Below are 144,179 nucleotides of genomic sequence, written 5' to 3'. Positions count from 1 at the left end.
TTGCACAAGGGTAGTTCCAGATTAATGCTTGACTTGCAAAGAAAGTTTGAAGAAATTACTAGAAAATGAATTAGAGCCAACATTGGGACTCCAGGAAAGGAAACAGTTATTGAAGCTATAAAATAAGTTTTGGACAAAATTTGAAAATGGTTCCTGGGTAAGAAAGTATAGAATGCATGAAATTATATACTAGTAAAATTAAGTCAAAATACTGAGGTTTTTTTTTTTTTTTTTTTTTTTTTTTTTTTTTTTTTAGGAGAGTTATTGGATGCAATGTACAGGAACAGAAAGCTAGCAGAACTACTGAGATAAGAGTTAACTTGATTCTTTCTGGCATTTCATGTCATTTATCATTAGAGCTTTATAGGAAAATGCATGTAGCTGATCTCGGAGCTCTGAGCTCTGAGCTCTGAAGTAGAATAAGTCAAAAGTTAAAGTTTAAATAATGATAAATTATTATTATTTTGGCCACAAGCCTGGGAATAAGGGAAGCTTGAAACTTTGGGGAACAATTGTAATTCTTAATCCTTTTGGGGATGTGTTTTTTTTTAATTTGATTTGGCAATGATTGTACAATGTTGCAATAAATATTAAAAATAGATTGTCTCATCTCTTTATTGGTCCCAGAGGTCTCACTCTGAGGACGTCTCTGTAGTATGGAGCTGAGCTCACAGACTCTGTCACTTGGTCCATGATCTACGTTCTCTATGGGTCCACTCTACCTGCCCTGGTGCTTCTGCCCTGGTGTGTTTCTTTACCCCACCGCCAAACACAAACATGATTCTAAGGCCCAATAGCTTTCCATGCAGGTTTATATATTATATTCTCTATCCACAGACCCTCTATACCATAAGATTACATCAAATGGACAAAGATTCAAACTGTCATTCTGTATGAGATAAAAGACCTATAGTATCCCTTAAAATATTCATCTACCGAGTGCCGATTAAGTCCACCTGGGTCCAGGCCTGCTTTCTCCAGCTCCATCTTGATTTCCTCCCCCTCTCTGCCTCCTCTGTCATTTTCCTACCTTTTCTCAGTCTACCTCTTCACTGTCCAATAATGTATAGACTTAACTTAAATCTACAATACAATGTCTATTTTTCCTACCTGCTTTTGGAGTATCAATAAAAGACTGGGTCAAGAGAAAAGCTAGTGAGCGAGTGAGTGTCAAAGCATGTGAGAGCATGTGTGTGTGTGTGTGTGTGTGTGTGTGTGTGTGTAAGATAGAGAGAGACAGAGAGACAGAGACAGAGACAGACAGAGAAAAGGCATGTGAAAAGTGAAGAGAGAATGTGAGGTGTGTGTGAATGAAAAAGGTTGCATGTGCTATGTGTGAGATGTGTGTGAGGTGTGTATGAAGACTGTGTGTGAGAGAGAAAGAAAGGGAACGAACAGAGATGTGTGGGAGATCCAGAAAAGAAAAGCACAAAGGAGAAAAGCAGGGAGCATCAGATGAAGGTATTTGGAGATCACGTCCAGGATGTGTGGAATGCTCCCTGTAACCTCAGGTCAGACTATATAGAGACCACTGGAGTGGAGCCGGAACAATCGACATTGCTGCTACACGCTTCCTTTTGATTACCCAGATGGCTTCTGTTACCGGTGGTGCCCAGTTTCTAGTCTTCTCCACCTTGGATGATGCCTCAACGCTAGAATTAGTGTGGAGCACAAAGGTCAGTTCCCAAGTCTTTATCTTTGTTTTTCTTGGCATAGGCTGTTAGCATCCGCCTAAGCTCCACCCCACAGTTACCTGGCAACAGCCAGGTATGACTGACACTATAAAAGGGGCTGCTTGCCTCCTCCCCACTCTCTTGCTCTTCTCTTACTCTTGCCTTCCTGTCCCCACTCTCTCCCCATTCCCTTCCCCCCCTTCTCTTCACATGCTCACGGCTGGCCTCCATTTCTCTATTCCTCTTCCTTCCTCTTCTTCCCCACCGCTGTCTCTGCCCCTACTACTCTCTTAACTCCCCTCCCCATGCTCTGAATAAACTCTATTCTATACTGTCATGTGTCTGGTCCCTCAGGGGGAAGGGATGCCTCAACATGGGGCCCGCCAGAGGCATCCCCTTTTCCCCACACCTCACTCACCACACCCCCGTAGAACATATCCCCCTCTCTTTATCTTTTTATAAACACATCATAGGCCACAGCAGGAAGAGAAAACAGAAGGATAGTCACGGTTCCCCTCTCGCTCAGGTCTTCTTACCCTGGCTGTGTCTCTTAGATGGAAATTCAACTTCTCAGGGCCACTAATTCTTCTTAGTCCCTCCTCTCTCTATTTTTGGTTTGTGTGTCCAACACCTGGTAAAAGTCCCAGCTGTCAGTGAGCCTCTTAAACTTGCATCCAATGAACAGTAGGTTTGTGGCTAAACAGTGCTCAAATGACTGAGAGAACGTGCCTGTCTGTTTCCTATTGGCAGCCTTGAGTGCCACCCTCCAGGTAAAGATAAGGATGTCCCCAAGCTACTCGCCCCTGCTTCCCAAGAGGCTCGGCGCCCTATGCTCCAGGAAAAGCGGGTATCTCGTGAAGTTGGGACTCAGCGTGAAAACTTCGTCCTTCAGGGCAAGGCTTGGCAGGGTTTTCCGTGGAACTGCCAGATTGGTCAGGAAGTGCTTCTGCTTTGAGAGCTACAAAGTCTCTGTGGCAGCAGCTGTTCTGTCATTACAGCGCAAAGGAATCAAAGACAAGGCCTAAAGAAGGGCTCACTGGGATTCTCATGGAAGAGGATACTCAATGGCTCCGCATTCTGAAACATCACCTCCAGATGAGCAAGGAGCACGCTGTGTGTATATCTCACCAGTTTTAAAACAAGCTATTAATGTCAGGTTTTTTGTTTTGCTTTGTTTTGTTTTAGAAAGGGTCTCACACTGTACAGGCGCTTCAACCTTGCTATGTAGCCAAGGACGACATCATTGTTTGAGACGAGTTCTCACTCTATGCTCACGCTGGCCTGAAACTTTCTACATTGCCCAAACTAGAGGTCCTCCTGCCTTGGTTCCAGTGCTACAGGTATGTGCCACCATGCCTTGCTTGCTTAGAGGCTAAGAGCGTGGAGGGTTGCTGACACTCCATCATTCCTAGGAAGGCTCGGCTCTGAACAGGACGCATCAGTGTAGAACCAGGAAGGATGAACGTTGATGTGCAGCCCTAGGAAAGGTTGCTGCTTGTGGCATCTCCTAACTACTTTCTTTGGGCATCACAGAGCCCGAAAATCATGTGGAAAGCTGCCCTGCCTTTCAACATTGCTGCTAGGCAAATCGGGTTGAGCTGGCCAACTTACAACTGTGATCATATTAATAGACAACCAGAGCTCCCTGGTATTTTTTGGTCAAGAAGTTAAAAAAAAAAAAAAAAAGAAAAAAAAGAAAACCAACTTAGCAGATTTCAGAAGTATATTATTTATTTATTTATTTATTTATTTATTTATTTATTGAGAAAGAGTCTCAATATGTAGTCCAGGGTGGCCTTGAATTCACAGATATCCATTCACCTGCTTCTGCCTCTGGACTGCTGGGAGTAGGGTTTGCACACTGGTGATACTCAGCTGCTGAGACTTCTTTAGACGCAGGTGAAAGTGATTCTTTTGTACTGTCAGGAAAATTAAGGTAAAATGTTTTATTATTGATAGTATTTAACTTGTAGCATATTTGAACACACGTGTGTTGTCCGAAAATGTTGGGGAGATGGCTCCGAGGGAGGGTGTTAGCTGTGTAAGTGAGAATAGAGTTTGGATCCCTCGTATCCAGATCAGCGTGAGTGGGTGTGACGTCGTGTTTGCCCGAAATTCCAGTGCTTGGTAGGCAGAGACAGGAAGTCTCTGGGCTCAACTGGGAGACCCCGCTCCAATGGCTGAAGTGGAGGATGGATCAGGACTTCCGAATGTCAACCTAAGGCCGCCACACGCACGTGTCACACGCACGCGTGAACACGTATAAACAGAAAGGAAGAACATTTTGTGATCCCACCACTTGATGGAAGGAGAGATCCCAAATCCTGATGACTGATCTTAGAACGCCACACTCTTGGCACGCATGCGCCTCCCCACCGCAGAGGTTCAGTATTGATTGATTGATTTCTGAGGCCTGGAAGCTTGAGAGACTGAGACGCTTGAAAGAAAGCCTCCGGGAATGGGAATGGAAATGTACCAGAGGAGAACACATCAGGGAAGCAGTTGCTAGTGCCCAAGGGGCGTGTCCTGTGGCGACAGTGCTGAGGCTGAAGCAAGGAAGAGCCCCGCATGGCTGCTCAGCAAGCAGGGGCAGGGCTGGCTGCGCATCCATCGCAGCAGCTGGTGACAATGTCGGTCTTCCTGCAGCTCGCAGGTTAAATAGGACAGAAGTGGCACAAAGGTTTACAACGGGGTTTGGAAAAGTTCAGGGTGGGGTCACACTGAGGATTCGGAGAAGGAAGAAGAGAGAGCAGAGTTAACCAGGAATATGCGTGTTTTTTTCAGGTGGAGGAGAGCGCCTCCATCTCTAGTGGAGGCTGGTGAGCCAAAGTCGAGAGACAGGGCGTTTCCCTGTCTCTAGAGAGGCCCAGAAGAGCGATCTCTGACTCCCTCACCAAGAAAGACAACGAGGAGGTCCGAGAAAGAATCTGAGACCTGTCAACAGGATTTTCAGAGTTAAGAGCAGACACTGGCTTCTAGCAGGCCAGCCACCAGAAAGGAAAGCTTGCCAACCATACAGGATGGAACGGAAAGTGTTTATCAGGTGCGGGAATCCAGGGAGTTCAGAGGAAAACGTGTCAATTAGACACTGTTGGATGAAGAAGGCCGGCACCCCAGGTCTGAATGGGTGAGAACTGTGCTAAGGGGAGTAGCCTATAGGCCGATATCTGAGTGATGGCTCCTTTGAAGTGATTGGCACCTGCTCAGGACCCTTAAGACCAACTTCTCAGCACATTTGTTCCAGAGGGACAGAGACAGGGAATAAGAGACAAAGACAGAAGACAAGGGAGAAGGGGAAGGGAACAAGGGAGAGGGGACAGGGGAAGTGGTCCCAGAGTGAGACAGAATGACTTCCTTAGGACAGACAGTTTATAAAGGAAAGGGGGAAACCCCATATTAGGATGAGATGTTTAATTTTCATTGGGCATGCTAATTAGGTGGGACAAAGGGGACTTTTGATAGCTAGACTTCAATACCTCGATATCTGGACCTTGGCAGCCAGCTTTAGGATGAGGGAGTGGCTAAATTCGAGGATAGACCCTGGTGACTAGCTTTGGGAATGTCGTCTAACCGTTTTTATGTTTTGTGCTTTTTGTGCTCGGGTGGGCTAGTGCCTCCTCAGTATGGGTGAGGGGCTTACGTACAGGAGCCAAAATGACTCAAAGACAGGCGTGTCACCAAAGCTCACACCCGCATGGTGACAGCTCACAGAAGCTGGGGATCTGAAGCTCACCGCAGAACCTGCAGCTCAACAGGTTGGTGACTGTCATTTCCAACCTCTTCCTCAGCTCAGCTGGCTTCTGCTGCTTCTGGGCGGCCGGTCTGGTCCCAGAGTCTTCTCTGCACCTTGACTGAGAGTCCGAGAGTCTGAGAGTCCTTCTTGCCATTCATATTCCCCTCCTCTACAGGGGGGCTCGGCTTTCATTACTTCTTTGGCAACACTGGACCCTGTGAGTCTTGTCACTTTCCATGTTGTCCTGAAGCTCTTGAGTCGTTTACATTCCTGTCTAAAGCGATTGTCTACAGGATGAACTGTGTAAATCTTGGAGGAAACTGTTTCCCAGAAAGAAGGTTCCGTCAAGCCCCAGGATCCTATTTCACTCTTTTGTCATGATGTGAATTGGCAACTGCCACACATTCCTACAGCCCTGAGCTGAGCTGTGACTTTCTTCCTTTTGATTGTTTCTGTCACCAGTTAGTAGAATTGTCTAATAGGATTAGGAGGTGTGGCCTTGTTGGAGTAGGTGTGGCCTGTTTGGAGTAGATATGTCACTATAAGTAGGTGGGTGTTGAGATTTCAAAAGGCCAGGCCAGACCTAGTTAGTCTGTATCTCTGTCCCCCCCCCCTCTCTCTGTCTCCCTCCCTCCCTCCCTCCCTCCCTCCCTCCCTCCCTTTGTCCTTCTGCCTGTGGAGATTGTAAAGGTCTGAGCTACTCCTCCATTACAGTGCCTGTCTGCTTACCGCTGTGACGATCACAGACTAACCCTCTAAGACTGTAAGCAACCCCCTAATTAAATGCTTTTCTAAAATAAGAGTTGCCTTGGTCATGATGTCTCTTCACAGGAATAAGACAGTAACTAAGTGTGCCAGCTGGTCTTATGTCATCTTGACACAAAGTAGAGTTATCTGAGAGATGGGAACTTCAACTGAGAAAATGCTCCCATCAAACAAACAAACAAAAAACCAGAGTTATAATCTGCAAGCTGCCTGTTGGTGGCAGCGCACGCCTTTAATCCTAGCACTCAGGAAGCAGATCTCTGAGTTCCAGGCCAACCTGGTCTACAGATCAAATTCCAGGACAGCCAGGACTACACAGAAAAATTCTGTCCTTAGAAAACAAAACAAGAGAGTCGTCACCGGCATCCTTCAGAGCAGAAGGAACATGGCGTGCTATCCAAAAGCTGCAGAATTGGGCGTCTGGGGACCCAGCTACCTCCTAAACTCCCTGTGGGTCCCAGTTACAAGCTGTCTAACAATTACTACGGCACTTGTGATGGCCGCCGGGAAGTGGTGCCTCCCTTGACCACCAGGTCCTCACAGAAGACCCTGGTGTCGGGCAAAACATCTGAGACGTCCTGAGTTCAATTCCCAGCAACCACACGGTGGCTCACAACCCTCTGTCATGGGATCCGATGCCCTCTTCTGGTGTGTCTGAAGACGGCAACAGTGTACTCACATAAAACATACTTCTTTAAAAAACAAAAACCAGAAAAAATACCATTAACACAAAGACTGTAAGCGCCGCAAATCTGAACTCAGGCGGAAGCCTCTCTCCTTTGCGAGACACACAGTGTACCCTTTCTGCAGAAGCAGACAGCACAATTTGCTCAGGCAAAAGTGTTTCTCTGGGATACGGTGAGTGCATCGCTTATGCTGACAACATTTGATAAATAAGGCTCAGCTATGGATTTAGCTCCTACACTGTTTCAAGCTCCAGGAACCATATTTTACTCATCTACTGTGTAGCTAATCATATTGGAGAAAAACATTTAGTACCAAGTTAGTATCATACCAGTGTACAGAAATGTAAACAAAGACCCAATTAATAATCCCCGGGGGAGTTTCTATAACAAACACTTTAAAAATATAAAAACCTAGGTACCAGGATGAAGCCCAGGGGGATTGCTGTGATTGACACCCGGCAGAGGGATTCCTTTGGCTGGGACATTTTTACGTGTGTTAAAGGCTTACTCCCGTTATTATGCACTGTGTATTACGTCAGGAACGATTAAAGCTGCGTCAAACTTTTCTGGGCTATTGAAGCACCTTACAAAGGATACTAATAAAGACATGACAAGTGGGTACATGCATGTCAAAAACTCGTACTTGCTCCTTACGACATATGTTCAGGTACCAGGAAGTTTTCTTTCCCTTTTCCCTTTTCTTTTTATTGAAAACAAATTATTTTTTTCATATGGTATGGTTGTCAGATTTTTTTCAAAGATTTATTTATTTATTTCATGTATGTGGATATACTGTCACTGTCTTCAGACATGCCAGAAGAGGGCATCAGATCTCATTATAGATGATTGGGGGCCACCATGTGGTTGCTGGGAATTGAACTCAGGACCTCTGGAAGAGCAGTCAGTGCTCTTAACCACTGAGCCATCTCTCCAGCCTGCTTGTCAGATTTCTTTATAGCTAAATGTGCTATTTACATCTTGGGAGGGGCGGGGTTGCAGGGAGATGAAAGCCTATGGTATGGAAATTCCTGTGGTATAGCAACTGTGGGGCCACAGGAAAAGAAAATGTAGGAGGGAAAGGTCAGAAGAAAAAGAGACCAATCTCCTGGCGCCAGTGGACACAGCTGTTGTGGCTGAAGTTCAGGTGTTGTGAGTCCTGACACAGGGTACTGGTAAACTAAGGTCGGCTGTCTCAAAAATGAGATGTTTTTAAGCCATTTAGGACTGATATTTCACACTGACTTCTCTCTGGCTGGTCTCTGGCTCCTAGAGTATCTGAGAATTATCTAAAATGAGGGAGTCCATGCTCCAGTTAAAAAACAGAAGGGTGTGTAGGGGGAGGGGTGCTGGAGAGATGGCTCCGTGGGTGAGGGCACTGGCAGCTCTTCCAGGGGATCTGGGTTTAATTCCCAGCACCCGTATGATAGCTCACAACTGCCTGTAAGTCTCATTGCAGGGGATCTGACACCTCACACAGACATGCGAGCAGGCAAAACACCAATGTCCATAAAATAAATAAATAAATAAAAACCCCAAACCAACAACCCCCCATCCATGCTCACATAAGCAAAGCTAACTAAACTCAGCCAACACACACACAAGAACTATCTAGGAGATGAAGAGGCTCAGATGGTTGCACATATCATCAAAATACATTGTATGTGTGTGTGCAATTGTCAACAAGCAAATCGTATGAAGAGGATTAACAGAGTAAAAGAAGACAGGAGGAGGAACAGAAGTAGACAAGAAACTTCTTAGCTCTGCCTGGGGCTGGACTTCCACAGTCTGGTGCTGAGCTAGCTGGTTGGCCTTTGACCTTTGAAGAACACCTCAAAGCCTGCCCCACCCTTTGTTCCAGAAGGATCAGATGACATGTCTGAAAGGTATATGCAGACGTGGACTGCAGACGTGGACTGTAAAGTGTCCTTTGGCCCAGTGCTCTGAAACTGTGCAGAAACCACAGAAATCAGAAGCTGAAACTCCTGCTAGGAAGAGAAACCACGCCCTAAAACCCAGTGTGTGCTGGCTCCCACAGTGTGCTGTCGCTGGCTGCCAGTGTTGTCTCTGTTAGTACTGCTATAGAAGGGCGTGGCTCTGTGGGGAGAGACAGTGAGAAGGCCTGTGTTAGAAGGAGGTCGTGCAGCTTATACAATGGAGCCATTATTGTCTCGTCCTCTTGGATTTGCAGCTTGCAGGGGCTCTGTGTGGCCCCCATTAAGACAGAGAAGGGATGCGGGGGGGGGGCGGGGGGAAGTTTCACCTTGGATAATCACCCATGCATCCTGCCAGGCCTGGCTTGCCCATCTTTCACTCCTCTTTATATAAGGCGAGAATAGTGTTCCAGAAATATCAGCTAATGGCTCGCTCTGCCTTTACCTGACCTCCCTCGAGAAGATTTATCTTCATCTGACTCTGCACCAGCAGCCAGAGAGCGCACTCATCAGCTTGTAAAGCACTTTGTAGACAGCAGCTAATGATGGGCGGAATGATGTTATTTCTGACTTGCTTCACCGCTGAAGTGAAATACCAGTGAACTGTTTCACGAGTTCTTGAAACAGACTTCAATATGATAAGCAATAGAACTTCAAACAGAAATTGAAACCCTACAGGAGAGAACAAAACCTTGTTCGCTGTTCTGTGGGTTGCCATACGGTCAAGAGAGAGAGTGCTCTTAAATCTAAAGATTGGCCGAGTCCTCCCAGCAGAGTAAAGACTGGGCTGGCGGTTCTGTCGTGAACTCTGCTCACCGTGCCTGCAGGCTTTTAGGGAGTTGTTGCCTTGAACAACACACATGTCTGGAGCATGAATCAGACCAGTACAACGAGAAACTCCTGGCATGTGTTATTAGATGGCCTCCACAGAATGGTTTTTGGAAATTCACTTTTGTGTGTGGTGTTTTGAATTGAAGCCAGGGTCTTGTGAATGCCAGGCAAGTTCTGTACAACTGAATCACACACTGCCTTCTTCAGATTTACTTTTAATTGAAATGTCTCCTGATTAGTCTGACCATGTGTGTGTGTGGAGGGGGGTAGGTAGGCCATGCTGGGAACCCTGATTCTCGATTGAGACGGTCGAAGCCCCGGGAATGATGAGTGAGATGACAGGAAGCTTCTCCCGAGAATCAGGAATCTTCTGTCATTAGCAGTGCACGGCCCCTCAGGGCGTTGGCCACGCCACAAGTACTTCCTGTGTAGGTAGATGTGATCGCAGATCATGTTAGCTCCAGGCAGAAGCAGGACCCCATCCCCAAATATGTAGACAAGGTTTTCCCAAGCTCTCAGGCCAAGCCAATAGAAAGCGCTGGTTGTCAGACGCCAAACCATTTCAAAACTGTATATCTATGGGGCCTTGGGTCGGGATTAAAAAGAGACTCCTGTAAGAAACATTCCATCCCCTTTGTTCTAAAGAGCTGATAACACCTCCAATTGGAAAGAGAGTTTCTCTCCCAAAGCTTCTTGCATCCCATGCCAAAGCTGCTCGCTGATTCAGTTTAGCCTGGCCTGGTGGCAGAAACATGGGCAAGCCAAGCCCAGCAACAGAAGCAGCGAAACCTTTGTTCGCCCAGGCTGGCACGTGCCAGCTGGACCCAGTGGTGGAGGTGGCAGAGGTCGCTCCTATCACTAACCAGAGTGCTGTGCAGGACTTCTGGCACCAGGTCCCACATGTGTGTGTATGGGGTGAAGTGTCTCACTCTGTATCCCAGGCTGCCTCAAACTCAAGATTCTCTTTCTTCAGCCTGCCAAGTGCTGAGACCAAAGATGGGTACCACCAAGTCCAGTAAGGTCATAATTGCTCAAGTTACAGAATTTCCCTGAGTAGGGACAAGAAGTAATCGTTATCAGGTGGGCATGTGGTGGATGCCATCCCACACCACACCCAATCTGTTCATGTTCCTTTTCTCATGTCCCTGGGTGTGTTACTCTGGGAATAGAAGTCAGAGCAGAGACAAGGACAAGAGGGGAGGATGGAGGAAGAAAGTCGCATGACTGGTCATCGCTCACCTGCATGGAGTGATGTGCACACTCCTGTATCCACACTGTGCTCACAACAGCTCAGAGAACTGAGGATTACTACTATTACCACTTCCTGGGGCTAAGAAAAGATGGGGCCTCTGAGAGGCGAAGGAATGGGTTCAGTTTGCAATAGGAGACATCAGCCACGAACTGGGGGTCATTGCCACCATGTCCTTAGACCACTAGATTACAGGGATGGAGTTATTGCCTGCCATATTCTCTTTAAAGCACGGGTCTCTCGTTCTGCCTTGGAATGGAAAGTGCCCACACAGATCCTACCCTCTGACAACTGTGCGAATGTCAATCATCATGTAAGCAAGCTAGAGAGAAAGTCCCCCTCTTCCCCCTTCTTCCTCCCCCCACTCCCACCCATACCCCTCTCCGGTGGTGACACTGAACCACCACAGAGCCACCTCTTCTTGTAGGTACACCAAGCCTGCCACTAGAGTTGCTTCCTGAGCTGGTCACCACCCCAAGGCCTGCCTGCAAGTACATCATTCTAAGGGTTCGGGTTTCAACACACAAACTTGAAAGGGCACAAACATCCAGTTCCTACTAATGAAAACATAGGGACTAGTCAACAAGAACGGTTTGGGCCTACGTATTATTACTGTATGTGGATGTATTGTTGAGTATCTTCTCGTACTTAGTTCTGTTGAAGGTTCATTAGGGATGAGCAGACGTGTCTATTGTGTTTGAAGGGCTCTAGCAGGCCTGGGGTTGGCAAACCTGACACTGGTAAGAAAGAGGTACCACCTGAGCTAATGGCTCTGGCAGGCCCTGACCTTCTCCCCAGTTCCCTCTGCCTGGCAAAAAACTATTAGATGACATTCCTGAAGCTGGCCACCAAGGTCTACTCCTTCATTTGGCCATTTCTCCTCCTGAGGCTGACTACCAAGGTTCAGCTATTAAAGTATTGAAGTCCAGCAATCAAAAGACCCCTTCGGGTCACCCAATTAACTTCTCCAATTAAAATTAAACACCTCATCCTAACACGGGATCTCCCATTTTATCTTTATAAACCGCCATTTTTCTATGGGCCACATCTGTCTCCTCTCTATCTGGACACACTCCTTTGTCCAGGGACAATATCTACCCCTTGTCCCTTTTCTCCCTCTCCTTTGTCCCCTTCCCCTTCCCCCTCGTCCCCCATCTCCTGTCTCTGTCTCTTATTCCCCACCCTCTGTTTCTCTGGAGCAAATGAACTTTTCTCCTGAGAATGTGGTCTTTCCTCAGGGTCCTGAGCCGATGCTGTTCCTTCCAGGTATGCTTGCCCCGCCCTCTTTTCTCCTCCTTGTGACCATAGATTGCATCCTGAGCTGTCAAGGCCTATTCCCTTTTTGGACATTTCCTCATGCCAGACCCATTCCTGAGACTGACTACCAAGGTCCAGCAATCAAAAGCCCCCTTTGGCTCACCTAATTAACATGTCCAGTCAGAACATCCCATCACACCCTAGATCATTCTAACACAGCCCTTTCTCCCCTTAAAGATACACCTGCAAGGTCATGTGCAGTCAAAGATCAGCTGCTTTTATTTAACCCCACCCCCCACCACTCAATAAAGGTTTTCTCTGAAAATAGGTGTTTGTGTGGTTTGTACCTCATCTGTTTCTTATAGAAGGAGCCCACACTATGAGGTGATCCCCTTCAGAGTCTCCCCCGGAAACATTTTGTTATAGAACTTCTTCAAAGGCCCTCTACTGTCTCCACAAACTATGTTCTACCAGCTAAAGCTTCCACAGCCTCCCAAAATCGCTCCACCAGCCTCAGATCAGTGTCTGAAGCATGAGAATATGGGCGACCATTCGGAGAGGAGGCGGAGCAAATGCCCCAGTCTGACTTAGTTCCCTCACAGTTATGCAGATAAATCTTACATGGCAAGATGGCTGACAGTTTAAATTAAGGACTTAGCCATTATGATTGAGAGCAAAGGAGAAGGGAGTAGTCTGTTCTGCCTCATCTGAGTTGATTCAACACGCTACAGGTATTCTTAAGCAGGATCCGGGCAGACTTGAATGGAGCAAAGGATTCACTGTAGAGGTAAGGCTATGCTACGGCCTGCAGCTGAAGTTGGTGAGCATTCTGTAGAAGATATAAAAGCCAAGGAAATGAATTCTTCTCTGGAGCCTGTAGAACAGTGGTTCTCAGTGGGTCAAGACCCCTTTAGGAGGTTAAATGGCTCTTTCTCAGGGATCACATATTAGACACCCTGCCTGTCAGGTATTTACTTACAATTTATAACAGTTCACAGAGAATTACTGTGAAAGTGTGACGGAGTAGCAGTGAAATGATTTTATGGCTGTTAGTCATGGCATGAGATACTGTATTAAAGGGTCAAAGCATTAGGGAGGTGGAGAACCACTGCTCTAGAAAAAATACAGGCTGTAGACTTACTGTGATCTCCAGAACTTCAAGAAACTTTATGTGTGTTACTTCCAGGCCCTGAATTGCGCTTCTCTGCTAGAACAGCAATAGGAAACTAAAACAGCATGCTGACCCACTGACAGGATTGTATGAACATTGTATGAAAGTCGTATGAACATTATAGGACAGTATAAACATTGAATGAAAACTGCGTGCCGATTTAAGGTGGTTTCTGACACATTGGAAGAGGGGAATACATGTCATTATCATTTGATGATGACACTTTTGTTTCTATACCTCCTCTGAGTTATGCCTCATGGTTTCAGATAAGGAAGAAGGAGCAGCGTTTCTCTCCAGAGCATCATGGTGAAGAGCAGGAGAGACGTGCGGGGCAGGGTGACGTAAGCCATTGCTATGACTCCATCTCTTCCAACTCTCCCTAAGAAAATGCAAGGAACAACTACCAAGTATTTGCAAACAAGGAAGTGAATTCTTCCCTAGAACCTCAAGAACAGTGGTTCTCAGGCTGTGGGTCTCGACCCCTTTAGGGGTTGAATGGCTTGTTTTCGGGGGTTTCCTATAATATTTACATTACAATTTGTAACTGCAGCATATCAAATGAATGAAGCAGTGATGAAAGAAACGTGTGCTTGGGGGTCACCGCTTCGTGAGAATCTGTATTAAAGGGCTGGTGTGGTGACTCCTCTTGTGCCCTTTCCAAGGCAGTGCAGAGCAACAATAGTCTAAGCGGTGACGATAATTTACTTATAATTCATGGCGAATGATGATTCCCATTCATTACTACTCTGTAAGACATACTGACAGTTTTAGGAGTTTGTGAACCCTGAACGGTGGATCTCACTGTTCCCTTCTGTTGGTAAGAACCCCAGGTTCACTGCCCTATCCCAGTGACATGCTGGAAACATAGCTCCTTTCCCTAAGACAAAAGTTCAAGCTACTTCAGTTACGCCATCTTTGGGAGTGTCCTTCCTCTAATGAAGTGGAAGGTGATGTGGGAGCTGTTTCCAGCAGTGTCTCAGCTGTGGTTAGTTGGCACACGTGCATTTAGGGAAATGAATCTAGCAACAGTGTGAAGCCCTGGAGGTAGTTGAGTTGTAAGTCCTGTGTGTGTGTGTGCGTGTGTGTGTGTTCATACTGTAGGCCTGTGAGATGGCTTCATACTCACAATAGTCCTGCCTTAGTTACCCAAGTACAGGATTATAGGGATGTTTCAGCATAATTGGTCTTTTAAAAGCCAGATCTTTTTTCAGTAAGTGGAAGTAAATTGGGCTTGTCACCCCCCCCCCTTTTTTTTTCTTAATTTATTTATGTTGGAACCTGTTTCTGAGGACTTAAGTTTCTCTGAAGGTCACTTCACAAAATTAAAGTATGTTCTTCTGTTTCGCTCTTTGCTCTTTGAAGGTGTTTTACAAACAATGGTGTCTCCAAGTCTAGGAGCCTGAGTTTGTTGGTTTCCAGGAATTCTCCTTGACACAATGTGAATTCATGTCTACTTCTTCAAGGCGGGTTGACTTTCGCCAGTCCCCTAGCTGTCATAAGCACATTTCCCTTGGCAGGGGGAGGGGTAGTGAAATAAACAGATTGCATACTCCCTCACTTTCTACGGAAGCTGTGGATCGTTTGGCAGAAAGCCCAATTATTCACTCAGTTGTTTATGACGTAAATGTTATTGCTACAATCCCACAAAGACTTCTTATACATTTATAAGTTTTTATTTAAGAAATTCACAACTAGCCAGGCATGAAAAGCCCTAGGGTTTGTTGGCTAGCCTTTCTAACTGAATTGGGATGTTTTGGGTTCCAGGAGAGAACCTGTCTCATTTAGAAGTAAGGTAGAGAAGGCTGAACAAGGCACCTGGCAAGATCGACCTCTGGCCTTTGCACACATGTGTATCTAAGCACACACACATACATTGAATACACATGCATACATATACACACATGCACAAGAGTTAACTTAAAATTTACCCCTATTTCAGTGGCAGTGACTAGCAACACACACCACCTTGGCTTTTGGATACCATTCAGGACATGTCAGCTGACTAGCTGAGGTTGTTATGGGCAACTGAAATGCCTGGGAGTCTTCCTTACAGTCTGTGTAATTCTTTTTTTTAAAAATTGAACAACTTTATTTTAAAAAACAAACATAAATGTACAGATTTTAAAAGCATTTTTGCATAAAAGTATATGAGTACATTTTTGTTAGTACTTGATTTTTTTAAAGGTTTGATAGTGTGCATTAAAATCTTACTAGTTACAATGAGCATAAAGTACATGTAAAACAAGATGTAACCTGGAAATAGTCAAAGTTGTCTTGGTGTGTAAAGATTAAGCATAATGATTTTTCATCTTTTTTTTTTTTTTTGGCCTTTGTTTTTCTTGAACTTCATATGGTCTGTGAGTTGTTTCTGGGGTGTTCAGAGCTTTCTAGGGTTAGTATCCGATTATCAGTGACTGCATATTATGTCTGTTCTTTTGTGACTGGGTTACCTCACTCAGGATGATATCCTCTAGATGCATCCATTTCCTTAAAAATTTCATAAAGTCATTGTTTCTGATAGCTGAGTAGTCCTCCATTGTGTAAATGTACCACAATTTTTGTATCCATTCATCTACTGAAGGACATCTGGGTTCTTTCCAGCTTATGACTATTATAAATAGGGTTGCTATGAACATTGTGGTGCATGATCTTTGTTGTATGTTGGAGCATCTCTGTATATGCCCAGAAGTGGAATAACTGGGTCTTCAGGTAGTAAGTCTGTGTACACGTGGGTTTCCTCAGACCAACTGGAAAAGCCAGTAGGGGCATCATCGCTATCCATACCCTGATCATTTAGATTTGCTCAGTCCAGTGGGTTCAAGACCTCTGGCCACATGACTGCCGAGTACTGAGGGTTAGCCTCATCTGGCTGCTCTTGGAGTCCCGGTAATAACACCTTAATTGATTCTGTGAGAGACAAATGGATTTCTCCCCCGGAACTGTAAGTCGGGTTAATCAGAATAGCTACGGTGGTGACACACTCACGGGGAATTCTCCTGGGGTCTCTGATGACCCTCGGCTCCAGGACATCTCTTCAAGGATGATTTATGAGTACTCTCGGAAGACAGGGCGACACCCTCCTATCATGGAGAGGACAGCTTTGCTTATAGGCTCTACAAGACAATGTTTTCCCACAGGGCAAAAGTCAGGCAGACTCAGGGTGGTGTGGGTTAAGGAACTGGGGCCCAGAGGATGTCAGCTTTCTTTCCCTGCGTTGCTGCCCACGACATCCAGTCTGGTTTACATCACGTAGTAGGCCCTGGACTCAACCTACCGTTTGACAAAAGGCAAAACAAACTATACCAGTTTGTTTTAGCCCCTACACTTTAGCGGGCTAAATCAAGGCCATGCTCTCTGATCTGAAACAGCTGTGACCGACCCACAGCAGGTCAGTGCGTGAGACAGAGTCGAGTGGCCTTCAGAGTTCGTTTTTAACCTGTTTTTCATCATCATCACCACCATCATTATTACAGTGAGAGTGCGTGCGTGCGTGCGTGCCTGCGTGTGTGGTATGGGTGAGCATGTACCACTGCATACAGGAAGGTCTGAGGATAACCTACAGGAGTCAGTTCTCTCCTTCTACGATGGGTTCCAGAGCTTGAATTCAGATCTGCATGGCTTTTACCTGCTGAGACATTTTCCTGGCTCATCAGAGCTTGAGCATTATATTACCGCTGTGCTCGCCTAATATATTACATATATTATATACCATACTGTTATATTACAGTTCTTAGGCAATAAGTTATTAAAATTCCAGGTTTCCTTTTCTTCACTCCATAAAGATTCTCAAACAGAATGTCAGGAGCACGTCAAGGGATCCTCCTTCTCATGCAGCTACAGAAACAAACACAGCACCCTGGCGGAGATGCAACCACAGATCCGAGAGATGGTCCGTGCACGGAGCACATTTAGGAGATGGGGCCCGAGTCAGCTCCACCTGCAGAAGAGGGTAACAGCTCTACCTTCGGTGAGTTCATGGTGGTGGTGCCAAGGTTTGCACCAAGGAAATTAGCAAAGGGTGTGAGTCAAAGCTTCGCCCCAGAGCTGCGTGCTACCAGCATGTCACGGATTAGCCACGGGGCAAATTTCTTAATCTCTTCTGTTCTCTGAATAGCAATCGTGGCTGGATAGCCTTACAGGATTAAAGGAGAGAATCTTTAAATACACGCAACAGTCTTGGTATACATTGTAGCTAATCCAATCTTACTATGCTTCCAAAGTTAATGAGCTGCTTCAGTCTGTAGTATACTGCCAGGGAGGATGTTAAAGTATGCTTTTTAGAATCACACTGGCTTTAGGACATGTCTCAATTTCAAGTACATATATATATATATATATATATATATATATATATATACTTGAAGCATGCGTCTCTAATAGTATATTAGTACAGTAATGCACTCAAATGCACATATACATTTTGAAGCAGAAGGATCAAGAATATGAGGGCAGCCGGAGCTACATAAAGAGTTGGAGGCAAATGAACAAAATAAAAACATGTACAATTTTTTAAAATCAGGTATCATTATGGCTTGGCTATTTCTGCTGTTGTTGTTAGAGCCAGGGTCGTGCTAGGAAGCCCGCACCCTTCTACAGCTCCTGCTCTGCCTCCCAAGAGCTATCAGGACAGGCATGCAGTCATGATGCCCAGCTGGTGTGGGTCTTACGTTCCGGGAAAGCTTGGTTTCCAGCCTGTGGCAGCACTGGGAAGTGAGGTCTGTTGGAAGGAAAGCTTCTGTCCCTCCTTCCTCTGTTTCTTTGATGCTGGCCACCATGAGGTGATTAGCTTCCCTGCGTTCTCCTGTTGTGATAGTCTGCCGGAACCTGGGACCCACACAGAAAAACCGACCCCGCCCTTGATGACTTCATAGCTGTGAGCTAAAATAAATAAAACCTTTCCTCCTTTAAGTTGACTTTCTTGGGGGGTTTTGTCACCATGGCAGAAGCTAATTAACTCAGATGTATTCATCAACACTCAGAATATAAGGCAAGATTGGATATGTGATTGCTTTGTAAAAGTAAAACCAGACAAAACGGTTGTGATTTTCTTTTAAATGTTTCTTTTTTTCCCCCAAAGATAGGATTTCTCTGAGTAGTCCTGGTAGTCCTGGAACTCATTCTGTGTGAACTCAGAGATCCTCCTGCCTCTGCCTCCCGAGTGCTGGACTCCCATGTTCATGCTGCTGGACCCAACTTTTTATGTGGGTGCTAGGGATTTGAACTTGTGAACATTTAAGCTCATGCTTGTGTAGAAAGTACTTTGTCAACTGAGCCATCCCCTAGCCATTTGAATGACATTTTAAACTAGATTAACTGCATCATAAGGAGAACTCTCTTTGGGGCACACTTGGATAATATATGTGTGAATCTGTTGGGAAACTCCCTAAAATCTTGTTTTGGAGAAAGTTTGATATTGCTGAAGGCTGCAAGACTCCTGCCTTAACTACTTGGAGGTCTCTTATGGCAGCCACCCCAATAGCACAAATCTAGGAGAGGGAGGGAAGTTAGGGTCACTCCAGGGCATCTTTGTTCTAGCCAGTCTTTTCTGGGATGATTGTATTAAGAACTTTCTTGGATGATACAACGTCCTCTGAAGGAACAGGCAGGCATGTCTACAACCTTATAGGATATACATCCACACAGGAAATACTGTGTCGTTTATGAAGTTTGATGTACCCAAGTGAAATCAATACCAACCAAGGAACACAGGTTGACAATCAATCCAATGTGATCTCTCAAGTAGTTGGTGGGCCTTAGGGTTGAGTAAGACTAGAGTTTATTTTCCAAGGGACTGCATAAGGTGTAAGACTTAGCATGTCTGTTTGTCCCTCCAACCAATCAGGCATTCATTTGTCTTTAGGAGGGTCTGTGTAGTACAGGCTGGTCTCAAATTCATGATTCTCCTGCCTCAGCCTTCTGCGTGCTGGGGTTGCAAGTGTGTACCACCATCACCACTTTATCGGATCCTATAGACTTAGAAACGGAAAAGTCATCCAGAAGTGTTGGCTGAGAGTCATAAACAAGGAGACCATTCCTTGGGTGGTTCCAAAAGACGGGCCCAAGGTGAACTCCAAGCGAACCATGAACAGAGATGTTTGATGAAGAATGTCAGACCCAATATTCAAACTGAAGGCACTTGCAAGAGAACTTTTGTAAGGAGAGCTCAGATGTGTTTCTACAAGGGAAGAACATTCTCCTGCCAGAAAGCCAGGGAGTCCCATTCTGTTAGCTATGAGTTTACCTTGTTTCCGGTCATCTACCTGCACCCAGAAGAGCCAAGCACAAAAGACACAAACTCAATTTTACAAAAGAGACCGATTATGTCCTATATTTTTGGATTATTCTTATAAAGGAATATGTAAGATGTATATTCAAACCAGGAGTTATTTCCCTTGCTGTTTGGGATGTTTCAGTACAATAAGAGAATCGAGGTGGCCAAAACACACTTTACTGTAACTAGTCTAGATTTCCTTTAGTCTTATCTGTCTTTTAGAGTTTAAAAACAACAACAAACCAGTACAGGTTTAGGACAAAATAGAAGCATCCTGCGCAGGAATGCATGGAGGAACCCCAAGTCTTCCTTATAGGTCTAAGTAATTCCCTGCCCCCCCCCAGTCGGAATAATTATTGAAAAATGCCGAGAGGAGATGATCCCATTATAGAAATAGCCACATTTATTGGCCAAACGTTACTGTAGTTTCTGATCCAGGAAAAAGAAAGAGGCTGTTTCCGTGTTTAGGAATTGTAGGTGGCTGTGAGTAGGAGAAAAGTGGGGTGATTCATGAACTCCTGCTGGCTTCCTGTTGAATGGCCTTTGTTGTAAATGGCAGCATCACACAACTACCAATAATCTAGGAAGCCACAGAGCTTGACTTCAAGTCCTGCAGTGGTGTTCATGGGGTCAGTGATGGGGTTGGTCAGCCACATTAGAATGAGAAATATGTCTCCAGGCCTGGTCTTCAAACATGTCAGGAGTGGGGTACCCCAAGAGAGAGAGTAGTGCAGAAACTTGGGGCCAGGCCCTTCTGGTCAACTGGAAGATTACAGAATTTCTGTAGTAGATCTGATACAAGTCCCACGTCTTGGTGTCTTACCCAGCTTTGTTCTTTTTCCCACTGGATAGAAAAACAAACGGGATTTGCACAAATTGCAAGCTGAACTGAAATACAGACTGTTGATATCCTGTTCGCCTGGTTGTTCCTAACCAGAAATTCATTGTCATCAGAAAACCAGGAAGTCCAGGTGGGTGAACCCTGGCCCTGGGGAACATTTATGATACAGATGACTCTGGAGGAGCAGAGTCCGTCCAGGGTAGAGAAACCCAGGGTCTATTTAGATCTGCCACAAAATTTCAAGATGTTGTGTATGATTAGTTAACCATATCTCACCACAGATTTTCCTGAATAAAAATTATTTTCGATTTAAAAAAAAGAAAAAGTCAATGTTCATCTTAGTCAAGGTTTCTATTCCTGCACAAATATCATGACCAGAAACCGGGGAGGAAAAGGTTTATTCAACTTATACTTCCATATCGCTGTTCATCATCAAAGGAAGTCAGGACTGGAACCCAAGCAGGTCAGGAAGCAGGAGCTGATGCAGAGGCCATGGAGGGATGTTACTTACTGGCTTGCTTCCCCTGACTTGCTCAGCTTCCTTTCTTATAGAACCCAGGTCTACCAGCCCAGGGATGGCTCCACCCACAATGGACTGGGCCCTCCCCCCTTGATCACTAGTTGAGAAAATGCCTTACAGCTGGATCTCATAGAGGAATGTCCTCACTGAGGCTCCTTTCTCTGTGATAACTCCAGCTTGTGTCAAGTTGACACAAAACCAGCCAGTACAGTGTGGTAAAATGTACCAGATAGGCCCCCGAAGGCAATTCTAATTCAGTTCGTCTATCGAAGGCTGGAAGTTGTGCTTCGTGCTCTGTGACTTCCAGAAGCAGCAGGCAGCCGAGCGAGCAATGTTTCCCAGTAGACTGACTACTCGTGAAGGCTTTAGAGCCCTTCGGCTACCAGCTTCAGCTTTGGGATAATTCATAACAACTATGCTCGGGTGAAAGGTCTCTGTGGGAGTTTCTAATGCTTTTCCTGAGGTGAGGGATGTTCCCTGAGATAGGGCAATCATGAAGTTCCTCTTCTTTTTTTCTGGACCGGGTTCAGGGTGTTGCAATGGTGGACCGTAACGGGAGTGGGAGACAGTCTCTCCTGAAGCTGACCGGAAGTGCGGAAGTGTTGTAAGTTCCTCATTGGTAATGATGCTAGCACCACACGTCTGTGAGATCAACAAGCTCTAGACCTACTTTAGCAGAAGCGCTGGCAAGCTTTGATGTGGTGCCTATTGCTGCTCTAAGGTGCATGGAAAGAGCTGTAACCAGGCCAAGAAGAGGCAAGGGCAGGGTTGGTTGAGGTCATTGATTTCTTCATGCCTTAGGAGAGTTGCTGGGAAAAGAACGCTCTCGGTGAGAGAGAAAGGAGTTTTTGTATGAGAGGAAGAAAGATGCCAGAAGGACAAGGAAAAGACAGCAGCTGGCAGCCACACACAGTCTGACTGAGACAGCAGGTGTAGTTCGTTATTGCTGAGGCTTATAAAATCAGAGATTAGCCTGGACTAAACAGTTTTTCAGTGAAGTGACCACTGAATTCAATTTTGTTTGCAAGTCTCTGCAGACGAATAAAAAATAGTCCCTGGACCTGAGAAGCTTCTCTATTGTTTTTCCGAGGAGCCAGGCAATGGCTAGTGTTCGAGGTTTTCTTTTCTAGGGACTCACTCAGTGACTCCTGCTTAAGGCAAGTGTTTCCCCAGGTTAGCTACTGGTGGGCCAAGTCATCTTTGTTGACAATGCATTCAGAGAGGGGCCATATGAACTCCTCCTCTAATAAAAGCAGAGGATTTACACTTAATTGAGCTAGTGAGGATTGGCAAGACAAGTCTATAACGACGCTTGGACACTGTCTTCCAGAACTCATTATACTAACGGACGTCCTGGATTACAGACCAGTCTGTATCTCCTCACGGGCACACAGGAAGAGAGGACCTTCTCTCTGGATCAAAGACCTGCTTCCATGTGTTTGACTTTACTGAAGGAAATTCAAACATATCTATTCATATCAGGCAGGATACCGGCATGGATCAAACCAACAGTTCTACTGAAATCTCACTCAGTAAGCTAGTGAGGTTATTAGAGTTACTCCTGGGTATTTCACAATCAACTAGAACACCAAGAAGCCCATTCCAGGATAGGCAATGACTCAGGGAAGCTGCATCCCTGGAGATTGCTGCGGCTCCACTCAAGAGCCTCTTTGAGTAACTCTTCCTGGGGCAGAGTGGGGACCAGATAGTTCCTGAGTGGTTTTTGTGGTTGTTTTGGGACACAGTCTGTTTTTGTAGCACTGGCTGTCCTGGGACTTACTAAGACCAGGCTATCCCTGAACTCACAGTGATCTGCCTGCCTCTGCCTTCTGAGCACTTAGATTAAAGGTGTGCACCCTGACACTTGCCAGGTTCCTGGGTCTTAGGAGCCTTTCCCTGATGCCTTGGAAGAAGTGTTTCAATTCCTCCAGAGAGTTGATGTCCAACATCCCAGTACAACACAAGAAGAAAAGAGAGAGAAGACCAAAGAACTTTGCCAGGTTTATGGGTGACCCAGGTTTGCTGAGAACCACTAACTCACAAGGCAGTGAAGCCGACCAGAGGGGTAGGGTGTATAAGAAATTGGTATGGCTCAGGGCACAAGACCATGTTCTCAGCACGAGGAAGATGTATTTGCCCCAGAAGGACAGAAGGCAGGGGATAAGAGAGACAGACGATGAGGGCAAAGGGGAGGGAACAAGGGAGAGGGAGAGGGGTGATATTTGTCTCGGAGGACAGACTGTCTCTGGATAGAGAGAGGGCATACATGGACCATAGGAAAAATGATGGTTTATAAAGGTAAAGAGGGGAACTCCCTGTTAGGATGAGGTATTTAATTTTAATTGGACATGTTAATTAGGCCATCCAAAGGGGGCTTTTGATTGCTGGACTTCAATACTTTGATAGCTGGACCTTGTTAGTGAGCCTCAGGACGAGGAAGTAGTTGAACAACTGAATAGATCTTGGTGGCCAGCTTTAGGAATCTAACAGTTTTTAGTAAGGCAGAGGGGAGGGAAAAGATCAAGGCCTACCAGAGCTTTTCTCTCTATGGTCCAATTGGCCGGGGGGGGGGGGGCCCTTCAGGGTTGGGTAGGGATAACAGATCACTAGAGGAGTTCACAGGCACATGATAGAGACAGCTTCTCTGAGTGCTTTCTGGTTGCAAGCACTGAAGATAAACCAGCTGACTCTCAGCATTCATTCATTCCCAGGAAGAACTGCTAGCTCAGCAGAAAGACGGGGCCAGGGGAAGTGTTCAGAGCTGTAAAGGCAGCTATGGTAGCCAGCAGAGACTCCAACAGGAGAAGCCACTCATAACTGAGACCCACCGAGAACAACGCTGTGTACACGCTCCTCCCTCATCACCGAAGGTGTTTGAAAACAGTCACACACGTAAACTATAAACCAGAACGGCATCAACCCACCCAATGGCTCACAACCATCACCCACTCCAGTTCCAGGGGGATCTCAGGCCGTCTTCTGACCTCCTCAGGCACCAGGCACACACGTGGTCCATACGTGGAGGCAAAGCCTCATACATGTAAAAGCGATTAATAGAAAAACCTTAGTCTTCAGCATCCTCCTTTGTGAGGTAGCAGGCCGGCCCCCAGAGCTGAGGGAGAGTCGGGTATTAGTGTGTGTTCCCATTGACTTTGACAGTGTCAACATTCTGATGTTGAGTGTGATGTATGGATCCACAGTTTACTTAGCACAGACTTTTAAGAGCATTGAAAACCATAGGAAATATTTTTAGAGCGCCCTTCTACAGGACAATAAATAGGATCCCTCTAGTGCCTTGGCTAAGATGAGGCCTTAGGTGATTTACTTAGAAGGCAGTTTTGTTTTTTTCCCCCCCTGGCTCGGGAGCAGCCCCTGCAAGCTCATTTCTTTGAAAGCTTTTGTGTGTGAGGTTGTTTCCCTGGGGAGGAAGCAATAGGAAACCTAAGCGAGAGGAAGAGATGCTCCTTAAAGAGCCTGGACTTTCATCTAGTTTGATGCACGACTGGAGTGTATCTGCTGCGTTAGGACAAAGTCCATGAGTGGCTTAGCTGTTTTCTTTTGTCAAGGAGAGCTGGGCTAAGAAGGTGGGAGTGCGGGGTCATCCTCCCAGCATGTAGGAGGAAACAGAGGCAGCTGGATCTCTGTGAGTTTGCAAATTCCAGGACAGCCAGAGCTAAATAAAGAGACCCTGTCTCAACACATGTACACACACACACACACACACACACACACACACAGAAAGCTTCTTTGAAAAGGTCTTAGGGATAGTATAGTATATTATTTCCAAGTCAGCAGGTTCTGGGACCTCTCTCTAATATCTGCTATGGGCACACCATACCTTTCTTCCCCCTCCCCTCCTTGTCCTTTCTAAGGAGGGCCTCATTCCATGCAGGCTAGGACGATGCTCTACCATTAGCCAGACCTTTAGTCCTTCTTCACGTTCTTGACTCTGGTTTCTTCTTAAGATACGTTTAAGTTTCATTCCTCGCCTCAACACATTTAGTCCTCTACAGGTTTGCATTAATCACTTACTGCCTAGGTAGAAATTGAATGCAATGTCCTCAGGGAGTTCAGAGTCATACCATAGGATCTGCCTTCTCCTCCAGGCCTGGGAAGCTTACCAGATGATGACTCTCAGCAAAGTTCCGCTTTGAGATCTATTCTCAACCACAGAGAGCCACCTTACCCAAGATCGTTTCCTGAGGGGACCCTGCTGCCTAGGATGAGTCAGCCTCCGGGTACAAGTCTGGACTCTTGCTTCAGTGTGGAATAACTCTCAAGACCATCCTAGCTCCCCAGTTCCCGGTAGGAAGGCATCAGGCCTGTCATGTGTCTATCATAGGTTTTCTTCCCTCTGATCTTTCTGGCTTCTCTTCCCAGGTTGGACCCCTATCACACACGCCAGTGATCTACACACAAACGTGCAGTTTACAAGGGATTCGTAGGCAACCTGTCCATCTCTGAGGCAAAAGTCCAAACACTTTTGCCTGTGAGAACTGGATTATGGTAGCTTTCTTATCATGTCTGCAAAGTCAACGTTCGAATATGTCTCACATGCTTTTTCTTGTGGAAAACAACAACAACAACAACACACAAACACAAACGCACACACTTTGCTGTTTTCTCACTCACGCCCAAGCTGCCTGCAGAAAATATGGATTACTGTGAGACCACGGTACTTAACAACTTTCCGTCTGTTTCCAACCTTTCTTCTCTCCCTTTGAAATAGTCACGTACTCGTTATAACGATGAGCTAAGGGGAATTAAGGCGAGTGTCAGAGAACACGCTATCATGGTGTCATACGCATGAGATAACTGCTTTATTTATTCTTAGTCATGATGTCTTCTCTAGCTCAGGGAACAAGTATGGATAACTCTTGACACACCGAGTTAACCCTGTGTACTTTGCCTCAGTTGGGGACAAGGAAAGAGGACAGAAACCCAGATGGCTCTAGGACTTCCCCAGTGTGCAGAATAATGACCCCTAAAGATGGAGAACATGGGGAGGTGCCAGTGTTGTAATGGGAATTAGGATTTCCGAGAGCAGTTCTAAGACCCCTGTGGAATCAAGCGAGCTAATCTGCGTATTTCACTCACCATTTCTTTAGTTTTTTTAAAAATTTAACTTAAAAAAAATCTTTTGGTCTGTTTATTTGACATGGTTGTCTCTAGTTAGTCTTGGCTGTCCTGAAATTTGCTAGGCAGATCAGGCTGGTTTTGAACTCTCAGAGGTGTGTGTGTACACATATAAACACACACACACATGCTCACAACACACTGAGCCACATACCAACCAAGGGATGTTTTTCATCTTGAATATAACAGTGACATATTTAGAAGTCCGTTTATTTCCTCAATTTGTATAGTTTTTTCCCCTGTGAACTATTTTAATTTGAAATTGGGACTTTTGTCTGTGTGTCTCCCACATCTCTCTTCCTCGAGTTCTTTTTGGGGAAGAAGACTGTGCCTATTTTCTAATTAGCCCTTTAGCCCATTCTTTTGATCCACCCCCCATCCACCCCTCCCCCATTCTTGAGACCGAGCCTCATGTAGCCTCGGCTGGCCTGGAACTTACTATATAGCCAAGGACAATCTCGAACTTGTGACCCTCCTGATCCTATCCCTTGAGTGCTGGGATTGCAGGTGTGCACCACAGACCTGGGTTTATCCCCTCTTTGGAACTCTTTTGTACCCACAAACTCCTGAGGTAAGTCGGAGTTTTTTGCAAAGCTCTGTGTAAATGTGCTTAGCATCCTTCACTGCCAGCTTAGTATCTGGCTTGCTCAGCCCAGGGAGGTCGATTAGCATCACTTGGCTTTGTGGACTGTCTTTGTCCTTGTGGGTTTGTGGGTTTGTCACCTGACTGTAATTTCAGTAGCCTTGGGGAGGAGTAAGCGTGGATATGTGTTCGGAAGATAACTTAAAACCATTGAACTCTCCAAAGAATGGATTTTATGGTCTATAAATTTTATGTCAGTAGAATACATTTTAAATACTTTTGATATGTGGTAGTTTTATCAGAAAGCATGACCACAGATTTTAGAGATGAGGAGACTAAACCAGAGACTTTTCAGTGAGAGGCTCAGGATAGTGATGGTTTAAGAGGTGACAGTTACTGTTGATTCAGCTACACAGTGTCAACATTGTAGCATTGCCTTTGAGCCTGCAGCACTATTCCTGTGATCCTAGCCTGTCCTATTTGCCGGCTACTGGTACTGATACTTAGGAACACTGATACTTAGGAAAACTAACCTTTATTTCCTTATCTTTGAAACAGCTAGAAAGAAGCGTTCTGTAAGATAGGGACTCAAATCTAGCTCTGGGCATGTAGCTCACTTGCCATACCCCTCTTTTAGCAAGAGCAGCATCCTGAGTTAGTCCCCAAGACTTGAACAAAAAGAAGAAAAATATTGTTGATTATATTATCAAGGACCCTAAAATAGGGATAATAGTTCTACCCTGGGCTGAAGAGGATAGGTGGGGAAAATGAGGACCCTTGACACCAGCAATGGAATGCTCAGGAGAAAGGGGGCTGCGCTACTTCTGTGTGGTTTTTTTTTCCGCTTCCCAGCCCTCATACTGGAGCTTGATAAATACCCAGAATTCAGAGCAGCCTAAGAACACACAAGGGGAGTTAAGTGGTCTACAGCTTTTATCAGCATAGCCCAGATCAATGCAGCGAAAGCATTTCCTGTTCCTCCTTAGGGAATTCGTGTCAAACCTCCATTACTGTTAAGTATTCTTTCCGGCCAGTATCTGTTTCTGTACATTTCTAACTTCTTCATTTCATCCGTGAGGTCTTTTACACACCTGTGAGGATGTAAGATATAGCCATAATATTTCCTTAAGCAATGCAGTGTTAATACGTGACATCAAATAAGTTTCTTTCCGAAGTCAATTTTGATTTCTTGGACCTCTTAGCTTTTTAGCCCCTTGAATTTTCACAATCCGTGCAGGGAAGGCTGATTTCCAAGCTGTGCTCCAAGGTGCCTCTTGACTAGTGGTAAAACAAACAAGCTTGTCATTTGTTTGAATTTAAATTGAAGTAGGTATCCTCTCTTTTACCTGGAAACTCTAGATCTAGGCTCCTGAAAGGCTACAGCCCTGGCTCCTGGCTTTAGAAAACAACTACTGGTTTAGTGGGGTGGAAGGAGGCCTCACTACCAAACATGTTCCCTTTCTGTAGCCCGCGGCCCCCTCTACAGTCATGCATCTCTGAAATCTCTCCTGCTGTGGCAGGCCTGCAAACATTGTCAGGGCTTTGGGCCTCTTTCCCAGGATAAACTTATGGATGGCTACTCTAGTTTGGAAGTGTGGTCAAGGAGCAGCTGATGGTCTAATGTAGGCCTAAGGAGAGAACCAGAGAAAGCCAGCGTTTGTGTTGGTACCCGTTTGTGCCCCAAACTTCAGAGCTGCCAATTCAGATAGCTTCCAGATGTGTCTCTATTTTGTATGATTTTTTTTTTTTTTTTTTTTTTTTTTTTTTTTGCTGGCTTTCAGCTTGGGGAGGTACAGGCAGAGTGTCACATTTCCCTTCCCTTCCCTCCCTCCCTCTCTCTCTCCCTCCCTCCCTCCTTCCTTCTTTCCTTCCTTTGTTTACTGACAGGGCCAGGGAACAAGCCTAGTGTCTTCTGCGGGCTAAAATTACCCTATACAAGCTAGCCACGCTGTCTGTCTGTCTGTCTGTACCTTCTCCCTCTTCTCTTTAATACCTGTGCTTGTCTCGGTCAATGTTTTGGGAAAACAATCTGCTGCTTCTTGTAAATTCACTAATGGTCCAGCTTATAAAAGTACCTAAGTGGATGCTGTGGTTCATGTCTGTAGTCCCGGCTGCTTGTGCGGCTGCTAGCAGATTATGAGGCCTAGAGTCTTGGGGTCTTCACTGCTGTGGGGAGAACTCTTACAAAGACAACATTTAATCGGGGCTGGCTTACGGATTCAGAGGTTCAGTCCATTATCATCAAGGCAGGAGCAGGGCAGTGTCTGATTTCTAACTATCCAAAGGTGACCAGGCGTCCTGACCTTCCTGCCTCTGTTTCCCGGGCACTGACACTGTAACTATGCCCCACATAGTTTATGGGATTGGTTGTAAAATACCAGTGTATCAGGGCTGCACCTGAACCGTGTAACTGGAGCTCAAATTTTAATAGCTTTACAAAGCTGGCATTAATTTTTCTCCAGTAAAGGGCAGGTCTGTGTGACCAGATTCTTTTTTGTCTGTGTCAGCCATTCTTGGCTTTCCTTCTCATATTGCACCGTGTTCATTGCTCTTGAAGATACAAAGGCAAAGGGGAAACTAATGTTCTCTCTCCCTCCACCTCTTTCCCACCCTCCCTCCCTTCCTTTCCCACTCCCTCCCTCTCTCCTTCCCCTCCTCCTTTCCTCCTTCCCTCCCTCTCTCCCTCCCTCCCCCCTCCCTCGTAGCACTATGTAGCCCAGGCTGGCTCCAAACTTGTCCCCGTCATCCTTCTTCTGCTTCCCTAAGTTCCTTTGAGGCCCAGCTAGCAAACGTTGCTCATGCCGGGGAGCTATGGGGATCTGCCGGAGCAGCGTTTCAGTTGTGCGACACTGGGCTCCTGAACAGGAAGAGGAAATGTACACCTGTGAATGTAAACTCTTCAAGACATAAGGAACAAGAACTGTTTGCTTTATTTGAGACAGGGTATTCCATCGTGTTACACAGGCCATGCTGCTCTCAAGCGTACCATCTTTGCACATGCTAGGCCTACACATTTACTACTTAGCTGCACTACCAGACATATGGAGTTTAAGTTCTTTTTCATATTACGGAATTTCCTTCTAAACTAAATTTACCTTCATATTGAACACACCACACACACACACACACAAACATATACACACGGGGTGGGGGCAGAGGGAGGGAGGGAGGGAGGGAGAGAGACCATGTCTACATATACAGTGTTTCTACATCTACAGATAAACATCACTCAAGAGGAGTAAGAGTTTATTCTGAACCAAATATGATTGGCTATGGCTCAAAATCACTGATTTAAGCCGCCCTAATGACTTGTTCCTCCTTGCAAACAGCCTTTTTCCGTTCAAGCAGGTGCACAGGGGGCGGAGAAAAGGGCAGTCGCTAAACCAGAATCCAGGGAGCAAACTTTCCCGGTCGCAAACTTGAGGTTGAAGAGCCAAACGCCGCCGGCTCGCGGCTGCTTGCGCAGCCTCCGGGTCCCCTTCCCTGCCAGCTCCTCCCCCGGTCTCGGCCGACCTTCCGCGCCCCTGCCCAGCGCCGCCGCCCGAGCCGACGTGGCGGAGCGCACAGGTCGCGGTCAGGTGGTCGGTGACGCCCGGGACCGGCTCCCGGGAGGGCGGCGCCGACGCCCGGGGTGGGGACTGCGCGGGCGGCCGCGGGCGGAGGAGCGCGGCGGGCGGAGCGCCGGGAGCGAGGTGGCTCAGACATGGACCGCGGCGAGCAAGGTAGGCGGCGGCTTGCTCCTGGCTTGCTGTGCCGAGCCGCGACCGGGCGACCCCGACCCAGTCCGCTTCGGTGGCCGAGCCCCCGGAGGCTGTGGCGAGCGCGGAGCCGGAGGGGGGCCGGCTCGCTTCGCGGGATCGGGAGTGTGAGCGAGAGTGCGCGATCGCGTGCGGGGAGGAGAAGGGCGGCGAGAGGCCGCGGAGGTGTTAGGATGCGCGCCGGGAGGGCCGCTCGGCCAGCGCGCTGGCTTCGGGGGTCACCGGCAGACCCTGGAAGTGATGGCGTTCAGATGGGACCGTGACTTGTGAAGACTTCCTGCTCGCCAGTTGGGATTGTTGGTGGCCTTTGAGCCCGTGGCCGCAGTGTTTGGGTGTAGATGTTAGCCGTAAGAAGAGTCCCCAAACTGTAGAGTGCAGCCTGTGGGTTTGGTTTGGGGGGGAAGGGAGAATAGTTACCAGCCGGGTGACTCGCACAGCAGGGGACCTCTGCTTTTCTGCCCCCAGATGCTCCGTTTTCTTACTAAGATAGCTCGCCAAGTGAAATTGCCCGGAATAGAACCAACGGAGATATGGCCAGAAGCAGATTTATGATTTTCAGTTGAAATATTGCCTGTGTTGGAGAGCTCTGTTCGGGAACTGGTATGGCTGGCAGGCTTGGAAAGGGTATAGAAATGCTAAAGAAAATACCAAGGGGTTTGGAAGTGGTTTTAGGAGTCATTCCTGACGCGAACCCCTTCGGAATACCTCATGTTCTGTTTGTTTTTGGTGTTTGCCCCTGGTATGAGTTATCAAGCAGGAGTTTTTTGAAAGTGTAAATAAAACTGTATTTCACAAGTACTGTGTGTATTTTACCTATGATTAATTTGTAAGGCAGCTTTTTTAACCTCCTTTCTCCCCCTCCCATGATAATTTTACATTCACTCTCTTTACTCTCTGTACTTAGAAACCTAACTGCTACTCATCTACCTACACATATGCACACATACTGTCTAGACTTTCCGCTTTTGGGGTTGCAACGCATTGTTGTATCTTTGAGGTTAGCTGAGTTAACAAGGTAACTTGTTCTTTGTAGGTCAGTGAGTAACAAAGTTTGTATTGAAAAACCTGGGACACTTGTACAAACCAGCACCAGATTGTGTATGAATTTGGTGTTTTTATTTTTTTATTTTTATTTTTTGTCATGTTTAATATACTGATGGTTTTAGTAACAGCCTGCTACTTTCAAGTGTGCCGAGGTGCTGTTCGATTTCGGTGTCTGTGTGATTGTTGTAATGAACTGTGTGTTGTAGCCTGACAGCTCTCTCAGCTCCTGGTGCCACCGCAGCATTCCAGCAGGCTCGTCCACTCTGTGCTTTTATGGGACTTGTTTTTTTTTTTTTAAGTTCCTAATTCTCAGACTTGCAAAGTGAGTCTTTGCAGGCTTCATGTGTTTTCTGTGTGAGATGTGAGATGCTCACTTGCCTTGCTATTGTAGCTATCAGCTGTGCACCCTGCTCCTCCTTGAAGAGTCTGGGGCCCCTGGGTCCTCAGGGGAAGGCCTACTGCCTTATTCTTGCTAGATTTCCTAATACCTTTGTGACAGGTGGCCTACCTGTATCTTGGGTAGAGACTCCGAAAAGCTTGTTGAAGCCTAAACGGAAAAGCACGTGTATAGCATCTGCCAGCTGCCAACCTCTGTCTGCTTCTTGTTTCCCCCCTGGGATCAGACTGTGGGCAGGACATGTGACTTTACCTGTCACAGGCCTTAATTGGTGGTGCAAGTGCTTCTGCATTAAATGGGCCTGGGGTGTGACTCCTGGCTTCTTGGGAAGGGGTGGCAGGGACACATGCAATTTTAAACCTGGTGTTCATCAGCAAACTGTGTTGGCCGGGATAGAGTGTGGCAAACTGTGATTATGTTCTTAATTGTGAGGACTTGATCTGTCTGTCTGTCTGTCTGCAGAAATATTTCAGTCTATATCAGAAACGTCTGGGTTTTTATATTTTTTTATGCGTGGAGTTTTCTTAACCCTTGTCCCTTATATCGTCTGTGACGATAGATAAAATGTCCTCTCCTTGTCTTACGTGAACTCACTTGGAAAGGTCTTAAAATTTCTCCCTTTTGCCACTGATTTTCTTAGAGACCGGTAAGTTTAAAAATGAATAGTGTGTTCTTTGATATTTGGTAGTATGCGGCCCAGGTTCTACTGTTTTTCTGGGTCGCATACAGCCCTTCTGTTGTAAGGGCTCTCACACATACCTTCCACTGCATAGCGCCTTTCAGACGTCTTCTTAGGCGCTCACGGGGCACAGGAAACTGTGTGAGGTGTTTCCTATGTTTCACTTGCTAACTGGAGCATGCCTGTGTGAAGACAAAGCCCTCCTGTCTCCTTTTAAGGGCTGAATACATATTTATAAGCAAGGACTCCCTGATGTCATTAAGAACCCATCACTGTAGTGAGCCGCGGTTACCCACCCACTCAGCATGTTGTTAGCTTCAAACAGAGTAATATTTTAAAGGGAAAGAGGAAAGGTTGCCAGGGCCAGAAACCTGAGATAGGAAAATAACAAGAGTGATGTGTTGTTATAATTTGACCGTTTAGCCTTAGAGTTAGGGCAGATCTGGGGTTGTTGAGAATTGAACTCTGGACCTCTGGAAGAGCAGTCAGTGCGCTTAACCACTGAGCCATCTCTCCAGCCCCTGATGCCCTTTATTTAAAAGTGAAGTAGAGCAGAGAAGGACAGACACCCCGGCATTGTTCTGCCCACGTTAGGAACCTCTCAGTTCATCTGCTCAGTACCGCCAATTTCCTCATGGATCTCTTAGATACCCTCCACTTCCTGCTCCTTTATTTTCGTGGCAATCTGCCTGGTCCCTAGGGGAAAAGCCAGTAGTGAAAGTGGCTGTGGTCTCTTAGCAGGTTCTTAAAAAAGAATAATCTATGTGTGTAATAAAGACACACTAGACACCCACAGTTCATAGTAGAACAGAGCAAGGCCCAGCCCCCCAGTATGCGCCACAGAACCCTTTCTAGCAGGCTAAGCTCTTTTTCTACCCTCTTGAGGTTAATTTACTGTTTTAATTGTTGATTCTTGTAAAATTTATTTTGTGACTCTCTCAAACATTATTTAAATTGGCTGGGTACCAGTTGTGCAGAGACTATGATTTTTTTTTTTTTAATTAAAAGAAGAAATCAAAGGATTTATTGGTTGTTTGATTTAGACAAGGTTTTGCTCTGTGGCCTGGGCTGGCCTTGAACTTGCAGTCTTTCTGACTGTGTTCTGGAGTCATCGGTGTACTTAAGATGTTAATGAGAATTGGGAAGAGAAAGAACATTAAGATCTAAAAATACACTTTTTTTTTCCTGGTACTATAATAGTTGTTTATTTTAGAACTGGAAGTGTGGACGAAGAGAAAGAGAATGAAACTACTTTTGACACTTTTCGGACAGTTCACAGTGTGAATGGGTGTCTGCTCCTTTAAACTGGCAAGTCATAAGCTGAAGCACTGAGCGACTGTAAAAATACATTTCATTCACCTGTGCACCCGTCTCACCGCCCCACTCTGCTAGCCTAGGCGTAGTCCTGGAAGCTCCCAGCCTCCGTACAATCTTATGTAGCCCTCGAGTGTTTTCAGCTGCTGAGACTTACTCTGGAATAGGTGCACGTCTTCCTAGCTCTCTCTGAACTCTGGCTGGCTGATTCAACTCAGCGGTTCTGGCTCAAACTCCTCCATGCTGACTGACTTAATCTGGCTTCCCTTTTGACTTCCGACTGAATTGCTCTGCTTGGCCTCTAGCTCTGGCAGTCTGTTCTAATCTTCTGGCTCCTTCTCATTCTCTCTTGTTCTATCTCCACCTGTGTCTCGCTTGTTCTCTCTCTGCAACCTGTCTCTGTACAACGTCCTGGTAAAGCTGCCCTCTCTCCTCTTTCCTCTTTGCAGTGCTCTCTTAAGTAGCCTCTCTTTTTCTCTCTGTTCTTGTGAGATTTGGGCATATCCTGTTCTGTCAAATTTTCCTCTGATTCGTCCCTTTGTCTGCCACTCCATTAGTCATCACTTTCAAACACGGGTGCTTTCTTTTACAAACTAACCTTACCTTCACTGTTTGTGATTAAAAATGTGTACTAAGGGTGTGTCTGTATTCCAGCTAGAGGAAGTAAGTGCTAAGGCTGAGTTCACACCACAACTAGAAAGTTTTTTTTTTTTTTTTTTTTTTTTTTTTTTTTTTTTTTTTTTTTTTTTTTTTAGTAACTAACATAATCTCAGGGTTCACAGTACACCAGCATTCTATTTGATAACTAGTCTTGTGAAAATAAACTCTGTATCTTAACAAGGATTGGTGGTCTCAGTCTGGCATACCAGCCCCTTAGTAGCTTGAGGCAGGAGGATCTCAAGTTCAAGGTCGGCCTGGGCTACAAAGTGAGTTCAAGGCCAGCCTATCTCAAAGTAAAAAGTAAAAATCAGGCAAGTATGGGGCTGGAGAGATGGCTCAGCGGTTAAGAGCACTGACTGCTCTTCTAGAGGTCCTGAGTTCAATTCCCAGCAACCACATGGTGGCTCACAACCACCTGTAATGGGATCTGATGCCCTCTTCTGGTGTGTCTGAAGACAGTGGTGTACTCACATAAATAAATCTTAAAAAAAAGAAAAAGAAAAAAAAAAATCAGGCAAGTAGGTTAGCCCAGTGTGGTGAATCTAATTTGTCAAGGCTGTGGATTTATTCTCTAGTACTGCCAACCAAAAGGAAACCTTCACAACATAGCAACAATTCATATATATATGAAATTTGTGATTTTATTATTTTTTTGTATATGGGTGTTTTGCCTGCTTGTATATCCAGAACAATGTTTCCTTTGCTTCTTTTGATGGGGCTGCTGGATGAACTGGGTCTGGGTAATGGAACTCAGCTAAGGCTCTAACAGCAAGCATGTCCCCAGCAACTTCATTGCTGGGTGTTTGTGCGTGTTCCAAGGCCAGAGCAAGGCAGGCACTTTTCTCTCTCTCCACCTTACTCTCTGAGATACAGTCTCTCTCTGAAGCTGAAGAGCGGCATTTTAGCCAGGCCACTGAAGGTTAGTCCTGAAAGTTGCCTGTCTCTGTGTGCGGTGTTGGGGCTGTAGGTACTGGTAGTACTGTCTTGCCTTTTACATGAGTGCGGTTTTGTTTTGTTTGTTCGTTTGTTTATACAAGGGTTCTCTGTAGCCATGGCTGTCTTGGAGCTTGCTTTGTAGACTAGGCTGGCCTTGAACTCACAGAGACCTACGTGTGTCCATCTCTGCCTCTGGAATGCTGGGATCAAAGGCGTGCGTCACTCTCTTGCTTTGAGAGCTGTTGCCCACTAATCTCCCTACTTTTCTTCTTCTTGTTCTTCTTCTTCTTGTTGTTGTTCTTCTTCTTGTTCTTGTTCTTCTTCTACATCTTCTTCTTTTCTTCTTGTTCTTCTTGTTCTTGTTCTTGTTCTTCTTCTTCTTCTTCCTCCTCCTCCTCCTCCTCCTCCTCCTCCTCCTCCTCCTTCTTCTTCTTCCTTCTTCTTCTTCTTCTTTTTCTTTCTTCTTCTTCTTCTTCTTCTTCTTCTTCTTCTTCTTCTTCTTCTTCTTCTTCTTCTTCTTCTTCCTCTTCCTCCTCCTCCTCCTCCTCCTCCCCCTCCTTCTTCTTTTTGGCATCTGTGTGCATTATGCCTGTAGATAGAATTCTTATAGGAGTGTGAATGTTTACTTTTGATTGTGCCAAATCCTGCCCATGGAAATGGTGCCAGTTGTCCCGCTGGCATGTGTGAATATCTGCTTCCTCACGCCATGTGGTCATGGCGCTTCCAAACATCCTCAGCTTTACCTGTCTTACAGAAGAAAGATGATTCCTCCTCTCCTCCCTGCTCCTCATCACCCTAACCCTATTTATTTGGAGGAAAGTTCTCACCAACTGGCCCATATTATTGTAAGCCTCTGGCCTCGGCCTCAGCTGTGACATTGCCCGTGCCCCTTTCTGATACAAAAGTGAATCCACTTTTTGGATGTTTCAAATTTACACTGCATTTTCAGTGAAATGTTCAGCCGTAATCATGGCTGGGTTTTCTGTTGTGTTGTCTGAATTCCCCGCCTTGGTCTGTAAGGCACACCCTTCTGTCCTCCACGTGAGGGGCTGACGTTTGCTCTCCTTGGGTTGTGCTTTCTTCTTTGACTTTCCGGTGGCTTTTCTCTTTCCCAAGCAGGGATACTAAGCGGCCATTCCTTTCGTTTATAGCTTATGAATCATTCCTAGAAATGTCTTCTTCCCTCTGACTTCACATTTTTATGGGCTTAGGTTTTACATTTAAGTCTTCCATCCATCTGGAGTTTATTTTAATCGGAGGTGTAAAGTAAGAATCTCAACACCTCACCCCGTTGGTGGGGGTGGGGGCGCATGGCCCTTTAATCCCAGCACTGGAGAGGAAGGGGCTGACAGATCTCTGAGTTTGAGGTCAGCCTGACCCTACAGAGAGTTCTAGGACAGCCAGGGCTATACAGAGAAAGCCTGTCTCCAAAAACCAAAAGAAGGAAAAGAGGAGACAGAGAGAGGAAGGGAGAGAGGGGGAAGGAGGGAGGGAGGGAGAGAGAGAGGGAAAGAGAGAGAGAGAGAGAGAGAGAGAGAGAGAGAGAGAGAGAGAGAGAGAGAGAGGGAGAGAGAGAGAGAGGGAGGGAGAGAGGGAGAGCACCCTCCCCCACCCCCTCTGTCTGCTTGCCTACTGGCTGTCTGGCTCCCAACACCATTCCTTGTCCAACAGGTTTTCCCTCTACTGATTTCAGGCACTACTGCTGTCAGACACAAACTCTTTCTTTCGGCTTTTTTTTTCTTCTTCTTGATTTGTGTGCTCACTGCCAGCAGCTAACTTCATGAGATGTAAGACATGTTGTGAAAGACACATCTCCCCTCTTGTTTCTTTATTTCTTCTTCTTCTTCTTCTTTTTTTTTGTTTTGGTTTGCTGTCAGATTTTTTCTTTACTATGTTTGCCAGATTTTATTTCAAAATGAGTCCTACAGTCCAGGCAGAAACTGAGTGGAAATGCTGTGAGTGTATTCATTTTTCTTTCTGTAGAATTAGAATTGTCTACTTTTTCCTCATTCCCTTTCCCTCCCCTGTCCCTCCCTCCCTGCCTCCCTCCATCCACATCTTCTCTTCCCCATGCCTTTCCCCCATCTCACCACATAGCTCTGGATGGGCTTGCCCTCTTTATTAGGAAAAAGATGATGTCCTGGTTTTGGCACCAATGTTAGGAAGAAGATGAAAAGAGTTGGGGGGAGTATATGCTCCATGGAGGTGTGGGACCCATGTTGGGAATCCTTTCCCCCTGAGGGACCAGCCACAGGACAGTATAGTACAGAATAGAGTTTATTCGGGGCATGGGGAGGGGAGTTAAGGGGGTAGTAGAGGCAGAGAGAGAAGAGAGGAGTAGAGAAGTAGAGGCCTGCCCTGAGCATGTGGAGAGGAGGGGGAAGGGAATGGGGAGAGGAGGGGCAATGTGGGAGAGCCAGAGCAGGAGAGGACAAGAGGCCAAGAGACCAAGAGAGAAAGAGAAGGGAACAAGCAGCTCCCTTTTATAGTGCCAGGTAACTGTGAGGCGGAGCATACCTGGCTGTTGCCAGGTAACTGTGGGGTGGAGCATTCCTGGCTGTTGCCAGGTAACTGTGGGGCGGAGCATACCTGGCGGTTGCCTGGTAACTGTGGGGTGGGGTTTACAGAATCTCAACATTCAAGGTTCTGTCTGTGCTGTGATCATAGGTGTGCCACAGCACACACAGCTTAGTCGCTTTTCTTCTTTAATTACTATGGAATACCTTGGAATAATGTTTGTCAGAATCACGCTGTGTTTATAGTTTGCTTTGGATGCTATTAGATAAGAAATTTATCACGGCTTTGAAAAAGAGGATGGTCTTGTGGCTTCACTGTTGCAGTGTTTCAGGAAGGAATGTAGTCCTCCCTTAGGTGGCCCTGGGCCATTGTCCCCTCTTTTACGAGTTAATCCAGTTGCACTAGTCTAGCATCTGGCCAATGGACTGACTGCTCCTCACAGACTTGCTTTCACCGTAAGCCATGCAGCAGCAGAGGTAGGAGGAGTGATTACCCCCTATGAGACGACTGCTTTTCCCTCCCCAACTCCTTCTTCTCTGCTGCTGCCCCTGGTGCCATCCTTGTTCCCGTGGGGGCTCTCTACCTGTCCCTGCACAGAATGAAATATATGTGTATGTGTTCATGTATACATATATACATATACACACATATGTATGTATATACACTATATACATATATACATACATCCACTCATTCCCTAATGGTCCCTTCCCCATCATGTGGCTCCTCTGCCCTGTGACTGACCTCCATGATGGCTTAACCAAAGCATCATGACTTTCTTCCTTTGCTTCTCCACTTGGTGTTGCTGAGATTTACAGCGTGCCTTTCTTGGGGTTTTCTTTGAAATTGCATTCAGTAAGAGATCTGTTTTCAGTTCTTGCATTAGTGAGTAAGAAGCCCAAGAGATGACCCTGTTTTCCCTCATGTGACCACGAAGGACTTCCTAAAGTCTCTGGCAACCCTGACATTGGTACGGGGACCTTGATGTCTCTGCTGTTTGGAGGTTGCATTCCGTCTTTGTCATTACAAATGATGCGGTAAGAGAAACAGTTTATCATGGATTTCCCGAAGTTTGGTGAGGATGTGGATGTTAGAACTTTTAATAATTGTTACTAGGGGAAAAAAATCATTGCCATTTTTCTTGTAAAAGGTATTTAGAACTTAGTTTGACATGGTAGTCACTCCTGTCATCTCAGCACGCCCGGAAGCTGAGGCAGGAGGATTGCCAGGTGTTAAATTTAAGCCTGTGGAGTGAGTGGCGGTTGCTCTGTTGTGCTTGGCTTATTTCATTTGATGCTGTGTCCATATCCTCAGGGTTCATCCACAGTGGATGTGTGATAAGACTGCCGAGTGGGGACTGGGGATATTGTGTGCATGTGTGTTCTACGTCTGTGTTGTTCACCTGCCTTTGGACATTCCTTCTGCGTCTTCCTCTTGCTCCTGTGACTAGTACCACAGCAAACATGGGCCGATACATACCTCCTTCAAATACTGCTTTTTCCTCAGATATATGTGGCATTCATTAGTGGGATTGCTAGCCAGTCTTTTAATTTTTTTTGAAAGACCTGTGTATTGTTTTCTGAAATGAATCCCCACCAGTGGTGCCAAGGGCTGTGATTTGTCCACATTGTCACCAACACTTGCTTCTTTCTTGTGGTTCTTGCGGTTAGTGGTCATCCTAAAGGATGACAGATATACTCGAATGTAGCTTCGATTTACATTTCTGATGTGGAGGAATGAGGTACATCTTTGCATAGGATTTATCAGAGAAATGTCTATTGAATCCCATTAGGTTTGTTGTTGTTGTTGTTGACTTGAAGAGTTCTTTATATATTGTAGATACTGATCTTCTATTGTGATGGTTTTTAAGTGTATTTTCCTGTTCTATAGCTTGGCTTTTCTTTTATTTTCCTTAGCTGTTTTTTTTTTCTCCTTTGTTGATTTCCTGCCTTAAAAGGAATAAAACTTATGGTTGAAAAATGTCATTTTTATGTTTCAAATTTCTGTTTCCTATCAAGTGTGGCTTTGGTAATCAGTACTAAAACCAGTGGCTCCAAGCTATTCATTCATTTATATATCTGAACCCACAAGCACTCATGTTCGAGAAAAATGGCAAATTCAGTTTTTAAAAATTGCACGGAAACTCACCGGATCACGTGACGCTTGTTGCTCCCTCAGGCTGTTGGAACCAGTGTGCGTGGGCCTGGTGAATGGGCACGGAGGGTGTGGCTCTGTTAGCAGGTCAGGAAAAGGGCGTGGGTCTGTCCTCAGCTGGGAAGAAAATGTCTCTGGGCCACCGCCCAGCGCTCAGTATGTGCCTAGGAGACAAACTAGAAGCAAGGGCCTCGTCACACACGTGCTGGTTGGAGAGACTTCAGCATGAATGGAGTCTGACGGGAGTAGACAGAAAAAGCTAAGGATTAGGGAGAGAGACTGGCTCGGCAGCGAGACAGGAATATATGTTCCAATATGCTTCTAGCTTTATACACACCACAGAAAAATGTGTTTTGTAAATAGAAGAGATACTGGTTCTTAGCTTCTGCAGTGTGTTTGTAAAAATGCCGTGCCTACATGGGATGAATAGTGATGCTTAAGCTTGTCTTGGCAAAGGTTAGACATGGTGCCTTTAGTGAGCCAGGTTCTGTCAGCATTACTAATGTCTCCAGAGCCTTGTTTGCTTATATACATTTCAGGCTGTCCTGGATCTGAATGTTGTCCAGAAACACCTCTGTTCCTCCTGCCTCCCTTTCTGAGTGCAGGTGTGTGACCCTGAGCTTGACTGGAGACCATATCCACAGCCTCCTGTGTGCTGTGCAAACGTTCTAACCACTGAGCCACCGCACCAGACCCCTGAACGCATGTTAGGTTAGTGTTTGACTGCTACTGTGAAAGACATGGTACTCTGGTGACCATGCCAGAGCTGAAATTTTCCATTTACTCTTTTCAGAGCATGGTTGTCCCTGAGTTCCCAAAGCCCTGGGAAATGAACCCACACCGAGCAAACAGCTTGCATCAGAACCCAGTGGGATGCCCACAGGGGCGCCAGTCATCCCGAAGTGTTTGGGCGTGTTGCTTTCTCCCAGTCTCTCAGCCCTACTGCCATGGTCAGTTGTTTATGGGGGCAAAGTTACAGCGGTCACAGCTTCCCCAGATCTACTCTGCGGGATGTGAAGAGCCGTACCAAAAAAAAAAAAAAAAAAAAAAAAAAATTACCCCAATTAAACCTTTGTTACTAAGAAAGCAACAGTGGGTCCAAGACCAATTTAGTAAATGAATGCGGAGCAGGGCAACACAACACTTTTTAGAAATGTTTCTCACAGCCAATTAAAAGAAAACTATAATCCAGAGGAACACACTGGCAGCCCTGCCCCCGCCCCCCTTGCTTGCCTTTTCTGGAGTCCTTTTAGTGTGACAGCATTTCTGGAGTGTTTGCTGAGTGCCAGCTTCAATATAAATGTGTCCAAGCGCCCCCACCCCCTTTTAAAGAATCCCGACAAGTCCTGGGATTAGGTGCTACTGTGACCCCATTTTACAGGATAACTTCTCCAGAGCCCAGTGCTCGGCACAGACAGAGCTGGGCTTCTGACCTGTGATGTCAGGTTGAGGGATACATGTCGTTGTCCAGCTGAACATCATCTCGCACTGACTCAGCGACCCTTTTCCCTTGGAGAGCAGTAGAATAGCTACGGTGGAGTGTGGAAGGTAGCCGTAAGAAGGGAGAGTCTGTGAGTCCGTCCGTCCTCTCGACTCAGAGCTCATTGGGAATGTTGTGGGCAGAGAATGCTGGGTATGACGTCATACCTGGGTTCCTGGTGCTGAGACATTTGGCCAGGTCAGTTCATCTCTCTGACGTTGATAATGCCCCCAAGAGGCTACGGGTGTCCCTGATACAGCGGCTGGGTGTTAGGTGATGCTGGAGTACTTGAGCTCAGTGCATCCTAAGGCCGACCCAACATCATGGACTTAGAGACATTTCTATAGCGTGACAGGCTCAGGTACGGATGGACTGACCGACATGGGAAGCAGATGGAGTGACAGCTGCGATCACTTTGCCAGGGAGGAAGCTGGCAACTCTGGGCTGGGTCCACAGATGGGAACTTGGACCAGAGGGCTGGAGGAGTCCGTGCCCCAGGCTGTGACAGTGTTGGAGATGAGGACTTTGGGAGGTGATTTAGCCATGACTGCTGAACTCAAGGGTAGGGTTGATACACTTCTCTCCCTCTCTCCTCCCTCTCCCTCTTCCCCCACCCCCCACCTGTCTGCCTGTCTCTGTCCCTCTTTCTGTATGCACATGCGTGTGGAGGCTAGAAGTCAAGTTCCAATGTTTTTCAGGAGCCGTGTAACTTGCTTTAAGAGAGAGGGTCTCTGACTGATGTGAATCTCTCCATATTGGCTAGGCTGGCTTCCCATGAGCCCCAGTGATCCCAGCTGAGACTACACACCACCTTGGCTGGCCTTTTTTTTTTTTTTTTTAAACAACCAAAACCCCCTCAAAACATAGGTTCTGAGTATTGATCTCTGTCTCCCACATGAATAATCTGTGAACTAGAAATCATGGCTTGCGCTGGGCTCCCCGTCTGCTGCTACCTTCATCTTGGGCATTAGCCAAGAGCCTGAGAAGGGGTGTGTTGAAGCCACTCTGTGGGCTGTGAAGTGCTTGAGCTGACAGAAACCAAGATGGCTTGTGCCTGGGGTTTAAGGTGATCCTGGGGAGTAAAATGAAAGGTCTTGTGAGTGAGCGTCAGGAATTCGGATTAAGAAACGTCACTTGGCTGACTTGGCTGACGCACAGGACTTAGGAAAGCCAGATAGGGCTTTCACTGTGTTCCAGGCCAGAGTTGAGAAGACTGTGGATGTTGGGTACGCCGGGTTCCTGGGAGGACTCAGGTAGGAGGAAAAAGAAGGGAAAGGGTTTCATATTGGATGAAGAAAGAACTGTGCTAGCCAGACAACACAGAAAGGACGGCACCAGGAGGGAGACGATGGGCGTACCATTGCTGTTCCCCTCTGAGATCTGCTCCCATTCCAACACTGTAACCAACTCGCCCTCAGCCCGGCTGGAGGGTGAATGCCCGAGGATGGGGTCACCCAGAGCCCCAGCTCTCTGGTGGGGGAGGGGCGGTGCTAGAAGACTCTAACTGCTGGGTTGCCTGGATACCGCTTCTGTGGGTCTTGCCTCTCCTGTGGCCCCTGGGTGCCTCTGTGTCTTACAAGCTTGCTCAGGGCCCCTCGGGCGGAGCCTTGGGAGAGACAGGCTGGCTGGAGCTATGTGGCTTTTTATAGCCTTGCTTTGTAAGTCACATGATGCCGATTTTACATCATTCCAGTAGTAGAGAGCAGCTGGGAGAGAGAGAGAGAGAGAGAGAGAGAGAGAGAGAGAGAGAGAGAGAGAGAGAGAGAGAGAGAGAGAGAGAGAGAGCCAACTTCAGCTTTGGACGGGAAGCATGTCATTGAGTTGTGCACTTCTGTTTTAAGGCAACCCCATCCTTAGGTGTGACATCCATGCAGATGTGTTCAGAAAAAGGTGGGCCAGATGTCAAAGTTCAGGATACTTGACACTGGGCAACATGATGGCCACAGAGAAACTAAAGCAAAAGAGAGAAGTCAGCCCGGCCTGCGAACCTTCCCGGTGTGAGTTATGAAATACGTAGGCTTCCGGCAGCTGTGGTGATGAACAGGTCGAAACTAGCCTCTCTGATGAGGTTTCCTGGATATTCCCAGGGAGGCTTCGGAGGATGGGGAGGAGGGGTGGGTCCAGATGGAGCCTGTGGGAAGTAGCCAAGCAGGGATGCTCCTTTGGGGTGAGTCCAGAGGTGTTTGAACAGAAACTTTGTATTAAATGACAGTGCTTGTCCTGTGTTTTGGTGATTTTTTTTTTTAACCCTCAAAGTGGACAGGATGAAGAGTTTGGCTTTTGTTAAGTGTTTGCGAAATGAGTAGAAGCCAGAGGCGAAGGGACTAACCAGACCTGCTGTCCATTAGCTGCCCCTGCTGTGGTCAGGCTGCTTCTCATGCAAAGGGCATTTTCATGGCGCTGTTACAGAACTGACCTTCAGGCAGCCCAATTAATTTTCCTGTGCGAGAGCCTTGCAGAACAGAGACATTTCTTGGTCCTGGGAAAGTATGACCCATGCCTCCCCCAAACACCCCCACTCAGGGGTGTTCTTACTGCCAGAGAAACATTTTAACCTGGTGGTGACGTTTGTGAAGGGTTGGAGATGCTGTGAGTTTTGCAGATTTGGCCAGTGGTTGCAGAGGCTGGGGAAACTTGTGTTCACAGCCTGGGATGGATTCTGCCAAGTCCAGACTTGTCAGATACCCTTGTCTCTTGTACTCTGGCTCGCTCGCTTGCTCGCTTGATTGCTCGTTCAGATCCTTTTCAGACTCCAACTTCATTCAGCTTCCTGACCCGGAGTCTGCCATAGCTCGACGTGAGGCCTCTATGGCCCAGTGGCCAGAAATGGATGGTTCTGCCCTCTGCATCAGGGGTTCAGTAAAATTGAACATCTCCATCTAGAGCAAAGACAGCCTGACAGATTTCTCTGGATTGAGCAGCTTTTGTTTGGTTCCATGTTACAGTAGGCAGTGGACATGAGATGCTGTTGAGACAGCCAGCTAGCTTCCACTTTTAAAAGTTGCTGGGACAACTGTACTGTCTCTCAACCCCAGGTCACATGTCCCTGTGTGCTCTAAGCATGTGCCTTTTGCAGGCTTCTTCCTGCTTCCCCCTTCCTGTCATTTCTCTAATTTCCTTTTTCTCTTTCAAACCTTCTCCACTTGCAAGAGTGACTTCATGCATTTATTGAATAATATGCTGTATGTAGAGCATTATTGGTTTTTTTTTCAGTAGAAGTTAATAAAACATTCCCAGAAACCTGCTTTGTTAACTTCGTTCATTTATTATTAATTTCCTTACTATTTCAAGACTAATTATACACGTGATGCTTCTAAATATAGAAGGCACTTTTCAAACTATTGGGAATTTAAAAGTATCACCCTCCGGGCCAATAGAGAAAGAGGGGACCATGGCTTGGTACCTTTCTCTTCCTAACTTAAAGGTATCATGATTAAGAAACAGACAGACAACTGTTAGAAGTTGTACAAGGAAGTTTAGATTTATCTTTCCTAAGGGAAGTGCAGGAGGCTGTGAGTCAGTTATGACTGTAGTCTGGTCCCTCCATTGTGGGATTGTCACATCCGTTGTGGATGCTTCCTGCCGTTAGGGTCCAGCTCTTGAGATCTTCTCTGGTCCTGCTTTGCAGCCTGTCGTGTTATTCCTTCCACCCACACTGGTCCTCGGGAGACACCAGGCCCTCTTCTGACCCTTTGGTTCTCCTCTCCACTGTCTATCCACTCAGCCACCCTTTCCTTTCAGCCGTAAGAGTATTTTCACTGTTTACATGTGTTCACTTTCCCCTTCCTGACACAAAACTACTGTACTGGCTGGTTTTGTGTCAACTTGACACAAGCTGGAGGTATCACAGAGAAAGGAGCCTCAGTTGAAGAAATGCCTCCATGAGATCCAAACATAAGGCATTTTCTCAACTAGTGATCAAGGGGGGAGGGCCCAGTCCATTGTGGGTGGTGCCATCCCTGGGCTGGTAGACCTGGGTTGTATAAGAGAGCAAGCTGAGCAAGCCAGGGGAAGCAAGCCAGTAAGTGACATCTCTCCATGGCTCTGCATCAGCTCCTGCTTCCTGACCTGCTTGAGTTCCAGTCCTGACTTCCTTTGGTGATGAACAGCAATGTGGAAGTGTAAGCTGAATAAACCCTTTCCTCCCCAACTTGCTTCTTGGTCATGATGTTTGTGCAGGAGTAGAAACCCTGACTAAGACTACCACATACCGGATCTTTAGCTCTGAATGAGACCATGCCTCCGAGGCTTCCTGGTGATGCCCTGTTGTGCACTGCGCAGTGGTCGGAGGGCGTTCAGACCAGGGACAGCTTGGACTTTGGAGCTTCTGGAGAATTTGAAGTTTTTAATTCTTTTCAGTCAGCATTGTGTGGAACAGAAAGTATTTTATTTGCCGATGATGCTAACTTTTATCAAGTGCTCTGAGAGCCCTACCTAGCTCCTATCCTGTGATCTTGCCCTGTTTACTGGTAATCAAGTTTAAAGTTTACAGGGTGTAAGTTCTCCAACACCAGAAAGTAAGTCTGCAGCCTTTTATTCCCTGCTATCTATGTAGGAACCCTTTGTCTAAATGGACTTGTCAAAGTGGAGCAATGTATGTGTGTTCATATGTGTACCAGCACACGTGTGCACACGTATGTGTACATGTGGAGGCCAGGAAACAACCCAAGCTCTTGTTGCTTAGGCACTGTTCACCTTGGCATTTTTGAGATGTCACTGGCTGGCCAGTGAGTCTCAGGATCTGCCTGGTTCCACCTCCCCAGAGCTGTGGTTATGTGTGTGCCCTGGCATGCGCAGCTTCTTATGTCAGCGTGGGGAATCACACTCAGATCCTCTAGCTGCCAGGGCAAAGCCTTTCCTGACGCAGTCATCTCCCGGCCCAGAGCCTGAATCTTAAGGGATCTGGACTTGGCATTACTGAGTTATCCATTAATGGGATGCTTTGATCCCAGCAAAGCATATGTTGCTGTTGCTGTTTTGGAGGAAGAAGTTCTGTGACCTAAAAGTGTGTGTGTGGTGGGGGGGAGGGATGTTCGAGGGCAAAGGAGGTGCCCAGGAAGGATTTTTTTCCTATAGGGAGGCAGCAAACTTCCTGCTGATTCTAGCATGCAGCTGCCAAACACCTTCCAGTTAGGAGCGGAGCAGTGATGGTTGATGGCTGACCTTGACTTCCTTCAGGGTGCCGGCATTAGAATATCAAAGCAGTTGCGGTCCATGCACTCAGTGTTTTTCTGTATTCTAAGGTGGTGGTGGTGTCTTCATAGAGCCAAACCTGGCCTCAGATTCATTATAAAGCCCTGGCTGGACTTGACTCCTGACTTGCCTGCTTCTGTGAAGTTATTCTTCACCTCTTTTCTGTTTTCAGCGTAAGTTATCTGTAACTGTAGTGTAGAAAACAGATAAGAAAGCATAGCGCTAATGCATCTTATAAAGAAACCATATTTTTAAAACTTTACTTATGCAAATTTATTTTAAAAAGCCAAGCATATTAATTTTCTAATTAATACAATTTATTTATGTATATTACATATTTTATTTTATGATACATAAATTATATATTTATATGCAAATATTTATAATACAGTCTGTTGTGTTTTTATAAGTTAATAAAATTACAATTTTCTATTAATTAATTAAGGATAGCAATTTACTTTTCTGTTCCTGCAGCCAGAATGCTTGGCAGAGTCAACTTATGTGAAGAAAGTTTGTTTATTTACTTAGGCTCACAGTTTCAGAGCATTTTGATCTGTCCAGCAAGGGGAGCTGTGGGGCAGGGCAGGCTCCCTATCAGGAGGAAGTGAGGTAGCTGTAATCTTCAAAGGCCAGCGCCCCATGGCCTACTTCTGCCAGGGAGGCTCCACCTTCCAAGTTTCTACAGCCCTTTAAAATAGAGTGGCTGTCAGGGAGCAGGCATTTAAAACATGAACTGGCCGGGACATTTCTGCTTCAAACCATAGCATTAAGTGCCTTACTGAAACCTCAACACACCTAAGCACTTTTCCCCCATTCTTGGTTTGGCCATACGTGTGCGTCAAGGGACAGAGGTGCTGCCAGAAGCTTCGCGCTAATTAAAGTCATTTTCTTCATTCACTCCATTTCTCTCCCGTCCCTGCACACACCCTGTCAGGTCAATGTTCACGTTCTGGATCACAGGCCTTCCCCTGAAACGCGGGGTGCTTTCTTGTGTTCGGAGGTAACCTGGGACCTGCTTGTACTCGCAGTTGGTCTTGTGAGACTCCGCTGAGGTGGGGTTGAGTCTCCGTTTAGGATCTCCAGTGTGATGAGCCTTCTTTCAAGGATGGTGTGGAGCAGGAAGACTGTTTGCATAGCAGCTTTGTATACCTGCCTTGGTGCTTCCGTTGTCGGTGTGTTCTCTACAAGCTGTTCTCTACAAGTTGCCCCTCTGCTCTTCCTGGATCTTCAATTCCTGGATGTCAGAGTGGAGGAGGGGTTTCCCTGCTTCTTTAACAAAAGGGTTTATTTCTTGTTCTTGGGGGAAAAAATTAGTTTTCCTTTTTATTCTTTATTTTTTATTTTATTTTATTTTTTGAGATAGGGTCTTTACATAGTCCTGGAACTGTATAGACCAGGCTGGTTCTTGAACTCAGAGATCATGTGTCTGCCTCCTGAGTGCTGGGATTGAAGATGTGGTCCACATGCCTGGCAGTTTATTTTATCTTACATTTCCACGGTTCATCGCTGAGGAAAGCTGAGGCAGGAACTGAAGCAGAGACCAGGGAGGTGTGTTAGTTATTGGGTTGCTCAGCAAGCTGCACACAATCCAAGCCCACCTACCCAGGGGTGGCACCGCCCATGCTGGGGCTGAGCCCTCCCTCCCGTATCACTCATTAAGAAAACGGCCCACAGACTTGCCTACACACGAATTTGATAGATGCAACTCCTCGACCCACAATCCTACTTCTCAGATGCGTCCAGGTTTGTGTGTGTCAGGCTGACATGGAAGATTTGCTTTTTCCTTCTTTAAACTATTAATGCTAATCAGACACATTTCAGAAGGTGACCTGGAAACCCCAGAGTTGCAGGATTCTGCATTGAAGTAACAGAGACACACGGTTCTGGTTTATGCAGGAAACTGCTTGCCCGGAGACGTGTGGCCCTCATCTCAAAGAACTGATACGAGGGCGTCACTTCCGGTGTCCCGCGTCATTTCCGGTACCTGGCATCACATCCGATGCCTTTTACTTGCGGCTTAATAAGGATAGATAAATCACACAAAGATGATTCGGTGTGTGTTCACGTTTCAGAAGACAAAATAACAGCTAACATATGACTCTGACTTTGGTTTCTGATAAACAAAATGAAAGAGACTGTGTTGGTTTGTATATGCTTGGGCCAGGGACTGGCACTATTAGGAGGTGGGGCCTTGTTGGAGTAGGTATGTCACTGTGGGTGTGGGCTTTAATACCCTAGTCCTATCTGAGAGTGTTGTGCTAGCAGCCTTCAGATGAAAATGTAGAACCCTCAGCTCCTCCTGTACCATGCCTGCCTGGATGCTTATATGTTCCCACCTTGATGATAATGGACTGAACCTCAACCTGTGAGCCAGCCCCAGTTAAATGTCGGCCTTATAAGGGTTGCCTTGGTCGTGGAGTCTGTTCACAGCAGTAAAACCCTAGCTAAGACAGAGAGAGACCTTCTGGTGGGCACTGCTTGGACACCCACCCCCTTTTATTTTTCAGTTTGACTGCATGGCACTCCATTTCTGTTTGGTCTGGCCTCATACAGGGGCTGGGTCTAAAACAAAGACCTCCCAGAAATTTTCTTTGTTATGCCTTAAAAAAAAAATCACTTGTACTGTTTTTAAGTTTTAGATCTAGTCTGTAGAGAGCAAGAATAACCCTCCTACTACTGCTGCTCCTGCCTCGGGGAGATGGATCCTTTTAAAATCTTTTGGATAGTCCCTTCCTAGTAGGAAGCTATAATTATATTGCTCTTCCCTCTTCTCTGGAAAAAAAATACCCTAAACTTTTAAAATAGGTACAGCCACGAATATGGCCTAGATAAAGGAACCAGCAGCTGAATAGTGAGAGTTGAGCCCTGTATTTGCTCTGAGGTTAAAAGAGAATTTATATATATTTCTATGCAGTGAAGGATTGAGGCTCAGAAAGTTGAATGACTCCCAGCGGATCCTCTGTTCCTCTGCTGTGGCCCCAAGCAGGGCTCCTTAGCCTGTGTCAGAGTCCACGTGGGCACCGATGACCTCCCACACCCAAGAGAAGAAAAGGTTGAACCCGAATCACCGATACGGCCAAAGCCAGACACGAAAATGTCTCTAGCTTTTCTCCCCCGTGAAATGTGCAGAATTCTTGTTCCATCGAAACTTAGCTTGTTGTCTACCAGAGAGTGAGGGCAGGGTCTCTAGGCGGTTCTGGAGTCAGCTTTTAAAATTCTTGCCTGCACTGTCAATGGTCGAGCCGTGCACCCCTGTGCAAGATTGATCAGGTTTTCACTTTAAATATGCTTTAGGGCTGGGGATGTAGCTCAGATGCTAACGTGCGCGAGGACCCAAGTTCGATCCCTAGCACTGTATAAACCTGGTATGGTGGAATGATGGTGTAGGAGGTGGGAGGGACCAAAGTGACAGTCATGGTTGGCTACACAGTAAGTTTGAAGGACACTGACTCAGACAGACAGACAGACAGACAGACACTGACTCAGACAGACAGACACTGACTCAGACACTGACTCAGACAGACAGACACGCACACATGCGCACTCTCCTCTCTCTCTCTCTCTCTCTCTCTCTCTCTCACACACACACACACACACACACACACACACACACACACACACTTTTAGAAGTGGATTATTCCTAATTTGTTTTGTTTTCATTTTAGGAGACAAAGGGTTTTGCTGTGTTGCCCAGACTGTAGCTCTAACATGCTACCATTACAGGCATGAGCTACTATACTTAGCAGGAAATGAGTAATTCTTTGGCTATTTCTTGACCAAATATTAAGTGATAATGACCCTCATGTTAGGTTTCTTCTGTAAATTTTGTAGAATTTGTTTGTACGTTCAGAAATGTACAAAGTAAAGGTTTGATTTTTTTTTTCTCTTCCACTTCTGGCTCTGAAGTTAATGGAGGAAACTGTGTGTGTGTGTGTGTGTGTGTGTGTGTGTGTGTGTGTGTGTGTGTGTGTGTTCTTAGGCTCTGCTGTGGTGAACCTGCTGATGAGGTTATATAGGTGCCCTGGCCAGTCCTCTGTAAGGCTCCTTACTTGTCCTCAAGGCCGCCCCATCTCCTTAGCCTGCCGCCCTGTGTCCTTTGCTGCCCCACTAGACAGCTCCAGAAAATGCAAGGACAGCTGGGACTGGGGGCCTGCTGCTTGCTGCTGCCTGTAATTCCAAAGCAACCAACAGGACAACAAAAGACATTCTAAGGAGCTGTTCTTAAACAAGGCCCCCATTGTTCAGCCCACCCGCCCCCATGGTTGCTAGCTCTTCTTTCTATTACAGTCGGCCATTTGTCATGTCCCTGCTCTTCAAAAGACATCAGGAGGACCAGCTGAACTGTTGGGAATGAGGAGAGAAATCCTTACTGACTGTGGTGTTCACACCCCCATTGCTCAGTAACCACTGGGAATGTTAAACTCCTGTCCAGTCGTGAGCTTTGCATGTGTCCCTCGTTGGCATCTGCAGTGTCACCCACCTTAGAGAACCCATGCATAGACTGCTTACTAAAAGGGGGTGGGCATAAATCCAGGTGAAGTCCTACCACTGTGATCTCCACCTGTGCCAACCCGACGTCCCCCAGCATAGACATATCTGAGGGACAGATGGTAACACTGTCCAGAGTCTGACTCTGCAAGTCAACGGTCAGGATTGCATGTGTTCAGGGACCACATTTGGTCACACTGTATAGAATAGATTTTTTTTTAATGGGGCAGGGATGTTGTTGTCTATTTTATTTTCTTGCTGTTTGGGTCAGTCTCTGTGTAGACCTGGCTGACCTGGAGCTTGCTATGTCTTTTGGTCTACTCTTAAATTCTGGGACTACAGAAGTGAACCACCATGTCTACCTTGTATGTGCTGTGTACCTGTGTAAATGGATTGAGCCCATGGCTTCACACATCTTCTGCAGGTATTCTCCACTGAGTCACACCCCCAGCTCTTGTGTGCCTTTTGACTTTATGTTTTTATTAGTATGGGTGTCTTGCCAGCCTGTCTGTTCGTGCATCACTTGCATGTAGTGTCTTTGGAGACATGAAGAGGTGTCAGATTCTCTGAGTCTGGATGAAGTCACAGTTGTGAGCTGCCATGTGGGTGCTGGGAACTGAACCCAGATCCTTTAGAAGAGCAGCCAGTGAGCCTAACCACTGAGCCTTTCCAACCCCATTGAGTGCCTCAAACAAAACAAAACAAAACAACCCCCCCCCAAACCAAGGAACAACAAACCCCCCAAATGTCAATGCGCTGTGTGTGCACTTGTGTGTTGTCCATCTGCTCCGGGTCACACAGAGCTCAGTGCAAGTACCTGTTGGTCACTTCATCCTCCCCAGCTGCAGCATGACATTCCAGAGTATTCCTATGATTTAATGTCAGGCGGCGGTTATTCTGGTTCCTTCCAGGCTTATTATAAACATGTGCTTTAGTGGTATCTTTGAATAGCTTCCTGTATGCCAGTGTGCTGGAAAGCATGACATGCAGAAGTGAAATTGATGACCATGTGGGATTTTAGGTTAGACACTGGCTTCCTGGTACTCACATGGTAATGCCCAACCATAGGTTTTTTTCTTTTAAATTTTTTTTTTTTAAAAAGATGAATACTCAAAAGTTTTCCTTCCTTACCAATTAATAACTCCAGACTGGTAGGAACTGTGTTCAGCAGCAGTGGTTCATACAGAAAAAGGGATGAGTATGTGTGTGTGCGCGTGCACGCTATGGACACAGCTATAGTTCACCTTGGCCTCCAATTAGTGATCCTCCTGCCTCAGACCCCTTACTGCTGGGACTGTAGGGATGCACCGACATATGGGTTTCAGTTGGGTTGAGAGGGACACCGTGGAGATAGCTAAGTCTTTTCTTCCCTTCTCTAAGAGCTGGATTGCAGGCAGACACCAGCATCTTCAGCATCTTCATCTTCAGGTGGATTTTTTCTTCTTCTTCAAATGTGGAATCAAAGCTCGAGTTCTCCTGCTGAGGTGCTTTTACTTCATGCCAAACTCTGATGTGTGTGACCAAGATCAGCTTTGCCGATGGTATCCTGCTGAGCTAGCTCTCTCCCTCCCACCCCCCTGTGCCACAGGAAGTAGGCAGACACTAGGGAGTCTGTAGTTCTGGGTGAGCTATAGAGGGTCCAGTGTGTTTTTATTTTTACCACTAACCAGTTCAAAAATTTCAGAAATCATGGGATGGTAAACTAAAATTAGGAAGGAAAGAGGAGGGAGGGAGGAAGATGGAGAGGAGGGGGGATAGTGGGGGTGGGGAAAGAGAGGCAAAGAGACAAGGAGGGGGAGAGGGGGAGGGAGGACATAGCACGTATGTTCATGCATAGTTTTCAACCTCCCTTTGCCTAAATTATTAAAACCAGCTTCTCAGAGTGTCTATTATTTTAAAAAATAAGAGATTCTCCTCCCAACAAAACAAAGCAAACAAGCCAACCAGAGCAAATATTCCACAAGAAAAGGTATTACTTTTTCGGTTTGATTTGAGGGGGAAACTCAGGCAGATGTTTGGTGCAGAGCTGCCCGGCTCCCCTGTGGTGCAAGCGAAGGCTTTTCCTCTTGCCCACTGTGTTCCTGGCTCATGCCCACATAGAGCGGGCATGCTGCTGCAGTTCTGAGAGGCTCGCTCTGCCCTTGAGCGCCTGTCGACATGAGCAGCTTCCTCGGCAGCCCCGTAGCACACAGATGACCTTCCCGTGCACACATCACCATCTGTGGTGACAACTGTGGCATTTAAAGAATCACTTACTTGCCTTTAGGATCATAGCAGAGATTCACCCTGTTTGGCCACAAGATGGTGGTTTTATCTTCCAGTTTCTGGCAGGTCTGTTTTTTCTTTAGCGGTTGAGGCACAGTTGGGTGAAGAACCCACGTGGTGGCTAACAACCATTTGTAACTCCAGTTCAAGGGGTCTTGCGCTTTCTTCTGACCTCCACACTTGTGCGACACAGAAATGCAGGCAAAACACTCATATATAGCTAAAATAAATAACCTTAAAAATAGAGGTAGGTAACTTTGTGAGGTTTTTGGGTGGTTTAATTTCCTGGGATCAGGTGCTGAGAAGTTAAGTGCCCTAGACACTTTCATAATTCTTAAGTTTGGTCAAAATGGACCCAGAACACCTTGAAACAAATAGACCTAAAAGCCATATAAAAGGTACAGTCTCACTGAACGGGTTGTGGACACCCCCTTTTCTAAGGTTGTTTTGGGGAATCTAACAAAAACAGTGGTTTTGAAGGAAAGATCTGAGATTTGTGTGTGTTGCCTGACCTCCAGATACCTCCTTGTCCAAGACTTAATAAATATGTAATGTGAGGAAGCATCTGCTGAGCTTGCTGCGTTGCCATGGAGAGGTGACTGTGGTCTCAGCTGTGTGACAAAACCAGGCCTCCAGTGACAGGGGTGATCAGGAAAGGTCATTCGGCCTCAGCTAGAGGTGACTTCCTGGTTCTGGTGAGGCTTTCTGATGGGCTTCCTGGGGCCTCCACATGGAACGTTTTAACAGCTTCCAATTCAAGTGCTCTTTTATTTTACTCCCCTCAGCCTCCATGTGTAACGTTTGAACAGTCCCCAGTTTAAGTACTGCTGTGTCTTAGAGCTCCGATTTCTGCTCTAGCAGGAGAAAGAATGACGTGTCATGCTACACAGAGTGACCCAGACCATCAGGAAAACCTTGCCTGGCGGTAGCTTTCATTCAGTGAAGTATGGATATTCTCCCTGATTCTGACCGTCTCTCCGCCCATTTCTAAATCTGGTTGCAACATGTGTCATGTGTAATTTAAACTTCGAATTACTTTATATGTGTCTCATTTGAAAGATCAGCTAATACATGGATGTGACTTTCATGATGATTTAAAATCTTGAGCTTTGTATTTTATGAGTATTATTGGGAGGTACCGTAAGTGAGGTTTTTAATTAAAAAACACTGGAGAAAGGGCCTTGCTGTGTTGACTTATGGCAAACTTCCGGGCTCTAGCCATCTGTCTTAGTTGTCAATTACTCTAATTTCACACTAATCTGGGCGCAGGTTTATTTCGGATTACAACTCTCAGGTCATATTCTATCACTGAGGGAAGTCAGAGCAGGAGCTGAAGCAGAGGCCAGCGGGGAGTGCTGCTTCCTGCCCTCCTGACTTGCCCAGCCCGCTTTCTTAGAGAGTTTAGGTCTGCCAGCCCAGGGTACTGCCAGCCACAGTGGGCTGGCCCACATCAGTCATTAATCAGGAAAGTGACCTACAGATTTGCCTACAGGCCAATCTAATGGAAGCATTTTCTCAATTAGGGGTTCTCCTTTAGCCGGGCGTTGCGGGTGGTACACACTTTTAATCCCAGCAAATGTAGTTGTATCTCTAGTCTACAGAGTGAGTTCCAGGACAGCCAGGGCTACACATAGAGAAACCTTATCTTAAAAACAATAGCAGCAGCGGCAAAACATTCCTTCTTTCTAGGTATGTCTAGGGTTGTATCAAGGTGACAAACCCAGCCAGGACGCCGTCCTCTTGTCCCAGCTGACCAAATAGCTGGGGACCATAGGTACACACTAGTCCTAGCATAAACAACATCTTTCTGAAAAGCATTTTGCTTCTGTTTGTCTGCTTCAGTAGCAGTACAGTGGAGTGTGTATTAGAATCTTACCACTTATCAAACATGCTTCGTGTTGAAAATGGAATTGTCTAACCCTTACTGGTTTTTCTATGGTTTCTTCTTTCTCCCTACTTTCTTGAGTAGGGTTAAGTGGCTGTACTGGTCACTTTTATATGGCTGTGATAAAACACCATGGAAAAGTATGGTGGTTTGGATGAGAATGGCCCCATAAGCTCTTATGTTTGAATATTGGATGCCCATTAGTGGAACTGTTTGGGAAGGATTAGGAGGTGTGGTGTTGTTGGAGGAGGTGGGTCACTGGGGGTGGGCTTTAAAATTTCAAAATCTCATTTCATTCATTCCATTCTCAGTTGATTTGTTCCCCCCTCCCTCCCTCCCTCTCTCTCTTCCTCTCCCTCTCTGCCTCACGGATGCTGTCTCAAGTGTGAACTGTCAGCTACTACTTCAGTGCCAGGGCTGCCTGCCTACCTGCCTGTGGCCTTGCTCACTGCCGTTGATGGCCGGAGACTCTAATCCTCTAAGACTATATGCAAGGTCTCAGCAAACTCTCCCTCTTCCTTGATCATGGTGCCTTTAAACAAATAACATGATATTTGTGTTGATTCACATCACACACCCCTATCACATATATTTCCCTGTCCTTCCCTGTTCTCCTCACTCCACTCTTGTGACCTCCTCCAGCTAAAAACCTCCACTTGTGTTATCTTTATGTACTCACTGGAAACTCCCAGTGGCCCGTCCTTAGATTCCTTCCCCTTTACCATCCCTGCCGGAAGCCATCTGTTGTAGGGAGTGACACTTCAGCAGACTATCACAGCTTTTAAGACTTCTCTTCAATGGCTTCCTGTCTAGGCTGTTGTTATTTTTTTTTTTTTTTGAGGGGGTGGAGTGGGTTGGAGGTAGGGGTTGTCACAGAAGTCTTCCATGTCCCTCTTCCTCAGTTGCACATCCACAGGCATTGATCTCACTGCCAGAGTAGCTTATGTGCTCTTTGTGTCCTGTGGAAGCCCAGACTGTGGGCTTCCGCTTGGTCTCTGGCATCAGCACAGGCCATGGACATGAACCTCCATAACAAAGCATGGGTTTGCCTCTGGCTTGCCCACCACATGCTTTCTCTTGTGACTGTACACTTGACTCACGTGACTTTGCTTAACTTGAGTATAACTTGTCTGATACTCTAAATAAAGTTGGCTATCTCATGAGACTTTAGTCTGCTCTATTCTCCAAGGTTACAGCATCAACTAGAGCAATTGTGTATTCCGAAATCTTTACCAAGTCATTCATCCACTCAGTTTTCAAGACCATCTGTGGATTGTGACCCACAATTGGAGAAGGTTTGACATGGTTCACCTTAGGACCGAATGGGAGGAACCTACCTGGTCTACCTTGCAGTGATCTTTAGAGGGGCATTGTTTATCTGGCTATAATATTAGGGGAAAAGGAACTTAGGCGTTCAAGAGCTATGTCTGTGACGTGAACTTGGTGCCGGTATGTCTTGGGTGTTCTCTGTGGTCATTAACATGTCATGGAATAACCTCTAAGCCACTTGGCCTGGTAGAGACAATGCATATTGTATGTAACTGCAGTGCAAGGTAGAAAGGAATATGCCCACAGAGGGTGGGATTGGTAGTGGGAATGCTCACTGAGAGCTGGGGGAGCAGAGCCTGGGTTGTGGGGATGGCGTGTTGAAGGAAATGAACAAAGTTTTGCTAACGTTGAGGGTGTGTGACTCATCCATGTATGGGGAGACACGCACACACACTCCTGAAAATGTCTCTGCTGCTCTCTTTAAATGTCAGGAGAATAGCATAGGATGGAGCAGAGAAAGGTTCATTTAATGTGGAATCTCAAGTGGTGCTGCGGGTGGGTTTTATGATGTTGACCTTTTCAAGAAAACAACCACTCGCCCCCTCCCTGCCCCCGTTTTGGAGTGCTGCTGGCCTCAGAGCTCAGAGCTGGCAGGAACGTATGATTTCCTAGAGTTCAGTACAGCTAAGTCTTTTACTTACGTTGCATTGTTTAGAATTCATGACCATATGTAATTGATTCATCCCCAAATAGGTTGCACATGGGCGTTTACTGTGCGAATCCATCCAGTGTTCGCTCTGGACATGTTTCCTGTATGCTGGGATACCTTAACCACGTAACTGAGGATGGATCGCTGTTCCACAGCAGGTTAATCTCCTTTAGGTCATTAACAGCTTAGAAACTAATAAGCAAACCCTCTAAATACTACTTTATGCCTGGGGGAAAGTCAGTGTTCCTGGGAACACTGAGATGTTTCCTTTAACCAGGTGCAGCTCATGTTCCCCACGGTTCTGGTGAGACCTGTTGAGTCAGGAGGGATGTTACTCCAGGGACAGTTGTAATTAGGACTTTGCTCCATTTTGATTAAAGGATGCTAATTAACATGGGCTTTCCAGCCTGGGTAAGGCCCAGGCGCCTTAACTTTCAGGGTGTGTCTTAGGGTTTTACTGCTGTGAACAGACACCTTGACCAAGGCAAGTCTTATACATGACAACATTTAATTGGGGCTGGCTTACAGGTTCAGAGGTTCAGTTCATTATCATCAAGGAGAGAGAGCATGGCAGCATCCAGGCAGGCATGGTGCAGGAAAAGCTGAGAGTTCTACATCTTCATCCTTAGGAAACCAGGAACAGACTGAGCATCCTTAGGCAGCTAGGAGTCTCTAAGCCCAGCCCGAGTAACACACTTCCTCCAACAAGGCCACACCTTCTAGTAGTGCCTCTCCCTGGGCCAAGCATAGGCAAACTATCACAGGACCTGGGCTCTGGTGAGGGCTGTGTTTTCACCACCAAACAAAGACAGAGGAGAGGAGGTGGGCATCCAAGCGCTGCAGCCAGAGCTGAGGCAGTCTCTATTGGCTCAACTCGGCAAAAAACAAAGGTGAGCTTTGCTATGTTGAGACCATTCATGGCCTGGTTTTTATTTTTTTTCTCAGATAAGAAATTGGAATTGTTTGTGGTAGTTCTGAGCCCTCTCACCGGCTGGTTCATACCCAGGCAGAGCGAGGCAGGCAGTTCTTCCTGAGCGACAGGGCTCAGGCTTCTCCCTCAACACCAGGCTCCCACTTTTAAATATACCCGGATGATGGGGACAACAGAAAAGGCCACCATGTTTAACATTTTTATTTAGTAGCTGGGTAGGTGACACACTCCATTAATCCCAGCCCTCACCAGAGCCCAGGCAGGTGGATCTCTGAGTTCAAGTCCAGCCTGGTCTACAGAGTGAGTTCTAGGTCAGCCAGAGCTACACAGAGAAACCTTGTCTCAAAACACAAAAACAAATTTATTTTGTGGTCAAACTGATGTACTTTAACAAAATTTATAACGTACCATCCAGTATTGTATGCAGTTAGTATTTGAATTCATTTTTCGTGTGTGTCTATGTGTAGGACTGTGGGTGTTCGTGTTTGTATGTGTATGTGTGTGTGTTTGTGTGTGTGACTGTTTATGTTTGTGTGTATGACTGTGTGTGTGTCTCTACGTATGTATATAACTGTGTGTGTGTGCGTGTATATATGTGTGTGTGAATGACTGTGTGTGTATGACTGTATATGTGTGTGGTGTGTGTGTATGTGTATGAATGACTGTGTATGTGTGTGTATGACTCTGTGTGTGTGGTGTGGGTAAGTGTGCCTATATGTGTGTATGAATGACTGTGTATGTGTGTGTGTATGACTCTGTGTGTGTATGTGTGTGTGTTTGTGTGTGACTATGTATGTTTGTGTGTATGACTGTGTGTGTCTCTATGTATGTATATAACTGTGTGTGAGTGCATGTATATATGTGTGTGTGAATGACTATGTTTGTGTGTGTGTATGACTGTATATGTGTGTGGTGTGTGTGTGTGTATGTGTGTATGAATGACTGTATGTGTGTGTGTATGACTGTGTGTGTGTGGTGTGTGTATGTGTGTATATATGTGTGTATGAATGACTGTGTATGTGTGTGTGTTTATGACTCTGTGTGTGTGTGTGGTGTGTGTGTGCGTGCTCGAGTGTAGGTCCGAGATAGCCTTGCATACAGTTCTTCAGGCACCATCTACCTTGATTGTTTTCTAAGAGTCTCGGCCTCACTTTGTAGCTCTGGTTGTCCTGGCACTCCCGCTGTCAGTGGATCTCAACCCTTTTGGGGGTTGAATCAGCCACTCACGGGTCACCTCAGACCATCGGGAAACACAGATATTTTGCATATGACTCGTAACAGTAGCAAAATTAGTTATGGGGTAGGGAGAAAATAACTTTACGGTTGGGGTCACTACAGCATGAGGAACTGTATTTATTAAAGGGTCGCAGCCTTAGCATTGAGAAGCCCGGCCCTAGGTAGACCAAGCTGAGCATCTGTGATCCTCTGGAGATACAGTTACAGAAAGAAGGCTGGGAGCCACCATGTGGGTGCCAGGAATTGAACTCAATTCCTCTGGAAGAACAGTCAGTGCTTTTAACTTCTGAGCCATCTCTCCAGCCCCACCTTGACTTGTGAGACAGTCTCTCACTTGGTAGGGAGCTTGTGAAGTAGGCCAAGAGGGCTGCCTAGTGAACTCCAGGGATCTGTCTCTTTCTGTCCCCTGGCTCTGCGATTACAGACACCAAACCACCACACCCAGCTTTCTTTTTACCTGAGTCTGGGCACCGTAGGCAGCATTCATTGGGTTTATGCTCACCCCTGAGCGCACCTGCAAGCTGCCAGAAGCTGTCCTGAGACTCTGCCTCTGTCCACTGCTACTGTAGTAGAGTTAGGCTGAGGATTCCACCCAGGGGAATGTTTACCTCTGCCCTTTAAGCGGCATCTGTTCTACGGTGGGTAAATTTACTATGTTAATCTACATCACATCCTGAGCAGCTTTTAGATAGCACAGCCAGTTTGTAGCTTTCAAAGTTCTAAAAGTGTGCTGATTGGAAACTCAGGGAAAAAAAAATTCTTTTATTAAAACATTGTCTTAGGCTGGTTTCCTCCCAGGCGACTGAAATGTTCCTAGAGTTAGATTGTGATGGCTAGAAGGTGATAAAGGGTTAAAATCCTGGGCTTGGAATTATGCCCAGATAAGGCTGTTATTAAGTAACAAAGCATTATCTTAAACGTTACTGTAACAGTTTCCCCGTCCCTTGGCTCTTTGACAGGGCTGGCGTTTGGCATGTACAGGTTCCTGAGCCTGGAAGGATGCTGAAGGCCATTTTCTGAGGCACTGACAGCATCATGGACAGTACGTAATGATGAGGAAGGCTGAGAAGCCTAAGCAAGTACCAGCCTGTGACGAGGACCTTTGTGCTGTATTATCCCTTGGAGGAAGGGGGGAGGGCACGAGAGGACCAAATGCTATCTAAGGAATCCCATGTTATAGCCGTGTGCCTACTCATGTGATGAGAGCAGTCTGTCAGCGCAGCATCCCCCCTCACCAGCTGATAACGTCTTCATAGACCCCACTCCCGAGCACTGTTGGATTTGAGGTTTCCAACACGTGAGTTTTGGGAGACATAGTCAGACCATGGCAAGTATGTAGTTAAAATAATGCGTAAGCAGATGAGAAAGGCTGGGGCGGTGTGGTGGTGTTAGTGGTGCTGTGTCGGGGACAAGGCACACAGAGAACCCATGGAGCCCCCAGGGAGGGACTCCCAGCCAGTCTGGTGCAGGGCAGATGGAAGCTGTGAACACTGAATGTTGGGCACAATGGTATCTTATGGCCCAGATTATCCTGGGCATTTGCATCAGGAAGCTATTTTGTGTGGGCTTAAGGTTAGGAGGTAGGTATGTTTGGAGGATGTGAGGGAGAGGGTGGTGTGGAGAACAAAAAGCTCCTTATTTTTCACAGTGACTGTCTCTGCTGTAAGATGATAGGCAAGAAATGAGAGGAGACAAAAAGATAGACCCAGGCCTTGGTCAGGGCAGCCATGGAGGGGCTGGCTCTTAGCTTTGAGAGTATGGTGTTTGTTGGGATTCTGTAAACCCCACCCTCAGTTACCTGGCAACAGCCAGATATGCTCTGCCCCAGTTCCCTGACAGTATAAAAGGGGCTGCTTGTCCCCTCCTTTCTCTCTGGCTCTCTTGTGCTCTTGCTCCCCCCCCTTCTCTCCCCATTCCCTCCCCCACCCCTCTCCTTGTGCTCATGGCCGGCTTCTATCTACTCTATTCCTCTCTCTCTCTGCCTCTACCACCCTCTTAACTCTATTCTGTAGTATATCGTTGTGTGGCTGTTCCCTCAGGGGGAAGGGATTCCCAACACGCCCCCCACCCAGGCATCTCCCTTGCCCCCAGGCCTTGCCACACCTCCATGGGCCATATCCCTTCTACTCTCTTCACTCTTTTTCTAACAGGGACGTCTTAACAGCATTGGTGCCCCGTGTGAGGAGATTAGATTTCTTCACGACCAGACTGTTTTTCCTTGCAGCGTTCACTTCTCTTTTTGGACTTGAGTTCATTTTCTTTTTTTCTCTTGTAGTTCAGGCTGTTGTTGACTTAGAGCATCTTTTATGTCTGGGGATAAACTTAAACTCCTGATCTTTCTGCTGGTGTTACAGTCATGGTCCATGCTGGCTCTTAGAATTTTGGGGGTAGATTTCTCTGCCAGTCGCATACCTGGTCCCCCAGATGTACAGAGTCCTGTAGGCAGCGCCTTTGCAGATTTTCACTCTGCACAGCCAAATGCTTAGTAAACACCTGCAGAGTGTGTGACTAACCCTCTGGACGCCACCTGTTTTTCCTTAGAGGACATTCAAATTCTCTTCCTGTCTTATTTTATGCAAAACAGCTCCAGACAGAAGATTCTGTTACTTGACATTTTATTGTCAAGTCCAGATACCTTTTCACTGTCAATCTTCTACTGAGAAATACTTAAATTCTGAAGGACCAAAGTGACTCTTCCCTCAGGGGACAAAGGTGCCTCACACCCGTGTGGACACCGTGAGCCTCGCTGTCTCTCAGTGCTTTCCTGTGCTGACGAACTCAGACAGCGGAGGACAGGGACCGGCAGCTTAGAGCCAGCTGTCCTTGCTGGACTCAGTCCTGGCTGCAGTAGGCCTTTGAGCGGGTTTTCCAGAAACATCCGGGCAGGAGATTCATGCCGCCATCTCAGGAGTCCACATTAGAAAGTGGTCCTGGCCATTACTTTTGTACTCTGCTAGTTTAAACAGGAAGTACCCATGAAGCCCAGGTTGGCCTCGAGCTCAGTGTAGCTGAGGGTGGTCTTGACTGTTGAATCCCCCTGCCTCTGCTTTCTGAGTGCTGTTATTAGAGCATGAAGCATCACTCCTGGTTCATGCCGTGTTAGAGAAAGGACCCGGGGCCTTCTAGGCAAGCGCTCTGCTTCACAGAGCTATATCCGTCCCCACACCCACCCCCGCCCCCGAGCCCCTCATAGGTGTTTGACACAAAGAAATCTTTTTTCCAATAGTGTAACTGATCTGATGTGATTTTCTGTACATTATTTCTGTATAATTTACCTCCCAGTTCAGTGGCTTTAAAGGTAACTAACAGATTATGGTAAATGTTCACAATTGTGTAGCGCGCCCCTCCCCCACCCCCCAATATATCTACACTGAAGAGAACTAACATACTTTCTGCCTCTATGGGTTGATTTTCTCTTCCTGAGTGGTAGCTCATGTTGTGAAATACAAAAGTGCCTTAACCCACTGTTTCCCAACAAATATAGCTTTGGCTGAGGTTTTATTTCCTTCCTTCCTACTTCCTTTTAAGACATTTTGACAAGTTTGAAATCATGCCTTTGGGCCAGACTTGCTCAACGGGTGGTTTTTGCTTTTCCAATGACTGGTAGAAACAAGGCAGCTCTGGGGCCTGGGTAATTATCTCCGTTTGAGTGGGAGCTGCCTGAGGTTGTCCTTGAGGAGATGCCAGCATTTAGTGTGTGTTAGGAGTGTGGGTGAAGAAGAGTATTTACACATGACTGGGGCCAGGGGGAATTCATTATTCCAGTTTTTCTTTTCTCTCTAACCTGGAGAATTTCAGGAGCTGTCTTACTTACTGGGGGGTATGTCTTGGGGCAGACGTTTCAAAATTGTGTCTATTTTTGGAGTTGTGAATGTAACCCAGCCGGTTTTGTTTTGTTTGTCTTCGTTTTTTGAGGTAGTGTTCCATGCAGCCAGGCTGGCCTTAAACCTGCTTCATATCTGATGCCCGGCCTGGAACGTCGCACGGACGCTCTGGGCCCTGCCTCCTAAGTGCCGGGGTTGTAGGTGTGTTCTGCTGTGCCTACGTGGCTGACCAGGTTGATTGATTTGTATTTTGAGACAGGGTCTTGCTATGTAGCCCTGGCTGTCATGGGCTGCCCTTGGCCTTCAACTCAGAGATCCACCGTGTCAAAGATCCCTACTGATGGCATTAAAGATGAGCCACCATGCCCAGCTACTAATAAAAAAAAAAAAAACAGATTAGAACATTATAATAGTAAAATGCTCTGCGTACTGTCGTGGTGAGCATCCTTTAGCAACTCCTGTGGTATTTGTCAGTGGACGTTTTCATTTGCGGAGATGCATTAGGTAAGTGTAACAGCGATTTCAATCGAAGGGTCCGACTGGCTGTGCTCAGGTCTCTTCTGAGCTGTTTGGCGCAAGTAGAGAAGGCTGGGGGCATTAGTTCATGGAGACAGAAGCGCAGTGGGGCTGGCTGGAGGCGGGCGGCTTAGTTTAGGGAAGTGAGAAAGGAAAATGATACTTCCTTTCTGTCTCTGTCTCTGTCAAAATAATAAAGTGTTTTGAACGCTTTAGGCAGAAGTCTTGGTAGATTTTAGTCAGCTAAAACTGCTAACCCATTCTGTTTGTACGCACGTGTGTTGTGCATATGTGTGTATGTTTCGGAGTCTATATTGAGCCCAGAGCTTAACCCGATGATCCCTTCTCTCTGCCTCTGGAAATAAGGTAGCTACACTTGTATAACAATATACCTGCCTGACTTTTGAATGGGCTACGGGGATTGGCACTCTGGTCTGTTTGTGTGATGAGCATTGTACCCACTGAGCAAACTTCCCACATCTGCTTTCGGCATCTTTGACAATATATGTTTCAACTGGGGAGGCTTTGGAAGTTTTACATTCCTAGCCATTTTACAGGTCGAAGTGGCAGGAAAGGTCGTGCAATGGTAGTTCTGTCCCACGTGTGTCCTCCTGTCCTACTGTCTAACATGTGCCCGACTCTACCTGTCCTGAAGGAAGAATTCATGAGCGCTCAGCCCAGCTTTCCAGTCTGCTGAGACTGGAGGATTCCTATATCTCAATTCTCCTGACCGGGCAACCGTGTTAGCATCCTCAGCGCAGAAGCATGGCTTTCACTTCCAAGAGAGTAAGAGAGACTGCGTGCTGGAGCCAAAGATGAGGGGCTGGGACCTAGGAACACAGACCTCGTTACTCCAGGACCCTGTTCTGGTGTGACAGTAGTTTTCAGAGGCTGCAACGCAGGTGGGAATGGCAGGTAGGTGGGTAGGTGGATTCCAGTGAACCAAGGAAGTCTCTGGTGTACATTTCCCATGGCGTCTGCTGACATCCTGAGCCTCTGGGTTAGTGGCAGCAAGAACTCTGCCCTTTACATAGTAGTCACGAGCATGTTAGGTGACATACGGGTTACAATGACTATACAGGGGCCCAGATAGTCTAGGGTAACTTGGCTCTCAACCTGTAGCCTTCTATGATTCCACAAATCACGGAATCTCTCCTGCACCTTTTATAGGTAGATTTAATGCAGAAGGTAGAAAAGATGTTGCCTTAGTTATTTCTCGATTACTGTGACAAATCACCATGACCAAGCCACTTTATCAAAGAATGCATTTAATTTGGGGTCGAGGGGTTCCAGAGAGTTAGAGTCCGGGACCATTATGTCAGGGAGCGAGGTATCAGGCCGACAGGCACAGTAGTGGAGCAGTAGTTGAGAGCTTCCATGTCTGATCCCAAGCCTGAGGCAGAGAGAGTGAGAAGGAGGGGAAAGCAGGGGGAGGGGAGGGGCTAATGAGGGGAAGGGAGAAGGAGAGGAGGAGGGAGAGGGAAATCAGTAGCTAACTGGGAATGGGATGAGCTTTTGGGACTTCAGCACTCACCCTAATGACACACCTCCTTCATGCCCATACCTCCCAATCCTTTCCAAATAGTTCTACCCACTGGGGAGCAAATGTTCAAATCGTTGAGCCTATGGGGGCTGGCCTTCCAACGGCCACAGGTGTAGTTGGCCCATTAGGTCTCCTGCTCTTTAGAACACGGTCAGGACGGTTCCTTTGTGGTTTATAAAGAAACAGGTAATGTAGCATGTTGACCCCAACTGTGGGCAAAACCGATTAAAAGGTTATTTCATACAGCTTGGGCCTCAGCCTGCAGGGCACCGGGAAGGCTGTTCTCGGGCCTCATTGTACTTACTGCGTTCATTGCTCAGGGGTATGCCGCAGTCTTTTCATTAGCAAATGTTGCAGGTAAGTTCTAGGAGTTCCGGTGTTTGGGAAGAGCTGCAATCTCCTGTATCTGTGGCTAAAGAGGGGCTTCCCTGTGCTCCGACATCTCCCGTCAGAGCGCCACGCACTCCTGGGCTGGCATTTCTACATTTCCCTGACCTGGAAAGTGCCCCTCACCTGCTCTGGATCTGAAGGACTGTGGGAAAGGTTCTCAGAGTTGGTGGAGCAGAGCTTAGCTCTGAGCTCGTCCTCCACCCCTTCGGGACAGCTCGGTTGTGGTCTTATTTTGCTCACCAGTAGGATGCGTCCTGAGACATGTGGCAGGTGAATTTGTGGCATGTGAATCATGCTGTACATAATCTCAGGTGGCTTTGGTGCCTCTTAATCATATAATCTTAAGAACCTGCTGCTGGGGCTGGAGAGATGGCTCAGTGGTTGAGAGCACTGATGCTCTTGTGGAGGTCCTGAGTTCAAATCCCAGCAACCACACCGTGGCTCACAACCCTCTGTCATGGGATCCTGTGCCCTATTCTGATGTGTCTGAAGACAGCTACAGTACTCATATAAATAAAATAAATAAATCTTTTTAAAAAGTGCTGCTGTTGGCTGATGAGTGAGTGTGTTTGTGTGGTTGTCTCACGGTAGATTAAAAACCTCACGGAGATCAGCTGGGATTTTTCATAGGAATCACAGTGATTGTGAACATTGATTTGTGGTATTGTCATACTAATAACTCCAGGTTTTCAGGTCTGTGAACACAGCACACTTTCTGTTTTGTTACATATGTTGTCTTTGCCTTTTCTTCTCATGTTTGTGGTTTTCAGGGATTAAGTTCTGGTTTTCTTTTGTTAAATACATTTTTCAGCGATTTGGAATACTGCCTTTTAATTTCATTTTCCCATTATTTACTGCTAGCAAATAACTATATAAAACATTTTTTAGTGTTATTCTTATATCTTATAAATGTGCTGAACTTGTTGATGAGTTCTGATGGTTTTACAGTGGATTTTTTTTTACTTGTTTTATGTTACAAGGTCAGGTTATTTATAGTTTCCTTTACCCTTCCTTGTCATTTCTTACCTAAGTGTCCTGCCTTGCCCCTCCCTCCCATGTTGAACAGGAAAGCTGGGAGCTTAGGCATTCTGGTGGCAGAGGCAAGTGGGTCTCTGTGAGTTCAAGGCCAGCCTGGTCTAGACAGCGAGTTCTAGGTCAGCTGGGGCTACATAATGGGACCATGGCATTCACATACATACACACCCGTGTGTGCTAAGAGCTGATATTGTCTGTCGGTGGCTGACTCTACAGGGACTGTCGCTTAAGATGGCGTTCATCAGTTTGTATAAGTTCCGGGTTTGCGGAACATTTTCCTCATAAAGGGTGATGAGTTCTGTCTGTTGACTTGGGCGTCTCTTACAGCAGTTGTGATGAGCATGTGTGTTTGACCCTCTGCCTCATATTGACTCGAGTTCTGAGTTGTTCATGCTTCCCTCAGATAAACTCTCCTTTTCCACGCAACGGTCTCTTTCCCCCTAAATTAGATTTTCCTAGTAGAGTGAGGTTCTCTGTGAGCTCCCATTCCCTAGTCTCGGTCTTCTGAGTGCTGGGGTTAGAGGTATGCGCAGCTAGACCTGCTGTGTAACACTCCTAAATGTTAACCTGCTACTCCTAGGTGGCGTCCTAGTGCTGTGCCGAGGACACACTGGTTTCTCTGTGTGTGTGCACCGTCTTTGTTGGTCCTTGTAGCACAGTGACATGGCCCTCAGACTGGTTCTTACTAATGTTGCCTGATTTTTGATTAAAAAAAAAAACACATTCGTGAAGAATTGGTATTAATTTCGCTATCACCAGTGAAGTTTTCCGGGCCTGCACTTTTCCTTGTGGGTCGCTTTAAAATCTTGTTAAAAATGGTTTCAGATATTCTTTAGTCATTTTGAGGGTTTGGTGTTTTTCTGGGTGGCGGCTCCTCTCACTTAAGCGCTCTAGTTTGTTGGCTTGATTCAAACCACCGCACTGTTTCTTTATAACCCTTCTAACTCTCAATGGCTGCCTATAATACCTTCTGTTGCTATGATTTGGGGATTACTTGCCTTAGAAGCTCTTTTACTTAAAGTGCTTACTGCCTTTACAGAGGACCTGGATTCAGTTTCCAGTTGTGGCAGCCCACAACTACTTCTAACTCCAGCTCCGGGGGAAACTGAGGCCCTCCCGTGGTCTCTGTGGCCTGCTGAGCATCTGCCCTTCCCCATATACAGAGTTAAAAATAAACATACAGTAAATTGGGAAAGCCCTTTTTCTTTTTGCATGAAGATCCAAGTCCTCTTTCCTCAAGGCAGGATCTCACTATGTCTGTAGCAAGACCTTTTTTGTTCCTACTCCCTCGGCAGCCCCCATGACAGGGTGACAGGTGCGTCCTACCAGACCTGTCTCTAACACATTCTTAAGCAGGCTGGTATCTGTTCCCCAGCGGCTGTCTCAGGGTCACTGTTGCTGAGTTGCAACACCATGACCCAGGCGAGCAGGGGAGGGAAGGGATTCTTAGTTGGCCAAAGCTTCTGAATCACAGTTCGTTCTCAAAGGAAGTCAGGACTGGAACTCAAGTAGGGCTGGAACCTGGAGGCAGGAGCTGATGCAGAGGCCGAGAAGGGCGCTGCTCAACCTGCTTTCTTACAGAACCACCAGCCTCAGGTGGCGAGACACCACACACAATGGGCTGGCCCCTCCCCCATCAGTCATTCATTAAGACTGTGGGCCTTACAGAAGTGCCCACAGCTCATTTTACGAAAGCATTTTCTTGATTGAGGCTCTTTTCTCTCAGAAAGACTTTAGCTTGTGTCAAGGTGACATAAAACCAGCACACCTAGCTGTTACTGTAAGTAATGCTTTTAGCTTCTTTTGACGCTGTTGGGCAGTTCGCCAGACAGTGTGTTTTCGTGATTTGAGCAGTGTGTCATTGGAACCTGTCCTCTGGATCGGCCTCAGGGACATACTGTCAACAGCATTCTTTGCTGCTGTAAGGAAGGCTCTCGAAGACAAGAAAACGCTATGTGTGGTTTTCCCCTCAGTTTGGGTTCTGCTGACTTCTTAGAAAACGATAAAGGCGGGAAAGGCTGTGGATGGAGACGCAGTAGCCACGCAGGACTAATCTGTGTCTACGCTCTACAGAGAACTTGTTAGAATATCTGCATGCATCCGGGGCTGCCGTGCGCGGGCCTCATTCCATTGCTGGGAACATGGAGTCAGATTCCTGTGATTTGAGTTAATTCTGGTTTACATGGAATCAGAGAAGCCTTGGTGACATAGAAGACAAATAAACCCAAATCAGCCTGGTGGCACATAGCTTTAACTCTAGCACTCAGGAGGCAGAGAGGCATATCTCTGTGACTTCGAGGCTAGCCTGGTTACAGAGCCAGGTCCGTGATGGCCAGGGTTACATGGAGAAATGCTGTCTTGGCTAACGAAATCCAACCAAATCCAAGCTAGCAGCCAGTTAGCCAACCATCAATAAAAACAAACTCGCCAGTCAGTCAGTGAGTGCAGTGTTTGTCTTCCTAGCAACAGGGTTCCTTCATCTCTACCCAACACACTGCAGCCAAGGTCCTTCCCTCAGACCTACTGTTCTGACCCCCTTCTCTGATCACGGACACCTCAAGACCTTGGCTGTCTTGCTCTGCTTGTTGAGTTCGTGCATGTCACCTTGGCTTCTCTCCTCCTCAGGAGGCATGAGCCCTTGGTGTCTCCACTGAGGCGCTCCGATAGACTTAGGGGTTGGTGGACAATCCCTGTCAGGCCTCGCTTTTGTGCACAGATGGGTGAAGCCATTGGTAGGATGGAGGAACCTCTGCTTCCAGGAAGGTAAAGTGGTGTATGTGACAAGACTTGGAAAGGACAGCCTGGCCTGACGAGGCGGCTGTCCTGAAGAAAACCATGGTCACCCAGATCTGCTTGGTGATGTCTTTGGGAAGACAACATGTGGGGTACTTGCTTCAGGTTCCACCAGTTCAAGTGGTCAACCACAGGAGCCTATGGGGTCCTTCACATTCAGACTCAACAGTTCTCGTATGGATCCTGTAAAAATAACTTTAGCATCTTAAAACTCCGTCCAGCACTTACTTATCCTCCAGTCTCCCCACCCCTGGCAGGCAGCTGGACCGGGACTGCTTTTTGTTTTTTTTTATGGTCTCCATAGTTTCGGTTCTTGAGAATATTGGGCTGTTACAGTATGACTGGCTAATGTCACTTACTAATGCCCGTTTCCAGTTCCTTCATACATTTGTTCATGATTTGTTGGGTGGCCCCCTGTCTCTCCAGTGATCACTGATATCCCATTGCGGCTCATCATTACGAATATTAATCGCTCATCTGACTGTTCTGTGCAGCAAGGGTGACCGTGACTGAAGCTACCTTGAACAGTGTGGCTTTAGTGTGCGTGGGCGTTTCCAGCCCCTTTGGTTAAACATCTAGGACCGTGACTGTAGGAGGAAGCAGGTGGTCACGACATCTGTTTTCTTGGTGACAGCTGCTCTCCTTCCCTGTGACGCCCTGACCAGCTCTGCCAGGAACTGTCTATAAATCTGGGAGATGTTTATAACTCTTAGTAGTACATCTACTTACCGCAGTTGCTCCCCCCCAGCCCCCTGAACTATTTTGTTCTGTCTGGTGACATGAAATGAACTTTCTCTGTTCATTTTCTCCCTTCTCCCTCCGCCCCCGCTGTCCTGGGACTCATTATGTAGAGCAGACTGACCTCATATTCAAAGAGATGCTCCTGCTTCTGATTCCCACATGCTGGGATTAAAGATGTGTGCAACTCTGCCCAGGATACTTTGTCTGTTGTGATCTCATACTGTGGCAGAATGTGTGAAGCCCAATGCTTTCAGTTCTAGCTGTGTTGCTCTGATTCAGTGGCATTTATATTTTTGGGCAGCCAATACCATGATGTTCATCTGGGAGATAAGGTCATTTTAGACGAGAAATTTACAAAATCTAACCGAAAATCTTTATGTCTGCTGGTAGACTTACGTTATATTTTGCTATAGTGATACTCTCCAAAAAGCTCAAAAACAATCTTTGTTACACATAACTTTTTCTTTAGGCTAGAACCTACTACCTGGCAGCTGCAAGGGAAGCTGGGTAATGTAGTTTTGATGTGTGGACACATGGCCTCATCTAGCTTCAGGGGATACTGGGAAATGTAGTCTAAGCTGTGTAATCACATGGCCATATTTGGCTCTTCGGGGGATACTGGGTAATGTAGTCTACTTGTGTAGTCATATCTAGCTGCTAGGAACTAGCAGTGTAGTCTGGCTGTGTACATAAGAATAAGAGGATATTGGCTTGTTCTTAGGTATATTAAGCAATATTATTGCCATACAAAGCATTGTCTTTGGATGATATGACTGCCAAGTTCTTGATACTTTTTCTGGGAAAGTGATTTTCTTTTTTAGAATGTTATTATTACTGTTCATGAATGGACATGTGTGTGTATGTGTGCACACATGTGCATGTACACAAGCGTGTGCCTGTGGAGGTCAAAGAACAACTTTCAGGAATTACTCTCTCCTTCCACCTTTATGAAGATTCTGGGGCACAAATACAGGCCATCATATTTTCAAGGCAAACATTTGACCCGCTGAGCCAAACATCAGTGGTCTTTAATACTAAGAGACTTCTGTAATAAATTAGGCCTACCTAATATACTGTTAGATAAATACTCACTCAGTAAAGGCACAACTGAGAGGAAGTCATAAATGCCTTCACAGTAATAAATACCAGAGTAGCGGGTTCAGAGAGAGAGATGCTGTGAAAAAAATCAAACTTTTAAAAATAAAATTCCAGAAGAAAGTGGCAGTTTGCCCTGTGTATTTTCATTTAACCTCTTTGTTTTAAGATGGCCTGCTGTGACTCCGGTGGGCCACAAGTTCACCATGTTGCTGAGCGTGCCTTGAATTCCTGGCCCTCCTGCCTTTACCTGCTGGGCTTACTGGGAAACGGGGCACCAACAGGCCGTGCTGTGGATTTTCTCCAGCCAGACTTCTGTGATCTGTAGTGGTTTGGAGCAGTTTGCTGTTTCTTAGCTTGCTGCTGACTGAAGTTTGTGGCTGACCTTAATCTTAAGTAAGTGCTTGCTCTCTGCTCTGAGAAACTCCTCCCCTGAGGTGGGGGAGGCTTCATCTGAGGCTCCGGTTGCCAGGAAGAGCTGTCTAAGTGGCACCCAAGTTTGTTTACCCTAATGACAGTTGCGTCCACTGGCTCATTTTTTCCCCTCTCAAGCCTGGCATGGAGGTTTTGGATTCCTGCTGAGTGATCTTTAAACTCAGCAAACTGGAAACATTCAGCGCAGGCAAACCTCTCCCGATAATCTCACCACAGAGAGCACTGTACCCTCAGCTACGCCATTAACAGCCATGGGCTGGTTTTCACCCCCTTTCAGTACAGAGCCGCCGTTCCAGGCACTTTTGTGGGGTGCTGGTGGGGAGTGAACATGCCACAGGCCAGATGGTGTGCCAGTTAACAACAGTGCTTCAGCTCTGGGGTGTCCCCAAGGCTTCTTGTGTTGAACACTTCACTGGAACAGTTTCTGTCATTGAGGGTGTGCCCTCCAAGGGGATCATGGGACCCCAGGCATTTCTCTCTCTGCCTCCTGGCTTTCATCTGTAAGCCGGGCAGCGCGCCTTTACCACTGCCTTACTTCGGGATGTTCTGCCCGGACACAGGCCCACTAAGAGTCCACTAACTCTATGAGTCCAAACTCTTTCCTCTAGAATTGAGAGTCTTGGGTCTTTTGTCAGAGCTGCAGGTCCCTAACATAGCAATAGAACCATGCATAGACATCCGCAAGTGACGTTGATTACCTCTGACACATTTCCCACCGTGTGCCCCCTAGTTGAGTGGCAAAGGACTGGGAAGTCAAGGCTTCCTCTCGGGTAGCTGCTAGCTGGAGTTGGCCCTGGCTGCTTTCTCTTGTGTATGGGCACTCTACTGTCACCTGTCAGGGGCCTGCCACAGACCTTCCTCAATTTGGACATAGTTTTCAAGTCATACCCTTTGTATGTGACTCACACACGGAGGGACGATTCTGACACGCTCTCTTATGCACTAACAGACAGAAGCTTTATTTTCTTTATACTGGTTTGCCCTACTTGCCTTTCTGCTTGGAGCGCTCACCTTAGGGCCTACTCCTGTTGGATCTCTGCGCTGTCCTTGGGCGCCCTCTGCAGGCGCTGCTCTGCATGAGCAAGTGTCTGAGGTTACCGCGGCCTCTTGTGGTCGGTGCCTCTCCTTAACTCTTCAGTTAAGCAAATATGGACCCAGCAATGTGGCCTGCTCTCAAAAAAAAACAGGTTTGACAGGGTTGGAAAGATGGCTCAGAGAAGAGCAATGCTCTTCTGGTAGACCCAGGGTCACCTCCCTTTGCAACTCCAGTTTAGGGAATCCAGTGCCCTCTTCTGGCCTCTGTGGACAGCAGGCATGCATGTGGTGTACAGACATGCATGCAGGCAAAACACTGGTACACGTAACATAAAAAGAAGCACATCTGCAAGGAAACTGCTTGACCACTAATTTACCAAGACTATTTCCTCGGGGCTGGAGATTTGGTTAAGAGCAGTTGATTTTGTTCCCAGCACTCCCACGGAGGCTCACCACCTCCTCAGGCACCAGAAATTCACGTGGTCACAAATATACATGCAGAGAAACTCTTACACACACCAACTCATAAGACTAAAAATCTTAAAAAGATAAGTTCCATGCTAAACATGTATTTTTCCCGTTGTCATGTTACTACCCGTGTTTTCTTCTGCACACATGGGTTCCTGTTAGCATTTAAATCATCCACTCAGAAGGCTGGTGTGGTGCTCATGTTTGTCAGGTATGGTTTAAAATGAGCAGCTTCTGTATGTATGTGGTGTGTTATAGCGTAAAGATTAATACAACTTGACAAGTGAGTCAGATAAGTACAAAATATAGAGAAAAGGTAAGCAAAATATAGAGGAAAATCAAGTCTGAGAAGATTTGTCTAGGACAAGTGGAGGATTAGTTCAAGAAACTTGGTGCTACAGGCCTGTAGTCCAAGTACCCAGGAGGCCCTGGCAGGGGTGCTTTGTGTAGATCCTGTGCTATATGGTAAACCCTGGCTCAAAAACAAACCACCACCACCAACACCACCAACAACAACAACAAAAACAACCAAGGGCTGGTGACACAGATCAGTGATAGGGTGTGTTCTTAGTATGTGCAAAGCTCGTGGGTTTGATCCGTAGCACCCCAAAATCCAAACAACACAAAAACCCGGGAAAATCAAGTTGGTTGAAACACAGTTGTACGGAAGTGGGGCAAGAGGAAGTGAGTCCCGAGGGCTCTTGCCACTGGCTCCAACCCTAAGAGCAGAGCAGACTTGTTGGGGTCACCGTAACGCATTGACTGGGGCTGTTCCGGTCAGCCAGCTACCCCTAGGCACACCTCCGAACACCGTATATCTGGGCCACATCTGAGACATAAGAATCTTTTCTCAGAGCTCACGAGATAAGTGCTCGGGAATTCTTCAAGGGAAAGACACAGACAAGGCAGGAGTTGGGAATCCTGGGGCCACAAGAACGCTCCAGGCAGATCAGGGAAAGGAGGAGGGGGCGCGTGGCTCTCCGTGGACTATTGACCATATCCATGTGAGGTCAGGCCTGGGGTACCTGTCACACAAGGCCAGCTCTCCTTTGGGCCAGTTCAGCCACAAATGAGACCTGCTGTGTCCCGAGGCTTCTCTGTTCCGTGTTTGGATGGTCCTAGGGATTCTCTGAGTGTCCTTTCCTATTGTCTGTCTGCGTCCACTGCACTGTGCGTTTCATCTCCACAGGGGCCTTTTACTTACCGTCTGTCATTTCCATCCGTCCGTCTGTCCATGATCAAGCCCAGGGCTGCACGTATGCCAGGCAAGTGCTTTCTGCTCAGCCACACCCCTTCTCCCAACATTTACTTTGTATGTTGCCTACTTCAAAATCCTTGAGTTTGTTTCTTATAAAAGTGGTAAATGTAAAGGCTCCTCATCTGAGTCTTTTATTGGTAGATTCCCAAGTTACATTTCTGTTCTTTTATATATTTTTTAGCCCCCACCCCCTCTGTTATCCAGACCTCAAGCCTGCCATTGCAGGAACCCACCCGTGCCTTTTCTGGGGCTGCTTGGATGTCCTCACACTTCTCAGAACTGGGTCTCCCCGCAGATAGGAACGGGGTCTGTTCCCCAGAGCTGGGACTCCCGACACTGACCTTAAAGGCTTAGGTAGACAGGTCAGACTTTTAGACAGTTACTTAGATTCTTAGCCCTCACATTTGAAAATAAGCCTGTTAATATGAGAAGCCCCATATTCAGGGTAGGGCCAGCAGAAACTTGGGTGGGAGGCTGTAGCCATGAGGTCTGGCTGGCAGACGGCTGCTTTACACGTGCGTGCCGTGAATGGGGAAGGGATGGGAGGGACTAGGACTTCGGGGAAGAGGTCTGATGGATGGATGGTGTCAGCTACAGGAGATACAGCACAGCAGTTTGGGTACAGGATGCAGCGTGGATGTCAGCAGAGGCTGTAACGTGTGTCTGTGGCCGAGTTAGGTAACTCTTAACAGCCGTGGATCCAGGAAGGGAAGCCAGAGGGGCGGTGGACAGATGCCTTCCCACCAGCGTTTAGTCCAGGGACTTAGCTCTGACTGGGTCCTGTCTGACTGAGGGACATGGTGGACCATAGAAAACCCGACTTTTGAAAGAAAGCAGAATCATTTTCCCTTCTGTACCGGGCTGCACGACGTAGCCCGAGCTATGGTAGTCCGTCCTGCCTCAGCTTCTCTGGTTCTGGGATTTGAAGTATGAGCTGTGGTACCTGCCTGTGATCATTCGTTGTTAGATTAAACAGCTTTTGTAACTGCCAAAATCTTGGTATCTTTAGGGAGGAAACTATAGATAGTTTTGTTAAATATAAATGCTCAGGAAGTTCTGTCAGACAAAGGCATTACATGAGACTAACCAAAGAGAGTCATACATTGAGATCAATGTGGACCGTCGTAGAGATTTTTGTACATTAGTCATACACTGGAATTTTTGCTAATCATTTAATCATTTTGCTTCTGAAGGCTGGAGAGATGGCACAGGGTTAAGATTGCTTACTGCTCTTACAGAGGACCCAGGTTCAGATCCCTGACTTCATACAGTGGTTCATAGCTGCCTGTTACTCCAGTTCTAGGGGGCTCATCAGCCTGTTCTGACCCCTGCTGACATGCACCCAAGCCCACACATAGACACTACGATAAAAAGTTCAGGCCTTATATTTCGGAGATTATAAATATATTCCAGAGATTATCTATTGAGACTTGAAAAGGTAGCACACAATTATTTGTTTGTACGTGTTAATTCAGTTATTTTGTGTTTTTGAGATGAGGGAGGGGGTGTCTCTCACTGTAGTCCAAGCTAGCTTCATGGCAATCCCCCTGTCTCAGGTTTCTGGGTATTGTGATTATGGCATGAGTAGCCATCCCTGGTTTGTTATATTTCTTCCTTTTAATGTAGTTTACCAAGGCCTGCAAGTAGTGTTGGGCCACAGCACAGGTCACGGAGAGCGTGGGAAGGTTCTAGAGAGCACGGGAAGGTTCTGGAGAGTGTGGGAAGGTTCTACTAAGAAGCCTGTGATGGAGGAAATGAACTTGGTGATTGAAGTTTTTACAAGCAAGCTCTTTGTGGTTCCCTTTCTGCCTGGTGGGTGTGCCAAAGGAAACAAGTTCTTTGTAGAACCCTCAGGGCATACGTGGCTTTGCTTAAACAAAGGTGCAAGCACTAGAGGGGAGCACAGTGAGAGCTAGCTGCACCTTCAAGCTGCTTCATGTGTTTTTGGTTCGAGAAAAACACCATTCTTCCAAAGGGAGTCAGATTACTTTTTTTTTTTTTTTTTTTTTTTTTTTTTTGACAGTCATTCGGATTCCACTTTAGGAAAAAAGGCGATGATGGGTCTAGCTTTATTTTCGTATCATGTTATGTTTAGAAGGCTGGTTGCTAACACGGGATGCCAAGCTCTCTGAATCCTGTAGTAATATAGAGCACAAGAAAAGTACCACCCAGATGGCATTTGCTGGGAGATTACTGACAGATAATCCTCCCTGTCCTAGAAGATTAAGTCTGTCCAGGCGAGGCTGTGGTCAGCTGACCGTTCTAAAAAAATGTATTTTAAACAATCTCCCTGTCACTATCTAATGTTAGTACATCTGAATGGGGTTGCAGAGTGGGGGCCCTCCTTTGTGTACAGAGGAAAGGCCACTCCCTCTGCCCAGGTTGTTCTTTGTCCGATGACATTGGCAACAGGTGGCAACTAGGGCCCTCCTAAGGGTGGTGGGCGGAGCCACTGCAGGGCGGCTTGCTGGGAGCCAAGGCCACACCACCGGAGCTGGGCGGGACTTTAAGCACCGGTTCCTTTTCTCACCTGGGCTGCACAGGTCAGAAGGACCTCAGGCCAGGGGTCCCCGGCCTGAGGAGTAGTAATTTCGGGCTGCTGTAGTGCCATGCTCTCTGCCTTCATCCGGAATGGATTGCAGAGACATGGACTTGTATGAGGATTACCAGTCCCCGTTTGATTTTGATTCCGGAGTGAACAAGAACTACCTGTACCTCTCTCCGAGCGGGAACGCGTCGCCGCCTGGTTCACCCACGCAGAACGCTGGTAACTATTGATGTCGCGGAGTTAGTTCTCTTTACTCTGACCAGACCCAGATGTAACTCGGGGTTCACGTGGCTTCAGGTTAGCGTGAAGGTGTGCAGAGCCCAGAGGTGCCGCTGCGGTCTGACTAACTGGTTCAACACAGAGAGGTATTTTTAGTTGTTAACTAGAGTTGGGCATTGGATTTGAAAGTTGGCACCATTTCTGTGTGTGCAGTGAAGGCAAGTGGGGAGGTCTTGGGTTCAGATAGCATGTACAGTTAAAATCTGCCTAGGTTATGGCTTGGTAAAGGATGCTTGGGCATTCAAAAAATTCACCACATTCAGGGCCTGGTGAGTGTGATATAATAATATCACAATTAGCAAGGTGACTTTTGGCCTGGATTTTTCTTTGGAAGACCAGGAGCCATTTAGACAAATACCCATACCCAGAGTTTCTGGAAAGGAAAAGTGAAAAGTCGCCATACCTTTGGAAGCAGTTGTTTCTGGTATGTGGCACGGATCTGTTCACAAGACAGGAACCTGGGGAGGACAGTCTGAGCTGGGGACAGCCTCATTGTCAGCTTGCAGAAAGGATTCTGTTGCCTGCCGAGGAGAGGCTCCGCGAACTCCTTTCAGGAGTCAAGGAAGCAACTTGGCTTTCCCAGAAGAAGTTAATGATTTCCTTACTGTGAAGAATTGGTTACATTTTGTTCTTTCTAAGCAATGGGGCTTGGGAAACCTAGAAGACAGTAAAAGACAGACTGTGGCACCTCTTCTCCAACCTGCCAGGGGTTTGGACGTTTGCAGAACTCAGCTGCGGGCTGACACTCTTGCCCACAGTGGCCACCTCCGAGGTCAAGTTTGGATTTTCAGAAACCTACGAGTGTTGACAGTTACAGGCTACAGTCACAGCTGGCCCCTAGAAGCTGACAGCTGTCAGTAATGTCTGCTGGGAGACGGGCATGGGGGAAGCTTCTCTTCTCCTTTTCTCATTTCCCTTGTCTGTAACCCAGATGGGCCGTGGCTTCCCCGGTACCCAGCACTTAAAAGGAGGGATGATCTAGTGTGTGGACTTGTGGATCAGGGCAGGGCCCACGGTGGGGAAGGTGGAGCTGTCAATAAAGCTTTGAGAGCTGCCAGAGTGGCAGGACTCCCAGCAGGGCCCAGGAAAAATGCCCGAATCTTTTAATTCTCCCCTGCTGCTCTTCACCCCCACCTGCTTTCCTAGTTAAGAGCGTGGCCACCTTCCAGTCTTCAGTCAGAGCTGAGCAGGTGTGGGTGAGTATGCTTTGGGGTGGTGGGTTAATGAAGTCTGTGATTGAAAAGAGGGAGGGACTTGGAGCGTCTACTTAAAAGTTAATCTGGAGTTTGGCCAGCGTGTACTCCTTCCCTCCCACCATCCTTCTCTTCCTTCTCCCCCTCCCTCTCTCCCCTCTGCCCCTCCCTCTGTTGTTTTTGGAGACAGCTTTTCTCTTGTGTACCTTTGACTGTCCTGGAACTCACTCTGTGGACCAGGCTGGCCTTGAACTCCGAGACCCGAACTCTCTGCCTCCCAGGTGCTGGAGTTTAAGACATGCACCACCACCCCCTGGCCAGTGTTTACTTTCTGAATACTTGGGTAGCTTGTGCAGGCAGAGACTGATGTAAGAAGGTATGCTCAAAGGCAAGGAACGCTTATCTAAACAAGCAGTATCCTTTGAATTGTATCCAAACTCCATCACTGGGCGGAAGGTGAAAACCGTGAGGCTCAGTTGATGGGCAAGACAGCCGGGGCGGAAAGGGAGAAGGGTTCATCAGGGATGAAAATGCAGTGTGCCTGCCTACCCTTTGGTACTTTTCTAGAACCCCCCCCCCTTTTCTGTTGTGCTCAGCAATACCCCTGCTAAGTGGCTCTTACAGTTCAGTTTGAAAACATGGATGTGTGATATGTGTTGGCATCTGGAATACAAGCCTATGACATTAATGTATCTTGGCATTTGAGGCAGGAGAATCATGGGATGCTGAGTCAGGAAGACTAGTTTTGAGGCCAGCCTTGACTACAGTAGTTAGACTGTCACAGACCTTCACCACCACCACCACCACCATAAATACAAATACAGCAAAGCAAGTGTTTGTTGAACAAGTGACTGAGTGGAGTTGTCACCGGAGGACACGTCTGGTCATCTTTACATATGTGAGAACATTGACATAGGAGGGGTGTTGGGTGTGCCTGAGTCTGGTTAGCCTAGCTGGCACTAACTGGGCAGTCTTTCAATTCCAAACTAGTGATTTACCTTATACTATGCTGGGTATCAACACAGGGCCTAGAACATTCTACCTGTCTGCTCCGTCCCAGAAGCTGGAGACAGAACAGGCTGATCATCCAAGCATATCTTTATGGTCAGGGTTCTTACTGTCAGGTTTTGTTGTTTGTCTGTCTTGTCGGTCGGTCCTTTGTTTTGTTTTGATGTGCCACTGGGATATGGATATTGTATCCCCTTCTTTGCAGGTGGCTGTCAACACCACCTGTATTAAGTTGGCAACTGTCACTGACCTTTCTGTTCTGGGAGCACTTGTGGGGTTACTCTCCTGGCTACTGTTCATGTGGAGTCTCTTCCTCTTAATTTTCCACCAAGACTCAGGAAGAGACAGGCCCTTTAGCAACCTTGCTTCTGCTAGTGACTTGGGAAATGAGCATTGCAAATAATCTGACAGCTGGGCTGGAGTTACAGCTTTGTGGTGGAGTCTTGCCTAGCAAACATAAGGGCCCAGGTTCAATCCCCAGGTCTGGTAGGAAAACAAAGATACTCTTGTACTTAATGCTGTCAGATTTACACCTTGAAACAGAGTGAAAAGTCAGGCTGCGGCTCCTTTGCTTTCTCCTGTGTCAACCCTGTTCTTTTAGGGAAGTGCTGAGTCTTACAGGTCTTTTATGATTGTGGGGATCTTAAAGAACAACTTCACCTGTCATTTACAAATGAAAACCAGAGAACTCTATCCACAGAGAGGACTTTTAATGATAGTGGGCGGAGGCTCCTCTCCAGCTCCCCCCGACCCCCAGTTTCTCCACAGCCAACCTCTGTGTCGTCAGTGGATGGTCTCGGCTATCAGTTATGTGGTGTTTGGAGGGAGGAAGGGGAGATGCTCTGAAGTAACTGGAGACTTTTAAAGATGACCCTGCCGCCTTGAAAGATCAAAGATTTAATGAGGACTGTTTCCAGGAAGAGGGCAACCAGGCATTTGGACCAATGAATGTGTGTTGCCGGTGTGTGTGTGTGTGTGTGTGTGTGTGTGGTGTGTGTGTGTGTGTGTGTGTGTGTCCCCGAGTGAGGCACAGGCAATGACAGCTTCTATGGCATCCACACCACCTCATCTTCACCTGGTTACCATGTCCCTTCCTGCTTTGTCTCCTTTCTTCCTCAGTGACCCTGACATCACTCAATTCTGCTCTTGAACTTCCTGGATCTTCTGCCAAATGAAACGGGTCATTTCTTTAGCCTCCTTTGTTCCTGGTCACTTTGGCCACAATTACCCAGTTCATTTTGCCCCAGGGTTTTATTCTTCTCACTATGAGCTAATCATGGGGTGGGGGAGCCTTTGGGGACTCAGCTCTCCACAGTCACAGTCCTTGTTTCTGTTCCTGGCACCATCTTCTGAAGATGGCACCTTCAGAGGGCAAGTGTCTCTTTTGTTCAGATCTTCAGGTGCTTTAGGTTCCTAATCTTTAGCCTGGGGCAGATGTCCCCTGCATTGGTTTGGTTGTGAGGCTACTACTGACCTCTAGTGTCCAGAGGCTGTGTTCGCCTTTGCTGTGGCCTAGCTGTGTGAGTCAGAGACTGAGCCCTGAAGCATTAACAAGCTAGGCTTTAGCATCCGTCCTCATCCCAACAGACATGATGACGCGTGGTTCATCCAGTGTTGCCAAATGGGTTAGAACACATGCAGTCTCGTGACTCCCCCAGCTTCAGGGGTTTGGCGTGTGAGTTTTACGTTTTACACTGCAGGTGAGAGATATGCACAGCTAATCGTTCCTGTTAGGGTATGGCCTTGGCCGCCACTGCCCAGCCACTGTGAAATCACTGTTGTTTCAATTCTGTCCTTGCAAGTTGTCAGTTCTCGTAAAATCTTCCTGGGAGGCAAATTCTCCTCTGGCAGGAACCAGGCTCTCAGCCTTTCCCCACCATAAGAATTCCACAGCAGCAGCAAATCCAGTTCCTCGGGTGCGTTGTTTCAGGAGGCTGATAGGCAGTGGGAGGGGCAGAAGTGTGGCTGTAGAGTACCTTTGAGCTTCCCAGGATAGCTGCACACCTGCATGATCTCTCCGTGTACTTATGCACGCACTTTTGGAAATAGCAGCTGTCTTTGGGTAGAGCTCACAGTAAGTTGGGAGCTGTAAGCAACATCTAGTATCTGTTCTAAAATGAAAAGAATAAAAAGCAACGCACAGAAGAAAAAGACTCAAGAAAGTCAAGTCGGCAGCAGAATCAGAATTGTTCTTTCCACTCACCTGTGGAATTCTTGTAATTCATTTATTCGGGGCACGTTCCTGAACAGCCACAGGATCTCAGAGACTGCTCGCCCAAAGGTATGGTTTCCTCAGACATTGTCACAACGTCTTATAGCTCACTGCTTTTGGTTGTTGTTCAAAGTCATCCCTCCAGCGTTCTTATCTGTGTATTGTACAGAGATATGTTTAAATGAAATTATTCTAAATCTTTTAGATAGGCTTTCACTATGTATCCTGGGTTGGCCTAGATTTCACTATGTAGACCAGGTTGGCCTCGAACTCACAGAGATCCACTTGCCTGCGACTCCCGAGTGTGTGGATTGGAGGAGTGCATTTCTATACCTGGCTTTAGAATTCTTTTTCAGATCTAGAAGTATATGAATGGCTAACTTGTTAGTCATAGTTGCAGTAGGGAATCTTGAGGGGAAGCAGTCTTCATCAGAATAAAGGGCAGAGGTGAAGTCAGAGAGCCAACCATTTGTGTGGGGGTCCAGGTTGGGGCACCCGGCTGTACCCTTCCATTTCATGACCAGAAACTCCAGCATGCTAACACAGCTGTTCTTGACCGGATCACAGGAGCTGAAAGCCTGTAAGTTAGGCCTTGTGGTGCAAGTTTGTAGTCATTGATGCCAGCATGGGCTAGATCAAGCGAGACAGTGTCCCCGTGTGAGATTTATGCTCTTGGCTGAAATTAATGGGCTGTGTGGTGGATGAGTCGTTATCTCTGGGCAGAGCAAGAAACCCATTTTAACCCTTTAGCTACATGTGTCTAAGCTAGAATGCTAAGATTTGCTGTGCTGTGGGCAGCATGAGCTCTGAGGTGATATGATAAGGAAGTGAGACCAGGGCTTTAGAGTCTGGAAGTGGCACCATGTTCAGGGCTGAGCCTGAACAGGTTCTTCTGCTGTTGGCCGGCTGCCTATCCGACCTCCCGTCACCTCTGAGCTCAGATTTCTGCCATGCTCCAACCAACCGGTCCTGCCCTCCTCACGGGCTCACTGAAGGCGATTCGGCAAACCTGAGCACTTCAGATCCTAACATTTTCAAAAGTTATTTCCACAGGGATGTTAAATGTCGCCACTTAACTGAAAAAAAAAAAAAATCAGCCCTTCCCCTTCCTGCTCTTAAGACTTTAAACTCTGTGCTTATTGAAGATGGACTGGGTCGTGTGTGATGGCTGTAATACACTTGCATATTTTTTAAAGAAAGGTGAGGTCTCTCTAAAAGCGACCCATATGTGCTGTCTGACCCGCGCTGTTCTTCATTCAGGATGTCTCTGTGACTGTTTATCTGTAAAATGTTCTGGGATGATCTATGCCACCGAAGCCCAGGTTCCTGATTCTCAGTGGTGACCTAGCCTCGTCGTTGGGACTATAGGATGAAGCCCACACAAGCACGCAACGGTGACATGCGGTCCGTTGCCTCCAGCCGGCTGTTGGGCAGTGTGTAGCTTCCTGGTCCCCGTGCTACTGACTACCCCGCTGCTGGAAGGACTTTGTAGATGAGCTGTATACCCTGGCCACGCCTCCACACTAACCGTACCTGGGATCCCTGGTTGGTGTTGAGAATGGAAGGACGATCCAGTTCATTAGACAGTTAAGGGAGTAGCTAGACGATCAGTAAACCCAGCATCTAGACACCTGGATTCAATCCTGCAGATGCTGACTTCCACCAGAGACACACACAAGCTCCCATGGAGACAGAATTAGTCCTGGCTCTCTGCCCTGCCCTGCGTTCTGGTACCCAAGACGAACTGTGAGGAGCCTGCAAGTGTGTAGAATCAGAAAGACCCTCAAGTTTCAGTCTGGTCTGACTGCAGGGAAACTGTGCAGCCTTGGAGGACCTTAGTTTTCTATAGAAATCACTGCTCTTATTAGATGTTGATTTAATTCTGCTAATTTGCTTCTGTGGAACATTTCTTAAGGAATAAAAATGATTCTAGTAAAAGACGCTTAGGCAGGAAGACGAGATATCACATGGGGGTGGGGACATTGGGGGACCTGCAGGTATGGAGCGGGGGGAGGGGCTGTGTGTGTGTGTGTGTGTGTCAGATATTAAGGATGGGGGTTCGGCTCAAACGGACTTAGTAGGTTTGTTTGCTCAAACTGGATTTTACAAAGAAGTATGAAGATGGCCTGAGAGAGGAGCTAGATACTAACGTTTGGTCAAACAGAGGCTGCTGTCAATGTCCCCTCATGGTGACGGCCGTGAAAAACCTGATGGGCATTGGTCATATTGTCATTGAAAATTGCTTTCTATTGGATTTTAAGGAAAGAGCGTTACAGTCAGAGAACACAGTTTGTTGACTGTTTGCAGGAGTCTCATTTCTCATGCTTGTGACTTGCATGAGAAAGCACTATGTTTCCTTCCCTTAGCTAGATGGTTCTCCCATACTAAGTACACGCAGGAACGTATAGAAGATAAGCTGGCACTAGCAATCTATTTAAGGCACAATGTGTGTTCAGGACTGGGGAAAGGGTCGGAATGGAGACTGCCGTTGACCTTGTTCGCGGTTTTGTAGCGTTACTATGGCTACCAGATGGGGGGGGGCATTGCCTTTGGCTTCTGAGTTTTGTTTTTAGATCAGTGACTTGGAGTGTCTCCTTTCAAATTCGACTGTCTGGGTTGCAAAAACCCCAACTGTGTCTCCTGCATGGGTGTGTGACTTGGATGACTGCACAGCCTCTTCAAGCCTCTTTTCTCATCTAAGTGGTGATAAGAAATCCCTATGACGTCACCAAAGTGCATTGTGTAAGTGACCGACTGACTGTGGACCTCTTAGCTCAGGTTCGGACAGAGCTCCTGGTGGACCAGCTTCGGCTGGTCGTTTAAGAGATAAGAGACGATTGTATAGTTGGCTTGTGATTTGAGCATCTCCTGCTTGGGTCTTCTGCTGTGTCTATATTTTTCTGCCCCAGGTGAGGATCTTAATAACCTGCCCCTTTAAAGTTTAATACCTGTGATTTGCTGCCCCCTGCAGGTTAACATGAGAAAAGCAGACCGAGTCCTTGCTGGCTGACTCTGTTAGGGTCAGGTCTTGGTGGCCTCGAAGCCAAGTATGCCATTGCCAAAGTGTGTTGCTGCTGTTGTTGTTTCTGAAACATCTTTCTAGATGGGCCTAATGAACTATTTCAATATTCCTTGTCTGAAATTTTGGGGCTACAGTGTATTTCAGGTTTTTCCGTTTTTTGTCATTTTTCCGATTAGGGGATATTTGCGTGGACTTCACTGATTGAAAAAGCCAGAACCTAAGAATCCTGGATTATTTTTGGAGTTGAAGATCCACATACATTAGCAATGTGATGCTGAGCTGATCTCCTTGCCTATCTAGACTTGCAAAATTATGTTTGTTTAAAAGCACGGAAGAGAATTGGCTACAGGTTTGACACTTGAATTCTATTGGTCCTCTTTGGCTTGAGTCCTGTTGTCATCAAGAACCTAGTCCTGAGCCGCTCATTCAGAGCAAGCACCAGGCTTTTAGTCAGCTCTGTGTTGCGCCGGCTGCTGGTGGCCCGAAGCCCTGGTGCTTGGCGTGCACGGCCGGCTGCTCCCTTTGCCCGTCTGACACGGAGGGTGAGCAAGGATCACACACAGGTTCTGCTCCTGACCATATGTGGGGCAGTAGCACCCGCTTCACAGTGACCCGGTGTTGGAATTTGGGTGCCAGGGCAAAAAGCAGACACTGTCCCCGTGGCTGAGGCTGATCCTGAGGGCTGGACTGGGTTTCTAAAACAAGGAAGTACAGAGAGATTTAAAACCAGAGATCTGATTTCTACTGTGGAGATAGTTCTTGAGCAGTCCTCAGTGGGGACTCTTAAGACATCTTAGGACTCATCTTAGATACTGTTCTATAAAGAAACTCTATGACTATGGCAACTCTTAAAGGATTTAGGGCTGGAGAGATGGCTCAGTGGTTAGAGCACTGACTGTTCTTCCAGAGGTCCTGAGTTCAATTCCCAGCAACCACATGGTGGCTCACAACCATCTGGAATAGGATCTGATGCCCTCTTCTGGTGTGTCTGAAGACAGCTACAGTGTACTCACATATATAAAATAAATGATAAATTAAAAAAAAGAAAGCATTTAATTAGGGCTTGCTTACAGGTTCAAGGTCTTCATCACCATGTCCGGAGGCAGAGAGGCAGGATGCTAGAGCGGTAACTGAGGGCTTTCCCCAGTCCAGCCACCGCCTTCCACTTGTAGCCCTGGGATAATGAAAAATGCATCTGTCCAACCTCAGAAGTCCCCGTCGTCGCAGCAGTGTTTAAAGGCCCAGCTCTTTAACCCTGTAAAATAAAAATCAAAAGGCAGAGATCACATTCTTTGAGCATACAGTGGAGCTAAAATAATAAGTAATATATGGTGATATATATCACCATCCTGGGGGTGGAGTATGGCGAGGAAACACTGGACCAAAGCAAGACCAAAACCCAGCAGAGCAAAGTCTAAATCCTATCTGATTTAAGAAGGTTATTCAGATGGCTCTTCCCTTCCGGCCCTGCTGACTGCAGTACCCCTCCTTCCTTCCCTCCCTCCCTCCCTCCCTCCCTCCCTCCCTCCTTTCCTCTTTCCCTCCCTCCCTTCCTTTCTGTCTGTCTCTCTGTCTCTGTCTGTCTGTATGTCTGTCTGTCTGTCTGTGTCTGTCTGTCTCTCTGTCTTATCTCTGTCTCTCTTTGTCTCTGTCCTCCCCCCTCTCCCGGCTGTATGCAGCACTCCTTGGCGGGTAAATCCAGGCTTCACCTTCAAGGATCACTCAGTGCTCTTACCAGACCTCCGTGCCAGGACTCCCCTGCCTCATGCCTGGGCTCTTTGGCTTTCTCTGTCGTACAGAAGCTTTACTCATTGAGCTTTCCCACCCCGTTGATTGTATCTGCCAGGCATTGTCTCTGACAATAAAAGCCGTCTTGCATTCTTCCTGTCGGTGCACCATGAACAGGCTGATTTGTATTAATTTTGCCCCATTAATAATTCTTTCACATCTTGTGCGTGGGCCACTGTTTTGGTACTGTCTTGTTAGTGATTGTGATAATTATTAATTACCTTTAAAAGTTAGTACACAATAAAGCCCATGTCAAGTGCCTCTGGAATGAGCACACAGCTACACCTGGCTCTCATTGCTTCGTGTGCTTTCCTTACATGTATCCTGATGCTGGCTGCCTGTCTCGCAGTGTGTTCTCCTCCCGCCTACACTCATGTCCGTCCTCTGCTGGGTGCCCTCGTGCTGGGAGGGACGTCGCGATACTGATTCAGTGAGCATGATGGCTTGAAGGACTTAGAGAGGAGGAAGCCTTCCTCCCTGGTCCTCGATGCCACAGTCTGTGCCGTGGGAATGCTGGGAAGGGGTGGGTAGACTGGCTAGGGTGAGTCACTGGCGTGAAGTCTAAGAAGGCGCCAGTAATCCAGTAATCAAATCATATGTCCATACAACATTTTGAAAAAGTCAGAATCAATGCAAACAAGATCTGTGATCACCGAGTATGGGGAAGATAAAACGAGGCAAGGTCAAGGTCCGCAGGGCTGCCATTTCTGCTCTGAAGTTTGATGTGTTAGGCTGTGCGTGCTGGTGGCATGCACCTTTAATTCCAGCACTCCAGAGGCAGAGGCAGGTGAGCTCTTTGTGAGTTTGAGGCCAGCCTGATCGACGGCGTAGTGAGTTCTAGAACAGCCAGAGCTACATAGTGAGACCAAGGAGTGGATTCTTTGAGTTCAGTTTGATTTTAAAGATTAGATCAAAATATGTGTTTCTTTTCTCGTTGCTGGTGATAAATACCCGAGAAAAGTATCGTGAGAAGAGAAGGGTGTTCTTCAGGTCAGTAGTTGAGAGGATACTCTCTGGTGTTAGTGTGAGGTGGTAGGTCCTAACTGCATCCGTAGTCAGGAAGCCAAGAAGACAGAGACAGGCCAGGCTGTGAACTCCCCAAGCGCCCCACCCCAACACTTCCTTTGTCGAGGCTCTACCTTGTAAACGCTCCATGACCTTTCCGAAACAGAGCCATCAGATAGGGACCAAAGGTCCAGACATAAAAGCAATAAGCCCCATGTGGGATATCTGACATTCAAACCGTTATAAGACAGAATTGAGGGGTTCGGTGGCTCCTTTAGATTTTTCTACCCGATGTTTTAGCCAGTTGCCACACTGGCTCTCTCTAGAAACGTCGTCTTCACATCGGGCTGTTTAGGGAATTAGCACAGCGGGCTGTTTAGGGAATTAGCACAGCGGGCTGTTTAGGGAATTAGCACATCGGGCTGTTTAGGGAATTAGCACATCGGGCTGTTTAGGGAATTAGCACAGCGGGCTGTTTAGGGAATTAGCACATCGGGTTTGGAAGTCCCGATGCTGTTGTTGGTCATGGCTCTGAAACAGCTGTTTGTCCTCGAGACAGGGCCTTGCTCTATACCCCAGGCTGGCTTAGAACTCACAGCCTTCCTGACTCATCTTCCTGGGCACTGGCTTTGGGTGTTTCTCAAAGCTCATCCCAGTGAGGTGCAGTTTTAATAAAAGCCGTGACTTCCTACTTTTGCTACGGCGTGGAAGAAAAAGCAGAACCAGCTTTCATTAGGGCATCTGATTTGCTCCCTGACTCCTTCACGCAGATTGTCTGCACTGGTGGCAAAGGAACACACAGTCTTCTCCGTGGGCCCGTCTGCGGGGTTTAAAATCCTTCATCTTCTTTCTGCTGATTGATTTGTGCGATGTTTTAAAGGTGGATGTTTTTTAGAGTTCTTGAGGCATGAGCTCCTGTCAGCCAGGCTAGGTTTGAACTTGATCTTAGCAGAAGATGGCCTTGACTAGTGACTCCTGTCTCCGCCTGAGTGCCGGGATTATAGGCATGCATTGTATGTAGTGTAAAGGTGGATCGTGGTGGGACCCTGTTCTTCATAATTCTGTCATGATTACCCTGAGACTCAAGTACGAGTGGAAGTGGAAGGAAGGCCAGTTTCTTAGTTCATTTGTCAGCGTTGGTGGCTTTCATTGGCTGCCCCAGGTTTTTGTTTTATCCTCCCCGAGACGGCCATCTCTCTCGAGCATGCATGGAGAAAGAAAGCGGGCGGCTCTAACCTCAGCGCCTTTGTTCTGCTTGGGACAACAGAGCAGCCACAGAGGTAGTTTACCTTCCACACTCGACACGATTTTTCTTTCTCTCCTTAACCCTAAGGTCTGCTGAAGACGGAGCCAGTGGCCGAGGAAGGGGAGGATGCTGTGGCCATGCTCAGTGCCCCGGAGACGCTGACGGAGGAGGAGCAAGAGGAGCTGAGACGGGAACTCACTAAGGTGAGGGCCGGTTTTCGGAGCACCCGGTATTAGCTTGTGGTGAAAGGCTCAAGGTGAAAGAATCCCCCTTTGCAACACCTGTCTCTACATGGTGTGTGTCTGTTGCACGCTGCCACACCACCCTTTCCAGCCTTTCTGGTGGAGCCTTTTCTTCACCTTTGGGTGTGTAGCCTCCTCACAATCTCACTCACACCCAGACGCTTCTGCCTCCAAATCATTTCAGCTCCTCCCTTTGCTGTCTCATCCTTTCCAAGGCTCCTAGAAGACTGCTCAGTCCAGCTGCTCTTTCATGTCGGGCACATCGATAACCCTTCGCCCTGGGATGCCTGCTCTAGGGTTGGGGACTCACGTAGCTCACGGCTCTCTAATGGACGTTGCTTAATTCATGCGACTGTGATTTTGGCGGTTCCACTATGAAATCTTATGAAATATACAAGAAGATTGGTTGTGCGTGTTTTATTGGGAGACAGATATTACTTGATGTCGTAGATGAACAGCAGCTTTTGTGGGCAGCCCAGTGGAAGCGTCTGGTAGGAAAGAGGTTAGCACAGTGGTATTCGGGTGACTTGAGTATTTTCTTCCATGTAGAAGGGGGAAACTTCTGTAGTAACAGAGCAGGACAACCGGTAACAACGGAGTAGCCCTGCTGGTGAAAGCATTATATACTCTGCTTACTAAACAACTGTCTATAAAAAGGCAACTAATTAATAAAGAAAGTTAAGTGTAGCCATGCGTGGTGGTACACAACTTTAATACTAGGACCGAAGAGGCAGAAGCAGGCGCATTTCTGTAAATTTGACGCCAGCCTGGTTTACATAGAAAGTTCCAGCCAAACACATAGTGTGACTCTTGTCTCAAATGGACAAACATACCGCCCCTAGAAGCAGCGATAACATCGGAGCATGGCTTACTTTGATGTCCTTAATAATTTACAGAACAGCTCTTGCCGTATTTCCTCCTCAACCCTGTAGGTGGAGGAAGAAATCCAGACTCTGTCCCAAGTGTTGGCCGCAAAAGAGAAGCATCTTGCGGAGATCAAGCGGAAACTTGGCATCACCTCGCTTCAGGAATTCAAGCAGAACATCGCCAAAGGGTGGCAAGATGTGACGGCGACCAACGCGTACGTTCCCTGGATTGTCTCCAGACAGCGGCACGGGCTCCTTTGCTGCTTTTCTTTAGGGAGAGGAAGAGGAGGGCAGTGAGGATATTTCCATGGTTCTTCTTTGGATCACACAGCCTTTTCTTTCCAGTTCTTTCAGAGTACTTGACTCTTCTAATTTTGGTTTTCCAGAACATTCTAAGGAATAGAATCTCATGACAAGGTTGAGGGGACTGTGTTTAAGTTTCAGAAATTGTGGATAGTAGTTTTCCCTTCCAATGCTATTGTCTTCTTTTCCTCCTCTCCTGCTCCTCACCCTTCTTCCTTTTTTTCTTTTCCTTCCTTCTGTTCCTTCTTATTCTCATCCTCCTCTTCCTTCACCATTGTCTTCCTCTTCTTTCTCTCCTTCTTCCTTCTTATTTCCCCTTTCCCCATTCACTTTCTTCCTGAGGTTTTAATTCCTCACAGTCAGAAAATATTAAATGGAATTAGACATAAAACGAGTACGTTTTAAATTACATGCTGTTTTGTGTAATATGACTGAATCTCCTGCCATCTTGTTGTATACAGTATGGGACATGCTTCATCCCTTCCCCAGTGTATCCATGCTGTATACTCTACCATCTCAGTTAGGGTTTCCATCTCCGCGAAGAGATAGACACCATGACCACAGCAACTCTTATAAAGGACAACATTTAATCGAGTCTGGCTTACAGTTTCAGAGGTTCAGTCCATTGCCATCATGGTGGGAAATGTGGCAGTGTGCAGGCAGGCATAGTGCTGGAGAAGGAGCTGGGAGCTCCACGTCTTGACCCACAGGCAGCAGAAGTGAAAATGATCCTAGGTCTAGTTTGAGCATCTGAGACCTTAAAGCCTGACCCTACTTCCTCCAACAAGACCACACCTCCTAATAGTGTCACTCCCACAGCAAAGCATTTAAACATGTGAGCCTGTGGGGGGCCATTTCTATTCAGACCACCATATCACCTGGCCCCTAGTTACTTAGTGGTCATGTAAGAGAAGGCTTGGTGTTGATTTGGTTCAGTAAGAGCTGTGACTGTTGGCATCTACTGGTGATCTTAGAACTATTTGTTTTATCATTATCAGTATAGGGAGGGGCCTATTCTCAGTATAACCCAGCAGATTGGGTGATGAGATAACCCCAAATAAGGAATAGACTCAGAAAAGTGACATTTGCAAATTACAGTCACTCAGAGTGGTAGGATCGGGATTTGAACTTAGCTCTGGCCATCTGTGGAGATGGTCACTTTTTCCTTTGCTCTAATAGCCCAAGGTTCTTCCACTGCAGTGTCTCAGATGTGCTAAGAGCAGGGGCCAGTCCCTTAGATTTTTGCTTTTGTGGTCGCACAGATTATGACCCAGCGTCACTACTGTGCTGGTGGGGGAGGAGCAGCTTCTGGCAGCAGCAGGTCTGCCTTGGTGTTTGATTGAGCTTGTGAGTTGGCAAAGCTTGGAGACAGCAGTGCACTAAGGCCATCTGTGCCCCACTTGACAGTTTTTGAGAAGATCCTGGCCACCTCTTTGTCTTCCTTTGTCCTCTACTGAGACTTGAACCGGTGGCCTTGCACATCTAGGCAACGCTCATCCCTGAGCTGTGTCCCTAGTAAAGGAAAAAATGAAATTTTCCTGTAATTTTTTCTCCTGTTAGTTGGCATAGGAGAACACAAGTAACTAATCTTCGACCAAGTTCCCAGGATTTGATCTAGATGTAGAAAGAAATAAACAAGGCAAAAGCAAACAAAAATAAACACAGCAAAAATCTCCCTCAAACCAAAACACAATGGCAAAACCAATGCCCCAGAACTGATTTCTGTGTTTAGAGATGGTTGACCCTTCTGATAGAGACCATGTTTCTGTTCGGTTGGTATGAAGCGTAGTGATCATTTCTGTTTTAGTGTTAATAAATGTCATATGATGAAAGTTTTGTGTATTGTTATCTTATATATACATTGAAAATCAGTCAAGTTTTTACAAGGTAGCTTCAGCAAACTAAATTATGCTCATAACATTTGTTTGGATAGTACAGTATACGTGAGCTATCTTTTTTGCCTCTGGCCTCTTTCTGTGAAGTAACATTGTAAAAGCATCTGTGGAATTGGATTTACATTGTGCTTTGTTTGGCTCTCGTAGAGAAGGGTGAAAGAAAGGTGAGGATTCAAACTCTGGCTCACGTTCAGTTTTGTTTCATGATTGGTTTTAGCCTGTTGACCCTAAAATGCATCTCTTCTGTAGTGGGAGAGAAAAGAGTGTGTTCCTGAGCCAGAGGTAAGTAGCTGTGGCCTGGAAACAGAGACTCAGGTTGCCCTGAAAGATGTGTTCTGATAGAGAGGCAATCACACAAGATTTCCCTGGTCTCAGAATGCCTGCAGCATTTTCTGTCTCTAGTCACAAGTTCAGCCCTGTTCCTGAATAGAATCTTACTTGGTGTCTCCATGCCTGTGAAAGTGTGACTGGAAGAGGGTGGCTTTGGTGCAGTTCCTCAGGGGCCAGCCATCTGCACTTTTGTTTGTTTGGCTTGCTCTTTATTTTTTTAAGGCAGAATCTCTCTCTAGCCTGGAGCTCATTAAGAAGGCTAGAGTGGCTGCCCAGTGAAGCCGGGAGCCCTTTTGTCTGTCTCTCCCAACACTTGGATTATAGGCCAAAACTACTACGCCCAGCTTTCCTTGCATGGGTTTTAGAGGCTCAAACTAAGAACTTTGGGCTTGAAAGGCAAGCACTTTATTGACAGAATTGCTTGCCCAGGCCCTGGCCTTGTAGAATTTTTAATATACATGCATCTTTTCTTTTTGGCATGGGAGGGGACACTTGAGTTTTGCCAGCTCCACCCTAACTGCTTGGTCCATTCCTTTCTCTGCCTCTCTCCAGGGTACCAGAAAAACAAGATGGTGGGACTGTCCCCACCCTGATGGTTACAGAGAACGTTAGACGTGCTTAAAACTGTTCTGTTCTTGAGTTCTTCCATAGGTGATGAACACTGTAACCAGAAAGAATTTACAGAAAAGCCTCGCTGACATTTCTTCCCCCTGTTCATTCATAATTGACCATAGATACAAGAAGACATCCGAAACTCTATCGCAAGCCGGACAGAAGGCCTCAGCCGCGTTTTCATCAGTTGGCTCGGTTATCACCAAAAAGCTGGAAGACGTGAAGTACGTGTGCCTTTTTGACTCCTGTGGCAAACTAAACTGTACACTGATTGCTGTCCCTCCCCGCTTTTGGGTCTGGGTGCTGCTGGGTCCTTCTCTGTTAGACAGAGGGACAGTACTACTTCAAACCAAGGCCTGAAATGCTTGCCTGAATTCCTCAAGGCCTAGTGTTCTAACCTTCAAAATGAGCGCCTCTTGAGCCCCTTTAAGGGCTGCTGAAAAATTCTGGTTGCAAACTGTCACATCTCAGTCTTTCCTGACCCTGTGTGCAAGGGCGTCTGTGGCGTTTGCAAATGTGTGTCTGTGGGCAGAGCCAGGTGCCTTCCTGGAGGTGGATGAGTACAAGGGCTTTGAAGTGCATGCTTGGGATTCACTGTGTGTGTGTGACATTCGTGTGTGTGTCACAGTGTGGCTCCACAGTGCCACCTACGCGAGCACTGGTTTGTTCTAACCCATAAGCTTTGCTTACGCTCTCGCTCCAGGTCTTGATCTTGAGTTTCCTTTTTTTTTTAATTGTGCGTCTGTATTTGAGATTAGTTTGCAGATTTTCTCCTGTCGTTTCAGTAAAACCACTTCATGGTGCTTTTGTGCTTCCATCAACCCCCTGCGGTTAGAATCGTGCTGAACATAGTCAACATGGCTTACATGGGCTGTACTTGTTTGTATTGGTGTACACACTTTCTGTTTGTCTTTTTTTTTTAATGCCCAGATTGCATGAGTCTGTACGCTCTATTTGTGGAGAAAAGAAATTAGGTTTTACAACCAGAATTTTGTTAGTTGAACCAGTTCGTTCTCTCAGTATATTATACTGTCTATTAAAATCCATATCTTCATGCATTTTATTTGAGAGCTACATTGTTCTGAGCTTAATATCACAAGGACACATTTCCTGGGGGGGAGGGAACCTGCCAGGTTCTTTTAATGTTGCCAGAATCTGCAGTGTTCTAGGGGCTACGTAAACCGTGCGGCTTATGAAAGCAGGTTTTTTTTTTAATTGTGATGGATCCATCAGAACTTCCTTTCTGTTTTAACACTTCCTCTGGCTTCTTACAGATTGCAAGCTTTCTCACACTCGTTTAGGTAAGGAGAGTTTGAACCCCTGCTGCTGCCTGGCAGTCGTGAGAGAGGAGTGTGTGAGGTTAGATGTGCTGCCTCTGTGGACGCTCCTGTGTGTCCTCTGTGGCATCTTCTGCAGTCGCCGTGGCTTCCCCCTGGGCGTGATCTAATTCCCACGGAGGGTTTCTTGTATGCTGTGTATAATGACCCACTCAAAAGAAGAACTTGACACCATGGCACAGGGATATGGAAAAATGACTTTGGAAGTTTTATTATTATTATTATTATTATTTTGCCACGGCATACAGAATTTCTCCCTTTTCATGTCTGATTGGTTCTGACACTTTTGTAAGGATATTGGAACTCTCCTGCACATGGGTCCAACCGTGTGATTATAATAGACTGCACATGCGCTGTCTCGTGGTATTAACCCTTTCGTCTTATTAAGGTTACAGTGTTCCCTCTGTGTGAGATCTTGTTCGCCACGTCCTTTCCGACATGTGGTGTATTAGCATACCTTACTGCTTTACTATTTCTCCACTAACTTTTCTCGGAGCATGCAAGGCATGGCTTGTCGATGGGAAAGGGGTATTAAAAGTACAAGCCATGCCTGTAGGAGTCCTCTGATGCTGAGCCCGCCCCTCTCCTGGGCAGCCTCTGGTTATATATGCAGGCATCGGAGAAGGCGAGTGGGAGATGCTTCAAGAATAAGAGGACGGGCATCTGGGTCTCCATTTCTCTTCTGAGTGGCATGCATCACTATTGTAGGGGACCCTTGCTGTCACTGTCACCCACTGAGCAGCTGTTAGTGTTTTGCGTTTGCCCCCTAGGTCCCCTTTCCGGTTTATTTTTCAATTTGTTTTTGAACTTTTTATTGACTCTTGGTGAAATTTCCCATCATGCACCCCCATCTCTTTGTATCTGCCCCCCCCCCACCAAAACACAAAGCAAAGTCTCGCTGTGGAAGCTGCAGTGTGTCCCGCAGTATACCCCTTGGTCCTCACAGCTTTATTTACCAGTGTTCACTGCAGTGAGGCACTGGTCCGTTCAAGGCTTCTGCTACACTGTCAATGCTAGATCTTTACCTGGACTTCTCTCAGTTACTCTGTTGTTGCTTTATGTCATGAGATACTGCAGCTCTGCATCTGCAGGACTGGCCCCTTCAGAGGCTTCCGAGGTTCATAGGTGGGGCAGATACGGGGGTGGTCCAACTCAGAGCTGGAGATCTGGTCCCTCGTAGCCAAGTTGATCAGCCCACTGGTTCTCCTCAGCCTGTGCCACTGGGGCCAGCTCTCAGGCTTTGCCCAGAGGAGGGGTGGGGGCCACACCTAGTCTCATGACCTCAGGGCAAACTCTCTGGCCTGTGCATCGAGGTGCAGTGGCGTGGAGTGACATTCTCTCTCACCCACCCCATCCCAAGGTAGCGCTCACCACCAGGGCCAGCTCTACTGTGCTGACCAGGTAAGGTGGGCACACAGTCAGCTCTTTCCAGTGTGATAGCCAGTGAGGGGTGGGACCAGCTCTGCTCAGCCCTTGGACATCAACATGGTCTCAGGTGGCAGCCTAGACTAGGAATGTCCGAATGCCCTTTGGTGGTTCCATGCTCTATGGAGATTGGCACAGACCCCTGCCGCCATGTGGCCACGGATCCAGACATGGTCCTCAGAAGCAGAACAGGCCAGGGCTTGGCCAGCCTCAGGTGGCAGCTCACATCAGGATGTTTCTCAGTACCCTTGAGTCTCCTGCTTCTTCGCTGTCAATGGTCCAGCGGCATGGGCCCCACGAGACCCTCCCCTGCTGTAGCGACTGTCAGGAAGGTGAAGCTCTAGTTAGCGATCTCCATCCCTGTGTCAGGCTCACAAGATGGCGTTTCACAGCTGTTCTCCAGTCCTTACATTGTCTCTGTCCCCTCTCCCACAATGCTCCGTGAACTCTCAGGGAGTGTTGCCAAAGCCGGCCTTGGCTTTACTGATTAATAAGCAATGTGCGCCAACACGTGGAAACCAAGTCTTCTGCCGAAAACCTGGAAAGCAGAAGAAAGATGATGATGCTTTAAATTTCGTAATTCTTAACCGGTCAGAAACGGGCTCAGGTCACCGGGTCTGGTTGCATGTTTTCCGTTGTACCGGGGTGGGGGTTGGGGGGAATCCCATCTTTCAGATCATGAAGGTCATTGAGACAAATTCTGCCCAAATCTTCCAGGAGCTACCTAAAGAGATAGAGCTGTTTACCGAGCCCCAGCCTGACCCCTTCTGGGGTTTGGGGTGGGGAGCTAGAAGGGACCCTAGGAGCTAAAAGGGATCCTAGAGATCCCTTTTACCAGCTCCTCTGAGGCAGATGGTTAACCCCACTAACCGTTTCTCCCCAGTCCCTCTCATGTGGCATCCCGCACTAGTGGTTTTGGATGTAGAAAGAGATGGAACTGCTTTTGCTAATTCAAAGATTCAACATCAGTGGGTTTTTTTTTTTTTTTTTTTTTTTTTTTAAACATGATAAAGTTAACGAGATTTAGATAATCATCATAATTTGGGTAGATTAGGGGAGGAGAGACAGCAGAGAGAGGAGAGATGGGGTGGAGGTGGGAAGAGGGTGTGAGAAGAGGTGCTTTGGAGGGTTTGGGAGTAAGAGCCCAGCCCGGCTGGTTTCCCGATGGGACAGGTAATGAATGCTGACCCACGAGATCCCCGGGGTAATCATAGTGCACCCCTAAAAGTAGCACATTTCCACTGTCTGTTTTCCACACGTGTGAGCTATGCTCTTATAATGTGGAGAAATCCTCTACAAGAACCTTCTCATTTTAACCATGATACATCGAGACACACGCCATGGTCTCACAGCATCCTGGGATGGCCCATTGTTCAGTTCCTATATATTTAAGGAGAAATTCGAATCCGCAACTCATTTTGTGTTTACTTCACAAGGACTTTTCCTTTCAAATGAGTGTTGATGTGCACATCTCAATCTTGTTTTTTGAAAATTGTTTGGGGGTTTATTAAGGTTATTTCATTTCAGACAGTGCTTTTTTGCTGAAAACTTCATCCTTCCTGGGAAAGGAAATGTTCAACCTCGGTGGAAGGGCATCTTTTGGTTAGGAGTCAGTGTAATCTTTCCCTACCTTTCCCATGTACACGCCCCGGCTTCAGTTAACCAAGGTAACCCTTCATCCTGCTGGACTTGTGAGACGCTGACCACGTGCCAGACTCTGATTCTGGGCTGCAGGACCAGAACTAAGAATGTTGATATTGTGAACACACACACACACACACACATACACACACACACACACACACACACACACACACACACACACACACGGGGGGGGGGTGAGGGGCATGAACACCATGTCAGTCCCTGTTTGAACCAAAGCTACCAATGTAATAATGGTAACTGCATGTCACCTGCTGGGTACGACCACACCGAGGGCTTCCAAAGTCTGTGTGCTCTGATACTCTAGCTGGGAGAGCAAAGAGCTCTGGGAGGCTAAAAGGCATCAATCAAGGTTGCAAAGCCAGTGTGAGTAGCTGATGGTTAGATTTGGACCCAGAGCCGACACCCTCCCCAGAGCAATAGGTCAGACTGACTCCTGACCCCTGGGCATTACTGGCATTTTTGCTCTTGTGTTGGTTAAATCAGAAGAGATTGTGGGAGCAATGTGGGACTGCTTTCGCAGGCCTGCTGCCCTGCCTCAGACATGCCAGCCATTGCTCTCTCTCTCTGTACGGTCCTTTCTCCTCCTTGCTCTGTATTACCAGAGATGGGAAGCTTAAATAGCAGTGTCAGAATCTCGGGGGAAAGAAAGGCAGTTCCAGGTTTTTAAAGAGAAAGAGTTATTGGAAGCTAAGAGTGAGTTTGTGGTGGTGAAGCCTGCAGAGAGAACCAGCCACTCGCCCTACTGTGTGTCCTAATGTGTGGAGATGCCTGGTGAAGAGTCCTGCTTTGAGGGCTGCAGATCAAGCTGGGAGAGTTTCGAGTTTGGTATAATGCTGTGTAGAGGAGCCGGAAATGACAGCCCCGCCCCGTCCCCGTATTCAGTGCAGCCTTACTACTCCCACGTGAAATTTCAGCTGGTTGTGAGTGGAGATGGAGTTGGATAATGGAGTTGATGTGCACACCGTGTTCTTCCCACTAAGATGGTTCCAGAGAACTTGTCTTCCAAACTATCTCCAGTAATCCATTCCTTCCTGTTTTAAATGGCTTCTTAAAATTGTGAAATATAGCTACACAAATGTACTCAAAATCAGCCCAGTTAGGCTTTTTTAATGTACAAAATAAGGCTTATCATAAACAGGTCCCCGCCTTTTCTTTTGTGTTGTCTCAGGCATCCTTAGCATGTGCTAGCTCCTGTGCCGCCCAGAGAACCCAGCTCCTGGCAAATCAAACCTTTTTACACAAGGGTAGGAACAGTCGCTAGGTTTGTCTGTGACTTAAAACCCTTCCTTCTTCTCATTTTGTTACTATCACCAAATGTGCTGATCCCATGAGCAGTAAGTTTATTATTTTTTGGCCACTACTTACCTCTGTGGCCAGAGGCTTCTCCTGAAGTGAGTATTCTAGGGGAGAGTTTTTGTTGAGGAACAGAAACTAATGTGCCTTCTCTCGGTGCCAAAGGAGAATGCTTTGCACAAACACCAAACTGTTTCGTAGATCAAAGAAAGGTTGGGGAGAGGTGAGCCCAGCCCCACACACACAAACAACTTGGGAAGCCTTGGGAACTGAGATAGTGTCTAGACACCAGGGAAGTCTGAAAATCTGCCCTCTCCTTCCCTGAATTTGTCTCTTCTTCATGTGTCAGGGTTACATGTGTCTTTCTGAGGGTGTGGCTCTTCTGGGCTCTTTATTTTTTTCCAGAAGTGCTCAAGGTAATCCATGTGATGATTCAAGTTCTGAGGTTAAGAATTTAGAAGGATTGTTTTTCATTAATCTACAGCCTCTAATTATTGGAACAGTGTGCTTCAAAAGATGAACTAGGAGAGCTGTTAGCTTCCTCCTCCTGTGCGGCCATAGCTCACGCCTCTTCTGTAGGGTGGAGAACTTGCTGTTTGACATAAGAGATCCCAGCATGATGTCCCACCTTTTACTACAGCGGTTTCCTATCCTGCTGTACATCAGGATCATAAATTACATAGTAATATCCTGGGGGATCTGATGACATAACACATTGCCATCTGTAACAAGTCACTGGAACTCAGTGATAAGCACACAGACTCCTAAATGTCATTGAGGATTAATACTTGAGCTGTTTGCTTTACCCAAAGGAAAGATTACTTACCAAAAGCCTATGCTAGTGACCCGAAAATGAAGATCTTTTTTCAGCTGGTGAGCTGGTATGGAGGACCGTCTACTGGAGAGCGGGCTCAGAGCTGTGTCAGTCAGGGAGACGTATGTGCTGTTGTGGGGAAGAAGTTAAGCCCTAGGATATGGAGAACTCTTTGGAACTTGGATGTCTTCTAGGAAGGCTTGGGATCAAAGCTAACTGTCTCCTACTGAAGAGCAGCTGATGCTATTGCTAAGGTGTGCCCTGGGATTTGTAATAACCCAAGAATCATCTAATGGGTGAAAGATTTTGAAACCAGCCTGTTCTAGCCTAGAAACAAATACCTAGAGAAAGGTGGCCACTGTGGCCCTTCCAGGGCTTGCTCGTGTGAGTGTGCATGTGAGTGCATGTGCGTGTGTGATGTGTGTATATACACGGACGTGTGTGCACACACGACACTCTTGAGGGGAGGTGATGGACATTTAGAACTCCTAAAGACCCACGTTCCAATTTCGGTTTTCTGCTGTTACTGATTTCCCGTCTCTTCTGAGCCTTGCTGACGGGTCGAGCTGGAGGAGCAGAGTTTTGCAGCTTTCTCAGTGTGAGAGGAGACCAGGCCTGTCTTAGTCACCCTCACAATGATTCCTTGGGAGTAGTTTTACATCTCCCTCCCACCTCAAAAAGCAGATCCTTGTTCACAGTGCCAAGCCTGTCAGAAAGTGTGGTGAGCTTCTCACGTCGAGCCACAGTATACTAACCTGTTTCTGTCTCTCTTTAACGCTGCCTCTCAGTATCCGATCCATTCAGCATTCGATTAGCATGCCTGCTATGAGGTAAAGTATGTCTTTGAGATGCTCCCTGCTTTTTTTTTTTTTTTTTTTTTTTTTTTTGGATGTTTAACCCAAGCCACTGGGTGGAGAACTAGAATTCCACCTCCAACATGCCGTACGTTCAATACTGTAGACATTTGTGGTTATTGTTCTTCGGTGTTGGGGTAGATTCACTAGATCCAAAACATGAAATTCTGTTCGTTTTTCTCTTAAAGAATTACTATTTCATTTTATAACATCTTTATCTGAGAGAAGTTGAGTTAGAAAACACATGCCAGTGTAGAACGAAGCTTCTCTTGTGGTTCAGGGTTATTTCTCTCGCTGTGTTAGCTTCGGTTACAACCCCCTCACCTCCCTGCTTCTACCCCCACCAACCCCGCCCTCATCACCCCAGGGTGGCCTTTAGAGCCAGCTTTCATCAGTGGGCCTTTGGCAGAGCCTCACTATAAATCCTTGTCTGGGACTGGAGTCTAAGTTGGAATCACCCAGAAGGGTAGATACAGTGCTGTATGCTGCACCCACCCCTAGGGTTTCTGAATCTAGAACAGGAGTGAAGCCTAGGGAGTCCTTGAGAGCTGCAACTGGCCTGGGGTCGGGGTTGGGTGGGGATGGGCACATGTCAACAACCATTGGTCTTGTTCCACTCTGCCCTTTTACCTCTAACAGGGTGGGTATTTAAGATCCCATGGAGGAGAGACAAAAGCCCAAAGTGTGGGGGAAACATAAGTTTCTGAGCTCTCTGATCTCTTTTGGTCCTTTTCTTCTCTGACAACGGTCTGTGGAGTTGGAGTCCTGGTAAAGGAACCTCACACGGTTTGCTTGTCCCGATGGCGTGGTGTGCGCTCATGCCTTGCAAGTTGAGTTGCTAAACCAGAGTGTTCTAAAGCATAACGGGACCCAAGTCCAGAGGCTCTCACCGTGGCATTTCCTTGCGTTCTGGTGTTTTGTTAGGGAAGGAAATGACAGAACTTGCCCGGCTTCTTTCTTTCTGTATGTGTATGTCTATCTGAGAGCGTCCCTATGTCTCAGAGTAGCCAGATGAACTTAAAGCAGACACACTGGTCAGAAGCTGGTTTTCCGTGGTAAGTGTACCTGCTGACACCTGTGCACACACCTCCGCATAAGTCCCTGCCCTGTGGCTCATTGTGAGTAACAGCCACAAGGAATGTCAGTCAGTGCTGTTCAGAGACCTAAGTTTTTCACAGTGCTTGTAATTTCACTTGCTTATTTACTTATTTTTCTATCTTCATAGAAACTCTACAACTTTCAAGTCATTCGAAGAAAAAGTGGAAAACTTAAAGGCAAGTAAGGGGGTGAGCGATCTGGGGACACTGGTGTCCTAGGTCTCTTGCTGTGTGTTACTGACGTGAAGCTATAGAGAACTTTGAGACTCCTACTCTGTGTTTCATGATTTTTGTAGCATTTTCTGTTTGTTTGGTTGGTTTTTTGCTTTTGGGCATGTGTTGTAACATGCTGCACACAGAATGGATACCTTAAAACAACAATTCTTCAGACATTTGCTTTATTTCAAATATTCTTATAATTGCACAAAATTTGCCCCAGCTTTCTTATTAATTCTGTTATTATGTTGACTCCATGAATGTCTTTTGGTAGTCACTGTCTTATCTTATTATTTTTAAGGATATTTGTGTATTGTTCAACCCCTTCGGTCTCCCCATTGGAGGCACACATCCTTTCATAATGATTAGCTTTATAAATTGCTTTATTTCCAGGATGATTACAAAATCGTCAGCTCTGAGAATTGGGGATAGAGGCTCATGCACACAATCCTAGCCCTTGGGGGGCTGAGGCATGAGGGTTGCTCAGGGTGTGGTGCTAGCCTGGGCCACAGAGTGATATCCTGTCACAAAAACACCCAGAACAAAAACCAGCCAAAACAGCAAAACAAACCAAGCAAACATAAACTTAGCAGCTCTTAGAATCCCAAATGATATCCAGGTGATAGAACTCTGGAAGTTCTATTCCGTAGTATTTGTGTGTACCTGTATGATTATTTCTTTATCCAGTCCTTATCATTGTAGTGGGTATAGTTGGAGCGGGTTAACCACTATTATTATTATTATTATTATTATTATTATTATTATTATTATTATTATTATTATTACTATTTTACATAAATGAGCCTGTCGGACAAGGTGATGAGTTCAAGACCAGCTTTGGCTCCAGAGTCAGACCTTATTCAAGAAAATACACTTTAAAACTCATATTTAGCTCTTGCTCTTGCCTTCCTGTTCCTGCCTTGTCCTCTCATCCTTTCCCTCCTCTCGCTACGTGCTCGTGGCCAGCCTCTACTTCTCCACTTCTCTCCCTGCCTTTCTCTATCTCTACTACCCTCCTGACTCCCTCCGCCATGCTATAAATAACCTATGTTATACTATAAGAAACTTCATGTTTAGTTCAGTCTCTCAGAGCATTAGAAGAGTCACTTAAAAGTCTCTTACATTACAAAGGCATGGCACGCTTACTGAGAGACAAAAATCCAGTGGCCTGGAGTTTTAGCACGGACCTCTTTGTCTATGTGTAAACACGTGGCTGTTTTCTGAGATCACGCCGCATACACACTCTTCCGGCTCTATGTATGTGAACTCGTGATTGAAGGAACCTTTCCTTTTGTTCCACAGTACTGTTTAGGGGCCTCACATAATTTTGGCATGTTGCTCAGTGTGCACTGGATGAATACAAACATACGTTATACTCACTACGATACTTTCCAGATCAGTTCATGAGACTGGATTCATTCAGAATCTCAATGCCGAGTTGTACATCGCATTGAAGAGTCAAGACTGCTGTGTCTCAGATCTCAAGACTGTCAACTCCCCTGCCTCGTCTCACATCTGTCCTGAGTGCTAGTTTGAGATAGTCAGAGATCAGGAACTCTGATCATTTGATTCCAGAGACGATGAAGGCTCCCCAGCCACTTGCTTTAGTCACATTCTGTATATATGGACATTGGTCAAATATGACTTAGCATCATTTACATGATGTCTTAGTTAGACTTACTATTATTATGATGAAAACCATGGCCCAAAGCGAGGGTTTGACTTACACTTTCAGATCGTAGACCCTCATTGAAGAAGCCAGGACGGGAACTCAAATATGGCAGAGGCCATAGCTTGCTCATACTACTTTCTCATAGAACCTAGGATCAGCAATCCAGGGCTGACACATCCACGCTGGGCTGGGCCCTTCTCATCAATCATTAATTAAGAAGATGCCCCACGATCTTGACTACTGTCTGATCTTAGAGGCATTTTGTCAATCAAGATTCCCTCCTCTCAGCTGACTAGTTTGTGTCAAGTTGACATAAAACTATCCAGCCCAGATGAAAACATAAAAAGTAACTTTGCAAAGTACATTGAACTGCTGTTGCTTTAAAAAACAAACAAACAAACAAACTTGAAATTTTATGCTTGGGAAATTTTTGCCAAATTACGCTTAAATTTACTTAAGCTGAGGATCAGCATGTCTGTGCACTGAGATATTTGTAGTGTTTGAGCATCTGGCTATGACCATGCAGACCCGGAGGAAGGTTCACCTACCTTGACAAGAAGGGAAAGTCAGGAAAGGCCTGTTAGTAATAAATCAGAGACGTGTAAGGCTTTAAGGGTTTTTTTGAGGAATGGTACTATGGAAATGGGAAGGCGGTCAGCACCTTGTCTGTACATTACACAAGCGTCACTGGCAGCCTTGCACAGTGAAGGAGGGTGTGGATCGCCAAGAGTAGATAAGAGGCCGGAGTTGGGATCCAGGCAGAAGGGGATAGGGGATGCCTTCAGGTACCATGGTGGCAATAAACGCAGAGATATTTAGAAGTTAGACCAGGGTGAAGGCAATATGCTGTGGAAGCAAAGGAAGATGGCTTTGCACAGCTCCAGGTGCCGGGCCAGTCAGCCATGTTGGTGCTGTTGCTGTACAACATTGCTTTTTACACATCTTTAAGTGTAAAATTATGGCACATAACATTTTAAGCATGTCTTAGAATTTAATGGAGCAAACAGTGAAGTGAAACAGTGTAAAGATTGTTGTTTTGCTGGAAGGGTCTGGTGAATGATGAATGGGAAGGGGAGGTCCACTGTACATATGCCGAATTACAAGGAGTTGTTACAGTTTCTTAAAGAACACAGTTCAGTGAATTTAATAATGGATACAAGTTATCCAAATTTAGATTTAATAATGGATTTAATAATGGATACAAGTTATGCAAAATTAGATTCTGCCGGGCAGTAAAGACTGGGGTAGCAGAACAGTAGTTTGAATCCACTGGGCATACGTTCTTGGTCGCAGGCTGGTTCCTGAGTGCCAGCTGTCATGTTGTTTCTTCATGACGTGTATCTGTCAGGCATATGCAGCATTCACACAGATACTGACTGCTGCATGCCACCCCCAGTACACACGAAGTCACTCAGGGCCCCCCTCGGCTCGACTTTTATGTTGGCAAGGGCTGAAGAGCGTACAGTGCACCTGGAAAAATCCGTGAATTTCCTCCATTTGTCACACTCAGTCCCATTTCCGAGTAAACGTGGATGAATGACATTGATAGACTTTTCAGATAGTTTATCAGTTATCTACAGAGGTCAGTGGATACTTCAGAATAATAGAATGCAACCTTCTTTAAATTTTTCTGGCGAAGAGCAATTCGGTGGCAGGGGTGGGGTAGGGGGCAGACATTTCGGCAAGGTAGAGATCCCGTGTGGAACTGTTAGGCTGCCCTGAGCACCTTCGTGCATACATCCATATGTAATGAGCTGAGCCAGGAGAGGCCTGTGTGTTCTTGAGAGTAAATTTAAAGTTCCGCTCTGCAGAGGCAGTTAACGTTGTTTCACGATGCCTTTTTCTGTTTCACACCTTTTAAACAGTCTAAAGTAGGAGGAGCCAAGCCTACCGGTGGCGATTTTGGAGAAGTCCTGAATTCCACAGCGAACGCTACCAGTACCACAGCCACGGAGCCACCTCCAGAGCAGACGACAGAGAGCCCCTGAGCTGCCAACCGGTGTCCTGCCACCCACTGCCAGGTGCTGCAAGCGAGAGCCAAGCATGTTCTGACAACACTGATGGCTGCAGATTTCTACCAGATGTGCTTTTATTTAGCTTTACTTATTTCTTTGACCAAATAGTTTATGAGACAAAGTGAAACTGCCTTCACCGCCACTCCAGCGGTGAAGAGCCTCCGGCAGCCCCTGCAGGCAGCCACTGTGTTTCTCCTTAAAATCTCATTACATCTGGATTCTACTTTGATCTTTCTTTGCTGTCTATATGAGTCATTCTTTCTGGATCTCTGTACATTTAATCAATTTCTAACTAACTGTTCTTTTCTAAATTCTGGTTATTAAAAGTCTTGGAATTATTCCATTACTTGGAAAGGAGAAACTGCCAGCTACATTTTTTTTTTTTTTTTGGATAAACAGTTATATGAGGACCATAGCTTGGGTTTCTGAAGACACCAGACTAGAGTAGACAGTTGTGTGTGCATTTCATTACTTCTGTAAGTTAACACCCTTTAGGAAGCACAGAAAGTTGTGTGAGAAATACAACTTGAATATTTTTTTTGAATATTTTTTTATATCGAGGTGTTGTTGATAATAACCCCAAAGGCTGTAAGGCACTAGTACAAGTGAGCTGCTCATGTTATACTTGTCAGTGTGTCTGTGACTGTGAACTGTACTGTAGACATTGTTCCCACTTTGAGAACTGTCTGGGCTGGGAATCAACGCCTCCAGACGTTTCTGTTATGTTCCTCTATTAACTGGTGACTACTGATCCACTGCCGTTTCCTCCGCTGTGTATGTTTATAGCTTATGAGATTGTATCTGTCACTTATCTATTGTGGTGGCTTTACCATTGTTCATGCCAAATGTTCATTGCCAAGCTTGGAGTGACCTGAAGCATTTTTCAAAAGCATGACTAGATTTAACTGAGGATACGGTTTCTGCAAACTAAAATTGAAAAGCCACAGTGTCACGTGTGACAAAATGACATGCTGCCATTCCTGATTGCTACTTGGATGCAATGGAAACTATGCTCTATTACATGTGAAAATCTTAATAAAGTCTGTGTCTCAGTGGTGTTGGCTTCAGTATTTATTAAGAGGACAGTAGTCTAGACAAAACTTGTTTGTATTCTAAAATCAACTGCTATTCTGGAAGCATTTTCCTAGAGGACTGGAACTGGAGATCTGTCTCTGGAGAAATATTGTGATTATTCAATATAATGATTTTTCTATCAATTAGTCTCTCTTCTTTCTCTCCTCCTCCTTCTCCTCCTCCTTTCTTTTCTTCTTTTCCATTATCATCTTCTTGTTAACAGGTTGTTTCCTGGGTGCCTACTCTGTGTTTGTAACCAGGCAAAAACAGGAAAATGGCAGCTTTTTGTTTTTATAAGGAGCCTTCAAATTTTGAGAAGAGATTTCTTATATGAGGAAAATGATGTAAGTGGAGGAGGGAGGAAAAGGAATGCACAAAGATAAATTCAATCTACTGGAAGGTACCCTGCCTCATCAAAGAAGTTACAAAACGATGAAGAACTAAACTCAGAAAATTAAATGGAAGTTTTAGAATAGTCACACATATCTAGAATATGTTTTGGAGATTCATTATAAGTTCACTGATACTGGGAAAACAGCAAAAGAGAAAGCTCAGATATTTGCAAAATCTCAGCTGTTTAAGGATATAAACATAATGGAAGAGGTCTGAGGCCTTACAAAAGCAGTGTTCCCTAACTCCAGGGCCTGTGGGACATTAGCGAGAATTCTTAATAGTTTAGAACCTGAGAAATGAGTAAAAGAACTCATCACCTGCAGTCTGATCCCAGCAACCATATGTAATTCTTAGAATGCAGAAAAGGTTTAATTTGGACATAAAAAAAATCTTTTAATTAAGGTACGCACTATTTTCTGGGAAGTGTTTGAAAGCAATAAAAACTAATTTTGGTATGGGTTCTTTTTTATGTATTTCCCCCTCTTTCAGAAAAGGGTGAGTCATCTTTGCCAATTCTCTCAAACTCTTCAGGTCCTGACATTCGAAACAACAAAGTAAAGTAACAAACCCAGCCAGCCAGCCTGTACTGAACCATATGAGTAAAAGTGGAATTACATGGGTGTTCCTGCAAGTGTGCTAGAGACACAGTGTGAAGTGACCGTCGGGATCCTGGCTTCTTTAGATTTTTTTTTCTCTTTTAAACTAAGATTTTTTTATTATGTGTTTGTAAGTGTGTTGTGTGCACACGAGTATAGGTTCCTGTGGCAGAGACATTAGGTTGTCCTGGAGCTGGAGTTATGTCAGACGTGTATGCTGGGAATTGAGCTTGGGCATTCTATAAAAGTAGTATTAGGGAGTTGGATGCTCTCAAATCAACCATTGGACTGAGCATGGGGTTCCCAGTGGAGGATTTAGAGAAAGGACTGAAGGAGCTGAAGGGGTTTGCAACCCCACAGGAGGAAGAACAATATCAACCAACCAACCGGACCCTCCAGAGTTCCCAGGGACTAAATCACCAACCAAACAGTACACAAGGAGGGACCCATGACTCTAGTCACGTATGTAGCAGAGGACGGTCTTATTAGTCATCAAGGAGAGGAGAAGTGCTTGGCTTTGTGAAGGCTCAAGACCCCAGTGCAGAGGATGCCAGGGCAGGGAGGTGGGTGGAAGTGGGTGTGTGGAGAAACACTCTCATAGAGGCAAGGGGAGGGGGGATGGGGTAGGGGGATTCCAGAGGGAAAGGGGATAACATTTGAGATGTAAGTAAAGAATATATTCAATAGCCCACCAGGGCTTCTCGAACCCGTGAACTGGTGACTCGGTTCCTACCAACTCCTCTGTGTAATTTTGGTGTTGCTGAGTTTGGTTGGCAGTGTGGTAATTAGTAATGTGGCTGTTTTCCAACCACACAGCAATATCCAACCCATTTAACTGTTCAAATCCATCTGTAGGTCATGACCTTTAAGAATCTCAACTTCAGGACTGGGAAGATGGTTCAGTGGGAAAAGTATATGTGCCATGCAAGTATGAGGACCTGGGTCCTCGTAGAAGGCACCCTACATCAGATGGCCTCCACATGTGTGCTGACATGTGCATGCCCACATATATGAACACATGCCCACACGTATGAACACATGCCCACACATATGAACACATGCCCACACATATGAACACATATGCCCACACATATGAATACCTATGAAACTCTTCACCTCCACATGCTTTATTTTTCCTTCTAGGATTTTGTTTTTTCCTCATTATGGCTAGTTTTTAGTATTATTCAGACTCCCCAAATCTCTGTGACCTCTAAAATGGTCCTGTTTCTGAGGCTGAAATGAATGTGACAATATATCTCACCTACTTCTCAGGACCTTTCTTCCGGTCTTTGCTGTGCAGTTAAGAGCCACATTTCTCTAGTGGTGTTGGGAATCGAACCCAGGGCTGTTTTTAGGCATGCTGAACAAGTGCTGAGCCACGCCCTAGCCTGAGGCATACATTTCCAATCACCTCTAAGTTGCCTCAACCAAGCCACTAAGAGCTACTTTCTATGAAGGTTTTAGTAAGCACCCGTCTGCGTGGTGGTGGTGTTGGAGGTGGGGCGGGGTGTGCACACTGCTGTTGATGCCGCAACTTGGCAGATGAGGCCGGGGCCAATCGGTGCGATCTGGGCTTTGAAGTATGCTTTGTTCATTTTCCTCGATAACTGCTATTAACACTTTGACGGTGGATATTAAGGCCTTGGAAGCGTATTTTAAGAGAGCTTGTAGGGAAGTGCACAGGAGCAGCAGCATTGCAGCTTCTGCACCCGGAGCCTGTGTAGGCGAAACCCCTGCCGATACATCCCCCTTGTTGACGCACTCAGCTTTGTTTCATTTCGTTTTATTTATTATTAATTAATTTTCCAGGCACTCTCATACAGCTTAAACTCCCTTTTATCTTGCTGTGTAGCCAAGGGTGACCTTGAAGCCCCGATCATCATCTTACCCGGGCACAGGGAACATAAACACTCCCCACCACACGCTTTGTTTGTGAGACAGGATCTCCTTACTTAGCTCAGGTTAACCCCAGCTCAAAATCCCCCTCCCCTCACTGCTTCAGTTAGAAAACAAGCATCGTTTGAGGATGGCATGTATCTTATATACTCTAACTTCTCCTAACCCCTCTCTGATCTGCTTCCACCTCCCGACCACCAGCAGCAAACTCTTTTTTTAAAACTGCATTTATTTTATGCTGAATTTATTCCTGTGCCATGAGTTTTTGCTTCTTCGGTTTCTTCTGGGACATCTTCTGTGCAGCCTCCTCTTCTGGCCAATCTGCCTTCTCAGTGAGGACCGTCTCACTGTGGCAGGGGGCTCACGTATGGGTTAATCCACCATGAGCTCTGTAGGTTCCTCGGCGCATCTTAGGCGCTTGTTCACCTGGATGTGTTCAATGACCAGAGAATCTACGTCTAAACCCTTACGCTCAGCATCACTCTGCATTTTTACGCATGTGCAGCAAAAACTTCTCCTTCCTTTCTCCTCCCTTTCTCCCTCCTTCCTCCCTCCATCTCCTCCTTTTCTCTTTAGTATTTTTTTGAGACAGAATTTTGCTGTATAGCCCTGGCTGTCCTCGAACTAAACTCTGTAGACCAGGCTGGCCTCAAACTCAGAGACATCCCCCTGCCTCTTCCTCCCGAGGGCTGGGACTCAGGTTGTACATCACCACTGCCCTATGAACCCTCACTTTTCTAATCTCTCATTTGATGCTTCTTCAAGTAAATCGGGCACTTTAAGATGTATAGAGTATATCCAGCCTGTCAACAGGAAGACTAAGCCTACAGTAGCAACCTTCCACCCCCGTATCTCTGCCAGTCCTTCAGGATTATCCACCAACTTAGGCAACATGAACATAACTTGTCTGTTGGATTTGCAGACGGGGCCTCATTTGTTCTGTTCATGCAGATACAGGACTTACGGGGAAGACTGAACCTAGGGCTTTGCCCTGCCATCAGGCACCCAAAGGGGTACAGTGTAAGTCTGCAAAGCAGTTCTTCAGACTTGGCACTCTGGTGAGCAGCTTGCTTTCCCAAGTAGGAAAACCAAACCAGCACTGGTACTGGACTGCCCAAGGTGAAAGTCCAGACTGATGAGGGCTCTTTGTGTCACTGGCCACGAACTGAGAATAGGAATAGCCGTAGAGATTGACATTTTTGATAAGAATCCACTTAACCGCCAGCAGAAATGAGTTTAAGTGTGCAGAATGAGATCTTACCTGGAGTGGAATCTACCTTTTGGGCTCTACTGAATTTGTGAGATTCTCCCTAGGGTGACTAGTAGTGGTGAGTGTTAAGTGATTCATAAAATTATGCACCATTCCAAGGTCAGAACACACCTGCGGTATTGAGGAAGACTTAAATACTCAAAGACGTAAAAGAGACTCTGTGAACTGGCCTAGGTAGTGACGGTGCTTGTAAACTTCCACCATTCAGGGAGAAGCAGGTGTTGAAGGTTACCCTCAACTACACAGTGAGCTCAAGGCCAGTATTGGTTACATGAGACCCTAATTCAAAAAAAAGAGAGATTTATGTACAAACGACATAGGAAATTGTGACACCTGCTCCTGGACTTAGTAATTTGTAGGTTAACATTACATTAATAATTATGACTACTGGTCCACTCAAAAGGCAGACGCTTGCAGCTACGGCGTTAGGTTTGATCCTGAAATGGATGGGCGAATTCTGGGGATTTACACTGGGGGGAAATAAAAAAATACCAAGTGTGTGGGGATGGGAATACGGGAGTGCTACACCTGGGCATATTCTGAAGCTTAATTCACGGGAAATGATGGTAGCTAGCCCGGATAAACCTTGTGTTGGGTTTTGTAATGGATGTGACTGGCATCAGACGTGGCTAAGGACAGATCTACCACCAGTTTTACGAACTACTTTGTGCCCACTTATTTGCAAAGGTATTCTCCTTCCTTCCTGGAGTTTACAAAACTGGAGTCCGAACACTAAGAATTATTTCAAATCTTGAGCATGATGCATTTGAAAGTGCTGAATAACAGGCACAGGAGGTGCTAACGAGCCTGGGGCTTCCAACTCCAGTAGGATAGTCAAGGAGACCTCTAAAGACTGTGCACTACTGCAGGTGCAGCGTCACCGCGTCCTTTGAGAGGCTTGTGTTCTCTCCACAGTGTCTGTAGGAGAACTGTCAGGCAGGCATTAAGCTACAGGACTCGCAGGCTCGCCCAGCATTAGGGCAGTAGGCGGGGCTCTCTTCGGCCCGCCCCCTGACCTGCGAGCGTGCAGAAGAGGTCAGAGGTCACGTAGGCGTCATGGCGGCGCTGTGTGGTTCCCACGCTGGGACTGCTGGGCGCCGTTTCCTGAGAGCGCTTGTCTTCTCCAAGCCTTTGCGAAATGCAAGCACGGAAAGTGGCTCCGAGACTCCGACCCACGATTCCTTCGCTCCTCGGGAGCGCTCAGGCGGCTTCGCGAGCGCTCTGGAGCGACACTCGGAACTGCAGCGGAAGGCGGAGCTCGGACTGGTGAGCAGGCCTCCGCCATGTCCGGAAGCGGGGCGGAGCGTGGGAGGGGCTAAGCCCGGGACAGTAGGAGGAGCCAGCATGGTAGGGCCGGAACCTGTCAGTGTTGGAGAGGGGCTAAGCTTGGTACGGGGCCAGCATGGACGGGGGGCAGGAGCCTGTCAGTGTTGGGGTGGGGCTAAGCTTGGTACACTAGGGAGGGGCCAGCATGGGTTGGGGATAAATTATGTCCTTGTTGACTTGGGCTATGCCCGTGACTTAAGGATGGGGAGAGGAGGGACTGGAGCGTCGGGTGCAGTTTCCCACCCTTGACCTGCAGAGCGTGTGATTAATGTTTTCTTTCTTTTCCACGGCATTTACGGCCATGTGGGTTCGCTCTGCAAATACCCTTGTGAGACATTCTGGGCATGGTATCCAGCGGGTTTGTGGGGCGACCCGTAAGATTTGGAGGAAAACAACTCTAGGTCTTAGCTCTGGTTCCATCCTAATTGAATTGACAGTTAAAGCTATTGTGAATTGGGTGTATGAGTTCAACTGTCAGTATTGCACGTTCCTTTACTGAAAATGACCTTTTATTAAAATAATAGTTTTTTTCCCCCATTTCTGTAAAGCATTATTTGTGAAATAGGATATAACGTTTAGATACATGGAGCAGTGCAAAGAGACATAAAGACGAGGCTGGGATTTTTAAAAATTAGGAGATTTGGTTATTCATGAAGTTGGGTTATATAAGAAAGAAAAACCCCGAATATCCTGTTTTTGCTCCGTAGGGAATATTAGCAAACAGTACACATGTAGATATTTCTCAGGATTGTAGGATCATCTTAGTTCTGAGTGCCAAAACTTTTCTTTGATCCTTTGAAGGGAAGGACCCCAGGACATAATTTTGTGATTTTTGTCACATGCAGTGGCTTAAAGCACAAGTTTTACTTATAGGACAATAGGAGTTTGTTTTTAATAATAAAATAAAAATATGGCAAAAATGTAACACATTAAAATTGGACAAAACAAACAGAAGGAAAAGAGCCCAAGAGAAGGCACAGGAAATAGACACACTGTACACACACCCAGAAATTCCATAAAAACACTTAACTGGAAGCCATGATCTACTTTAGAGGACCTGGTATAGACCTGGTGCAGGCCCTGTGAATGTTTTCAGTGTCTGTGAGCTTTGCTCATGTTAATTTCGGTGACCTTGTTCTCTTGGTGTCTTCCATCCCCTCTGACTCTTACACCATTTCCAGCCCCTCTTCCCCAGGGCTCACACTGAGGGGAGGGGTATGACAGAGACACCCCTGTTAGGGCAGGATGTTTCATCTCTGACTAATGTCTGGCTGGTCTGTATTTGTTTCTATCGGCTTCAGGGGGAAGCTTCTCTGATGATGGCTGAGCAGGGTGCTGATCTGTGAGCATAGCAGAGTGTTGTCAGGAATAATTGTATTGGTACATTGTTTTTCTTTTTTAAGAACAGTAATATTTGGATTTACCCTAGGTCCCTGGGCTATTTAGTCTCAGGGGCTTGGTCACTCAGGCAGTGTTTGGTGTGGCTTTCATCTTGTGGGCTTCAAGTCAAACCAGATATTGGTTGGTTACTCCAGAAGCTTTGTCATACCAGTGCAGCTTGCAGACAGGACACCATTTTAGATCAGAGGGTTTGTGACTGGGTTGGTGTTTACATTTCTCTTTTAGTAGCCTGCAGACTAACTTTCAAATGTTGGGGTGAAGGCTTTATTTAGGCACCAGCTCGACCTCTTTCTGTTCACCACATTGTATAGGTGTTGTCATCAGCAGTGGGGCCCTGCTGTCAATTTGTGGAGAGCAACCTATAGCTTTGGCAGTAGGTTGAGGAGTCTCATGGGTCCCTCTGGTCAACAGCTCAGTTAGATGTAACACAATCCTGAGACTGGAAGCTTCATTTTGTGACAAGAAATGGCCAGTTAGGACTCTGTCTCTCTCATTATTTGTCAACTTCAATTAGATCACCTTTTCATATACATATCTGTTTTAGGAAGCTTTGCTGTATTAGGTTCTCATATCACTTCTCAAAAGACCCTTAATTTTAGCTGTCTCTTCCCAGAGTCCCTCCCTTGGCCTCCTCTTTTCTCCCTCTCCCCACTTAATCCTCTGCTCCACACCCATCCGTCTATGGCTCTCTTCTGTTTCCCTTTCCTAGGTAGATCTATCTGTGCCCTCTAGTCCCTCGCTCTATACCTAAGTCTGCGTTCTGCAGATTGTCGCTTGGTTATCATTGGCTTAACATCTGATACCCCGTATCCGTGAATACGTACCATATTTTTATTCTCTGGCTCTGGGATACTTCACCTAAGATGGTTTTCCTAGCTCCATCCATTTATCTGAGGTTTTCGTTTTGTTGTTTTGTTTTTTTAAACATCTGAGTAGTACTCTACTGTGTAAATGTACCACATTTTCTTTATTCTTCTGTTGAGGGATTATTGCAGGGTTAAATAATTCATTATTTAAATCACTTGAAATTAGCCTCTGCCAGTAAACATAATATTGTTTAGTTGCCACTACTGAAAATTGCTATAGTTACCTAAATATAACTTTGAGTAAGTCCCTTACTGTTTCATGTGTTCAGTATATACACAGTATTAACAATTCTGCTTTTTATATTATGGCCAAGACATGATTTATTTAACTAGGATAGTCCTGCCTTCCAAATGTTCAGGTTGCTGCTGTTTTGTCTCCCTAATAACGATGATGTTACAGTGGACATTGATAGCTTTGTGCTTATGAAAGCAAATGTCGAGGGTGTCCATTGGGAGGAAGCCTCACACAGTTCACATCTGACAGGTCCGCTGTGCCTGTCCTGGTGACCTCCCAGGGACTGTGTTGTGACTCTGGTCTACCTACTACCTCATCCTTTCATCACGTGTGCATTTGCTCATACTGTTCTGCACTGCTGGGGATGGGGCTCAGGGCCTCACATGCCTGTGCAGGGGCCTGCTGCTGAACTTCATCCTCAGCCCGCCTGTGGATTTCCTTAGTGTTGGTTGACCAAACCAAACCTGAACTGACTTCTCATGCCTGATTTTAAGTCAAAATTGCTGATGTTTGTATTTTTTTACTTACTAAATGAGCTATAAGATATACATACTTGTAGTCACAAAACTTATATTTATAGCATACATATTGGGGTTTATGTAAGAGTTCATTAGAAAGATGTTTATGCTTGATTTTATTTGAAGATAAACATTGCAGTTTCCTAAATGAGCTGCTTTCCCATGCTCTTCTCCCTGAGATGGGTTTCCCATGTGCTAAGTCACTGAGAGACTCACCCTCTGTGGCCTTTGTGATCCTACCAACCATGTGAAATACCTTTGAATGGCCTGGCTCTGCTTCACCACTGCCTTATTGTATGCTGATGACTCATTTCCGGGCCCATTTTGTCTTACTTTGTAGTTACAACTCTTGGGAAGCAAGGCCAGGTTTCTTTCATCCGTCCTTTCTGTCCACTGCATACTGCCGTACATGCGTGTGAGTAGGAATATATGTGGATTTCAATTGTAATAAAATTTAGGTTGACAGTTGAATGATTATACAAAAAAAAAAAAAAAGCAACTCAGATGCCTATTTTTGGATTAGAAAGTATGTATATGTAATGATGAAATATTCACAGTAACCTTTTTAGCATGTATTAATCTTATAAATAATCTTATAAATAATAGGTTTCATTGTTGCATTTTCATGCTAAGTAGTTAGAATTGACCCACATAATTTTTTGTCCTAGTTTATGGAAGTTAGGACAAAGAAAATTTGGATCTAAAAGATCTATGAGTTCTACAGTTACTTGTGTGGTCATGTGGCCACATCTTTTTCCAGCTTTGATGCTGTTATTTTTTCAATTGTTGGTGGTTTTGCTTATTTTGAGTATAAGAACCAAATATTATTCACTATGTGATCAACACAGCTCATTCTGGTATAAAGGGACTGGTACATATCTGCTGAAGATATTTTATGCATATATTTTTCTGTCTTTCTTTCCTTTGTGAGATAAGGCATCAAACCTTGCCAGTGATAAATTGTTGCTGTATCTGAGCGACAGCCCAGCCTTTTCCTCCTGGATTCTGAATCTCTCTTATGTCAACTTAGACAACATGACTTTATATTGGGAACGGTTAAGTTTATAACCCATGTTAGTACCCACAGATGGCAGTGTTGAGCAAAGAATGGGCTTTTCTGTCTTCTGTGGCTCTTTACAGTAGACGGAGGTCTCCTGTCAGTGCACTGGAAAGGTTTGCACTGTAGACAGCTCTTCTATTTTAGGTTACTGAGAATACTGACTTACAGGACACTTTGTAGTTTTATATGTTTTCAGAATATCTAAGATGGATCTCATGCAAATGTTAAATATTTTTCTTTTCTTTTTTTTTTTTTAAATTTAAAAGTACGTAGCTGGGTGTGGTGGCACATGCCTTTGGTCCCAGTGCTCCGTGAGTTCAGGACCAGTGTGGTCCGCATAGTGAGTTTCAGCACAGCTAGGACTCTAGAGAGACCCAGTCTCAAAAAAACCAACCCACCCAACTGAACCAAACAACCAGTGAATTTTCCAGAACTTTGTTTGTTAAATATACACAAGTGTCTTGCTTACATGATTGTGTGTGGATGGTGTGGATGCTGGGAATGAAACCTGGGTCCTCTACAAGAACAGCAAGTGCTCCTAACCACTGAGTAACCTCGCCGGTCCATGATAAAACATTTTAATTGGTCATTGAGGTTTTTTTTTTTTTTTTTTTTCAGAATACCAAAGGATTTATTTTAGTATAAAGGCAGAAATGATCTTGTTTTATATTTTTTAAGTCTACTAAATAAATAATAATAAATATAACACGTTTATGTTCTTCATTCTGACCCTTCCATTATTTTCCCAGTTTTCTGTTGAACACATGACAAATCATTCATATTTTAAAATTTATTGCTTGTAAAGGAATGCTGAGAAATAGTTCTGATTTTATGTAGGTTTACACTGTAGAATTCTGAAAGAGTTACTAAGGGTTAGTGATCAAAATTTTTTGAAACATTCATTTCTACATTAGAGAAAATTGTCAAAAAGACAATGAAACAGTAAATTGAAGTAGATAGACTTCTCCAGGGGGTAGGCCTTTATCAACATTTAAAATATGCCTAAAAGCAGTCCCTTCCAGAAAGGAGAGTTAGCATGTGCTGTATCTGAAGGGCGGTCGTCTGACCTGACTCACTTAGATCCTTTTCTGACTTTCAGCTCAGAGTTTGTTTCTCTATGGTAGCTCTTCATTAACACTCATATTTTACTCAGAAATCTCGCTACGTTCTTTTAATGTCTTTGGTTTTTTTTCTTCTAATATTAAAATTTCAATTTTTGTTCATATTAGTTTCACAATGTGATTATAGCTTTTAACTTTAAAAAAATTGGCGTTAAGTAGCAGGAAATAAAAGAAACTAAGCAGATTTGAGCAGGAATGATTGAGTTTGGGTTTTGCCTTTTTTAAAGGTTGTGAACCTCACTGCTGGTAGCGTGGGCAGTGACTTACTGCTGGCATGTTGTCTTGAGGAGTCTGCAGCTCAGCCAACTGCCTCACCTCTGGCCACTCACATAGATACAGCTGAGTTCTCCTGGAGTTATAGACAGTTGTGGGTACTGGGAATTGAACCCAAATCTTTTGGAAGATGTATCTCCAGCCCAGCTTTATCTTTAATATTGGAAACAATCTATCTGTTTATTTTTAAGCTAGTTACTGATTAAAGGTTTGCTATGGTACATTTCTACCACAGAATCCTGCTTAGCGAGTCCATAGTCAAAGGGTCATTCCCAGAGACACACTGTTATTGTCCTTCTTTCTGTACAGAATGGTGCCTCCTGTCAGCCTTCCAGCAGGTGGCAGGCATGGGTACTGTATTGGTAACTTAATGTTGCTCTCTGCTCTTGGTTGATAGCTTCATCATTTAGCAGGGACTGTAACCATGTTCCTTAGACAAATAGAAGTCAGTATTCCTGAATTGCTATCTAACCTCCTTCCCACTAAAGTATAGGGGCTTAGTGTAGGGCTGGGGAGATAGCGCATTGGGTAGAAGCTCTGGTTGTGCAAGCATGAGGATCTGAGTTCACATCCCCACATAAAAGGCAGGGCATATCCCAGTGCTGATGGACAAAGCTGGGAGGATCACTGGAGCCCTCTGGTCAGCCAGTCAGTCTAGCTGAGGGACTGAGTTTTAGGTTTAGCAACAGATTTTTTCCTCAAGGAGACATAATGGAAGAGTAAGAGAAAAAGACAGCTTCCTCCTCTGACATCCAGAACTGGGCATGTGGATTCCTGCATCTGTATACATACACATACATCACATACACACAAAATGTGGTGGTGGTGGTGGTGGTGGTGTGTGTATTTGTGTGTGATAATACACCTGTAATTCCAACACTACTTAGAAGAGGCAGGAAAATCAGGAATTCAGAGCCATCCTTGGCTATGAAGTGAGTTTAAGGCTAGCTTGGGCTACCTGAGTAAGCAAACAAACAAACAATAGTATACGGGCATCTGCTGCTATGATAAATCTTGTAGGTGACCAGTGGTCTGGGACATGTTGACATATCCCCAGTGCTGAGATGGAAGTGCATCAGGGCAAAAGAGGTTGATTATTGCCCACAGGACGGGTTATCTTGCTTCTTTCAGTCATTCCCAGGCGACCTAACAGAAGCTGGATTTATTTTGTCCCCCAAAGTTTCATGGGTTAGAAGTTTAGTCCCCAGTGTGGTGGTGTGAGCATTGTCAGTCCTGAGACATGGAGCCTTGTGCTAGGATGGTGTTGTCACTGGACATGCTGTCCGCTGAAATGACACTTATTGTTGTGAGATGCTGCATGGATCCCGTGAGAGTGAGTGGTTGGAAAAGCACTGGATCCTGAATCACTTCCTACCTTGATGTAGTTTCTCCCTTCACCTCTGTGCTCCTACCATGAAGCCAAGTGCTACCAGAAGCCATGTGTCACCAGAAGCCGTGGCTGGAGAAGATCTTCACTAGAGCCAACTCCCTGCTATGTTGAGGTTTAGATTCTGAAACAAAGTTTATACCTTGCTTTCCCCCCTCTTACTTCTGAAGATCAACCTTAGGTCCTCAGATCTATATGATAGGCTCTTCATAATGGCCAAGATTATAACAACAACAACAACAGTAAGAAATGGCAGCAGATACTGGCGCAGGGAGAGAAAAGGAATGCTGGCACAGGCATCGTGGGAATTAGTATGGGGGTTCCTCAAAGAGCTGAAGACAGGTCTACAGTAAGTCTGGAATTATCACAGAGAAAGGAGCCTCAGTTGAGGAAATGCCTCCATGAGATCCAGCTGTAAGGCATTTTCTCAACTAGTGATCAAGGGGGGAGGGCCCAGCCCATTGTGGGTGGAGCCATCCCTGGGCTGGTAGACCTGGGTTCTATAAGAAAGCAGGCTGAGCAAGCCAGGGGAAGCAAGGCAGTAAGTAACATCCCTCCATGGCCTCTGCATCAGTTCCTGTTTCCTGACCTGCTTGGGTTCCAGTCCTGACTTCCTCTGGTGATGAACAGCAATGTGGAAGTGTAAGTTGGTAAACCCTTTCCTCCCCAATTTCTGGTCATGATGTTTGTGCAGGAGTAGAAACTCTAAGGACTAAGACACTTACATATTCATTGCTGCTCAGAGTTCATCATAGCCAGAACTTAGAAACAGCCTGGTGGCTCTCAGCAGATGAATGGATAAGGAAAAGGGCAAAGGATACGGACTAACACCAGCTGATTTAATTCAGTTTTCCAGTCAGAGGGTCTCTGTATCTCTCCTGTGCCTGTCTTCTTTCCAGTCATGTTCCTTCTGAGTTCCTGACCATCCAGCAAAACTACATAATCAACCGAAGCCATCTTTCTTTCCAAGCAAAATACCACCTGGTTGTGCTGCTCAGCGTTCTGCCCACTGATCTTCCCTCCTGTCTTTCAGTTTCCCTGTACTTCTACGCTGTCACCGACAGCAGGCTGTCACTCTCCATTCTTCACATCTGCTGCAGTGCACTTGCAGCCCAAGAAGTGAGGCAGCTTGCACAAGCACCTGGATCTGTCGTAAAACCTCTTGTCCATTCTGGGTCCACTAAAACCTGGCACATTTGAGGGTAACTTGTAAAAAATAATAGACATACAAATAAAAAAAAATGCATTTGTTGCCTCTAGACATCAGTGAGAACCACTAGGCATTGTGCCTCTACCAGGAACAAAGGGTGCTCTTACATGTCTCAGACTACTAGAACTCTACCTCTCTGGCATATGACTTTCTTATCGTGTGTCCAAAGTCTAGAGTTACTGCTTACGCAGGTTCCACCAGTAGAATGATGTCCAGTGGAGGGTTGATAGACCTGAGAGGTGTGTGATCTTGCCATGAGGTTGGGTTAAAAGGAAGCTCTTGTCAGATCAGAAGTGGCATGCCAGATGTGCAGGAATACTTGATTTTCTTTGGCCTAGAAATTACATCTAGAACAGTGGCTGCAGTTGGATTCACCACTAAGTTTCTGATATAAATTGCCACACCCCAGGACCATGTAGACAGTCTGAATGAGGATGAGGTAGGATCCTCTACCCATGGATCTACTGTGTCCTCTCGGGTGGCAGCAGTGGCTGCAATCCTTCCAGGGAATCCAGAGCTGCCTTTAGTTTGCTTGGTTAGTAGGGACATTGTAGTGCAGTGGCTCTCAGTCTTCCTAATGCTGCGACCCTTTAATACACTTCCTCATGTTGTAGTGACCCCAACCGTAACATTATTTTTGTTGTTACTTCCTAACTGCAAATTTGCTAATGTTATAAATCGTAATATACTTTTAGAGATAGAGATCTACCAAAGGTGTCATGACCCACAGGTTGAGAAACATTGTTTTAGTGTCTTCTGCTGCTTTTCCGTGTCATCATAGACCCAAGTCCACAAATCAGAACTAGTGTGGAGATTTTGCCAAGTGGATCTCTTCAGTTCTCCACTCTGTAATGAGAAGATAGCCAGCGTGGGTACGTGGCAGAGAACTGACTGAAAACACCATTGAGCTCGTGGTATCCAACAGCCTCTGTTCTGACTGGTGCAGTTTGTCCAGGGATTAATGCCAGCTCAGGTGATCTTGGAAAAGTCACCCGGATCAATACCCACAGTTTCCATATCACCCTGATCAGGATCTGTAGTTTCCATAGAGAAACTGAGGAACAGGCTTCATAGTACAGTTAGGGTACACAGTAGAGCTTTCACCATGACAGCTCTATACAAATCTTTGCCCCTGTTTGTCCTAACACCTCTCACCTCCATCTCCTAGACCCTTCCTGCTGCTCTCTTCCTCTTCCTTCTACTTTCATTGCATGTGCATGTGTGTGTGTGCATGTGTGTGCATACATGTATATTATTCTGTATACAAGTGGAAACATGCACTTTTCTCCTTCTTTTACCCACCCCATTACCCTCTCTCATTTCTCCCTTTCTTCCTTTTCTCTTTCTCCCTTTTAGACACCTTCCTCCCATGTAGAGTCTCCTGTGTTCAGGTGGCAGGGCCTTGGAATGAGCTCCTCTTCATTTAAGAGATGGAAAGTCTGGAAATTGGTTCAAGTTTGGATGCTGAGTCATGATACTCACTGGTGATTCAAGCCAAGACTTCTCATGAAACGGAGAGTTTTCTCATTCGTTCCATTTCCAGGAACAGTAGAAACAACCAACCAGAGAGCCTGAAAGTCAGACTGTCCTGATAGCCACTGAGCTCTGAGACTGCTGACCCCGTCTGTCCCATCAGAACCCTGTCATCTTCATTGAACCCAGGAACCCTTTTGACAGCAGTTCCCACTGTTAGTATTGCCTCCTGAGCAGAGCCACCACACCACATGTTCTTTCAGGACTACCCGTGTCCCCCAGTCTTGGTGAGGGATACTGGGAAAGGAAGGTGAACAGCTCCAACATGGAACCATGGACTTTTCCATTGTGCCCTTGTGTCTTCTTAGTCAGGGTTTCTATTCCTGCACAAACATCATGACCAAGAAGCAAGTTGGGGAGGAAAGGGTTTATTCAGCTTACACTTCCACATTGATGTTCATCACTAAAGGAAGTCAGGACTGGAACCCAAGCAGGTCAGGAAGCAGGAGCTGATGCAGAGGCCATGGAGGGATGTTACTGGCTTGCTTCCCCTGGCTTGCTCAGCCTGCTTTCTTATAGAACCCAGGTCTACCAGCCCAGGGATGGCTCCACCCACAATGGGCTGGGCCAGAGATGGCTCCACCCACAATGGTCTGAGCCCTCCCCCCTTGATCACTAGTTGAGAAAATGCCTTACAGCTGGATCTCATGGAGGCATTTCCTCAAGGGAGGCTCCTCTCTCTGTGATAACTCCAGCCTGTGTCAACTTGACACAAAACCAGCCAGTACACCTTGTTTCTGAATAACAACTTGGAGGCTTATTATTTATTAATTAAATACCTAGGCCATAAGCTAGACCTGTTTCCACTAGCTTGTAACCTGTATTAACCAGTTTATACTATTCTGTGTCTGCCACATGGCTGCTTATCTGTCCTCAGCTCCATATGTCAGACTTCCTCTGAGTCTGGGTGGCGAATCTTCCCGTGCTTGACTCTTTCCCAGAGTTTCTCTCTCTTTCTAATCCTGCCTCAGCTCGTTGACCATCAGCTTCTCATTGGCAGGTGATGCTTCCACACGGTACACAAGAGATTATCCCGATACCAACACTCTTCTCTCCAGACCTTTTAGATTCTTTTGCTAGACTAAGGAGGGAGCTTCAGTCTCATTTAGTGTAGTCTATTTTCATTTAGTATCGATTTTATTTGGCCAGACAGGCAGAGTATTAAAAGTCACTGCAGTCTTTTGGGCCAACATGCTATATTTACAATCTCCATGTAGCCAGCTCATCTTAACATACTGGGCCTGGAACAATGCATTGCTCAGATTTCTTAATACAAGCTATCCTTAGTAGAACCTTTTATGTATATGTGTGTGTAATGGATACTTGTGTGTTTGTAGACATGAGTACGTGTGAAAATGTGTGTGCATGGGTGTGTGCTGGAGGCTAAGATTGTTTGTCTTTGTGTTGCTCTCTGCCTTACTTTTTTGGACAGGGTCTCTCACTGAGCCAGGGTTCACTGGATTCAGCCAGACTAGCTAGCCAGCAAACCCCCGGGGTTCTCCTAGCTGCACTTTTCCCAGTGTGAGTACAAGTGTACCCACATAGTGCTTTAGGTTTACATGGGTGCTCGGGCTCTGAATCCAGCGCTTCATGCTTTCACAGCAAGAAGTTCACAAGCTGAGCCATCTGCCAAGCCCATTGTGGGATGGTAGAAATGTCCTGTAGCAAACTGTCCACATATAGCAATTAAGCATGTAAGGTGGGGCTTATGAATAGCTTTAACATGTAGAGCTGGGAAGCATGGCTCAGTAGAAGCACTGGTCATGTAAGCCTGGGTGTCTGGGTTCCATCCCTGGACTCCTTGTGGGCCTCGCACAGTCCAACGGCTGCTGTTCATGCCTAGAGGGCAGCATTTCAAAGCGCCCTTCTCCGTCCTCCAGCTCTCCTACACGTTTCCCTCCCCTCTGCCTCTGAGGAGATGGTGAGTGCCCTGCTTAGGGTTGGGCACTCCGTAGTCACTGACTCTCAGTACTGTTGCTCACTGTGAGGAGAATTTTATCTGGAAAGATTCTTTGTTTTTTTTTTTGTTTGTTTGTTTTGTTTTGTTTTTTTGTTTTTTTTTTTTGACTAGCGTGTCAAAGATTGGAGTTTAAGTATTAGTGTTGGGAGGGGTGGTGTATACATGGAATAGACATTGGACCAAAGGATATACCACCTTTTATGTCTTTTATGAGCTATGACTATAAATTTATGTAACTTTTTTAGTAATGAGCAAGAAAGATAACTCTTTGATCTTGGAGTGTAGCAAGAAAAAATAAGAATAGAATTTAAATGTGGTATGTGTTATTAGAGAAGTCTGTAGTACAGACTGAGTTACCTAAGGTCTTACAACAACACATTTGGTCTTGCTCGGGAAATTGTCTCACATCATAGGATAGCTGGAAGTAAAATTTCATGTACTTAAGCTACATGACCTAACTTCAAGTTACACAGATCTGTGTCGTTGGAAAAAGAGAGGAGGGAGGAGAAGGGCAAAGGGGCCGGAGAAAGAGAGGAGAGGAAGGGTAGGAAAGAGAGCGGGCGGAGGGAATGTGAACCTAGGTTTTGTAGTTGTTGCCCATCAAGCATTATGGCTACTCTGACAGACCCTGGTGTCCTGCAAACCTGCTGCAGTCACCTCCCCTTCCAGGAGGGCGGCGTTGGCTAGTGAGGTCTTACTTTCATTTTCCAGGGTCTCGTGTAGCATAGGGTGACCTTTTCTCCCAAAGTTTTATTGTTAGCTTACATTAAAATACCGACAACAAATAGTTTTTACCACCATGTGGGCGAGGGCGGCCTCGACATTCTGTCCTCTTCAGCCCACCTCCTGAGCTCAGGGGCTGCAAGCATATGTGAGTACCCCAGTGGTGTGTGGTGCAGAGGATGCCTGAGTCTATAAGAAATCTAAATTACTTTTTAAAAATTACTTTCTAGGAGTGCTTACTGATAGGCACTGTTTGAGTGACTTACCTATAGCCACCTCCAGAGGAGTTCTAGAGGCTCCTGAGTCCTGAACTGAGCAATTGGACAGAAACAGAGGCACAGAGTGGCCCCGGTAGAGAAAGGAGGCTTAATAGTTCAAACAGCAGTACCCCGTGGAGGGTTAGGGCTCTTATGCCACATAGCTTGGGCTTTTTTGGCGCACTGGTCCGGCACATGCATTCTCCTTAGTTGTTTTATGTAGTTCTGCATAGAGCTTCATGCATCGTATGTCTCCACCCAGAGGTGTGGATCTTAGCGCTGTAGTGAGTCAGGTTACCTGCAGAAGCTGGAGTGCTTTTTGGACCAGCACAGTGGTTCCAGCTAGTTCTAGCCGCCTCCCTCCCACTGGGGTTTCTAGCCTTCCTCACCGTTTAATTTGTAACATTTGAGTAAAATCTTCCCGCCGAACTGTGTTTCCTACTCTGCTACCTTAATATCATCTGCTAAGCAAAGCAGTCGAACTGGTTCATGTTCTTGTTTTGTTAAGCACTTAGTAGCCTTTGATTTAAAGCTACATAGTAAATGTTCTCATAAACATGATATTGTAGTTATATAATGTGATGGTTTGAATATGCTTGGCCCATATAAAGTGGCACTATTAGGATGTGTGACCTTGTTGGAGAAGCGAGTCACTGTGTAGGCAGGCTCTGAGGGCTTCCAGTGCGCATGCCTCCCCTAGGGCAGAGGAGAGACTCTTCCTCCTGGCTTCTTGCAGAATGGAGTCTCCTCCTGGCTGCCTTTGAATCAAGATGTAGAACTCTTAGCTCCTGAGTTCAAGGCCAGCCTGGTACTAAGCAAGTTACAGTAGAGAAAAGCTTAGGTCCAGGTGTGGTAGCACATGCCTTTGACCCCAGCATTCAGGAGACAGAGCCATGCAGATCTCTTATTTACAGAGAAAGTTCAAGTACAGCCAAGTTTAGGCAGTGCGGGAACTGGAAAACAGAAATCTGGTGATGGTATAACAGAACAAGGGGGACTATGTTCTAGCCCCAGCAAGCAGCAGAACTCAGCAGCTTTGCCCTTGTGACTCTGGCTTTAGAATCCAGAATAGAAGGGGATGCTCGTTAGCTGGAGCTCAGAAATTAGCGGTGATTAAGAAGAGACCAGTATCACTGAGGTGAGATCTTCTGGGAAGTGTTTCCTCAGAGCACAAAGAGGCTGTGTTCCTGAAATAGCCAAGGTCATACCTTGGCTATCATACCAGCTGCAGTGGTACTTGGTAATGTCAGAGTCACCCAGATGGTACTGGTTTTGAACACATGAAGTGATCATGGAGAGCTTTTCAGAATGTATTGTAGGGGTAGGCACATTGATATTTTAAAAGTCACTTGACAAGTAGAAGAATATAGCTTGGTTTGGACCCTAGGAATTCGGAGATGGTTCTAGACTATGGATTTTATCTGATTATAATGACAGCCAAAAGTCATTGAGTGATGATAAGAACTAATTTAGGTGTTAACCCAGGGGTCTTATGCTTTGGTAAAATCCTTCACTCATTGAAAGCACATTTGTGGTAAAATGTGATAAAAGCAAAGTAGCAGAAGAGAAAGAAATATTTAATTTCAATTTGATTAAAAGTAATTACACTTTTCGAGAAATGCACAATGGAATAAATATTTTAAAACAGATTTACTGAAAATGTCAAGGGAATTGATTTTATTTTCACCTATTTGCGTGTGTGTGTGTGTGTGCGCGCGCGTGCGCGCGCGCGCGCGCGCGGGCACACACACACGCGCACGCGCACTCTCCCTCCCTCCCTCCCTCCCTCTCTCTCCTTCCCTCCCTCCCTCCCTCCCTCTCTCTCTCACAGCTTGCTTGTTCAGGGCAGAGGGTAACTTGCTGGAGCTCTCCTACCGAGTGGGTTTCAGGAATTGAACTCGGGTATCAGCTTGTCAGCACGTGCACTTACCCACTGAGCCATCTTGCTAACCCAAAGGAATCCTTACTAAACAGTCAAACACACTGTTTTCTAAACCCAGGGGAGAAGTGCCACTCGATGCCACACTGCTGTTAGCTCAGGCATCTCTTCATGATTGTGAAAGAGATTTGTGTGTGTCAGGAAGAGGCCCTAAGTAGATGTTTAAGTTCTGCATCTTCTTGTTTTACTCGGGCCATGGAGCTAATGAGACAGGGGAAAGAAAATTAAAAAAAAGCCTGGTAGAGATCAGCACAGATGTGGAGCAGTGGGAAGTGAGGGAGTGTGGGTGACGACCCTTCTGGCTTTAAGCACTGTGACACTCCCACATGGATATTTCTCTGGTCTTTCCAGGTGCTCTGACTGTGACTTAGCAGCTGTGGGTGGCTTAGTGGCTCCAAGCAGAGGAAACATAGTGGCTGCCGTGGTGCTTCTTCTGTATGGCTCATTTGGTCTCTAGAGTAAAGTTCAGGGACGGGCAGTATTGAGTCTCTAGGACAGTGGTTCTCAACCTGTAGGTTATGACCTCTTGTGTGTGGGGGGTCAACCTTTCATAGAGGTTCCCTAAGCCACCAGAAACACAGATATTTATATTATGACTCACAACAGTAGTGAGATTGCGGTTAGGAAGTTGCAATGAAAATTTTATGACTGAGGAACTGTGTTAAAGGGTCGAAGCATTAGCAGGATTGAGGACCACTGCTCTAGGAGGTGCTCGTCCCTTGTCTTTCTGCAGGACCCGCTTTTGAAGATGCTTTTCTGGGGAACTTTGATATGCTCTGAGGAGTTAGAAGCTGGTGGCATGTGCTCCTGGCCATCTGGTGTATCAGATCTTCTGACAGAGCTTTGGTTTGCATTCACCTTCTATGTTAAAACATCCTTCCTGTTCTGTTACTTTCCACTGTAATAGATCATTTCTACCCACTGCCAGCCTCCCAGCGCCAACCCTCCACCCCTCACCACCACTGTAACACCTGACAGATTCAGTATCAGTCAACTATTTTCCTCATAAAAGGATGACCCTTGAGCCACACTCAACACTTTAGGCATGTCTAGCCTTATTTATAAAATGAAGTGTGTATAAAATGAAGTTTGTTTGTTTTCTTCAACATGTATGAATTTTAAAAAGGCTAGGTGGTGGCTCTTCCTACCAGACTAGCCTTTCATTCTCCTAGGGACCCTCACAGAGCCAGGCATTTGAGTTTGTAATCCTCAGAGTAACATTAAAATTCTGTTATAGGTGCAATGGTGTAATTGAAGAAACATGCTACTAACTGATTAATAATCCTTGAATGATGTATAAACTCACTCATAATTCAAGGTATAAACAGGTAGAGTTGGTAAGATCAAACTATTAATGTTCCTCAGTGATTCACTTTCACAAACAGAAAGTTGGTATTTCTTTTGCACCAATATCTATACGTATATCCCATAGTCAAATAAAAAATGACTGGAAAACACATTTGTAGTGACAGATTTCTGAAGAATATCTGAAAACTAACTGTAAGAATAAGAAAATACTCCATAACATTCTGTGTCCAAGTGTCAAGCAGACACTTTCAGAAAGCCTCATAGAAAGTATGCAGCACAAAACAGGCTCTTTTCCCTTTGGAATTTTATGTCAAAAAAAGAGGGAAGACAAACCCAGTCTGTTTAAAATTGTTCTATTACAAGAGCTCACATTCACATTGGTGACTCTGACGAAAGCCCTTGGTCCTTTCGATCTGATAGCCGCTCACTCACTTTAAAGGAGACACTTGGACTAAGTGTTGTTTGCAGATGCTCAGTTCTGGGAGTGAGGTCAGTGTGTTCTCCTTGGGTGTGCTCTGAGAGTCCAGCTTCTGACAGTACCACACACATCCCTGCTCCTCTCAACTCTGTGTGCTGAGAGTCATTGCGATATCCTGTCCTCCTCTGCCTTTCTTCTGGTTCTTCTCTGAGAAGGAAAGGGAGGAGGAGAAAACAAAAGAGTGTAACTTTTGGAGTCTCTTGGAGCAAACTTCCACTTTTGGTTAATTAATTCAGCACAGTGGGAGTATAAAGCAAGCTGGTTTTGTGAAGTTTCCTATTTAAGTCCTTGTTAAACTTACTCTCATATTTTTATGGATTTTTATGAATATAAATATTTTTTTCATATTTAGGAGTCTTCAAAAACTTCGGAATCCTTTGCCTCCATGCTGAGACACTCTCCGCTGACACAGATGGGGCCTGCCAAGGACAAACTGGTCACTGGGCGGATCTTTCACATCGTGGAGGACGATCTCTACATAGATTTTGGTGGCAAGTTTCACTGTGTTTGTAAAAGGCCAGATGTGGATGGCGAGTAAGTAGAATCGTTTCCACGTGACCACAGGGGCAGGGAGATGACTGACGACTTTGCTTGTTCTGTGGCCACAAGTCCAGAGCTCTGGCCCTGGACACCCACACAGAGTCAGGTGTGGTTCCATGCACTCAATCCCAGTGCTGGGGAGGCAGAGACAGCTGGACCCTAGGGTTTACTGGCCAGTCATCGTAGCCTACCTGGGGAGCCTGAGGCTAATGGAAGACCTGTCTCAACAAGAACACAAGACATACAGTGGTGGTGCACACCTCTAATCCCAGAGCTCGTGGATCTCTGAGTTCAAGGCCAGCCTGGTAAACAGAGAGAGTTCCAGGATAGCCAGGGCTACAAAGAAACCCTGTCTTGAAAAAACAAAAAGAAAAAAAAAAAAAAAGAAGGAGGAAATGACATCCAATGTTGAGATGTTGACTTTTGATCTCTGTACACATGTGAATGCATACCTCTCCCATACATGTGTCTCTGTGTGCATGCGTAATATTCTTAAAGGTTGATGTACCTCAAAGGTTTTTTGAAGACAGGTGATTTTTAAAATTAACTTTGTTCCTTGATAATTTCATACATACATATGATACATTTTGATTACTCTTATCTCCCTCCCATCCATAGTAAGACACTGCCCCTCCTACCAGCCCCCTTTCCAGGTTGATGACCTTTGGTTTGGTTTTGTGACTCATTTAGTTTAACCAGGGCCATCATCTATGTGACCAGTGGATATTAACTACTGGGAGGACCCAGTGGGGACAGGCTGAGATCTTAGGGAGGAGCAGGTGTGAATGTATGTCCTCTAAAGCTGTTCCTGGGCCATCCCAAACCTCTGTGGGCAGAAGCAGTAACATACCGGTTTTCATTATAGAAGGTATATCTGCCATGTTAAAATGAAATTCAGTTTTATATCACACAAAGGCCTCTTGTCTTCACTTGTATCATCTTACTGTCAGGGTCGCAGCCGAGGTGGAGTGGTTGGCTCTTCCTCCAGGTCGACCTTCTGTGTCATAGACGCTGTACGTCTCAGCAGATCGTCCCCCGTTCAGTCGGGTTCATTGTAACTTCCTCCTTTCGAGGCAAGCCTTCTTCTGTTGCCCTCACTGGCGATCCTCCTGCTTCTGCCTCCCTCCTGAGTGCTAGGATTATCAGTGTGTACCACTGCATCTAGTGCTTTTTCTATAAGGATAGAATTTTGTTAATGTTTTGTTAATCTTCTTTTCATAGATAATTCTTCATGAATATTGGTCGATCCTTTTCATTTAATTAACATTTTACATTTGTCTTTTTGTTAGGCCATTTTCTTAAGCATGTTTCAAATGCCTTCAGAATGTTTTGAATACAAAGTTATTTGCTAAACTGCAAATTTTTAAGTGTAGTATTTAAGATTAGATATTTCTTTTATGTGGACTATAGTATGTGTTGAATTTTCTTTATAATGAGGCTTTAGATGGTTGAATGTTAGAATCTGTTCCAATATGTACTAAATCTTAGGATTTCACTTAAAACTGTCACACACCACATGAGAACACATTCTTACAGAAGTGACTGTGTGCAGCCCACTTCCATTCCTTCTAGGAGGGCTCGGAGCAGCACATAGTGCTTTTGCAAATAGGATCTCTAGTTCTTAGAGCGGCTGCTGCTTTCAATCCTCCCTCTCATCCCTCCCTCTTTCCCTCCTCTCATTCCTCTCTTTGTCTCTCCTTTTCTTCCTCTACCTCTTCCTCCCTCCATCTGTCCCTACTTTCCTCCCTTCCTTCTTCCCTCTTTCCATCTCTGTGCATACACTGAGGCTTCAACTCTGTGCCCAGTTCTGTGGACCAGAAGTTACATATTTGTAAGAGAGCCCAAGGAGTTCAGTCACTTAGCCTGGAGAGCTAGACCGTTTCCTTCTGCTGCTTACAATACATGTTTTTACAGAGGGAACCTCGGTTAGGATGGTCTTTGACGGGCTCATATTGTATCATGAGGCTTTCTGCTCCACAGAGTACTTATTAAAACTCTTAACTTGTGTGTAGAACTGTGTGGGTTCTTCCTGAAAGTCTTCAGATTACTAGTGGTCTACAAAGTGTCTGTCACTTTGAAAGTGCCTTAGGAAGGCATAAGGCCAGTACAGTTATTGTTTCAGCCACATTTCATTCCTATTTGTATGCAAAACATGTGGGTGGGAGCTTGCAAACCACCATGGACCAGACCTTTGCCATTGTCACAGGAGTGGGCAGTAATGAGGCCCACCTTGGCAGCCTCACCTCTGTAGTGCCTGATGTTGAGACTGTAGCTTGCTACAGAGTTGTGCGTGTGACAGGTCTTTGCATCCTGCTCCTTTAGAGAGACCATCAGACCTCTGGGGGGCAGATCCGGGGTGCTGGATCTTCCGTTGGGACACATTTGAGTCATCGCAAATAGGGTATACATATTTATTGTTCATCAGCTGCATCCTGATCCCTTTTTTTCTTTCAATACTTTTAGAGAATCTTGGTTTTTGTTGTTGTTGTTGTTGTTGTTGTTGTTGTTGGGTTTTTTGTTTGTTTGGCTTGGGTTTTGTTTTGTTTTGTTTTTGCCTTTATCCAGACATCCCCAAACTGGGTATCTCCTGTCCCCATGCTGGCTTGTACTTGTTAGGCAGGCAATGTACTACTAAACTGCCTCCCCAGCCTTCTTTCAGAGTTTGTACACATTCTAATTTAGGATAATTTAAAGAATGGGAAGATATAGTGACAGATAACAAAATCTAGTTAAAAGTAAATTTACATATATGTTTAGTTTATCATTATTTTAGTAAACCTGTGAATCCATTTAATTACTTCAGCATTTCCATGAGCTGAACAACTTTAATATGATCTTTATTTGGGCTCTTGTCTTGTTTCTTGAGACAGGGTCTCAACTATAGCCCAGGTTGGCCATAATTTAGACAAAGCCATGAGCTTTTGGTGATCCTTTTGCTTCAGCCTCCCAAATTCTGGGGTGACAGATATGTGCCACCAAATCTGCATGTAGCATTTTGGTTTTAATATTTATTATAGATTATATTTTAAATAAATGGTTTCCAGACTTGGCACCAAAAAGCCCTGGACTTTTGCAGAAGTTGTGAGGTGTTGTTTGGGAGTAGGGAGTGCTGAGGAGTCTGAGCTGTCTTCTGGGAGGGCGCAGTGCTGGTACCTGCTGAGCCCATTAGAGCTTTGCCATTCGTAGTAATTCTTTGCCTGTTTGTTTGTGTGGCTGGTTTGTTAAGTAGTTCAGGTTGACCTTGAACTCACCGTAGTCTTTTATGCCTCAGCTTTCTCTAAGTGCTGAGATTACAGGCTTGAGTCACTGTGACCTGTCATGAAAGCTAGTTTTAATATTTTTACAAGATCCCAGAGTTTGATTTTTCTAAAGAATAGGTTAAGCAAGAACATTTGAAGGCTGAAAATCAAAGTGAGGAGTGACAGTACCCACCCATACTCCAGTACTGGGAGCATTGAGGCAGAAGGGGAAGGTCAATGTGGTATACATAGTAAGTGCCACACACACACACACACACACACACACACACACACACACACACGCACACGATGCATACAAACCTATAACATTTGGAAGGTATTGCTTTGCAGGTGTCTTTCCGTCCGGTGGACTGACAGGAACGGCAGGCGCGAGTCTTACAGCATAGGCATGGCTTTGAGAAGAAGGAGGGCAGAGCTCCATTGGGGACTCTTCCTCAAAGAAGGCAGTGTTCTGTGTTTGTGGATTCAAGCTCATTGCTTTTGCTCCTCTTCATACAGCACATCTGTCTGTTTTATCTGAGTCTCCTTCCGCTTTTCCATGACCAGAGGGCTTCCACTCTGGTTTAGACAAAGCACTGTTTGCAGTATCTGCAGATAGTTTTTCTTTTGTAATATGCACATAATGTGTACACAAATTAACAGAATTGTTCCAGTGTGAATAGTTCAAAATGTAGACAGTATCACTGCTATTTCCCAAATGAATGAAATGAATCTGGGTCTAAGGTACTGTAGCTACACAATTAGTAATTGACCAAGTAGGTTCGGCCTAGGGCTCTGTTAAACCAGGGCCCAAGACAGTTTTCCTCCCGACTTTGCTGCTCTCTAGATCGTGAAACACTGGAAGTAGCTTGTAGTGAGAAAGGGAGATGGAGATGTGCTAGGGACTACAGGGAGGTTTGTTACAGTGTGCCGGCCATGCTCGCCATGCTGTGAGGAGGCTGAGCTATTGGTGAGGGTTTGCGTCGGGAGAGTGCTTCCTTCGTGAGTGGATTAGTGCTCTTGTAAAAGAGGCCCCGAGATCTTCCCTGGGTCCTTCTGTCGGCTGAGGACACAGCAGTCCAGGACTTGGCCTTCATCAGACAGTGACTCAGCTGCAGCCTTCCTGGACCCCTTCACTTTCGGAACTGTGAGACATGTGCTGCTGTTGTTTGCGGGCCACCATCTTTCTGAGCCTTTCAGTAGCATCCTGAACTAAGACAATGGTGTCCATATTCTGAGAGTGTGAATAGTAGACCCAGGCTTTTTAGGATGAGTCGAGATTGTAATTTTAGTGAAGTCAGTAGTAACAGGAATTGGATGTTTAACAGTGATTGGTAGAGTCAATATGCCTCATGCTATTTAGAAATGCAGTTTATTTGGTAGGAAACAGAGAAGTCTGTTGATATATGTGTAACACTTAATTTTTAATTTTTTAGAGCCTTTTACAGAACATAACACCTTTGAACTCTAAATTTGGCTAATATTTTAATGTTTTTATGTCTCAACATCATACTTGCAGATATGAATTTATATATTCTACATCACATCACACAGATGTCATCTAGAATTACTGCCCAGTAACCACATAACCCCAGTTCTGTAGGTTTGTTTCAACTCTATTTTTCTGCCGTGATATCCATTTCTGCTTTCTCACATCTACATTTTTCCTATTTCAGTGTGCTGAAACCTGAGAAATTGCTCACCAAATTTGTTGGGTGTAAAATAAGAACAGCTACTGAGTAAGGACCTAGCAGCCTCTTCTCTAAGTGCATGCACTTCAGCACGTGAGCTCCAACATGTGTTGTGACAGCTTTTCAGCTCCTTTAACTTTGTTCTCATTGGCGTCTGGGAATACCTGATGTACCAGAGAAGTAACTTCCTGTTGAGTGAAGTGTGGCAGTGTGGCTTCTGCCTCTGTTCCCTGACGCCCTTGATAGGGGCTGGACTTATGAGAGCAGTGTCTGTTGAACCAGTCAAGGTGCTGAGTGTTTGGGACGTGAGCATTTGTCACAGTAGTAGGGAGAGTAAGATGGGACAGTTAGGTTCCAGATAGTATTTGAAGGAATTCTTACCGTGAATTTGTAAGTAGATGATAAAATCCTTTAAAGATTGTTAAGCTTAGAGAATACCTTTATGATATTGATTAGTTTGTTTGCTTTGGAATATACCTGTTAAACGCTTATTTTTAAACAAACGATATAGTATAATCAACAAACAGGATATAGTATAATTTTTCATTGAATCCAGCAAACTTTAAGTGTATAGCTATTAGAACAGAGGTTCTTAACCTGTGGGTCATGACCTCCCTCCCCCCATTGGGGGTTAATTTACCCTTTCATAGGGGTCACTTAAGACCATATGAAAATAGTTATTTACATTATTCACAACAGGATTCATAACAGCAAAACTACAGTTAGGAAGAAGCATGAAAATAATTTTATGGTTGGGGGCCACCACAACACAAGGAACTGATATATGGATTAAAGATAATGTTGCATCCTGAGAACTGATTAGTCCAGGAAACAGAGAATAAACCAACACAAATAATTCTGTGTTCGTTCTTTCGACTGCATTCTTCAGGAATGGAGACTAGGGGTCAGTGTCTCCATTGCTGTGTGAGGCAGACTATTGCAGAGTTGCTGCTAAATCAAGGGAGAAAGCATGAAACCATCACCAGTGAGAGAGCCCATGCCTCCTGGGGACCTAGATGCTTTTGTGAGCCTGGGTTAAGGACGTGATAGAGGGCAGGTGGGCAGGACGCAGGTCTTCAGGAGTGTATGTGTGCTGCTCCAAGTGTGCCTTTATTTTGAAGGTGGTAGACAGCGGGGGACCACATCTGTGATTCCGTGAGACCATTCTGGAAGAGTCGTGGAGTGTTTACTGCAGGAAAGGGCTAGCATTCGATCACTGAGAGCGATGGCATTGTGGATGAAGCCTGGGGGTGGGGAGCAGAAGGGCCTGGGCCAGTGGAGAAGAGGCTGGTCTTGTTGACGGTTTATATGGGAGGCAGAGGGTGGCTTTTAAACAGCACTCCATGCTGTTTCACATGTGACTTATGCGGTAGGTAGTGGGTAGGGTGGTGTTGGGGAGGGAGAGCAGAAGGAAGTTATTTTTGACGCTTGTCTGTTTGCTTACATTAAGATCAGTTTGAGTCTCCCTTTAACTTCTGTTCAGTCACTAGGCAAGGAACACTGACTTTACCGAAGTCCAGAGTACCTATGGCTCATCAATACTTTGTTAGTTCTCCACATCCTTTCCTTTTACTGTTATATTTTCATTTTCCAGGAATCTAAAGCATTTCTGTAAAACCCCCCCAGCTCAGTTGTATAAGTAAAAAGTTCTTTTCTTTATTAATGTGTAAATGAGGGTTATGTCTCTTAATGCATTATCTCTACTGTGGCATCTCTCTCACAACACATGATTGACAGCTCTGAAGATCGAAGAGTTTCAAAACAAGAATGATTGGCAGCTGTAAGGTAACTCGCACGTGCCCTGAATGTTATTTGCTCTTCTGTTTGACACCGGGGTGGAATAAACAAGTTAATTTCCCAGTCTTTGTTTCTATTTTAGGTTATGAAATATATAGGGTCAATAGAGAATGAAATATATAGTGAATGTTTCAAAGTCTCTAGTTTTCAGGGTTTATTATTGGCAAAGAGAAAATAAAAATTTGAACTGAGTCTCTTTATTTCAGAAGAGATAGAACAGGCCTTAAAGCATGCCTGTTTTTGTTGAGATTGGCTATTTAGACATCCTATGAGCTAGTTCTTCCTTAATACATCTCTGATAGTTTATATCAGGGTGCATTATATTTATTCTTTAAGTAAGAGACAAGATACATGGATTCTGTAGGTTCACATGTGATCAGACTGTAAATTATGATCTTGTCTGAAAATCTTGCATGGAAATTCATGGTGTAGACTGTGCACAGTATTAGGGGTTCCGGGTTTTCTGTGTTGGGAAGCATGTCATAGGAACTGCTTTTGGACTTGGCTCCGTCGGCTTGAGTGTTAGAGGCTCTGCTTTGTTGTAGCAGAACTGACTGCTTTTTAGTCGTCACCTGTGCACAGCTCTGTCAGGGCAGAGATGGTCAGACAAAGTGTTTAGTGCATTTTTTTATGCATCTCAGGACTGCAAAGACCAAAAATGTGTCTACCCATGATTTGCTGTGGCTACCTCTCTAGGAATTCAGTGTTCCCAGAAAAGCTTCAACATTGAAATCTCAGTGCGACAGAGGAGAAAAGCCAAGGTTTCACCCCTGCGCTTGGTTCAATAGTGGAGTTTCCAAACAAGAAGATCTGAGTTCTCCTTTATCTTGTATAATTTATATAAATCTATTGCTACTTGGTAACTTGTTGAGATGTGAAGACTAATATTTCCCACATATTGTATAATTTGTGATTCTTTCAACATAAACAATATTTCACATTTGTTGAACATTCCCTCTATGTAAAACACTTTATGAAAAAATTGAGCGTATTATTTTCTTAAACTTTTAGATTACTCTAAGAATAATAATATTAGGAGCCTTGTGAAAAAAAAACTCTGAAGCACCAAGGCTGGCATGTTTTAAGTAGCTTGCTCCAAGGCTCTGGCAGCGAGCCAACAAGCATGCCGGGGACAGCTTAGCTCCTTCATGTCCATCTTTGCTACTTCATGTTGTTCAGATTCACCTTTAGTCTAGTGCGTGCGTGTGTGCGTGCATGTGTGTGATTTGATTTTTTTCCTCAGCATACTTCTTGCGTACCTTCACTACAGTATGTGGAATACAGTTTAAAAGCTGTATATATTTTAGGGGAAAACTCTATAAAACTCTATAAATATAGTGCAGAGAAATGCATTAGCAGATGCCCAGCTGAATGAGGTGTTTAAAGAAAGAGTTAAGATGGTTTCATAAGCAGAAAAGAAAATATTTTCTAAGGGGTGGAACATCTTAAAGCTGAGAATTCAGTAATGAAAGGACACTTCTGGGGACGTGGCATGAAGTGTGCGGAGGTTTGAGAGCGCACATAGTATGATTATTGGTATCTATTTGTGTGTACTGAGTTATTCCAGTACTTGGGATTTATTAGTCCCATGTATTGGTTTGGTCCAGGAATCAGTGTGTCCCCAAGCTGGATGACTCTGATCTCTTAGAAGTCCACTTGAGGTTTTTGCCAGGTCAGGAGCCATCTTAAGGCTTGTCTGGGAGTAGAGACTGCCAGTTGTGTGTGGGCTGGGGACCAGACGATGAATCTTTGGAGAACATCAGGTCCAGACTGTAGCGTTACTGTGCTGCTTGGTGGGAGGAGGCCTCAGTTCCCTCCACGTGGACCTCTGCATCTAGACTGAATGAGTGTCTTCATGGGTGATCGAAGAAGTGAGAATGACTATCCAGGAAGTCGTGGCAGAGGTGCAGGCCTCTGTTCTCCTTACACACACTCTGTGAGAGTGAGGCACTAGACCTGCTTCATTGTGGATGCGGACCGCCCTGCTTCCTGTATGGAAGTGTACAAGGGTTATGAACCTTATGAGGTTTGTGAACAAAGCTCAACTTTTATTCTAAAAAAAATGACTGCTTTAAAATGTCTCTGCGCAGTCTATAGTTTGTCAGTGTAGGTGTGTGCTCATGTGCACATGGGTAAATACACACGTGTGTGCGCACAGTGGTGTCGTCCCTTCATCACTGACCACCGTTATCTCTTTGAGGCCAGTGGGCTTTAGGAATCCACCTGTTGGAGGTGCCGGCTGCCATGCCTGGTTCTTTAGGTTCTGGGACTCCAAAGTTCATGCGCTCAGGTTTGTGAGCTACCTCTCCACATTGCCTTATAAAATGAGTGAAATATGTAGTAGGAAGAGATTTAAGAAAATGAAAACATTTTCTATCTTTTTCCCCTTATATTTCAAGACAAGGTTTCCCTGTGTAGCCCCCACTGACCTGGAACTCATTTTGTAGACCAGGCTGGCCTGAATCCAGAGATGTGCCTGCCTCTGTGTTCCAGTTGATAGGATTGAAGGCTTGTGCCATCGTCACCTAGCGTCCTTTGCCATGCTTTCAATGTGGAGGTAATCACCGATATTAGTAGAATTGCTATTAGTACTCTTTGGCCCTAGGTTTGTAACATATTTACAAAATATCATTTTTTTTCCTAGTGGTATGACGCTACGCATGCAGATCTTTGTCCCCTTACATACACGGAGTACTGATGTCATTTGGGGTAGTTTGGAAAGTACCCATGGCAGCTCAGGTCTCTGTTTCTTGGTCTCTGTGTGAGCTCTTTCCCCTTTATCCCTGCCATGATGGCAAAAGCTTCTTTTGTTTAGGCTGCTGGTATTTAGTTCTTTAAATATTTATTTCTTACTATATAAAGACCCTGGCTAATCTCGCACTAGTTGTCAAGCTATAGCTTTTGCTTGTGCGATATAGCTGAAAGCTCAAAGTCACTCACTGTGACCCTTCCTAAACTCTTTACTACACCATGTCTGCACGTTTCTTATTTTTCCTGTCTCCTTTACTCTTGGATGTGGGCATGAGACTCAGGGTCCCGCATGTGCTAGCCAACAGTGTTCCCCTGAGCTCCTCCCCACCCTGCTTTCCCTCTTAGTTACTGCTTACTCTTCCTCCCTCTGTGTCCGTCCACACTGCTGATGGGCTCATAACATTGTGGTGAGGGCAAGGCCTGGCTGGGGAACCAACAGAAATGTAGAGAACAGGCGGTTCTACAGACAGGACAGATGGGGAAATAGTTCAGAGGGGACATACTGTGGATGAGAAAAGTTGTTTAAGGGAAAGACACCAGAGAACCTTAAAGGAGTAGATAGGGAGTGCATAGAGTGCTGAGGGAATTATGAAACACCGGACATTTGATTATTGTGTTCAAAACAGTAATGCTTCATATCACACAAAAATTTGAAGGAGATATGGCTATCTGCTAAAGCAGTAGAAGACAGTAACAGAATACTAGAAATGAGGAAGAAGAATTTAAGTTACTTTATTACGTGTGTGTGTGTGTGTGTGTGTGTGTGTGTGTGTGTGTGTGTGTGCGCTGATATCCATATTGAGACCAGAGGACAACTTTGAGGAGGTGGCCTTATCTACTGTGAGTTCTGGGGACAGAATCTACCCACAGAGTCACTGCACCAGCACATGGGGAAAGAGCTGGAAGAGCTCTAGGTGAAGCTGGGAAGGCAAAGACTGTAGTCAACACAGCTGCCACCACGGCCCCTTCCACAGTGCTGGCTGCCGGTCTACACTCAGCAGTGCAGTTGCTCTGTCCGAGCCAGATGCCTGGGCTTGAGTGTGGCCGGACTTGTTCAGGGCAGTTCCTCCTCATCGGATGTGCACAGACAGTCCCTAGATGCTGCTGCCTTTCTATCCCAATTAATCTCTCTAGGATGCTGTATGAAGTTGTGTGTATGGAGGAGATGCAGGCATCTTCTACAAACTGTGGGCCTTTATTTCTCCCAGAGCCCAAGAGTTAAAGAGGGTGGGATCTTGGGAGTTGGTCAGACTATCAGGAGGCAGCAAGGGCTAGTGATAGGAACTATGGAAATTGGAAGCATGTCCTCGAAAGGGCTGCTCACTTTTTCCTTTGTTTCCTGGTTTTTGTCACCGCGCCTTCCTTTTTATGACTCAGAAACAGTGAGCCAAGGTGTCCTGAGTGGAAGCTTCTGTGAGCCATGTGTTTGCTTCTCAAGTTGTATCTTGGGTATTTGTGACCATGCTGGGAATCGTACTAACAGGTGGTTAAGCATATGCAGGGAGGTGAACAGGGTGATTGGGGTTGCAGGGTACGCTTCCTGTGGACGTGACAGGGAGAGGGCGTGCTCTTCTCTCCCTCACTCTTCCTGACATTTTCCTTCCCATCTCCATTGGCTTCTTTCAGACGGTGGGTTTGCAAGTCAGGGGTGAGTCCATGGGGCTGCTGCCCAGCAGAACCCTAAACCCAACGGCAGCATTGAAGACGTTTCCTTCTGATGCTCCCTACTTTAGTTGACATTGCATCTCAGTAACTAGGAAACACTTGATAGTGACACTTAAGATTTTATAGCTCTGTTTACTCAAATCTTTTTCTTTTATCTGGTGAGATAAATCACTCCGGATCAGTGTAGCCCAGTAATTGAAAATATGTTTCATTCTTAGCATGTTCTAATTCTTAGGGGTGGGGGAGGGAATCTATACTATAGTTAGTTTTCCTTTTTAAAGTTTTGATTCAGAAGTTTATTTTTAGACTTAAAATAGAATACTTTGTGTTCTCTTTTAAAATGCAAATTGAATATTAAACATGTATAATTAGATCCTTAATTTGTACTGATTGAGCATATTATAGTGTTCATGTGGATTCTATGATATTGCTTCAGTTATTTTGAATTTATTAAGCAAACAAATTTTTTCTTAAGATATTTTCCTTGAAAGTAGTTTTATGATAGTATGTGTTCTTATAAAAATGATGGTATTAACTATTATGATAGAAAATGGAGAAACTATGCATTTTTCAATATGAAATTTATGATATAATGTGAACTGGTTTATATGTGTGTGTGTGCTGGAACTCAGCATTTTTTACTTGTGTTGACTTGGCCTCAAAATTTCTATTACATGATTCAAAGACCTTACTGTAAGCATGAAACCGGTGGAGGAAAACAGTTGAAATACAGGCATAGTAAGGACTTTTTGACCAGGTCTCCGTAATTGAGTAAACAACGGTGAGAGCTGACAGCAGGATTATGTGAAGTGGAAGAGCTTGTGTGCCACAGGGGAAACATCGGAATGAAGACACAGCCTACAAGACAGGAACCATGGGAATGAAGACACAGCCTACAAGACGGGACAGATTTATCAGCCACCCATCTGACAGGATAAATCCAAACACGAAGAACTCAAAAATGCAACATGCACACACACATGCATGTACACAATCAAATATTGCCATCAAGAAATGGCTAAGTTAATTGAACAGATGATTCTCAAAAGGAAAGGTACAAATGTCCAAGCAATATCTGACAAATGTTCAGTATCCTTAGCTAACAGGCAAATTGATGTCAAACCTACATTAAGATACTTTCTTATCGAGGTATTGGTGCCTCACTCCTCCTGGTGGTTGGGAGACAGGGGTGGGCAGATCTCTGGGTTTTTCAACATGGCCACTCTGCTTTGGCCATTATGTAACTTTTTTTTTTTAACTACAGAGATAGTATGCCAATTATTTTGAAAATTATTAGCAAATATTAAGTACTTGACATCTCAAAGGAAATCTTCAGAAATGAAATAGCTATTCCTAACAGCAATTGCAGATGTTTTAGTCCACCTGTTGTTCTGACTGTAACTTCTTTAGGCACTTTGAGTCTGGATTTAGCTTGTTTTATTAATACTTGGAGAAGAGGACGGGGTGAGGAACATAAGGGGAAAAGTTTTTCTTTGTCCTGTTTATTTCAGTGAGGCTTTGCCCTGAAGTTGGAAGATAAGACATGCTTTGAGTAAAGCTCTTTCTACTTGTTTACTGTCTGTGTGACAGGAGCTTTCAGTGTCACCGATGATAGTGGCCATGACGGTGGTAATGATAGTCTTGATAACTGATAACAACAGCTGCTTCCTGACTGTTTAGGACTATTATGGAATTCCCTTTCCAAAACAGTGTTAACTGTTAAATAATTATATGTTACTTAAAAAACATTAATGTCTCACATGGTATCTTGTGGATATAAATTCAACATGAACATTCATTACTCATTTTAGGGGACTAGGGATCAGCCCAGGCCCTTTCATGCTAAATGTATAGTCTGTTGTTGAGCTGTATCTTTTGTCACAGTGCCTATTCTGATAGGTGGGTTTCCAAAATCATTTGTGTTCTCTTAGGATCTGTATGACATCTGCCCAGGATCTTCTAGCTTTCATAGTCTCTGTTGAGAAGCTTGTGATTCTGATAGGTCTGCCTTTATAGTTTACTTGTCTTTTTGCCTTACTGCTTTTAATATTCTTTCTTTGGTTCTTGCATTTGGTGTTTTGACTATTAATGTGCTGGGAGGAATTTCTTTTCTGGTTCCATCTATTTGGAGTTCTGTAGGCTTCTTGTATGTCCATGGGCATCTCATTAGGTTAGGGAAGTTTTATTCTATAATTTTGTTGAAGATATTTACTGGCTCTTAAAGTTGGGAATCTTCGCTCTCGTCTATACTTATTATCCTCAGGTTTGATCTTCTCATTGTGTCCTAGATTTCCTGTATATTTTGGGTTAGGAGTTTTTTGCATTTTGCATTTTCTTTTACTGTTGTGTCAATGTTTTCTGTGATATCTTCTGCCCCTGAGATCCTCTCTTCTATCTCATGTATTGTGTTGGTGCTTGTGTCTGTGACTCCTGATCTCTTTCCTAGGATTTCTATCTCCAGGGTTGTCTCTCTTTGTGATGTCTTTATTGTTTCTATTTTCATTTTAAAATCTTGGATGGTTTTGTTCAATTTCTTCAACTGTTTTGTTGATTTTTTATGTTTCCTCCTTAAGGGTTTCTACCTGTTTACCTGTCTTGTCCTGTATTTTCTTTAAGGTCTTATTTATGACCTTCTGAAAGTCCTCTAACATCATCATGAGTTGTGATTATTTAAATTGGAATCTTGCTTTTCCTGTGTGTTGGGGTATTCAGGACCTGCTCTGGTAAGGGAACAGGGTTCTGATGATGCCAAGTGGCCTTGGTTTCTGTTGCTTAGGTTCTTAGACTTGCCTTTTGCCATCTGCTCATCTCTGGTGTCAGCTGGTCTCGCTGGTTCTGATGGTGGTTTGACCGTCCTGTGCTCTCAGGTGTGTCAGCACTTCTCTGAGACCTGCTCTCTTCCAGCAGGGTCTGGGTGCTGAGTGCTCTGGTACCAGGCCAGCTCTAGGGACAGAGGAATGACATTCTTAATGACTAGGAATCACTGGAGAATAGAAACAACTAAGAGATCAGAGCATCATGTCTGAAGTTCTGAGCCTGCCGAGTTCCCCACACAGCACTCAGCAGAGGTACTCAGAATATAATCTCACAAAAACAAGCAAGTCTGCGGAATTACAGAGAGGAACTTCAGAAATTTTATTTTTAAAAACAAGTTGAAAAGAATGCACATATTCTATATTTGTCCCATAACTTCCACCTAATTCTGTAATCTCTAGTCATTCCCTCTGTGATGCAGGCTGGGCAGCCATTTTTACTTTTACCCTGTCTCCTGTTACTCAGTCATTACTCAGTCCTATTCATCACACAAATTACATTGGTTTTCCTTTTATTAGCATGTCACCATTCCACACAAGCAAACATCTTTCTCCTTACTGTTAGAGCTTCTGAACTCAACTTGACTTGAGTGTTTAACATGGCCCTCCAATATACTATTCCCTACTGACATGTTCTGTAGATTCCCCTGCTGTGGCAGCTCATTTTGACCATTAACTTGACTAGACTTAAGGTGCCTAAGAGGTTAGAAATTTATACCTCTGTGTGTATCTTACAAGGGCATTTGCAGAGATGATAATATTATAAGAACCCTAACAGGATTGATAGTTAATTCTACTGTTAGATGAAAAAATCTGACAGATTAATAGGGTAGGGTCTGGATGGAGGCAGAGGGTCAGTGGAGTGTGTCTCGGGTTTATGGCTGGCCTTAGTTCTTTCTTATGGTTTACACTACTTCCTGGCTGCCAAGAATAGCTCTGTCCCACCATGCTCTTCTGCCGTGACAGACTGCCTTACTGTGTGTGAGCCTAGACACACAGAACTGCCCTGCAGTGAACTGTGAAACACTGAGCCAAAAGGTAATCTTTCACCCTGAAGTTATTTTCTGATGTGTTTTGTCAGAGCAATGAGGTCAGACCAACAGACTCCTCAACTTAAATATAAACTAGACACAATTGACTTTATTATTCTAATTACCACTTGATAAATTAGAATGTTGAAAGATTTTTAAGTACAAAATTAAAGATGTAAATCAGTTGATTTTTAAG

At 45.7% G+C, this 144,179-nt stretch overlaps 2 protein-coding genes across 5 annotated transcripts in view; both read left to right on the top strand.

Moving 5' to 3' along the window:
* Positions 1-30,245: 30,245 nt before the first annotated feature.
* Positions 30,246-106,673, top strand: LOC308430054 (tumor protein D52; the record flags this gene model as incomplete). 4 transcript variants are annotated; one of them, XM_080929153.1, is made up of 8 exons in its annotated part: positions 77,327-77,462; positions 89,084-89,199; positions 90,171-90,319; positions 93,367-93,468; positions 94,519-94,545; positions 100,567-100,608; positions 101,858-101,906; positions 105,483-106,673. In XM_080929153.1, 8 exons carry the CDS (start codon positions 77,327-77,329, stop codon positions 105,603-105,605), a joined length of 744 nt encoding a protein of 247 aa, XP_080785279.1. In that variant the 3' UTR covers positions 105,606-106,673. The 4 variants fall into 4 exon arrangements, with proteins under 4 accessions (XP_080785282.1, XP_080785279.1, XP_080785280.1 ...); XM_080929154.1 differs by lacking the exon at positions 94,519-94,545; XM_080929156.1 differs by lacking the exons at positions 77,327-77,462; positions 94,519-94,545; positions 100,567-100,608 and adding an exon at positions 30,246-30,369.
* Positions 106,674-111,911: 5,238 nt separating this feature from the next.
* The window catches only part of MRPS28 (mitochondrial ribosomal protein S28), a 91,409-nt gene continuing 59,141 nt past the window's right edge, over positions 111,912-144,179 (top strand). The window contains exons 1-2 of the mRNA XM_080929157.1: positions 111,912-112,127; positions 128,809-128,990. Coding sequence (XP_080785283.1) covers positions 111,918-112,127; positions 128,809-128,990 — 392 coding nt within the window. The 5' untranslated portion in view covers positions 111,912-111,917. The remainder of the gene's footprint in view (positions 112,128-128,808; positions 128,991-144,179) is intronic.

This window comes from Micromys minutus, assembly GCF_963924665.1.
Source record: "Micromys minutus genome assembly, chromosome: 15".
NCBI classification, from domain to species: Eukaryota; Metazoa; Chordata; class Mammalia; order Rodentia; family Muridae; genus Micromys; species Micromys minutus.
The sequence above is the reverse complement of the archived record's forward strand: the minus strand, read 5'-3'. Positions and strand labels throughout refer to the sequence as shown.